General features: G+C 37.5%; 1 long non-coding RNA gene across 1 annotated transcript; it reads left to right on the top strand.

Annotated features, from left to right (window-relative positions):
• Positions 1 to 67,189: 67,189 nt before the first annotated feature.
• LOC150080922 (uncharacterized) lies at positions 67,190 to 125,534 on the top strand. The gene is made up of 5 exons (XR_016547368.1): positions 67,190 to 67,378; positions 68,019 to 68,101; positions 100,422 to 100,503; positions 103,387 to 103,462; positions 125,188 to 125,534. It is a non-coding gene; the product is annotated as an uncharacterized LOC150080922 (long non-coding RNA).
• Positions 125,535 to 127,581: the final 2,047 nt, after the last annotated feature.

The raw sequence follows: 127,581 nt of genomic DNA, 5'->3' as shown, positions 1-127,581 counted from the left end.
TGATATGTGATGAATGCAGGAAAGCACTATACCCAACTAATGTCCAAATCAGTTCACTGGCAATGGGGAACAGACAGGATCTTATGGACTTCTAAAGAGGTTTGATTGTCAGTGAGTTTTTGGCAGATGTCACTGAAGTTAAAATTCTTTAAAGTATATTCTATAAAGTACACAAAGAATGTAAATAAAGTACATAAAGAATGGCTTAAAAAGTGTGGACCTACAAAGTTTAACAACTAGAGAAAGGGAAATATGATGGAGGATTATAAGATGCTGTAGGGGTTTCCGTAAAGTGAATCATTCTGATTCACTTTACAGAAACTTGCAGGTGACACAAGATCTAGGGGCACAAACATAGTCTCACACAATGACAGGAAATTTGATCTAATGAAGTTCACTTATGGGTAGCTGGTTGTTGAACACAAGAATAAGTTGCTTCCCTGCAAGGCAGAGGCTGTGATACTGGCTGGTGATTTTATGAGAATAGTATGAATATTTTATTATTATTTTATTTATTTTAATTTTTGAGTAATACAGAAAATGTGTTTCCTTGCATCATTTTGCCCTACAGAGAAGAAAAATACATGGAATACATATAAATTAACATGTGACACAGAAGCCTATGATAGATACAAGTTGATCTGTAACCAAGTTACAAAGGAGGTTAGGCAGGCGAAGGCAGATTATGAGAAATCTTTGGCAAGAGATGCAAAGAAAAACATCAAAGAGTTCTTTACTTATGTAAACTCTAGAAGGAAGGGAATGAATCAGATTGGTCCACTTGATATCGATGGGTCAACTGTTAGCATTAGCATTAGTAGAGGCATTTGATGCAAGAAAGTAAGCTTATGCAGCATCAGCCAAAAAAAAAAAAAAAAAAAAACCACTTCCACTTCACCCCTCTGTTCATTCGAAATACCTGTCCAGCTGAGCCTTAAATTTATTTAGGCTATCAACTTCCACGACACAAGGGATGAAAGTCTGTTCCACCAACCAACCACACGCTGGCTAAAGGCAAATTTCCGCACGTCTATCCTACATGTCTTTCCTCAATTTGAATTTATGCCCTCTCAGGTGATTATTCTGAGAAAGAGGAAGAATCCCATCAGCATTGAGCATGCTCAAATCATTCAAGGCTTTATATACCTCTATCAGATCACCTCACTGGTGCCTAGTCTCCAGACACTGTAATTTGCATTACTTAAGCCTTTCTTCGTAAGAGCAACCCGTTGTTCCATTCACTAATCTTGTTGCCCTTCTCTATACTCATTCCAACAGCTCTACATCCTTCTTGAAATGAGGCCTCCAGACCTGTATACAGTACTCTAGGTGTGGCCTGACCATTGTCTTATACAAGGGAATAATCACCTCCTTATCCCTGCTAGAAAAATTCCTATATATCACTGACAGTACACCATGAGCTACTCTTGCAGCCTGTCTGCACTGCTCAGAGAACTTCATATCTGCATGCACAACCACCCCCAGGTCCCTTTCATTCTCTACCACTGTCACTGTGTAGTACCACAGAGTTGATACGTTGCTCTGGAGTTCCTGTTTCCCATATGTAGTACTTTACATTTGTCAATGTTAAACTTCTTCTCAGCCCCCTCTGCTGAACCTTACCAGATCCTGTTGCAGCAGCATAGTGTCAGTAGTGTCCTTGACAAACCTGCCAACCTTCTTATCATCTGCAGACTTGGACATTAAGCTTGATAGACCATCATCAATATCATTTATAAATACAGAAAACAATAATGGACCCAACGCTGAACCCTGAGGGACTCCACTAATAACATTAGTCCACGATGAGTAGTGTCCATTGATTACCACTCTCTGTCTTCTCCCACTCAACCATCCCTTTATCCATAGTAGCAGTTTGCCTTCAGTGCCACACTGCTCCAATTTGTGCAGCAGTCATCCATGTGCAACAGTATCAAAAGCCTTTCTAAAATCCAAGTACTGTATATAATATTGTTTGTTTGTTTATTCGGTTTTTATGATCATTAGCAACTAAGGCCATATTGCTCCAGGGATAAGCGGTGGTCATTCCCTGACCTTTCCGCATCCTCCATATTTGGTGATCACAGGCTCGAACCCCAGTCTAATCAAGAAACAGTATATAATATCAAAGTTATTCCTTGCATCCAGTTCTTTTGTGACTGCATCATAGTATCCAATTAAATTGGTCAGGCAAGACTTCCCTTAACAAAACCATGCCGAGCTATAACTGAAGTCTTGTCTAGATGATCCTGCAGTGCTTCTTTAACAAGTGCCTCCATTAATTTTCCTGGAACAGAAGTTAAACTCACAGGTCTATAATTACTTGTGTCAGCCTTTGATCCTCCTTTGTGAATTGGGGTCACATTTGCATATCTCCAGTCTGTGGGTACGTCCCCTGAGTCCAAGGAAGCTCTCATAATTATGGCTAAGGGTTTGCTTACTTCCTTTGCTGCCTCCTTTAATATAACTGGATAGATCCCATCCACCCCAGATGCCTTTCTTGTGTTTATCTTCAACAATTTCTCCTCCACTTTACTCTCAGTTATTACAAGATTCTCTAGCTTACTGCCAGAGTTGAATACACTTCTGGCATTCCCCTCGCTGAATAACTCCTCATGTGTGAATGTCGATGCAAAATATTCATTTAGTTTGTTAGCTACCTGAGCAGGATCATCAACAGCTGACCCTTCGATATCAAGTGGACCAATCTGATTCATCCCCTTCCTTCTAGAGTTTATATAAGTAAAGAACTCTTTGCTGTTTTTCTTTGTATCCCTTGCCAAGGATTTCTTGTAATCTGCCTTCGCCTGCCTAACCTCCTTTGTAACTTGGTTGCATATCAACTTGTATCTATTACAGGCTTCTGTGTCACGTATTAATTTGTTTGTATCCCATGCATTTTTCTTCTCTGCCATATGTCTCATTAGTTCATCTGACATCCATTTAAGCCTAAACCTTGAAAAATATTTATTAGTTGGTATGTAAAGCCTAGTAGCTTCCAAGATAAGTTCTTTGAATGCTTCCCATTTTGAATTTGCTGTTCGTAACATCATCAGTTGGTCCCACTGTATAGAATTTAAATACTGTCTCAGTCCATCGTAGTCACCTTTACGAAAGCAATAACCCTTCCCTTTACCCCTAATGGTAGTTACCTCTTTGAGTAAATCCCACTTCAGCACACTGTGATCACTGCCACATAGTGGTTCCTTTATCTGCAGATTCTTAATGCATGAAGAATCACTATTGATAATCAAATCAAGAGTATTACTCCCTCTAGTTGCCTCCCGAACATCCTCATTTAGAAAACAATCATCCAATAAATCCCCAAAATCCTTGCTAGTGTGTGAGTGACCAGCCTCCAAATTCCAGTCAGTATCTGGGAAATTAAAATCCCCCATTATAAGATTCTCTGATTTACTGCCCCACTTTATTTCCCTATACAGTTTCGTATTATACTCATCAGAGTCATTAGGCCTATAGCACACTCCTACTCTCAATTTTGATCTCCAATGCTTACGTCACACCAAACTGACTCGACACTGCACTGTCCAGTGATGTCGACTGGCCTCACTTCCTTGGATTTTATGTGTTTCTTAACTAATAGCATAACCCCTCCTCCCTTCCTATCCTGTCTATCCTTTCTGTAGACGTTGTACTCCCCAAATTCCAGTTCTGCATTCCTTATATCTGTGTGACACCACGTCTCTGATATCCCAACAATATCTGCCTTTGATGTTTTGAGCAATACCTTAAATTCATCAAATTTATTTACTAAACTGCTAGCATTGGTGTACATGCAAGTATACATGCGCCTGTTTCTGTTCTTAGCTACCTTAACACAACCCATGTGTTTACTTGTACCGCAATGACTCGCAGCAGTCTCTGAAATATCCTGCATCTTGTTTTTCAGGCTTCTGCTCATTCCAATAGAAGCAGTGCAAGAATCACTTTCACCTCTGCCAGTGGCTACTGTTAATCTATTAGTCTTTGTAACCCCCCCCCCAAGCTAGCAGTTTTCCAACCCACCTAACACTGCCTTGATAGTATCAGCAAATATTCCTGCACCCTTTCTATTTAAGTGTATCCTATCCCTGCAGAAGCAGTCTCTCCTGTTAACAAGTACAGTCCAGGCTGAAAAAACTACCCCTTGAGCCTTGCACAATCTTTCCAGGGGTGAATTGATCGACAAGGCTCCCATCATATACTCCCTCCTATCGTGTCTTGGGCAGAATTGCAGACACTTTCAAATTCAACCCTAATTCACGGCTTTTTTTCAACAGTGACCTGTACTTGTTAAGTAATTCTGCCAGTCTCCTACTCTTGATATCATTAGTGCCAATATCAAAAAAGGTGATATATACAACTATATCACCTTTTGTGCCCTTAAAAGATGATAATTGCTCTACGACATCATCAACCTTTGCCCCTGGTCCTGTTTCACCTATCCTTTTTACAAAGAATGTTCCCCGTTTCCCCTGACACTAGAGTCACCAACAACTACTAGTTCCTGTGGGACCACAGGATCTAGATGGAGCAGATGGTCAGGAATCGTACTTACTTATTTCGCAAGCCGGAGAAGTGGGGACGGTTGTCCGGTGTATCCTCTCCCGTCAACCCCTGTACATCTTACTGCTTTCCGATGCCTGAGGTCACTTTACACATGTAGCATTCTTTCCCTCACTGGACGACCGACCCCACTTCTCCGGCTTGCGAAATCAGTAAGTACAATTCCTGACCGTCTGCTCCATCTCATGATTTCAACTTTCAATGATTTTTAGTATTGCTTTACCACCTATATTCCTTATTATCTATCATTTCTCCGCCTCTGTCGGGTCAGCCATGATATATACGTTAGCATTACAATTAACATGACTTCAGAACAAACAATAAACTAAAAGCCTGGTATCTTTTTACCATGTGCTATGTATATTTCATGTTAGAAACAGAGGCATTACCTTTTGCTGCATTTAGATTGGTTTTGACAGCTGGCCCTCATTAACAACGTTGAAATCATCTGAAGTACAGCACTAGGTACTTATAATATTTTTGACTTTCTGTTGCAGGTTCGAATTGTGTTCTTTTATGACTGCCTTTCTATGTTATCTAACCCGTTGGTTGATTACACTACCTGCTGTTCTCTCCACGCTAAAAGCATAACCTACTAGCATTTATGTATATATACATATACACACACACTCTCTCTCTCTCTCTCTCTCTCTCTCTCTCTCTCTCTCTCTCTCTCTCTCTCTCTCTCTCTCTCTCTCTCTCTCTCAGGATAACTCGGGAATTTTGTTTGGTTGGTGCAGCATAAGCCTCAGGCTTCCTTGCACCATATGGCTAATAATAATAATATATATATGTACTGGTGTTTAAAGAAAGGGCATCACCCCTTTAAATTGTAATTGTTGTCTGAATAATGTAAGTATATGTCAATATTTCTTACAGATTGCATTAGATAAGATTGACATGATGGAATCATCTGATCATCACCTACACAGATAAGATTGACATCATATCTGTGTAGGTGATGACATAATATTGCATCAGCTGTTACTTTCAGCTATACAAATTTGTATAAGCATGCTCTGCAAGAGTTGCAGTCATTCCTTGCTTGTGTCAGGATGGTGAGTTATGTGCAGTTAATGCCACGAAGAGGAAGGATGTTCTTCCCGTCATATTGCTTATAGAGTGTCTTGTAATCAGTTGACAGTGAGTAGATTTCTTTACAATTTCAAGAATACTGGTTCTGCTGATAGGAAAAAAGGAACTGGACACAAATGAGTCTCTATGCCAAAACGGGACCGCGTTTTGAAGTGCTTATGCCTTAAAAACCGTAAAGCTTCTTCATCTGAGCTTCATAAAGCTTCATTTGTCTGAGCTGAAAAGAGAATGGGAAGAACATACAGGAGTGGTAGCAAGTGCAGTAACAGTCAGAAGACACCTCTTCAAAATTGGACTTGTAGTCCGTCATCCTAGAAATCCTAAGAAGAAGCCCCTCCTCACACAAAAAATGAAAAAGGCTCAATTAATTTCATGTAAGGAGTATGTCAAATATGTAAGGAGTATGACCCCTGAGCAGTGGACGACAGTTATTTTCTTGTATGAGAATAAATTCAACCTGGATGGCTCTGATGGAAGACAAACAATTTGCCTAGATGTAGTGAAGAATACCACCCATACTGTATGGTGTCTACAGTGAAATTCCCTACCAGCCAAATGATATGGCAGTGTGTTTAGTATAGGTGAGTAAGTCATCTGAAATTTATAAAAGATTCTCTGTGTGCCAATGGATACCTGGCTAAATTGGAAGGCAAATTGCTGCCAACAATTAGAGACCATTTCAACAAAATGGTTGGAAGAACAGTCCATTACAACTCTTAGCTGGCCAGGAAACATTTAAGTTCGGGCTAATATAAATATATTAGCCTGCACCTGAATCCTATATAGAACGGTTGGCATCATGTGGAATCTGCAGTTGCCAGAAAGAAACCAAAGACCATTCGTGAACTTCAAAAACCCATAATTCGTGTTTGGAACCACAAACTATTAGTTGATTATCTTCAGAAATTGATCTTGTCAATGCCTTGACAGTGTGCAGCTGTCATCAGCGGTTGAACTAAATATTAGTTTGCACCTGGTGAACTTTTCATTTTGTTTTACATTTAAAATGATAAACTGAAGCAAATTGAGGGCTTCTGATAACATTTGAACCATAATTGTTGTGTTTACCAAAACTGTTGTATGAAGGTTGCAAATGCTCATTTTGGAATATTTTGAGAGCACCTGTCAAATATTACTTAGTTTTGCCTTAACTATTAATAAATATCTTTTGTTTATATTTCTATTTGTGATGCTAGTCATTAATGTAACATACCATTGCAAAAAAGGGTTAGAAATGTGAAATTCCTAGGCGATGCACTTTCTTTGAACACCAGTGTATATACATATATATATAATATTTAAAAAAATATGTTATATGATAGTTATCAAAATAATAATTATAAACTTATCTTATCTTCCCTCATGGATTAGGCGATCCGCCTGTTCCGATTTCAAAGAGGTCTGCCCATCTTTTCTTTGGTCTTCCTCTGTCTTTTTTTCCTTTTTCTCTATATGTATAAGCTAATTTAGGAAATCTATTATCTTCCATTCTTTCTACATGTTCTTTCCATCTTTTCTCTACATTCTATAATTTTTCCATTAATTGAGTAAATCTTTAATTTCTTTCTAATATTTATGTTTGGTGTTTTATCTAATTTTATAAATCCTCCAACATATCTTAAAAATTTCATTTCTGCAGCTTGTATTCTATTAATGTCTCTTTGTTTCGGTATCCATGTTTCAGAACCATAAAGAAGTGTTGGTATTACCATTACTTTGTAAAATTTCAATTGTGTTTATTTCCTTGTTTTTTTAGCCAGAGTTCTTTTTATTGTTCCACTTATATTTTGAAATTTCACCAATTTCTGGTTCATATCTTCTTCGACATCATATGTTATATCACATCCTAGATATTTAAAATGTTTACTTGTTATAATATTTTATTGTCTATAACTATTTTTGTTCTCACCTTATTTTTTTCCTTTAAAAGCCATTGTTCTAGTTTTCATCGTTGATATTTTAACTTTATATTCTTCTGTTATTTGGTTTAATTTAAATACTGCTCTTTGAAAATTATCTTCACTATCTTGAATAATTATTTGATCATCTGCAAATAACAGTGTATTAATCCTATTTTTTGTATTTAAATATATACCTGTATTAATTTCTTCTTTCCATTTACATATCATATCCTTGATATATATGTTAAACAGCATTGGTGACAAGCAACATACCTGTTTAACTCTTTGATTTATTATACTTTCTTCTGTTAATTTATTATATTTGCTTCTGTTAATTTATTACCTGTATCTATTACTATTTTTGTTCCTTGATATAAACTCTATTATTTTTGTAAGATGCTTTGGGTATCCTTTATTACTCAATATGTCCCATAGTTTTCGTCTGTTTACTCGATCAAATGCTTTTTCATAATCTATAAATGCTAAATGCGTTTCTAAATTAAACTCTTCATTTTTCTATTATTTGTTTTAATATAAATATATTATCTGTACATGATCTTCCTTTTCTGAATCCTGCCTGTTCTTCTATTAATATTTCATCAGAGATAATTTTAATTCTATTATTTATTATTTTGCTATACATTTTATATACTGTATTTAGTATTTTAATCCCTCTATAATTCTTTGTATCATTTCTCTTTCCTTTTTTAAATATTGAAATAATTTTTGCTATCTTCCATTCTTCTGGTATTTTATATTGTTCTCAACATTTATTAAATAAATTTAGTATCCTGTCTTTTAAAAAACTTCCTCCATACTTGATCAGTTCTGCATTTATACCATCCATTCCTACTGCTTTCCTATTTTTTGTAGCTTTCAATGCCTTTTCCAATTCTTCCTTCGTTATCAGATCTATGTCATTAACTGAGTCTAACTGTATCTCTTCTGTTTGATACGTTGGGTCTTTCCACAATTCTTCATAATGTTTTTTCCATTGTTTTTCCATTTATTCTTGAAGTGTCTTTCTCTGTGCTATTCAAGTGTTTCATCATTTTATATGCCAAATTTTGTCATCCATGAAAATCAAGTTCTGTTGTGCTTATAAATCTATCCCATGACTCTTCTTTAGCCATCGTTATTATATCTTTAGTTTTATTGCTTTCTTGTTTATATATTTATTCATTCTCACTTGTCCTGTTTTGTATATATTTAAGATATTTATCTTTTACTGCATTAGCTATTTCTTCATTCCATATCTTTACTCCCCCCCTCTTCTTATAGTTTTTTTTGAATTGTCCTAGTGTCTCTTTTGTTATCTTTCGAATTATATTTCGTATATTATTCCATTCTTCTTCTATTTGTTTTCTCTCCGACGTTTTACTTATTTCATCTTTAATCCTTTTTCATATAAATTTTGTATACTTTCTTCTTGAAGTAGATATACTTTATAACACAACTCCTCCTTCCTCTGTTTAATAGCTTTTCTCTTCCATTTAGCCCATAACTATATTTTTGAAGCCACTAAAAAATTATCTGAATTAATATCATATCCTATAAACACCCTAGTATCTTGACATTGTTTCGCTAATTTTTGATTTACTATTACATAGTCTATTATTGATTGTGTACCTCTTGCCGACCATGTATATTTATGTATATCACGTTTTCTAAAAAAAATTATTTGTTATCTTTAAATTATTAAATGTTGCAAAATCTCTTAATTTATATCCATTTCCATTTACTTTATTTTCTCCATAACATCCAATAATATTTTTTATTGGCTTAGTTCCCACCCGAGCATTATAATTTCCCAAAATAACTACATGGTCCTTTTTTATATTCTTATCTAGTTCTTTTTGTAACTCTAAATAAAATTTATCTGTTTCTTCCTCTTTTCCACCTTCTGGAGCATAAATCCCAATTATACATAAATAACCTCTGAATTTAAATCTTACTGTTATTATTCTATTATTTATAAATGTGTAGCTCTGTATTTTGGTTTTCCATTTCCGATCTATTAATATTGCTACCCCTCCACTAGCTCTTTCCTTTTGATCTATTCCACTGTATGTCATTGTATTGTTATTGTTATTTTTTGGTTTTTAGGAGCATTAGCAACTAAGGTCATATTGCTGTTGGGATATGCAGTGATCATTCCCTGACCTTTCCGCATCCTCCGTATTTGTTGGTCACTTGCTCGAACCCTGGTCTAATCAAGAAGCGTGTGCTACGCACTGCTGCTCCTTCCCACCTGGCTACGGAGGTGCCATATCATTGTATAAAAATCATAATCTTTTGTACCTTTTAATTTTTTCTTTGTTTCTGTTATTACTTCTATATTCACTTTCTTCTGTTTTAAATGTTTAAGTAGTTCAACTTCTTTATATCCTAATCCTCCTCTTATGTTCCATGTTATTTAAAATGTCTGTTATTCCTTTTTGTTTCCTTTTTCCAGTCCGAGTTGCATCCCTTTGTCCATCCGGTTTTCCTCTTTTAGCTTTATGAGTTTTTATTTATTTTTACATGGGGAGGGAACCAGCCTTCCACACAACCCCCAACCTTCAGGACCAGTATGTTACTATTCGTCTGATCCCTATCCTTTGACCTGTCTGGCTTGGGTGGCCCTACCAGTAGTCTAGCTACCGCCAGCATAGCTCTCTGGGTCATCGGGATACTCACGCCTCCTCACTGCGACAAGGTGGTAACATGAATTGTAATTATAAACAAAATTACAATTCATAATACAAATTATATATACTTATATAATAATTTAATTCTTTATATAGGAGTACTAAATAAACATCAATTATACAGGGTGCAGAGAAAAACTCTACTGACAAACTTGAACAGGTGATAGAGTGTACCAAACAAAACATTTTTTGTCAAGTAAACATAGGTCGTAAATGAGTCATTATAGCAGCAGAAGCTATTAAAGGGTTGTAAAAATCAGAACAACAGATTCAGTAATTTAATGTCGTTTAATGCATACAAATCATTTGCTGTTGCACACAAAATAGAAAAAACAATCCATAACACAGTGCCCGAACGTACGACTACCATCAAAATTTAATGTATGCATGCGTTGAGAGGTCCTCGGAGTGCTGTGTATCTGCTGCTAATAGCATAAACATGTAATGTCATATTATGATCAGTATGGGTACAGACATGGAGTGTTTCAATGTTGCAGAAATGGCGGATATCCATTTAATGTACGGCACAGCAAATGGGAACGGAAGAGAGGCTTACAGGATTTATCAAGAACGCTTCCCAGACAGCAGGTTGCCTCACCATACAACATTTGCTAGGATACACCAAAGATTGCTTGATAGTGGCTCTTTCAGTGTGGATATGCATGATACTGGATGTCGACGCACCGCTAGGACACCCCGGTTTGGGGAACAGGTTTTGCAGATCTTCGCTAATACTCCTTCTACCAGCACAAGAGCTGTTGCACACTGATTGGGTGTGCGGCATCATTTGGTATGGGATGTGGTGCATGAAGCCAGACTACATCCTTTCCGATGCCAGAAAATGCATGCATTAGAACCTGCTGACTTTGCCCACCATGTTGAGTTCTCTCACTCGTTTTACAGGAAACCAGCTTGCAGCCTGATTTTGCCAATAATGTGCTTTACACTGATGAGGCATGTTTCACACAAGGATTTTTCAATGGCCGCAACAGTCATTTGTGGGCAGAGAATAATCCCCATGCAATGGTTGAACATGGCTACCAACACAGGTTTAGTGTCAATGTGTGGGCTGGCATTGTGGGAAACATTTTAGTTGGACCATACACATTGCCTGCACATTTAGATGGATGACTCTATTTGCATTTTCTAGAGCAAACACTTCCAGAGTTGTTGGAGGATGTTCCTCTGATTGTCCAAGCACAAATGTGGTTCCAACATGATGGCATGCCACCACATTTTGACAGATGTGTGTGTGCACCCACTTACATACAACCTTTCCAGGCAGATGGATTGGTCGAGGTGGACCTGTGGCCTGGCCAGCAAGGTTGCTTGATTTGACTTGTTTGGACTTTTGCTTTTGGGGATACATGAAGACTCTTGTGTATGAAATGCCAGTTGACACAGTGGAGGAACTTATAGCATGGATTGTAGCAGCAAGTGTAGAGATACAAGACAATCCTAGGAACTTCCAATGCCTACAACATTCAATGATGCATCAGTATGAGTTATGCATTGAACATCACAGTCACCAGTTCGAGCACTTCTTATGAATTGTTTTTTCTATTTTGTGCAACAAATGATTTGTATGCATTAAATGACATTAAATTACTGAATGTGTTCTGATTTTTACAACCCTTTAATAGCTTCTGCTGCTATAATGACTCATTTACAACCTATGTTTACTTAACAAAAAATGTTTCTTTTGCTACCATCTATCACCTGTTCAAGTTTGTCGGTAGAGTTTCTCTGCACCCTGTAGATAACTACAAAACTAAAAACATACCATACAATGGAAGGTCTTTAAACACTTGGTTTATAACTTTTCAATGAGATATTTGTGCCTGGTGTGATTCACAGATCTCCTCCTGATCTATGACACTGAGCTTAGAATGGTTTGAAACTGATGAAATAAATGGGTTCCTCAACCATTGGTTGAGGAACCCATTTACCAGAGGAACCAAAGATTGGTACGTAAGTTTGGGTTCCTCAACCATTGGTTGAGGAACCCAAACTTACGTACCAATCTTTGGTACGTAAGTTTGGAAAATAATACCGAATGTTTTTTTCCAGTGCTACAAGGTTCTCAGAAATCAATGGTATTATTTCTTTATTCCTAGTTGTAGCAACGTATGGAAACATATCTATGTTGCTTCCCTTCACCATGGCGATCCACAATCTTAACTTTTCTCTCAGTTGAAGATAAGATATTTTCAATTTTGCCTTGCATACTGGAATTAACTTGTTTAAAGTTTCAAAGATATCAACTAAATACAACAATTTAGGCATAACAATTATCATCTGCAAGTAACATACAAAATTCTTCTTGCTTTTCAATGGCAAAGAAAGAATGAATCTCATCCTTCAGTTCAAGTACTCTTGCCAATACTTTGCCTCTAGAAAGCCATCTTGCTTCTATATGAAGGAGAAGATTAACGTTTTGCCCCAACTTCTTCGCAAAGTTTGGCAAAAAGACGTGATTGAATATATTTAACCATTTTCACAACTGTGTCTAGCTCATTTTTCAGATCACTACTGAATGTTTTCCCAAACAGCACTTCACGATGAAGAAAGCAATGTGTTGTTATGACATTACTGTTAACTTTCTTCACTAAAAATGCAAACCCTTTCACTGAACCGACCATTGATGGAGCATCATCTGTACAATTCCCACAAAAGATTTCCAGCATAAATCATTAATTTCCAAGTTGGTACTTAATGCATTGAAATATCTTAGCCTGTCATTGTTTCAAGTTCTTTACAGCAAAAAAAGTGATCCACTATTTTATCATTATGGACAAAGTGAATAAATGCGTGTAGTTGAACGTTTCCTCCAATATCAGTTGATTCATCTACTTGGAGTGCAAAAATATCACTTTTCTTCACAGACAAAAGTGATATAAAAGGTGCATACACTTTCTTTTATGTCTACTGACATATCACTAATCCATCTGCTAATGGTATTATCAGAAAGAGAAATTTTTTTAACTTCCATTTTCTGCTTTGCTTCCAAAAAAGTGTCCTTACTATAGCATTGCAAATAGGGAGGATAAGTGTCTCTGCTTCTGTGTGAGGCTTCATATTTTTATCAATTAACTGAGCTACTAAGTAGCTGACATCTTGAGCTTTGTTAGAAATTTTGGCTAAAACTCAAATAATATTTGAGTTTTAGTGATATTTTTCAGGCTCTGTTTTCTTTGGTTATTTAAAAGTCTCTCAAAGTACATTCTCGGCTTGTTAGCCAGATGGCTGTGGTTTTGAATTAAATGTCTCTTTAATTTACTAGGTACCATTGCTTCTTTATACAATATGTCACCACAAATAACACATTTTGGGCCAGGACTATCTTTATCCCCACACCAAGTAAATCCATATTCCACATAACTGTCCAAATACTGACAATTTTTCATCCTCACCTTCACAGCAGACTTGCTTGAAGAGGGAACAGTTATTATTCCTTCTTTACTGGAACCTCCACCTTTGTTGTCTTTACCATAATCATCTTGATGTTTGTCTTCTTTTTTGCCTTCGCAACAATCATCTTCATGCCTTCTTTTCTTAATAACAAACTTGTCCATCTTACTATCAAGGGTATTACACTAACTGAAAGTTGTTTGCACGGATCATTACTGTGTGTAGGTAAACATATCAGCTGATTATTCAATAATCTCTTTAGTCATATTACTGTAATGAAAATGAATACCAGTTTTTTCTAAGATTAGTTTTTCTTCTTTAACCTTTTTTCACCGTGCTACTTGTGCCATCTGCTTTCCCTACCACTCTATAATAACTTCTGCTTGCCGAAAAGTTGCGATTCTTTCGTTAGGTTGGAAACACTATGCGAGCTCACATGCTCACATTTTACTAAAGCACATTTCTGGAGGTCACTACCATAAAACAATAAAAACAATTTGCACTTCCTGGTTTATTGGACTTTTCTGTTAGTGCAATATATTATAAACAGGTAGTAAACTCTATCTAATTGCATTTGTGATAATACTGATAGCTGGAATTCTGTGGGTTTTTACGTTATTATGGTGAAATGTGTTTCCCCTTCCATGAAATCTTCAATCATATAAAAACATAAATAAATTTTCAGAATCTTCTCTTCATTCCTATTTTTTGAGCTTTGTAAACTGTGATATAAATTTTAAAAAATATATAAGTTTAAGTAACTTAAACCCAAATTACGCGGAACCCCTGGTTGAAAACCACTGCATTAAACCCTCACACAAACAACAATATATCTGTAAGAGGGTGTTTTTGCAGGCCAATTTTCATGTTGCAAGGCATTAAGAACCTAGAATAACTCATCAGGGGAATGAAAATTCTACTCCCACCAATAGAGATCAGCTGATTACAGCTGTGATCAAGGAGGCTTTTAGAATCCCTCAATCCATGGCAGGATTTGAGATTTATAATTAGTTTCAGAAATCATAAAACTCATTAAGGAATATTAAGTTGCATTAGAATATAGCATCAATCTGTAAGTGCTAAATAACTAATGACATCTTTGTGCTATATAAAGTTAGTTCTCTCTCTCTATATCTGTAATATAAAACTTACAACAGATTAGAATATTGCAATAATTGCATTTACAGATTAGAATATTAACATTTGTTAACATATTTTCCACTACCCAACTAACTTTTGAAGTCTACAAAGCATACATAAACTTTAATGGTTAGTTAAATAATAATGATGAACCTCTATCTTACAGCTACTGGAATTTATGCAAAAGGCTCGTGATGGTAAGCCAACACAGTCACCTTCAGAATCTGTGTTTATCTGGAAAACTAAAGGTAAAATTTTCCTCTCCACTCAGTGAGGCCATGAACCCCTTGAACATTACGAATATACATTGTAAGTGCCACTTTATTAGGTACACTTATCCTTTTCATGAATTGGAACATGCCTTCAGTAACAGCATCACATGTTTAGTATCATGCAGTATAAAGCAGGTGGGCAGATACATAGGGATGATGTATGTATGCAGTTTGGTCCAGGAATGGGTAAAACAAAATATTTAGTGACTTTGAATGTGGCAAAGCATGTTGTTGTTGTTATGGGAGTTTAATGGCGCATAAGCTACTATGGCTATAATGCACCTGAATGTGGCAAGGTAGTTGGCACCAGTATGAGTATCTCTCAGACCAGCCGTGCAGGAGTTTTCACATATGACTGTATCGTGGGTGTACTGTGATTGGTCCAATAACCAAATGAGATCCAGCCAATAGCGACCTTGTGAGCATAAACAACACATTGATGCAACAGGCTAATGGAGGCTGACAAGACTTTTTCAGGGTAACAAAAAGGCTACAGTCAGTCAAATACCAACCCATTAGAATGGTGGTACAGAAAAGAGACATTTCAGGATGCACAACTCATCATACTTTGTCACTGATAGCATAGTGACTGACCAAACTGGGTTCTACTCATCCTGGCAGCAAAAAACAAGAAGTTAGAAGTTACAGTGACTTGGGAACACCAACACTTGGACAGTGGAGGATTGTAAAAGCACTGCCTGGTTCCTACTGTTTCATTCTGATGTGAGGACCAAAATATGGCAAAAACAACGTGCATGAGTTCAGGGACCATTCTTCCAGGTGTCAATGGATGTTTTTATAGTACACATTTGAGCCTTTCTTTGATACCATTGGAGAAATATTTGAATGCCATGGGTTATCTGGAAGTTTTTTCTGACCAGGTGTATACTTTCATGGCTTCAGTATCCTTATGCAAATGGTTTCTCCATCAGTATAATGCACTGTGTCACAGGGCTAGGATTGCATAGACCTGGTTTTAGGCCTACTGTGATGGCCTTCTCAGTCATCAGATCTCAATCCAATTGAGAACCTGGGTAATGAGGTATAATAAACTCTTCAGAATTGAGATCAGTAACCCCAGTTTGCAACAACTGGGAAGCGATTCAGTTAATGCGGAGCAGCATCCCTGTGGCACACCCAGACTTGAGTAATCGTCAAAACAAATCCAGTTCTGTGGGCTGAAGGGAGACCTACTCACTATCAGTAGACATACCTATGTTGGGGGGGTGGTCAAAAAGTTCTGAAAACAGAGTATAAAAGATATGGGGAACAAAATTCTGTTTTATTTTTTCTGCAATGTATTCACCCTGAAGTTCAATATACTTATTGTATTTAATCTGCAAAGAGTTTAATCCTTCAAATAAATTCTTCAAGTTAGGCATTAAATCAAACTTCCATCACATTTAAAATGAGTTCCACTAAGATGACACTTGGGACTTCTGAAAAAATAATAGCTACTTGGGGCCAGATCTGGCTGTTTTGATTATTTATTTTTTCAAATCCATATTAATGAAATTTAGCTTGCACAACCTGGGCTTTGTGCATGGGTGCATTATCATGGAGAAGCAATACCTGATGAGCCCACTTTCCTTGTCAGTTTTCCTGATTTGAGATTTATAATCAGTTTCAGAAATCATAAAACTCACGAAGAATGTTTAAGTTCCATTAGAATATAGCATCAATCTGTAAGTGCTAAATAACTAATGACATCTTTGTGCTGTATAAAGTTAGTTCTCTCTTCAGGGTAATATAAAATAATATAAATTTTATTATTTATATTATTTTATATTACCCTGAAGTATATAAAACCCTTTTAACTTTGTCATAAGGCTGGCATAATATTCATCTGTTATTGTAGTTCTAGGTGCAAAATCAATTAAAAACAATCCTTTTTGTGTCCTAGAAAACTGAGGCCAACACTTTTCCAGCTGATGGTTATATTTGAAACTTTTTCCAGATCAGAGATCCCTTGCACTTTCACTGCATGCTTTCTAATTTTTTGAATTCAGGATCATAAAAACATAGCCAAGTTTTGTCACCAGTCACCAAATGGGATAAAAATCTATTTGGACTAGGAGTAATTAATTTTAAATTCTCTTTTGTTGACTCCACTCTCTGATGTTTGTTATGAATGAAAGGTTTCTGGGGAATTGTCATGCACAAACTTCGGACATTCCCAAATGATTATGTATTGCTGTTAAAATGCTTGCATGGAACATTAAGTATTTTTTTCAAGTTCAGACTCTTTAATTCTTCTGTTTTCTAAATTTTTTTTTTTTCAGTGATGGAAATTGCTTCTGATGGCCAACCAGACCTTGGATCATCTTTGACTGACTTCCATTCTCTTTTGAATTCTGCCAACCATCAACAGTAACATAACTCCAACAAACACTCTTGCCATTCTTTAATGGATTTCTTTAGCATTTCTGCCCTCTTGTTCAAAAATCTGATTCTTAAACGATGTTCAATTTGCTGGATATTCATTCTTCTTCCACCTATGAACATAAAAAAAAAAATTAAATTTTAGAAACTGCGTAAGACACTGACACAACTTTTTTGATGTTATTTTATAAGATATTAAGCTATCAAAATAAGCTGTTCTATAATTTATTAATACATTTTACATACCCCATTCTCAGAACCTTTGACCACCTCCTTGTATAAAGTGGCCAATCAGTAATATATATATATATATATATATATATATAATTATAAAATAAATGAAAATAATTAATATAGCAATATTAAATTCTTAATAGTATTATTAAGTATATGAATAGTATTAATATGTGTATATAAAGTAAGGGACTGTATACAATAAGTCCAGATATCTTTCTGATGGGCCCATGTCAATTCAGTGCGTGACAATTTGCTGCATGTGACAGTTTGGTGCATGCAGTTCAGTGTAGGAGACAATTTGGTGAGCCTCCGGGTGCCAAGCGATTGTGATTGAGCGATTTGTCTTTGTGCTTTCACTGCAATTTTCTAAAAGGTGAATTCTAATTCTCTTTTACGTTCCTCTCCTTAAGAAATCATTTTATTTAATAGCAGCTCTTGTATCAAAAGTACTGGTCGAGAGCAAGGAAGGAAAGTAACCTTTCTTTATTTTTCATATTTAATAGACTAACTCCTACTAATTTCACTTGGTCACATCAGGCATTTGGGAACACCAATGCTTGGACAGTGGAGGATTCTAAAAGCACTGCCTGGTTCCTACTGTTTCATTCTGATGTGAGGGCCGGTAACCTTGGCAGATTCTACAGCCTATAGAAAAGTTTATCTGCCAAGGGCAAAAAGGAGTCAACATGGAACACAATGTTTCCCTCTTTAGAACTGACAAGCTGTCGGCCAAAGACAAAAAATGAGCATGACTCGTCGCAACCAAAGAGGTCGTTTGGTTTTTAGGAGCATTAGCAACTAAGGCCATATTGCTCCGGGGGATATATGGTGGTCATTCCCTGACCTTTCTGCATCCTCCGTATTTGGTGGGCACGGGCTTGAACCCCGGTCTAATCAAGAAGCGTGTGCTACGCACTGCTGCTCCTGCCCACCTGGCTACAGAGGCGCCACCAAAGAGGTTAAAAACCATTTCCTCTGGACTGAGTTTCCTGCATTCTTAATAATGCACTCATTATCAGAACAGCCTCTTAGTAAGCTATCCCCTTTCTAATCCAAAAACACTTGGAAAGTATTGCAGGATCTCCCGAGACGGTTAAGAGTCTAATCAGGTGACTTACTTGTAGAAACTGTCAACTGCAGGCATTCTGAAAAACTCTTATAAATGACGAACTTTACTAAAATTCCAGTGAAAGTAACTCCCCATGCATCCCTAAATACATCTAAGGGTGTTATATCTAGTTGGGACCTTTTGAATGTGACAGAGGAAGAAATTAAAGAAGAGCTCAGGAACAAAACTTAATTGCTGTCAAAAGAATTATGATTAAAAGGGACAATATACTCACACCCACCAGAAATATCATTCTCACCTTTAACAGTCCAAATCTACTCTCATCAGTAAAAGCAGGATATCTATTTTGTTGCATTTGTCCTTGCATTCCTAATCTGTTGAGATGCTATAAATGCCAAAAGTATGGCCACTGTAAAATGGCATGGAGAGGGAACCCAGCTTGTCCTAACTGTGGATTCTCCGATCACAGTCAAAGTGATTGTTCGGCGAAAGAAATGACCTGTCCCAACTGTAAAGGTAACCATCCTGCTTACTCTAAGACATGTGACAGGTGGAAAATGGAGAAACAAATTGTGAAATATAAAGTTGAAAACAAAGTTAGTTATCAGGAAGCAAGAAAATTAACTGCACCCAGTATGCCCAACTTTACCTATGCCAATATTGCAAAAAAATATCAAACAGTGCCAGTCAAACTGATGTTACTGTTCCATCTAACATATCAATCTCTGACTGGGCTCGAGCTGTTCTCTCTCTCAGTAACAGTCCAATTCCCTGAAACACTCAGACCAAGCGAGTAATACGCCTCTTACAATACCAGTAAAATCTCCTTCTCCGCCAGTGATTGCTACTACTTCAAATAATCCTAGTTCAACTTCAAAAAAGATTATTCAGTACACATCGATGGATGCAGAGTACTCATCCAAACAGGAAGATCCGATTCTGGAAATATTTGTAGAAGAAGATATGGACACCGGTCACCCTACCTTTCCAAAAGAGACAAACCAAAGCCAGAATGCCATAAGACAGCCATGTCAGGTACAGCTTCTTCTAAATTCAAATAATGGTTTATATTTTACAGTGGAATTGTAGAGGTTTTCGTGTCAACATTGACAGCATTCAGTACTTAATTAGACGCTACTCTCCAGTGGGTTTCTGTCTGCAGGAAACCTATTTAACTCCTCAAATTTTCGTTTCCATAAAAAACTACTCAATCTATTGAAGAGATCGGAATACATCCAATTCTGCTCGTGGTGGTGTAGCTATTTTGATTAACTCAAAGATCCCTGCTAGCCAAATCATTCTCCAAATCCAAATTGAAGTCATTGCTGTGTATCTGATTACTCAGATTGCATTTACACTAGTCTCAGTGTGAATGCAGCCACCCTCCCCTGTCTGCTTGGTAGGGGATTTTAGCATTAGCATTAGCATTAGTAGAGGCATTTGATGCAAGAAAGCAAGCTTATGCAGCATCAGCCAAAAAAAAAAAAAAAAAACCACATCCACTTCACCCCTCTGTTCGTTCAAAATACCTGTCCAGCTGAGCCTTAAACTTATTTAGGCTATCAACTTCCACGACAAGGGATGGAAGCCTGTTCCACCAACCAACCACCCGCTGGCTAAAGGCAAATTTCCGCACGTCTATCCTACATCTGTCTTTCCTCAATTTGAATTTATGCCCTCTCAGGTGATTATTCTGAGCAAGAGGAAGAATCCCATCAGCATTGAAATGGCCACCACCCTTTATGGGGATCCTCTAAATTAAATAGACAAGGTCGACTGATGGAAACTCTACTAGAAACTCACCATTCTTAATAGCGGTGCACATACCTATATACAGTTACCTACTGGACAGACTTCTGCAATTGACCTCTCGATTTGTTCCCCGATACTGTTTCCAGTCATTCAGTGGGCAGTGGCCATTTTCCAATTGTTTGTAACCTGCTTACTACACAACCACCATTAGACCAATCCTGTAGGAAATGGAAATTTTCTAAAGCCAGTTGGGCCAAATTTTAGTCAGCAGTCACTCTGGACAAAAAAAAACTATTCAACTACAGCCTATAGATAAAGTAACTGATTATATCACATCCTGTCTTTTCGTTGCATCTAAATACTCAATTCCATTATCAAATCACACAACCCAACGGCATCTCAACTACTGGTGGAACAAAGAGTGCACAAAATCAAAGAAGGAAATATAAAGCATTCAATTTATTCCGTCAATCTCCAACCACAGCTAATTTAATTAGCTACAAGAAGCTAAGGGCAAAAGCACGGTTCATTCAAAGGCAACCCAAGAAAGATTCTTGGACTAGGTTTGCATGTACAGTAAACCCCCGCTATTTGCGGGGGTTACGTTCCTGAGAAATGTCGCGAATACCGAAAACGCAAATACTGAGTTATGGCTCCCATAGTAATAAAGGGGTTCCGTTCCAAAGTATGAAATATATAAGAAAAACTAGTCTAAAATTTTGTCTATGTATGTATTATATGTACCTTCATAACATAGACAGTACACAGTGAAATGCAAGCATATGGCATCGAAATGAAAATAAGAAACAATTTAATATTAAATGTAATATTTATTAGAAATTTCAAACAAATCTTTCAAACCAGCGCCTTTGCTAGCTAACAAAACTTATCCCGCCAGTACTATCACCAGTTTCGCTAAAGTGTTGATAAAGGAGTTTTGCCTTTTCACGAATGATGAGTGAACTTAACGGAATTTTATTTTTAGTTCGGTCTTCTATCCACAGATTTAAAGCTTTTTCCATTTTTTTTCTAATTTAACATCACGAGTTACAGCAATTAGCGCGTTTTCAAGGACACTACGGCAGATTTTTTCTTCCGATTTTTTGATTGATCGTACCATTGACTCATTGATTTTATAATGTTTTGCCACTGAAGAGACACTTTCACCATTAGAAATTTTGTCAATAACTCAATTTTATTCGCTAATGTCATTACCTTCTTTGATATTTTCACATTTCCCTTCTTATTCGTAGCCATATTTTTGTACGGGTACGAAAGAACTTGTCCACAATAAAGGCACTTTCATCCATTAACACACTCGAAAAAGTCTGCTTTACACCAAAACGGTAGATTTATCAATTTATAAATTGATAAATTTATTCAATTTATAACCATATAAATTAAAAGCAAACGACCAAACCTTCCATGACAAGCACATAACACATACTGAACAAGGATTAGCGAGAAACATCCACGCTCACGATTTTGTCACCCCCCTCTCCCCCACCCACTGAGCGCTGTTTTGACTGGGAAAGATAATTTTAGCCACGCCCATGTTTTTTTATGGTGGCAAATATTCACGGCGCTTTAAAATTTACATTTTTTTAGGTTTCATTTTATATTAAATCGGCGATCGCGAAACCGCGAATACAGATACCGCAAATAGCGGGGGCTTACTGTATTATGATAGAAATACCGTCTCCAGATTAATATGGAAGAAAATTAGGCAGCTTTCTGGGAAGTTTCCAATCATCCCTTCCCCAATTCTTTCCTGCAATGGGCAAGAACTCTCTGCTTCTCTATATATAGCAAATGCTTTGGGCAAAACCTTTGCCCAAGTCTCAGCTGCATCAAACTACACTCCCAATTTCAAAAATTAAAACCACCACTGAACATAGACCCATCAACTTTAGAATCTCACTGTCAACTTCCATATAATCAGCCTCTTCAATATTGTGAACTTTTACAGCCCATCAGAACAATACCAGTGCCGCTATGCCAGATGGCATATATTATGTCATGCTGCAGCATCTTGATGGCAAAAACTTACAACTGCTGCTAATCTTCTTTAACCGGATCTTCCTGGAAAATATTTATTCAACCTCTTGGCACCATGCTACAGTTTTGGCCTTTTTGAAACCTGGAAAAGATCCCTCCAGTCCTTATAGTTACAGGCCAATCTCTCTGTCAAGTTGCCTTGGTAAAATTTTTGAAAAAATGATCCACAGTCGACTCACTTGGATCATTGAAACACAACATCTACTGAGTAATTGTCAACATGGCTTTTGCAAAAACAGGTCCTTCTTAGATCTGATGATCAAGGCTGAATCTGAAATTCGCAATGCCTTTGTGAAAAATGAACACCTTGTTATGTCTCCATCGATATAGAGAAGGCATTTGATACTACCTGGTGGTATGGCATTCTCAGTGACCTTCATAATCTTGGTCTACAAGGCAACCTGTCTATATTTATTAGGAACTTCCTACAGAGCCGCTCTTTCCAGGTTCTCTACCAAAACTCCTTTTCTTCTACATTCTCGCAGGAAGGAGGAGTACCACAGGAGTCGGTATTGAGTGCAACCTATTTGTCATTAGAATTGATTCCATTACAAAAGAACTCCCAAATACTGTGGAGGCCTATCTTTATGCTGACGATCTCTCTATTTATTGCCATTCTCAGAACATGAGATCTATTGAGTGGCAATTGCAGATGTCCCTCAATAAAGTACGAAAGTGGGCTGAGTTCAATGGATATCGTATTTCCCATCAGAAAACAGTTGCAATCCACTTTTGCAATCAACGTAAATTGCATATAGACCCTGAACTTCGGATATAAAATTACACTATTCCGATTTCCAACAATATCAGATTCTTGGGATTGATCCTTGACAGCAAGTTAAACTTCTTTCAGCACATTAAAGTAATACATACTACCTGTCTGAAAAAGCTGAACATGCTAAGAGCTTTATCTACCCTGTCTTGGGAGCAGATCGTACAATTTTCCTGCTCTTATGTAGAGCACTGATTAGATCTCGTTTGGATTATGGTGCCCCAGTTTATGGTTCTGCCTGAAAGAGTATTATGCTGACTCGATCCTGTACAACACAGTGCACTGTGGATTGCTCTTGGTACTTACAGAACATCTCCAACCTATAGTCTATATATTGAAGCTCATGAGCACCTTCTGTACCTCCACAGAAAAATGTTACTACTTAAATATGCAGTCAAAATACAAAATTGTTTCCGCACCCCATTCAGCCATACCATTCAGGCATTAAAGGAAATGAACTGGCTGATATTTCTGCTAAAAATCCATCAACTTTAGATTTAACCTTTGTCTTTATTCCAGCCTTTGATTATAATATCATAATTCAAACAGCATACCATGCTCAATGGACAAAGCTATGGCATAACCAAACAAATAATAAACTTTTCCAGTTGAAACAGGACCCAAAATTTTGGCACTCAAGGATTCAGACAGTTTGGGGAGAAGTGGTACTTGCACAGATTAGAATAGGGCATACTCATCTGACTCACCTCCATCTACTTACAGGCGATGATCCTCCTCAGTGTCCACACTGCTCTGAACAACTAACAGTCAAACATATTTTGATTGTCTGTTCACATTATGAACAACATCGAATTTCAATATTTCATTCTCTGGCTAATCTTCAAGAACCAATAACATTATATTCCTATGAATAGGCGCACTATAGCCACAGCAGCTTGTGTGCCATTAAGCACCCATACTACACACACACACACACACACACACAATTTGGTGAATGACATTTCACTGTATATGACAATTTGGTGAAAGACAATTAGTAGCTACGACAGTTTTGGGTATGTGTGAATATTCAGTGTATTGCACAGAAAATTAGAAATTAACAATATCATTGAAGTAAAAGTCTTAGGAAACAAGAGAAACTTTGGTGACTTAGAAAGGAGGAATATAGAAATTTAGAAAAAAGAAAATAATATATTTTTTATCCATTTATTTTGTATAAAAGGATTCAGGCCTATCCTCATAAGCAGGTTGGAAAGTGAGTACATACCTATTTCAGTATGACTTTGTCCATATTGTAACACATTTAATCCAGATAACACTAATGATATTAAGAGTAGGAGACCGGCAGAATTACTAAACAAGTACAGGTCACTGTTGAAAAAAAGCCATGAATTAGGGTTGAATTTAAAAGTGTCTGCAATTCTGCCCAGACACGATAAGAGGGAGTATACGATGATAGCCTTGTTGATCACTTCGGCCCAGGAGAGATTATGCAAGGCTCAAGTGGTAAAATTTTTCTCAGCCTGGTCTGTACTTGTTAATAGGAGAGGCTGCTTCTACAGAGATGGGATACACTTAAATAGAAAGGGTGCAAGAATATTTGCTGATGCTATCGAGGCAGTGTTGTGTGGGTCTGAAAACTGCTAGCTTGAGGGAATACAAGGACTAACATATTAATAATAGCCACTGGCAGAGGTGAAAGTGATTCTTGCACTGCTTCTAATGGAATGAGCAGCAGCCTGGAAAACAAGATGCAGGGTATTTCAGAGACTGCTGGGAGTCATTGCAGTACAAGTAAACACATGGGTTGTGTTAGGGTAGCTAAGAATAGGAACAGGTGCATGTATACTTGCATATACACCAATTCTAGCAGTTTGGTAAATAAATTTGATGAATTTGAGGTATTGCTCAAAATATCAAAGGCAGATATTGTTGGGATATCAGAGATGTGGTGTCACACAGATATAAGGAATGCAGAACTGGAATTTGTGGAGTACAATGTGTACAGAAAGGATAGACAGAACAGGAAGGGAGGGGGGGGGTTATGCTGTTAGTTATGAAACACATAAAATCCAAGGAAGTGAAGAGCCAGTCGACATCGCTGGACAGTGCAGTGTTGAGTCAGTTTGGTGTAACATAAGCATTGGGAGATCAAAATTGAGAGTAGGAATGTGTTATAGGCCTGATGACTCTGATGAGCATAATAAGAAACTGAACAGGGAAATAGAGTGGGCCAGTAAATCACAGAGTCTTATAATGGGGGATTTTAATTTCCTAGATATTGACTGGAATTTGTGGATTGGTCACTCACACACTAGCAAGGCTTTTGTGGATTTATTGGATGATTGTTTTCTACATCTGCATGTTTGGGAGGCAACTAGAGGAAGTAATACTCTTGATCTGATTATCAGTAGTGATTCTTCATGCATTAAGAATGTGCAGATAAAGGAACCACTAGGGCCGACCGGGCTAGCCGGGTGGGTAAAGTGCCTGCCTGGCAACCCAAAGGTCGCGGGTTCGAATCCCGCTTCGGGCTTGGATCAAAGTACTGCAAAAACTTTGGGAGGTGCATTATGGCCACAGAAGCCGATGCGCCAACAACTATCAAAAAAAAAAAAAAAAAAAAAAAAAAAGAACCACTAGGTGGCAGTGATCACAGTGTGCTGAAAAGGGATTTACTCGAAGAGGTAACTACTATCAGGGGTAAAGGGAAGGGTTATTGCTTTCGTAAAGGCGACTACGATGGTTTGAGACAGTATTTAAATTCTATACGGTGGGACCTATTGAAGATGTTACCAACAGCAAATTCAAAATGGGAAGCATTTAAAGAATTAATCTTGGAAGCTACTAGGCTTTACATACCAACTAAGAAATATTGTTCAAGGTTTAGGCCTAAATGGATGTCAGATGAACTAATGAGACATATGACAGAGAAGAAAAATGTATGGATACATATAAATTAATGGGTGACATGGAAGCCTATGATAGATATAAGCTCGTCTGTAACCAAGTCACGAAGGAGATTAGGCAGGCAAAGGCAGATTATGAGAAATCCTTGGCAAAGGATGCAAAGAAAAATAAAGAGTTCTTTACCTATGTAAACTCTAGAAAAAAATGGATGGATCACATTGGTCAACTGGATATTGATGGTTCAACTGTGGATGATCCTGCTCAGATGGCTAACAAACTAAATGAGTATTTTTCCTCTACATTCACCCATCAGGAGTTATTCAAGGAGGGGAATGCCAGAGGTGAGTTAAACTCTGGCAATGAGCTAGATGATTTTGTAATAACTGAGAGGAAAGTGGAGGGGAAATTGTTGAAGATTAACATAAAAAAGGCATCCGGGGTGGACGGGATCTATCCAGTTATATTAAAGGAGGCAGCAAAGGAAGTAAGCAAACTCTTAGCCATAATTATGAAAGCTTCTTTGGACTCAGGGGAAGTACCCATGGACTGCAGATGTGCAAATGTGACCCCAATTCACAAAGGCGGTTCAAAGGGCAACACAAGTAATTATAGACCTGTTAGTTTAACTTCTGTTCCAGGAAAATTAATGGAGGCACTGGTTAAAGAAGCACTGCAGGATCATCTAGACATGGCTTCAGTTATAGCTCGGACACAGCACAGTTTTGTTAAGGAAATGTCTTGCCTGACCAATTTGATTGGATACTATGATGTGGTCACAAAGAAACTAGATGCAGGGAATAACTTTGATATCATATATTTGGGTCCTAGAAAGGCCTTTGATACTGTTGCACACGGAAGACTGCTGCAAAAATTGGAGCAGTGTGGCATTGGAAGCAAATTGCTGCTATGGATAAAGGGGTGGTTGAGTGGGAGAAGACAGAGTAGTAATCAATGGACACTGCTCATCGTGGACTAATGTTATTAGTGGAATCCCTCAGGGTTCAGTGTTGGGTCCATTGTTATTTTTTGTATTCATTAATGATATTGATGGTATATTAATCTTAATGTCTAAGTTTGCAGACCATACGAAGGTTGGCAGGGTTGTTAAGGACACTAATGACAATACGCTGCTGCAACAGGATCTAGAAAAGTTGAGCAGATGGGCTGAGTGGTGGCAAATGAAGTTTAACATTGACAAATGTAAAGTACTACATATGGGAAGTAGTAACCCCAGAGTGACGTGTCAACTCTGTGGTACTACACTGACAGTGGTAGAGAGCGAAAAGGACCTGGGGGTTATTGTGCAGGCAGATATGAAGTTTTCTGAGCAGTGCAGACAGTCTGCAAGAGTAGCTCATGGTGTCTTGTCAGTGATATACAGGAATTTTTCTAGCAGGGATAAGGAGGTGATTATCCCCTTGTACAAGGCAACGGTCAGGCCAAACTTGAGTACTGTATACAGGTCTGGAGGCCTCATTTTAAGAAGGATGTAGAGCTGTTGGAACGAGTACAGAGAAGGGCAAGAAACATGCATGGGATACATACAAATTAACATGTGACACAGAAGCCTATGATAGATACAAGTTGATCTGTAACCAAGTTACAAAGGAGGTTAGGCAGGCTAAGGCAGATTATGAGAAATCTTTGGCAAGGGATGCAAAGAGTTCTTTACTTATTTAAACTTTAGAAGGAAGAGGATGAATCAGATTGGTCCACTTGATATCGATGGGTCAACTGTTGATGATCCTGCTCAGTAGCTAACAAACTAAATGAATATTTTGCATCGACATTCACACATGAGGAGTTATTTAGCGAGGGGAAACCAGAGGTGTATTCAACTCTAGCAGTAAGTAGGCGGTTCAAAGGGCAACACAAGTAATTATAGACCTGTTAGTTTAACTTCTGTTCCAGGAAAATTAATGGAGGCACTAGTTAAAGAAGCACTGCAGGATCATTTAGACAAGACTTCAGTTATAGCTCGGACACAGCATGGTTTTGTTAAGGGGAAGCCTGCCTGACCAATTTGATTGGATACTATGATGCAGTCACAAAGTAACTGGATGCAGGGAATAACTTTGATATTATATATTTGGATCTTAGAAAGGCTTTTGATACTGTTGCACATGGAAGACTGCTGCACAAATTGGAGCAGTGTGACATTGGAGGCAAATTGCTGCTGTGGATAAAGGGGTGGCTGAGGGGGAGAAGACAGAGAGTGGTAATCAATGGACACTGCTCGTCATGGACTAATGTTATTAGTGGAGTCCCTCAGGGCTGGGTCCATTATTGTTTTCTGTATTCATAAATGATATTGTTGATGGTATATCAAGCTTAATGTCGAAGTTTGCAGACGATACAAAGGTACGCAGGGTTGTCAAGGACACTACTGACACTATGCTGCTGCAACAGGATCTGGAAAGGTTGAGCAGATGGGCTGAGAGGTGGCAAATGAAGTTTAACATTGACAAATGTAAAGTACTATACATAGGAAACAGCAACCCCAGAGCAACGTATCAATCTGTGGTACTATACTGACAGTGGTAGAGAATGAAAGGGACCTGGGGGTGGTTGTGCAGGCAGATATGAAGTTCTCTGAACAGTGCAGACGGGCTGCAAGAGTAGCTCATGATGTATTGTCAATGATATATAGGAATTTTTCTAGCAGGGATAAGGAGGTGATTATTCCCTTGTATAAAGCAATGGTCAGGCCACACCTAGAGTACTGTATACAGGTCTGGAGGCCTCATTTCAAGAAGGATGTAGAGCTGCTGGAATGAGTACAGAGAAGGGCAACAAGATTAGTGAATGGAACAAAATGGTGCTCTTACGAAGAAAGGCTTAAGTTTTGCAAATTACAGTGTCTGGAGACTAGGCACCAGCGAGGTGATCTGATAGAGGTGTATAAAGCCTTGAATGGTTTGAGCATGCTCAATGCTGATGGGATTCTTCCTCTTGCTCAGAATAATCACCTGAGAGGGCATAAATTCAAATTGAGAAAAGACAGATGTAGGATAGACGTGCGGAAATTTGCCTTTAGCCAGCGGGTGGTTGGTTGGTGGAACAGACTTCTATCCCTTGTCGTGGAAGTTGATAGCCTAAATAAGTTTAAGGCTCAGCTGGACAGGTATTTTGAACGAACAGAGGGGTGAAGTGGAAGTGGGTTTTTTTTTTTTTTTCTTTTTTTCTGATGCTGCATAAGCTTGCTTTCTTGCATCAAATGCTTATGCTAATGCTAATGTTTGGCGAGAAAAGTACCCAACTGTGTAAAAAAATGCAGTGAACTTTTAAATTCCTGTTTTGGTTGCATACATCTGTGTGAATCAGCCTTTTCGTATTTGAAACAAACAAAGACGAAGAATTGCTCTACTGTTACGGAATTGCGTACAGAAGACTCTTTATGTTTGGCCTTTCATAGTATATCCCCAATTTTTAAAGCTTGGAAGATGACATGAAAACACAAACTTCACATAAATTAAAAATTTAAATACATATGAATTTAAAGTAAGAATTCTGAATTGTATTGAATTTAAAAATTTATAAACAAACATTTTTCAATATGTGTTGATTAACCAGGTTCAATTAAATTCTCTAGATGGTAGATCGCGGCACATTTTAAAGGAAAAAAGTAGATCGCATCACAAATTAAGTTGGCCACCCCTGATCTAGAGTAAAGGAAAGGTAAGAGTTTTTGTTTTCGTAAAGGCAAATACAGTGGTCTCCGACAGTTCTTAACAGAGTTCTTAATAACTGGTACAGAGTGAACAGTGTTTGGAAGAAATGTAATGCCGAGAGCGAAAGAGAAAACCAAGTTTTTTAGATGCAGAGGAAGCAATATTTGTAATGTGCTTGTGCCAAGACAGATCAGAAGTCAGGGTAATCCCAAAAAGAGATATATCATCTTGCCTAGAAATCAGAGTGTCACCAAAGATAAGCATAGGAGCAGAATAATCCTTTTTGCAAGATATATAAGACAAGACTGAGTTTTAGAAGGATTGAAATCGACTAAGTTGTCTTTGCCCCACTATAGAATTACCTGGAGATCGGCATTTAAGGAATTGGCAGCAGATATTTGAGAAGTTGAAGCTGATTGAGCAGGGCAAGGTTATTCGAACTGGAAAGTGGAATGCAATGTGCTATCATCAGCAAAACTATGGATAGGATTTCCAGTCAATGGAAGAAGGTCATTAATATACAAAAGGAAAAGAGTGTGGGAAAGAACTGAACCTTGGGGGACACCAGCATTACTGGAGAAGTTAGAAGACTGAGAGCCATCTACCATCACCCTCAGTGAGCGTTCAGAGAAAACTGGATAACCAATTACAAAAAACAATTGGCAAATCATAAGATGGAAGCTTGTTTAGAAGACCTTTATGCCAAACACGATCAAAAGCCTTTGAGATGTCAAGAGCAACTGCTTGCGTTCACCGAACTTTTCCATTGAATTTGTCCATAAATGGGTTAAAAAACCAGAATATCACCAGTGGATCATCACTGACGGAATTCATACTGGCGATTGTTAATCAGACAGAAGGTTTCTAGGTAGTTTAAGAGTTGGTGGTTAATTGATTTCTCCATTACTTTAGAAAGAGTAGACGTAATTGCAATGGGATGATAATTGGATGGGAGGGATTTGTCACGCTTTTTTTAGGAACTGGCTAGATATGAGCAAATTTCCAAACAGAAGAAAAACATATTTGGAATAAGAAAGTAAAAAAGGGCGGCAAAGAACAGGAGTAAGTTCAGGAGCACAGGTTTTGAGAACAAGTGGAGAAATACCAACAGGACCTGGAGCTTCCTTAGCATCAAGATTCATCACAATCCTTCTGACATCCTTTTGACAGAAGACCACAGGAGGCATTGAATGGAGCATGGTGGGAGGTGTTTTACCAAGATCATTAATACATGAATTGGAAGAAAAATGGGATGCTAGTTTTATCCTTGGCTGAAGTGACAACAGAACCATCTGGTTTTGACAAAGGTGGGAGCAGTGTTGGACAAAAGTAGCGGCCAATAGCTTTGGCAAGAGACCAGAATGCTCGGCTTCCATTAGGGCAAGAAGAAAGTTTTCTGCTCTTAGCCTGTTCAAACTCTAGATTGGACTGATTAATAACTGCTTTACAATTGTTGCTAGCTTTGGTGTAGGCAGAAAGTGAAACTGAAGAATTGGAAACAAGCCAATTATGATATGCAACGTTCTTCTCTTGAACAGCCTTAGCACATTTATTGGAAAACCAAGGTTTAGATAAAGGACGAGATTTTAAAGTGGAGTATGGAATAAAGGATTCGATTCCTACAAGAATAATTTCACTGACGCGATCTGAGCAAATGTTGACATCAGAAGTTTTGAAACTGTAATCTGGCCAAGAAAAAGAAGAAAAGAAATCTTGCAGGTCATCCCATTTTGCATTCTTATAATGCTAAATGACACAAGGTTGGGAATAGCCATGAGATAAAGGCTCCATTGGAGAAGAGACAATCACCAAGTTGTGATCTGAGGTACCTAAAGGACCACTCACTTCGACCGTGTACTTAGAAGGGTTGTTTGTGAGAAAAAGGTGAAGCGTGTTGGCTGTATGGTTAGGATTGTCCCTATATTCTGGTAGATAAATGGACAATCTATGCGAGGTCATTGGTAATTGCAAATGCCTCAGCATCTTGACCAGCTGGTCCATGTGACCAGCAAACGGAAGCCAGCTGGAGTTGTAAACATTAAAATCACCCAGGAAAATTACCTCACTGTTAGGAAAGTTGGACTGGAGAAATTCAAGTTGCAAAGAGAGGAAGTCAAAGAGCTTGAAGTGATTAGTTGAGTTGGGAGAACGGTAGAGACAACAGATGAATTTGACAGAATGAAGTAGAGAGATGTTAAGCCAGAGAAGATCGAAAAGAGGAGATCCCAAATTATTCTGTCAGAAAAAGTACATGAGTTTGGCAGACTGCAAATGGAAATGTACATCATTGAGATTATAACTGAGACCACATATATTTGTGAAATGAACTAGGAAGCGTTTGGGAGGTTTAGATCTTTTTGCAGATAAGCTTACTCTATTAGTTTGACAATTCATGGTGTATTCAATAGTAAGGAAAAAGTGGGTGGGAAATGCTGTATGAAGTAATGAAATTTTTGGATATGGCGTACACATGGTAAGAATATACCAAGATCCTTGACATAACGTGGCCTCGACAATGCCTCCCGCATGCACACTACTCAGACTCCCTCCAGTCACTATCTGGCATTGTAGAGGTAGCAAGATTATATGTTAACTGATCTGGAAACCTCTTAAAGAGTTACCAATAGGTTTGGTCTGGTGTACTGACTAGTGGCCAGCCTGTGAACACCGTTTTAGAGCTGTACCCTCAAAATGTAAGGAAGACTGGATCGTGCCATGATGTCTATCATAACCCCAAAAGTCATCAGTGATACTGCATGATGGAAGAGATGGGGAAGGGTTGACCGGAACTTAGCTCTAGAGACTAAACATGGGTTCCACCACTTCAAGCGTCCAATAAGCAAAGTGGTGGTATTGCACCAGTTTATGAGAGTCATCTACCAACTAGTAGATGGTAGCACAGAGGGGTGGCATTTCTCCATGTAGTGTGGGTACCACACCTCAGCCCCTGCTTATGTTGGTTCACACCTGAGTAGTCACACAATGTGCTTGCCCATGGGTATTATTAACAGTCCCACCATCGTGAAGGTGGAAGCAGAGAATTTGGCTGTCGCAGACCATCCAGACTTCGCTGAAATTGGGTCCACTTGACTTGAGTGTCACCTGAATATCAATTCTATAAGTGTTTTAGACTCCCAGGTAGCAAGTACAGCTTGTCTGGCCTATCTGAGAGAACGACCAAGACAACCTCAAGGACCAGGGACCTCAAAGGCATGAATTGTGATACTGAATTGTAAAAAATGTAAACATTCTCAGGTAAGTCATTTATATTCGTAATAATTTAGTGAAAGTGAACTGCTTTCCGTTTATTTTTCTAATTTCAGCACACTTTCCAAAAAGTGGAGTTATTGCAGGGCAGAGAAGATCGAAAAAGAGGCGATTCCAAATTACTAAGTCTCTGACAGGGAATATCAAAACAAACATATCCACAAGTACCACCTTTGAAGTGAAAGGAATCATACAGCAAATAATTAGATCAACTGAGATGAGCTGTGGTTTGATCAAGCCTGCAGCCATGTAGGCAGCCTTCCAGTGTTATGCATCTCTCAGTGTAAAACTAGTATGTCACAAAATACAGTTTCACACTGACTTTTGAAAATATCTATTTTTTAATAATGCTCAATTTTTCTATATTGTTTTCTCATGTTTTATGTATCTTCCTCGGAATTTAGCAGTATTATCATAACCATATAATAGAATGTTATTATTATTATGTAATAGTTGATGGATTTTAGTATTTAGTTATTAAATGTAAAAATAAAACATAAATATGAATGTAGATAACAAAATTTAAATTCTGTTTTGGGAAATGTATTACTAGTGGTAAGGAACTGGTCTTGCAGCTTGCAAGGTTAGTTCCTTACCACTTGGCATAACAACCCATGCTGTCCATGAACCAAAAGGTATTAGAGCCTACAGGAGTCAGTACCATGCATGGTTTGAAGGCTAAGAAGATAGAGGATACTTTTAACATTAGACATGAATTTCTGAAGATTGTAATGTTAAGGTTTTGGGAGCACCATCCCAAATGTGGGAATGATAATCCATGGTAGGATGAATTTGAGATTTGTACAAAATGGGTAGTAGTTGTTTAGAAGAAAAAGTGCCTACCAGGCTAGCCAGGTGGGTAAAGTGCCTGCTGGCAACCCAAAAGTCACAGGTTCGAATCCCACCTCGGTCTTGGATTAGAGTAAAATGCATAAACTTTGGGAGGTGCATTATGGCCACAGAAGCCGATGCGCCAACAACTGACAAAAAAAAAAAAGAAGAAGGAAAAAGGAAACCTGGTTTTTTTTAGATGCAGTGAAAGCAATATTTTTGATGTACTTATTCCAAGAGATTGGAAGGATAATCCCAAATAGAGATATTTAGTCTTGTATGGAAATTTAAGCATCATTGAAGATAAGCATAGGAGCAGTAAATACTTTTTTTCAAGAAATAAGAAAGGCTGAATGACAATGTGAAAAGTTTACTCTTTGAGAACTTGAAAGCTAAGCTCAAAAACATCTCTTGATTAATTCCATTAACTGTTTTATATATATAGTACTTCATAGGTTAACTTTATACACATCAGAGTATAGAGTACTTTGAATAGTTTATCACTTTAAGTATAAAGCAGGATTAGATCCTTCCTCTAGTCTTGTACATTGAACTTTTTTTTTTTTCTAAGAAGCTTTCTTTTTTGGATTATCTTTAAACTTAAAAATTTTGAATTCTCTACCCTCAGATACAGCTCCTCCACATCGAATGAATTTATATGAAGCATTTGGTACATTACACATTCAGAGAAAGAGAAAGATACCTGATTATTATCTAATAGTGGAATTTGAAAATAATGGGATAGTTAGGTGAGTCATTTTAATGTTAGTATTTCTTATCATTTTTATTTATATTATTATATTAATTTTATAATATGGGCAGATAAGGTTAAATGTTATTAACCTTAAACCTTATTAAATGTTATTATTCTGGGAAAAGGAACTGATATAATGCCCCAAGGTGTATCTTATATTATTTTTACAAAATAATATAAGATACACCTTTCATGTTTGAGGTCACCATAAAAAAGGAAATAAAGTAAAATGAAAGAATATTTGAAATTGTACATGACAATCTAATTTTTTAATAAATAGATAATATGTATTCCCTAAAAAGCCTCCATAGCCGAGTGGTCAGGAGCGGGAGTGCAATAGCAAACGCTCTTTAAGTAAACCGGGGTTCAAGCCCCTGACTGCTAAATATGGTCGATCTGCCAACCCGCACTGGACCAGCGTGGCAGATCATGGTCCATTTCCCTCAGCATGAATTGTTGAGGAGGCTTCCATCCTGCAGTGGGTTGATAATGGCTGCAGTTTTTATTCCCTAAAATATTACTGTATAATAGATCTCTTGTTCCATAGTCCTCATCTGGAGAGGTAGCCTCTTTCCTCTGGGTTGTACTTAGCCAATATCAGGTAGAGGAAGTAAGAATTTTCCCTTAGGATTTTAGCCAGAGGAATGTGCACATTTTGTAGCTAATATCTTTTCATTTCAATTTTTTTCCTTCACCACTGCATATTATTTATATTATTATATGACAGAACCTCTTATTGTGTTGCTTGCAACATGATCAAAAGAATGAATTTATGTATTGCTAACAACAGAGGCTGCTTCAGCATTGTTTATAAATTATTATTTTTTAATTATCCTGATAATAATTTCTATTTTCCTTTGATTATTTTTGAATTTGAACACCTTTCAATGAACACCTTTACACAGGTGTTCATTTACACAGGTGTAAATGAACACCTGTGTAAAGACACATGTGGTTATGTCTCAAAGAATAAATTCCTGGCCTTGCATCCATGTGGATAAAATTGCAACATCATTTATGCTCATATATAATAGTATCAGGGGTGGTAAATGATGCAAGAAAGCAAGTTAATACAGTATCAGCAAAAAAACAAAACAAAAAACACTTCCATATTACCTGTCCATCCCATATAATAGTTTGTTTATTTCTTCTTTGAATTTATTCAAACTACCCACTTCAACAACACCAATGGAAATTTGTTCCAATAAACAGCTACCTGCTGGCTGAAGGCAAACTTCTGCACATTTATCCTGCAACTATCCTTTCTCAATTTGAATATATATGCCCCTCATGTGTGTAGTTTGGACAAGAGGAAGGATTCCATTAACAATGAGCTTACTAATTCCATTCCAAGTCTTAAATACTTCAATCAGTTCTCCTCACAAGTGCCTAGTCTCCAGATGCAGCAATTTGCAGAACTGAAGCCTTTTCTGGTAAGAGCACCCTTTTGCTCACTTCACTAATCTTGTTGCTCTTCTCTGTACCCATTCCAATAGATCAACATCATTCTTAAATAAGGCCTCCACCCATATGCATCAACTCAAGATGTGGCCTAACCATTTCCTTATCCCTACTGGCAAAATTTCTGTATGTCATTGATAAAACCACATGAGCTGTCCCAGCAGACCATCTGCACTATTCAGAGGCCTTCATGTCTGTAATATGAAGGTCTCTGATTAAATGATATGTGTAATAGCATTTAAATATGACAGTTTAAATGATATTACACAAAAAATTTGCAATTTCAGACAGGATCCCTTTGGAAATTCAGCATTCAAAAGGGTATACTACTTGGTTCAGTTCATTTTGTTGTAAGGAAACAGTAACCTCTGCATGTCTATTTGTTCTCTGCAACACTCAGTGTAGTGCAATTATGTTATTGGTATGTTACTACAGTTAGTATGTTATTCTAGGATTATTAGGTAATATGCTGTACCTTGCATTTGAAAATTTTAAATTTCATTTGCCACTTCTCAACCCATGTGCCTAAATTTTACAGATCTTATTGCAGTAGTATACCCTGATTACTGCAGTTAACCACCCCTTCCAAACTTAGTGTTATCTGCAAACTTAGTCATTAAGCCTGATATGCCTTCATCAGTATTATTAATAAATATAGAAAACAACAATGGGCACAGCACTGAACCCTGGAACTCCACTAATAAGAGTAGTCCAAGATCACCATTGACAACCATGCTTTGTCAGTTATCTCTTTATCCATAGTGGCGCCTCCGTAGCCAGGTGGGAAGGAGCAGCAGTGCGTAGCACACGCTTCTTGATTAGACCGGGGTTCGAGCCCGTCACCACCAAATACGGAGGATGCGGAAAGGTCAGGGAATGACCACCGCATATTCCCGGAGCAATATGGCCTTAGTTGCTAATGCTCCTAAAAACCAAAATAACAATTATCCATAGTGGTCACCCCCCCCCCCGCCACTACCACACTGCTCCAATTCATACAGTAGTCTTTTATGTGGAACAATATCAAAAGCTTTTCTGAAAACTAAGTACAGTCAAACCTCGATATAATGCCCCATGTATAGCACCACTCACGTAAACTGCCAATGACTACTTGTGAATTGATTGTCCCAATAAATATTAATAGGGGAATCCCTCAGTATAGCACTTGCCATCCCAAAAGCTACCATATCTATGAATTACTAAATGTACAATTTTTCATTGTAAATGAACTCAATTTAATGACAAACCAGCATACCAGTCTACCTTGTCTTTTCATTTATGGGATGTAGTCATCAAGTGATGTTTTTAAAATCATTATGAAAATCATTTTTGTCCCTGTAAATAAGAAAGTGTACTCAGGAATTCCCTACCATTTAGTTTCCTATCATTTTCACATTTTTAAGCATTCCTCGTGCTTGTCTCACATTTTAAGAATTAGGGATTTAATACAAAAGCCCTCGTGGGTAGCAGAGTTAGATGACTCGTTGTCCTCCCCACATCAGGTGGAAAAGGCCAGAGTTCAAGTCCTATTAACAGTGTGAGGAATTTTTATGGGCCTTTTTAAAAATGTGGCTGAGTTAGTCTGTCTCAGGCAAGGGTAGCATAGTTTTTCTCCTGGAAACTTGGGTTTATCATCCAGCAAACAGAAAATCAACTACGGAACACATGCAATTTACAGAAGATATATACAGAGCAGTATGGGTTTAGACACTGATGCTCCTAAAACCCTAATACAATAACAACATCTAATACAAAAGAAAGAAAGAAAGCAAGAATATTTTACTTTCATACTTCAAATGCCTTACTGCATTTGTTACAGTTTTAAACAGATATATTTTGAATGTATTTTGGTATTATTACTATTAAATATCAAGTTTACAGAGTAACTGTTTCTTTTATTTTCATTAAAGTTAATCCAAGAGTACTGACCTCAAAATGGGTAAGAGGGCAGTGTTAAATGTAACCAAAAAGAAAGGTGTACAGTTACAAAGAAAAATACTCTGGTAACAGCCAGAAAATAATTGCGGATAATTTTTCTGCCATATGAAGTAAACCATACAGCACTGTGTTGGAGACATTCTTGGCAAACAAAAGTGGCTGAATCAAAAAAGTAGTGGCTTAAGGGACTAAAACATGAAAAGCTGGAGGATGCATTAGTTATTTGGATTGGACAGGTTAATGCAAGAAATGGAATGGTAACTGATGAAGCAATTAAGAAGCAGGCATGGGAGAACAGATGGGAATTGGAAATCTTGTGTACAGCAATGGTTGGTTGCATTGGTTTGCACCAGCCAAAAAAAAAAAAAAAAATCCTGAGTTACCCTGATAGAGAGAGAGAAAAGTAGAAGGGAATAACCAAAAAAGAGAAGAATGATGATATCCAGCTCAGGACCCTGGGTGTGCCAAGCCCATACTCACCAGATGTGAGCCCCCAGGGTTACGCAATCAAGTTCCTACCTCCTGCAGCCTCTCAATGCTATAATTATTAAGTTTTAAGGCACATTATAGGCGACATCAGGTGAAGAAGATAGTAGAGACTATGAATAATAATTGTTCACCTGAATTGCCTTTGAAAGACATTGTATATGATCAAACTTTCATGGGATGAAGTTTCAGTGTGAACAATAAGTAACTGTTGGACTCACACTGAACTTATTGAAAAAGCTCATTTAGATGAAATAGAAGATAATCCTATTCAAGAGTTGTGAATTTCCATGGACAATCTTTCAACTGTGAGTACATCTGTGTCTTGCAGAAAAATTTCTTGCAGTCAACCAAGAAGAAACATGCTTTTGGAGAAATGACACCTGAGAAAATTGTGGAATAAATACAAAGAAATTAGCTTTCATTTGATGTGATAGTGAAGAAAACGAGATGGAAGTTTGTGAAAAAGTGACAGCTAAGGAGGCTAAAGTGTCTTCAAAAAATCCATCGATTCCTTGAAAAGAACTCAAAAAACAAAGACCTAATGAAACATGTTGCCCTAGACTTCTATAAGTAAATTTATGACAAAAAGAAAATTCAGACAAAATTTGATAAGTAATTTTTGAAAAAAAAATTAATTTTAATATATTTTTATTTACATTGTAAAATCCTGTAATGCATAACTCATGTCTATAATTATTCGTGTCACCGTTTGATCTACATTTGTGAATTGGGGATACAATTGCACATCTTCGGTCCATTGGTACCTCCCACAAATCCAAGGATGCCCTCATAATTATGGTTAAAGTTTGCTTACCCCCTTTTTTGCCTCCCTTATTATAATTATATAGTCCCCATTCACTCCACATGCCTGTTTTTTTGAATTTAGCTTCAACAATTTCTCTTCCATTTTCCTCCTGAATATCACAAATTCATTTAGCTTCCTGTCAGAATTTGATACACTTCTGCATTCTCATCCCTAAAGAGTTCCTCATGTGTGAATAAGATGTAAAATATCTATTCAATTTGTCAGCAGCTGGAGCAAGATCATCAACATTTAAACAATTCACATCTAGTAGATCAATGTCTTGATTCCATTAGATATTGAATAGTTTAACTGTTGCTAATTTAATTGCTTGACAACACATCCCATACTTCAAGAACCCCTGTCTTAAGCTAAATACATACTGTCTAATTATATATTTAGTTCAAATGAGTATTCATTTGTATTTGGCATTGATGAATAGTTATCTTGAATCTTTCTGATTATTTATTTTCATATATGTACAATGAATAGATTATTTTATTAACAGGCGGTTGTACATCCCAAGAGCGTATGCCAATGATAGCAAATGGTTGTGGCAGGGAAGAAGAGTTTATATCTACAATGGGCATTCATTTGTTGCAAAACACTCAGAGGAAAATATGTATGTATTCTCTCTCTCTCTCTCTCTCTCCTCTCCCTCCCCCACCCCCATTTCAAAAAAATGGATACTTGTAAATTTTAAATTAAAATAAACTAGTATTTGATGCGAATTTCATAAAGGTAAAAAATTAATAAATAAAGAAATAGCAGTAAACTAAATCATGTCACTAGAATCATAATTTGAAAATTTTCATTATTTTTGTGATATTTCTGAAATAAGAAATATCAACAGGTTTTTTTTTTTTTTTTGTTAGTTGTTGGCACATTGGCTTCTGTGGCCATAATGCACCTCCCAAAGTTTTTTTTTGCATTTTGTACTCTGATCCAAGCCCGAAGCGGGATTCGAACCCACGACCTTTGGATTGCCAGGCAGGTACTTTACCCACCCGGCTAGCCCGGTCGGCATATCAACAGGTGCACTTATACTAGATCCTTTTATATACATCACATCATATTCTCTAATATTTTCTAATGTGCTCCTTGGTTAAGTCTGAATCCTTTAATCAATATTGATCTCTTACATCTAGCTTAACCTAATAATTACAGCATATTTATGATGGTTGTTCATTAAGCCACGTAAAAATATATAAGCTTTTTAAAAAAAAGTATATATATGATAAATTTTTAAAAAGTCAACTTTAGCATTTTGAAATACATCCTATTCTTTTACTAGTCTCTGTATATTTCTTCAAAAAGTTCTTTTCTCATGCATCTTTCAAACCTCTCAATGGATAGTTGCAATTGTAACTATCCATTGCTTTTTTCTTCAGCTCAGTTTAACCCATGACCTCTCTGGTCATCCACTCAGACATCTTTCGTTTGTAAAACTTCTGCACTGGTACAAACATATTGATAGCTTCCAGGATATACTTCCCATAATGAATTCATATTCAGCAGTTTAGTTCTCTCTCCAGTTTATAGAGCCTAAGAAACAGCTCAATCTATGTATTCCCCTTTCTTGAAATTAAAGCCCCTCTCCTTTCCCTTAACCAAAAAAATCTCTTTTTGGGCAGTATCCATTTTATGACACCACGATCATTACTTACACTGTAAAATTTCAGATATCCTTTGAATTCTTGGTGAGAACCAAGTCAAAGATGGTGTAAGATTAAAAAAAAACCAAATTATAATAATAATTGAAAGTAAGTTTGTTACTTTTTTGTGAAATAACTTAAAGGTTGAGTTAAGACTTTTGTTTGTTTTAAAATGCACGTAGTTTTGTGAAGCAGCTGTTGCTATTTGTTTAAAATGCATGCCATTCCTCATTTTAAATTAATTCAAACAAAAGTATTAGCATTAGTAGAGGCATATGATGCAAGAAAGCAAGCTTATGCAGCATCAGCCAAAAAAAAAACAAAAAAAACTTCCACTTCACCCCTCCGTTCGTTCAAAATACCTGTCCAACTGAGCCTTAAATTTATTTAGGCTATCAACTTCCGCAACAAGGGATGGAAGTCTGTTCCACCAACCAACTACCTGCTGGCTAAAGGCAAATTTCCACACATCTATCCTACATCTGTCTTTCCTCAATTTGAATTTATGTCCTCTCAGGTGATTATTCTGAGCAAGAGACAGAACCCCATCAGCATTGAGAATGCTCAAACCATTCAAGGCTTTATACACCTCTATCAGATCACCTCGCCGATGCCTAGTCTCCAGACACTGTAATTTGCAAAACTTAAGCCTTTCTTCGTAAGAGCAACCCTTTGTTCCATTCACTAATCTTGTTGCCCTTCTCTGTACTCGTTCCAGCAGCTCTACATCCTTCTTGAAATGAGGCCTGACCATTGCCTTATACAATGGAATAATCACCTCTTTATCTCTGCTAGAAAAATTCCTGTATATCATTGATAAGACACCATGAGCTACTCTTGCAGCCTGTCTGCACTGCTCAGAGAACTTCATATCTGCATGCACAATTACCCCCTAAACTTGTATACTAAAATTGATTTAATAAGAGAAACAGAGCTGTTAAAGACAAAAGCTGTGCATTATTTTGAATCCTTGATACCAAAAAATATTTATGGGTAAGAGACCCATTTGCAACAAGAAATCTTCCAAATGTTAGAACTTAATCTGCAAGAAGAAGAAGAATTGGCTGAGATCTTTAGTGACCAGTCGCTGGAAATTCACTTTAATACCACTAATATTAGCAAATTTTGGATCAAAATTCAAAATGAATTTTCATGGAATTTAGAGTTTCATGGAATTTCAGAAGCAATTAGAATTTTATTGCCATTTTCACTTTCTACTTGTGTGAAACAGGGTTTTCTGCTTTAAATGAGAGAGACTAAAATACTAGACTAAATCCCTGTATTAAATAACTGTGTGCGTCCCATCAAACTCAACCGTCTCACTGATTAAAATGTTATGATTGTATTTATATAATTATGTTAATTTTTTGCATACAGTAGACTCTCGATTTCCCGGTTAATCCAAAAATACAGAAGTCCCCAACATACATAGGAATACGTTCCAGGACTTTTTACTTCGTCAAGTTTTACGTAACTCGGGAATGACTAGTAACATATTGCTACTATATTATTATTGACAAATCTGAATTCAGCGCGATACTTGTTAATGTTTGACCATTTCATACATTCTTATTATTTTAATTTTCTGATCCAAATCGATCGCTTTCCTTTTCTTGATAGATTTAATAGTACTGCTGTCACTTATTCTCTTGGTAGGCACCAAAACGGCCAAAATGAAATTTTCTGTAAAGAACTTCACAGAGTTAAGGTAAAAACTCACTATTATCACCCCTTGCTAGCTCACATTTTACTAAAGCACATTTCTGGAGGTAACTGCCATAAAACAATTTGCACTTTCCAGGTTACTGGGTTTTTCTGTTCTGTTCGTGCATTTAATTATAAACGGGTAGTAAACTCGTCTTATTGCATTTGTGAAAATACCGATAGCTAGAATTCTGTGGGTTTTTACGTTATTATGGTGAAATGTGTGTCCCCCTTCACTGAAATCTTCAGTCATACAAAAAAAAAAAAAAAACAAAAAAACATAAATAAATTGTAAGAATCTTCTCTTCTTTCCTATTTTTTTGCTTGTTACTCCGATCTCACTTCTGCAATTTGTGTGTGCCATGATCATCGTTATTGATTGCTTATTATTATTTTTTTGTTGTTTTAAATTTTACAATCCTTATAAAAAAATCCTTATAACAGTAAGTGCTTACTGTATCGAAAAATGCGATAGATAAAAAAACTTACTTATGTATTAATTATGTACTTATTTAATTAATTAAGTACTTACGTATTAATTACGTAATTAAATACTTAATTAATTACGTATTAATTATGTACAACTTGTTATTTTGTATGCCGCTTGTATTATGGAGCTTTTGTCCCAAAGTTCCTTGGGTAGCTTAAGGTTAAAAATATAATAATAAGATATATATATATATAAGTGAAGTAACTAAGTTACTAACTAACTGAAACTAACTAATTTATTAATTATTTAAATTAAAGAATACAATAACGTAATAGACATCTATAAAAAACTTATTATTTTTACTCTGTTAGTAATAAATAGATTCTAAATGTTACACAGGTAAAGCAACCTCACATTGAAGTCAGATAATTTTATTTATTGGTAGCAGAGCTGAACATGATTCTGGTGGTGCAACTGCTCCCAGTGACAGAATTGAACTCCACTCATTTACTATATTCTCCAAACACACACATCCTTCCAACAGTGCCCTCCTTCCATACAAACTTGGAAGTTGGATGAAAGGCATCTAGTAAAAGCACAAAAAAAAAAAAAAAAGTGCACAAAGTGATGACTATGATGCAACCATCCCTCCCAGTTAATGGGGCAAATTGTAACAATCTACCCTAAGCTCTTGGGGTCAGAACTCATGCTGTCCTCTCCTGGGCTGGTCAAGTGACAGTACAAAGTTCACTGTCTATAATGAGATTCTTGAATGAATGAATGAGAGAGAAAATGGAACATGAGAGGGTTTGAAAGATGTATGAGAAAAGAACTTTTTGAAGAAATATACAGACTAGTGAAAGAATAGAATGTATTTCAAAATTATAAAGTTGACTTTTTAAAAATTTATCATATATATACAGTACTTTTTTTTAAAAAGCTTATATGCTTTTACGTGGTTTAATGAACAACCTTCATAAATATGCTGGAGAATTATTAGGTTAAGCTGGATGTAAGAGATCAATATTGATTAAAGGATTCAGACTTAACTAAGGAGCACATTAGAAAATATGATGTGAGGTATATAAAAGGATCTATTATAAGTGCACCTGTTGATATGCCGACCGGGCTAGCTGGGTGGGTAAAGTGCCTGCCTGGAAATCCAAAGGTCGTGGGTTCGAATCCCGCCTCTGGCTTGGATCAGAGTACAAAATGCAAAAAAAAAACTTTGGGAGGTGCATTATGGCCACAGAAGCCAATGTGCCAACAACTAACAGGAAAAAAAAAAAAAAAAACACCTGTTGATATTTCTTATTTCAGAAATATCAACAGGTTCTCATGCATCTTTCAAACCCTCTCATGTTCCATTTTCTCTGTCATTCATTCATTCATGAATCTCATTATAGACAGTAAACTTTGTACTGTCACTTGAGGCGCCTCTGTAGCCAGGTGGGAAGGAGCAGCAGTGCGTAGCACATGCTTCTTGATTAGACCGGGGTTCGAGCCCGTCACCACCAAATACGGAGGATGCGGAAAGGTCAGGGAATGACCACCGCATATTCCGGAGCAATATGGCCTTAGTTGCTAATGCTCCTAAAATCCAAAATAACATAACAATAACTGTCACTTGACCAGCCCAGGAGAGGACAGCATGAGTTCTGACCCCAAGAGCTTAGGGTAGATTGTTACAATTTGCCCCATTAACTGGGAGGGTTGGTTGCATCATAGTCATCACTTCGTGCTCTTTTTTTTTTTTTTGCTTTTACTAGATGCCTTTCATCCAAGTTCCAAATTTGTATGGAAGGAGGGCACTGTTGGAAGGATGTGTGTGTGTTTGGAGAATACAGTAAATGAGTGGACAGTTCAATTCTGTCACTGGGAGCAGTTGCACCACCAGAATCATGTTCAGCTCTGCTACCAATAAATAAAATTGTCTGATTTCAATATTGCTTTACTTGTGTAGCATTTAGAATCTATTTATTACTAACAGAGTAAAAATAATAAGTTTTATAGATATCTATTACGTTATTGTATTCTTTAATTTAAATAATTAATAAATTAGTTAGTTTCAGTTAGTTAGTAACTTAGTTACAAAAAGTAACTACATTTTAAAACAAACAAAAGTCTTAACTCAACCTTTAAGTTATTTCACAAAAAAGTAACAAACTTACTTTCAATTATTATTATAATTTTTTTTTTTTTTTTTTAATCTTACACCATCTTTGACTTGGTTCTCACCAAGAATTCAAAGGATATCTGAAATTTTACAGTGTAAGTAATGATCATGGTGTCATAAAATGGATACTGCCCAAAAAGATTTTTTTAGTTAAGGGGCTTTAATTTCAAGAAAGGGGAATACATAGAGTGAGCTGTTTTTTAGGCTCTATAAACTGGAGAGAGAACTAAACTGTTGAATATGAATTCATTATGGGAAGTATATCCTGGAAGCTATCAATATGTTTGTACCAGTGCAGAAGTTTTACAAACGAAAGATGTCTGAGTGGATGACCAGAGAGGTCATGGGTTAAACTGAGCTGAAGAAAAAAGCAATGGATAGTTACAATTGCAAGCTACTGATTTATGTGAGTATTATAAGCGTATATTTAAGAAAACCACTGATGAGGTAAGACAGGTGAAAACTAAAAAAAAGCACTAGCAAAGAGAGTTAAAAATGGAGACAAAGAGTTGTTTTCATGTGTGAATAAAAAAGGAAGAGAGAAAATTGCATACGTCCCTTACTTGACTGGACTAGTAAAGTAATAGAAAGCCCAGCAGAAGTGGCAGATGAGTTGAATAGGCACTTTGTAACACTCTTTACAGTTGAAAGTCTGTTTGAACGACAAAGAATAAGTGACTACTTTAAATGAAGTGATATATCAACCTTGGAGAAGAGTATGTGTGGAAAATAACTGAAGCTGAATGAAGGTAATGCTCCAAGGGTGGATGGTATATATATCCTGTTATATTAAAAAAAAAAGGCTGTATGTGAATCTAATCCAGTTGAAAATGTTAATGAGATCATCATTAGATTCTGGGGAGATACTCGTGTACTGGAGAAGTGCTAGCATCTCCCCAATCCACAAAGAGCAACTATATACCAGTCAGTTTGGCTTCATTGTCAGGTAAGATCATGGAGTCTCTGATTAAGGATACAACACAGGACCATCTCAGTATGGATGGCATCCTTAATGGATTAGAGCATGGGTTTGTGAAGGAGAGGTCTTGCCTGAATAATTCAGTCAAGTGTTATGACCAAGTCATAAAACAGTTGGATGCTAGAAATAACTTTGACATTATTTACCTTTATTTGAGTAATGCTATTGAAATGGTTCCCTACAAAAGGTTTTATATAATCTGGAGTAAATTGGGATTTGTGGCAAGATCCTTTGTTGGATCAAGGGCTAACTAAAACATGGGGAACAAAGAGTGGTCATAAATGGACATGTCTCAGGGTGTAGCAAGTGAGGTCCCTCAGTGATCAGTATTGAAGCCACTTCTGTTTCTTATCTTCTTTAATGAAACTGATGAGGTAGTGCTGGAGAAGTTGTCAAAATTTGCTGATGATTTAAATATATTTCTATCTTTAAATCATCAGCTATTACCTTTGGGTAGTTAAAGACAGAACCAAGCCCATTTTGCCATAAATGACTTGGATTGGATGTACAAATGGTCTGAAAAATGACAACTAAAGTTTAATGCACCTAAATGTAAGGTTTCTGCACCTAGAAAAGAGAAATCTCGAGTTCTTACAAGCTAGGCATGTGTAGTTAAAAGTGTGTCCAGGATAAAAAGACTTGGGGTAATGATTCAGTTGGACACAATATTTTCCATTTAGTGCACAGTTAGGAAGGCACATGGTGGCTTGTCTATAATGTATAGGACCTTTGAAAGTAGGGAAAAGGATGTCATTATCCCATTGTATAAGATGATGGTGAGACAGCATTTAGCATATTGCATTCGGGCCTGGAAGCCACACTACACTTGAAGAAAGACATAACTTCTAGAAAGGGTTCAGAGAAGATAATTAGATTGGTGAGAGGTGCTAATCAATGTCTGTATGAAGAATGGTTTAGAAAATGCAGACTGCAAAGCTTGGCAACCAGACATTTTGGGAGTTACTCCCCAATATTTTGTATTTTCCCACCTTGTTCTCTTCTCCCTCCCTCATTCAAGTTATAGCTCGGACACAGCATGGTTTTGTTAAGGGGAAATCTTGCCTGACCAATTTGATTGGATACTATGATGCAGTAACAAAAGAACTGGATGCAGGGAATAGCTTTGATATTATATACTTGGATCTTAGAAAGGCTTTTGATACTGTTGCACATGGAAGACTGCTACACAAATTGGAGCAGTGTGACATTGGAGGCAAATTGCTGCTACGGTTAAAGGGGTGGTTGAGGGGGAGAAGACAGAGTGGTAATCAATGGACACTGCTCCTCGTGGACTAATGTTATTAGTGGAGTCCCTCAGGGCTCAGTGTTGGGTCCATTATCGTTTTCTGTATTTATAAATGATATTGATGATGGTATATCAAGCTTAATGTCCAAGTTTGCAGACGATACAAAGGTTGGCAGGATTGTCAAGGACACTACTGACACTATACTGCTGCAACAGGATCTGGAAAGGTTGAGCAGATGGGCTGAGAGCTGGCAAATGAAGTTTAACATTGACAAATGTAAAGTACTACACATGGGAAACAGCAACCCCAGAGCAACGTATCAACTCTGTGGTACTACACTGACAGTGGTAGAGAATGAAAGGGACTTGGGGGTGGTTGTGCAGGCAGATATGAAGTTCTCTGAGCAGTGCAGATGGGCTGCAAGAGTAGCTCATGGAGTATTGTCAATGATATACAGGAATTTTTCCAGCAGGGATAAGGAGGTGATTATTCCCTTGTATAAGGCAATGGTCAGACCACACCTAGAGTACTCTATACAGGTCTGGAGGCCTCATTTCAAGAAGGATGTAGAGTGGAACGAGTACAGAGAAGGGCAACAAGATTAGTGAATGGAACAAAGGGATGCTCTTATGAAGAAAGGCTTAAGTTTTGCAAATTACAGTGTCTGGAGACTAGGCACCAGCGAGGTGATCTGATAGAGGTGTATAAAGCCTTGAATGGTTTGAGCATGCTCAATGCTGATGGGATTCTTCCTCTAGCTCAGAATAATCACCTGAGAGGGCATAAATTCAAATTGAGGAAAGACAGATGTAGGATAGACATGCGGAAATTTGCCTTTAGCCAGCAGGTGGTTGGTTGGTGGAACAGACTTCCATCCCTTGTCGTGGAGGTTGATAGCCAAATAAGTTTAAGGCTCAGCTGGACAGGTATTTTGAACGAACAGAGGGGTGAAGTGGAAGTGGGTTTTTTTTTTTTTTTTTTGGCTGATGCTGCATAAGCTTGCTTTCTTGCATCAAATGTCTCTACTAATGCTATACTTCTATCGGAGGCCCCCTCCAAGACTTCTGCACTGAAACAAATGATGCAACAAAGCAAGTTTATATAGCATCAGCCAAAAAAACACTACTCACTATTACTCATCCATACTCTCCAAGAATATGTTTAGTTCTTCCTTGAACTTATTCAAACCATCCACTTCCATGACAACAGATGGAAGCTTGTTCCAACAATCAACCACCCGCTAGCTCAACCTAAATTTATGCCCCTTCATGTGTGTGTAGTCTCAGCGAAATGAAGAATGCCATTTACATTGTTTATTCAAGGCCTTAAACACCTCAATCAGAATACCCCACAGGTACCTAGTCTACAGACACTGAAAGTTGCAGTACATTGACAAATATCAAAACCCCAGTTCTGGCAACATGACTGCACTGCTCAGAGAATTTCATATCTGACTTTCATATTATCCCCATTTCATATCTGAATTTCATATCATGAATTTCATATTATCCCCAGGTCTTCATTTTCCACTGCCCTGAGTAGTACCACATAGTTGATAAGTTGCCCTGGGATTACTGCCCATGTGCAGTACCTTGCATTTGTCAAAGTTCAACAGCCATTTCTCAGCCCATTGACCCAATTTTCCTAGATCTTGTTGCAGTAGCTGACTCTGATTACTGTCGTTAACCACCCTGCCAACCTTTGTGTTATCTGCAAACTTTGACATTAAGCCCTAATATACCCTCATCAATATCACATAATAAACATTGAAAAAAAAAAAAAAAATGGGCCCAGCACTGAACTCATGAGGGACTCCACTGATAACATTAGTCCACAAAGAGCAGTGCCCATTGATAACCACTCTGTCTTTGATAACCACTCTGTCTTCTTCCACTTAACCAACCCTTTATCCATAGCAGTAACTTTCCCTTAATGCCACATTGATCCAGTTTATACAGCAGTCTTTTATGTGCAACAGTATCAAAAGCCTTTCTGAAATTCAAGTATATGATATCAAGATTATTTTTTGCATCCAGTTCCTTGGTCACTGCATCAGAGTAATCCTCAAATTGGTTAGACAAGATTTCCCCTTAAATCCATGCTGTGACTTCAATATAGTTGCATTTCTTTCTGTCCAGAGGGTCCTGCATTACTTCTTTAACGAGTGACTCCATTATTTTCCCTGGAATAGATGTTAAGCTTTGTAATTACAAAGCTCTGTAAAAACAGGTCTGTAATTAGGCTAAAAGACATTTATTGGCCAAAGCCTCTATGCATGGGTTAATGCACACACATCATTTATACTACCAGTTTTAATGCATCGTTTTAATTATATCTCATATTGTGAATACCTTCGTAACGAGTTGCCACGGTATTGCATTACCTCAAATAAGTAATGCTTCACCTATGGAGACTATTGTTACCCATTCTCGGTGGATACCACCACCCAGACAGCACAGTTTCAAAGCTTATTGGCTTCTCATCGGTTGGTGGGCAGGTACTCTGGTGTTGCAATAGTGACAACCCAGTTATGAAGTATAACTCCACAATATGAGAGATACCTGATGGTGTGCAATGGTTTAGTCTAAAAGACATTTGTTGCCTAAAACCTCAGAGTATGAAGGAATTTACTTATGCATAGGTTAATACACATACATAATTTATAGTACCAAGGTAGTTTTAATTATATCTCATATTGTGAATACCTCCATAATGAGTACAATACCATGGCAACTCCTTGTGCAGGTGTTCACAATATGAGATATAATTAAAATGATGCATTAAAACTACCTTGGTAGTATAAATGATGTGTGTGCATTAACTCATGCATAAGTAAACTCCTTCAGGTCAGTAATTTTTTTTTTTTTTTTTTGTGACTTGATTACTCATGTCACCTTTTGATCCCCCTTTATGAATTGGGGATACATTTGCACATCTCCATTCCAGAAGGAACTCCCCTGAATCCAAGGGTGCTCTCATTAATCACGGCTAAAGCTTTGCTTAACTTTTTTGTTGCCTCCCTTATTACAATTAGATAGATCTCATCCACCTCAGATTCCTTTTTTTTTTTTTTTTTTTTATGTGAACCCCAAACACGAGAGGTATTAGCATTAGCATTAGTAGAGGCATTTGATGCAAGAAAGCAAGCTTATGCAGCATCAGTCAAAAAAAAAAAAAAAAAAAAACCACTCCCACTTCACCCCTCTGTTCGTTCAAAATACCTGTCCAGCTGAGCCTTAAACTTATTTAGGCTATCAACTTCCACGACAAGGGATGGAAGTCTGTTCCACCAACCAACCACTCGCTGGCTAAAGGCAAATTTCCGCACGTCTATCCTACATCTGTCTTTCCTCAATTTGAATTTATGCCCTCTCAGGTGATTATTCTTAGCGAGAGGATGAATCCCATCAGCATTGAGCATGCTCAAACCATTCAATGCTTTATACACCTCTATCAGATCACCTCGCTGGTGCCTAGTCTCCAGACACTGTAATTTGCAAATCTTAAGCCTTTCTTCGTAAGAGCACCCCTTTGTTCCATTCACTAATCTTGTTGCCCTTCTCTGTACTCGTTCCAGCAGCTCTACATCCTTCTTGAAATGAGGCCTCCAGGCCTGTATACAGTACTCTAGGTGTGGCCTGACCATTGCCTTATACAAGGGAATAATCACCTCCTTATCCCTGCTAGAAAAATTCCTATATATCATTGACAATACACCATGAGCTACTCTTGCAGCCCGTCTGCACTGCTCAGAGAACTTCATATCTGCCTGCACAACCACCCCCAGGTCCCTTTCATTCTCTACCACTGTCAGTATAGTACCACAGATTGATACGTTGCTCTGGGGTTGCTGTTTCCTATGTGTAGTACTTTACATTTGTCAATGTTAAACTTCATTTGCCACCTCTCAGCCCATCTGCTCAACCTTTCCAGATCCTGTTGCAGCAGCATAGTGTCAGTAGTGTCCTTGACAACCCTGCCTACCTTTGTATCGTCTGCAAACTTCGACATTAAGCTTGATATACCATCATCAATATCATTTATGAATACAGAAAACAATAATGGACCCAACACTGAGCCCTGAGGGACTCCACTAATAACATTAGTCCACGACGAGCAGTGTCCATTGATTACCACTCTCTGTCTTCTCCCCCTCAGCCACCCCTTTACCCACAGCAGCAATTTGCCTCCAATGTTACACTGCTCCAATTTGTGCAGCAGTCTTCCATGTGCAACAGTATTAAAAGCCTTTCTAAGATCCAAGTATTAGTAAATTAATAAGAGGAGTTTACCTCAATATAGTACGTGGAACACTTCCACGTGGACCTCAATATAGTACGTGGGAAGTGTTCCACGTACTATATTGAGGTAAACTCCTCTTATTAATTTACTAATATCATTATCAACGTAGAATAAATTGAGTATTACAGCTCTGATTCATACTATCTAAGATCCAAGTATATAATATCAAAGTTATTCCCTGCGTCCAGTTCCTTTGTGACTGCATCATAGTATCCAATCAAATTGGTCAGGCAAGACTTCCCCTTAACAAAACCATGCTGTGTCCGAGCTATAACTGAAGTCTTGTCTAAATGGTCCTGCAGTGCTTCTTTAACTAGTGCCTCCATTAATTTTCCTGGAACAGAAGTTAAACTCACAGGTCTATAATTGCTTGTGTCAGCTTTTGATCCTCCTTTGTGAATTGGGGTCACATTTGCACATCTCCAGTCTATGGGTACCTCCCCTGAGTCCAAGGAAGCTCTCATAATTATGGCTAAGGGTTTGCTTACTTCCTTTGCTGCCTCCTTTAATATAACTGGATAGATCCCATCCACCCCAGGTGCCTTTCTTGTGTTTATCTTCAACAATTTCTCCTCCACTTTACTCTCAGTTATTACAAGATTCTCTAGCTTACTGCTAGAGTTGAATACACCTCTGGCATTCCCCTCGATAATAACTCCTCATGTGTGAATGTCGATGCAAAATATTCATTTAGTTTGTTAGCTACCTGAGCAGGATCATCAACAGTTGACCCATCGATATCAAGTGGACCAATCTGATTCATCCCCTTCCTTCTAGAGTTTACATAAGTAAAGAACTCTTTGCTGTTTTTCTTTGCATCCCTTGCCAAAGATTTCTCGTAATCTGCCTTCGCCTGCCTAACCTCCTTTGTAACTTGGTTACAGATCAACTTGTATCTATCATAGGCTTCTGTGTCACATGTTAATTTGTATGTATCCCATGCATGTTTCTTCTCTGCCATATGCCTCATCAGTTCATCTGACATCCATTTAGGCCTAAACCGTGAACAATATTTCTTAGTTGGTATGTAAAGTCTAGTAGCTTCCAAGATAAGTTCTTTGAATGCTTCCCATTTTGCATTTACTGTTGGTAACATCATCAGTTGGTCCCACTGTATAGAATTTAAATACTGTCTCAATCCATCGTAGTCGCCTTTACGAAAGCAATAACCCTTCCCTTTACCCCTAATGGTAGTTACCTCTTTGAGTAAATCCCACTTCAGCACACTGTGATCACTGCCACCTAGTGGTTCATTTATCTGCAGATTCTTAATGCATGAAGAATCACTGCTGATAATCAAATCAAGAGTATTCCTCCCTCTAGTTGCCTCCCGAACATGCTGATGTAGAAAACAATCATCCAATAAATCCACAAAAGCCTTGCTAGTGTGTGAGTGACCAGCCCACAAATTCCAGTCAATATCTGGGAAATTAAAATCTCCCATTATGACTCTCTGATTTACTGGCCCACTTTATTTCCCTGTACAGTTTCTTATTATACTCATCAGAGTCATTAGGCCTATAGCACACTCCTACTCTCAATTTTGATCTCCCAATGCTTATGTCACACCAAACTGACTCAACACTGCACTGTCCAGCGATGTCCACTGGCTTCACTTCCTTGGATTTTATGTATTTCTTAACTAATAGCATAACCCCTCCTCCCTTCCTATCCAGTCTATCTTTTCTGTAGACGTTGTACTCCCCAAATTCCAGTTCTGCATTCCTTATATCTGTGTGACACCAAGTCTCTGATATCCCAACAATATCTGCCTTTGATGTTTTGAGCAATACCTCAAATTCATCAAATTTATTTACTAAACTCCTAGCATTGGTGTACAAGCAAGTATACATGCACCTATTTCTATTCTTAGCTACCCTAACACAACCCATGTGTTTACTTGTACCGCAATGACTCCCAGCAGTCTCTGAAATATCCTGAATCTTGTTTTTCAGGCTTCTGCTCATTCCAATCAAGAATCTCTTTCACCTCTGCCGGTGGCTACTGTTAATCTATTTGTCTTTGTATCCCCCCCAAGCTAGCAGTTTTCCGACCCACCTAACACTGCTTCGATAGCATCAGCAAATATTCTTGCACCCTTTCTATTTAAGTGTATCCCATCCCTGTAGCAGCAATCCCTCCTGTTAACAAGTACAGTCCAGGCTGAAAAAAATTCTACCCCTTGAGCCTTGCACAATCTTTCCAGGGCCGAATTGATTGACAAGGCTCTCATCATATACTCCCTCCTATCGTGTCTGGGCAGAATTGCAGACACTTTCAAATTCAACCCTATTTCACGGCTTTTTTTCAACAGTGACCTGTACTTGTTAAGCAATTCTGCCGGTCTCCTACTCTTGATATCGTTAGTGCCCACGTGTACAACTATATCACCTTTTGTGCCCTTAAAAGATGATATCTGCTCTACAACGTCATCAACCTTTGCCCCTGGCAGACATACCCTGGTCCTGTTCCACCTATCCTTTTTACAAAGCATGTTCCCCGTTTCCCTGACAATAGAGTCACCAACAACTACTAGTTCCTTTGGGACCAGCGCATTCTGCCTTGGGGGTTGCCGCTGTGTTTCACGATGACCAAGTGCAAGCTCTGGCGTTGATGTGGGCAGCTGAGAGCTTGATGGGCCCCTCAATTTAGTTCCTTCGAGGGCATCCACCCTGTCCTTCAAGCTCTCATATAGGCCCATAAGAACGCTGAGTTGTTGCCTGATTTCGATACACTCCTTGCATCGTGCACACACAAAGACATCCCCCATGGCAATATCATGTCCCGTACCTGAATGCTCCACAAACATCATGCAAGCTGTGCATTTTAGAAGGCTGTGACTCAGAAGGCAACTGCACCCCTCAGTTCTCCTCTGAGCCACAGCACTTCCATTAGCTGCTCTGGTCTGAGTCATGATTACTTTTAATTTAAATAAAATTTCAATTTCAGTTTATAACCCTAACTTATCTCCCAACACAGCTATAACGGGATATATATTTTTAGCGTCAAGTATTAATCAATCAGTCAAGTATTAATTATCTCTGAGTTCCCTTTATATAACTTCCGTATCAGTTATGTATTAATTAATTATACGTATTTATTAGATTACGTTTGTAATCTAAGTCGGTATATGTATTTAGTTAAAAGTGCAATTTAAATGCCAACGAAGTTGAACTAGTTTAATGGATTTTACCGATCGCTGAAAATATTATAACGTATACTATACTAACGCTATCTAGGTTCGATATATAACGATCGTATGACAAAGACAAAGACAAAGGCGGAAGTTACGAACGGTAATCTATGGACACTTAAGTATTAATTAACTTTCAAATCTCGCTGTCCCAATTCAGAATAAACCAACGATCCTTACTAGGTGTATAAGCTACTTACAAAAAATAATTTGATGTAAAAGATATTCAATAAGCGGCTAAATTTGGCTAAAAAAACTTCTCGTTCAGCGGAGTTGTAACTTGTAACACGTGGATTTGATACCCTTACCGATACCTTTATGCAATTACAAGGCCGAGTAAAGAATAAATACACCAGATTAATCAGAAATATCACAAAATAATGCTATACTACTAAATTTAAATCAAAAGTTTTAGAAAAACAATAATTTCAAATCAATAAATAAGAAAAATCCACTTAGCGGCTTTGAACACGTCTGGCCCGTACTAGCCTCGTCAGCAGACGAGGCTAGTACGGGCCTATTAGAACCTATAGTACTTAGTACTGTGCTTGGGTTAGGGTTGAAGGAGAAGTATGGGGGGAGGGGGATGCCGGAAACTTTGCTCTAGAGACTAAACATGGGTTTCACCACTTTGTGCTTCAGCAATTTATCTTCCACTTTCCTCTCAGTTATTACAAAATCATTCAGCATCCCCAACCCCAAAAAAATTCTTCATGTGAATGTTTATGCAAAATACTTATTCAGTTTGTCTGCAACCTGAACAGGATCATCAACAGTTAATCCATTCATATCTGGTGAACCAGTGTGCTTCATCCCCTTCTTCATATTGTACATAAAGAAATCTGATTCTATTCTTTGTAGTAACTTCTCATAATCTGCCTTGGCTTAACCTCCTTTGTGACTTGATTACAGACCAGTTTATATCTACTGTAGGCATCTGTATCACATGATAATTTTTATTCATTTTTCTTCTCTGAGTTTCATCTGACATCCATTTAAGTCTAAGCGTCGAACAATATTTCTTTGATGGTATAAAAAGCATAGCTTCTATAATTGCATTCTTGAATGCTTCCCATTTAGAATTTGCTAACTTCATTAGTTGGTTCTAGTGCATAGAATTTAAAAACTGTCTGAACCCATCGAAATCAAATTTATGAAAGCAAAATGCCCTTTCCTTTGTCCTTGACAGTAGTAACACCTTTAAAAGTAAATTCTACACCATCTACAGGTATTTTATCTGCAGATAAAATATGCAAGGGTCACTGCTGATAATCAAATTAAGAGTATTGTTTTCTCTTGTTGCCTCTCTAACATGCTGGTGTAGAAAACAATCATCTAATAAATATTAGCATTAGCAGAGGCATTTGATGCAAGAAAGCAAGCTTATGCAGCATCAGCCAAAAAAAAAAAAAAAATAAATAAATAAAAAATAACCACTTCCACTTCACCCCTCTGTTCGTTCGAAATACCTGTCCAGCTGAGCCTTAAACTTATTTAGGCTATCAACTTCCACGACAAAGGATGGAAGTCTATTCCACCAACAAACCACCTGCTGGCTAAAGGCAAATTTCCTCACATCTATCCTACATCTGTCTTTTCTCAATTTGAATTTATGCCCTCTCAGGTGATTATTCTGAGCAAGAGGAAGAATCCCGTCAGCATTGAGCATGCTCAAACCATTCAAGGCTTTTTTATACACCTCTATCAGATCACCTCGCTGGTGCCTAGTCTCCAGACACTGTAATTTGCAAAACTTAAGCCTTTCTTCATAAGAGCACCCCTTTGTTCCATTCAATAATCTTGTTGCCCTTCTCTGTACTCGTTCCAGCATCTCTACATCCTTCTTGAAATGCCTCCAGACCTGTATACAGTACTCTAGGTGTGGCCTGACCATTGCCTTATACAAGGGAATAATCACCTCCTTATCCCTGCTAGAAAAATTCCTATATATCATCGACAATACACCATGAGCTACTCTTGCAGCTCGTCTGCACTGCTCAGAAAACTTCATATATGCCTACACAACCACCCCCAGGTCCCTTTCATTCTCTACCACTGTCAGTGTAGTAACACAGAGTTGATACGTTGCTCTGGGGTTGCTGTTTCCTATGTGTAGTACTTTACATTTGTCAATGTTAAACTTCATTTGCCACCTCTCAGCCCATCTGCTCAACCTTTCCAGATCCTGTTGCAGTAGCATAGTGTCAGTAGTGTCCTTGACAATCCTGCCAACCTTCGTATCGTCTGCAAACTTGGACATTAAGCTTGATATACCATCATCAATATAATTTATAAATACAGAAAACAATAATGGACCCAATACTGAACCCTGAGGGACTCCACTAATAACATTAGTCCACGATGAGCAGTGTCCATTGATTACCACTCTGTCTTCTCCCTCTCAACCACCCCTTTATCCATAGCAGCAATTTGCTTCCAATGCCATATTGCTCCAATTTGTGCAGCAGTCTTCCATGTGCAACAGTATCAAAAGCCTTTCTAAGATCCAAGTATATAATATCAAAGTTATTCCCTGCATCTAGTTCTTTTGTGACTGCATCATAGTATCCAATCAAATTGGTCAGGCAAGACTTCCCCTTAACAAAACTATGCTGTGTCTGAGTTATAATTGAAGCCTTGTCTAGATGATCCCGCAGTGCTTCTTTAACCAGTGCCTCCATTAATTTTCCAGGAACAGAAGTTAAACTAACAGGTCTATAATTACATGTGTCGCCCTTTGATCCTCCTTTGTGAATTGGGGTCACATTTGCACATCTCCAGTCCATGGGTACTTCCCCTGAGTCCAAGGAAGCTCTCATAATTATGAGAGCTTCCTTGGACTTAGAAAGGCTAAGGGTTTGCTCACTTCCTTTGCTGCCTCCTTTAATATAACTGGATAGATCCCATCCACCCCAGGTGCCTTTCTTGTATTTATCTTCAACAATTTCTCCTCCACTTTACTCTCAGTTATTACAAGATTCTCTAGCTTACTTCCAGAGTTGAATACACCTCTGGCATTCCCCTCGCTGAATAACTCCTCATGTGTGAATGTCGATGCAAAATATTCATTCAGTTTGTTAGCTACCTGAGCAGGATCATCAACAGTTGACCCATCGATATCAAGTGGATCAATCTGATTCATCCCCTTCCTTCTAGAGTTTACATAAGTAAAGAACTCTTTGCTATTTTTCTTTGCATCCCTTGCCAAAGATTTCTCGTAATCTGCCTTCGCCTGCCTAACCTCCTTTGTAACTTGGTTACAGATCAACTTGTATCTATCATAGGCTTCTGTGTCACATGTTAATTTGTATGTATCCCATGCATTTTTGCCGGCCAGTGCAAAGTTAAAAAAATCGTGGAAACGTATTTTGCATCCCGTAGGAATAAATGGAGGTATGAAAATATCATAATGTGAACCCAATAACCTTGGAAGTTGAAAATTTCGCTTTATTACTAAGCTATTTATCTCTCTAAAAGGTCATATTTATAACGGAAATTGCACTACCCTTTCATCTTTATCATATGTTCCTGTTATAAGAATCAATTTTGAATGCCTTTGTGATATTTTTCTAAAGCATGTTTCTGGAGTTCACAACCATAAAAACAATAAAAAAAATTTGCGCTTTCCAGTTTATTGGGCTATTCTGTTAGTGCATCTAATTATAAACGGGTAGTAAACTTGATCTTATTGCATTTACGATAATATCAATAACTGCAATTGTGTTGGTTTTTGCACTATTATGGTGAAATGTGTTCCCCTTCATTGAAATCTTCAATCATATAAAAAACAAATTTTCAGAAACTTCTCTTCATTCCTATTTATGTATTACAATGATGAAGGGAAAGGAACCAATAGAAAGTGCAAGTGGTGGCAGTGCTAGGAAATGAAAGAAAATTGATTTAGAAATGAAGATGATTAATTAAGAAGTACGACAAAGTTTGTCATCTATTGCAAGGGAATTAGGTCTCACTGCTTCAACAGTGAATACTATTTTAAAGGACAGTGCATGTATAAAAGAACATGTCAAAGGATCAACACACTTTAGATCATCTGTGATTACAAAACAGCATTCAGGTGCTATATTGAAGATGGGCCAGCCGTTAATATGGATGGAAAATCAGATTCAGAAGAAGTGCCCCTGATTCTAATGACCATTCAAGCAAAAGCAACAAGTATTTATATAGATATTAAGGATAAGTACAGTGAACCACAACCCAAGTTTGTGACAAGCAATGGGTGGTTTAATAAGTTCAAGCATCAAGCTGATTTCCACAGTGTTAAAGTATGCAGTGACGTCGCCAGTGCCGATTCTGCAGCTGCAGAGAAATTTTGTGAGGTATTGGAAAAAATTATTGATAAGGCTATTCAATGCAGCAAATTTTTAATGTTGATGAGACTGCTCTGTATTGGAAAAAAAGGCCGGATCAAACATACATTGCCAAAGAGAAAAATACAATGCCAGGTTTCAAGGCGTCAAAAGATAAGGCAACGCTTTTTCTTGGGGCTAATGCAGCAGGAGTTTACATATTAAAACCACTGCTTGTGTACCATTCTGGAAATCTTCGTGCATTTAAGCGCATCAATAAAGCCACCCTACCTGTGCATTTCCGATCGAACCAGTGAGCATGGATAACAATATCTCTCTTTGAAGATTGGTTTAAATGCTGCTTCATTCCCAAGGTTGAAAAATATTGTAAAGACAATGACGTTCCTTTCAAGATTTTGCTTCTATTAGATAATGCTCCTGGACATCCTGTGTATCTAGATAATTTCAATTCGAATGTGAGAGTCATATTTCTACCGCCAAATACAACTTCACTCATCCAACCTATGGATCAGGGTGTTATTTCGAATTTAAAAGTATTCTGTTTATGCACAACATTTGCTCAGGCATTGTCTGCAGTAGATGGTGAGAAAAATTTTACGTTAAGAGACTTTTAAAAATCTTACAATATTTACCACACCATCTTAAACATTAATAAGGCCTGGGTGGAAATTGCTAAAAGTTATTTAAATGGTGCATGGAAGAAGTTTTCCTCACAGCACATAAAAGGCTTCGAAGGATTTTAAAAAGACGAATAATATAAAGAGGTTACAGATAAGACTGTAAAGGTTGCAGAGCTACTTCAGTTGAGGAGTTAATAGAGGAACAAGAGAATGAATTATCTAATGAAGGACTTATTGACTTGCAGGCAGTGATAGTGAAAGAAGAAAATGCTGACAAAGCTCAAGATGAACCAAATGATTAGTTGAGATGCTTCATCACCAGAGAGAGATGGCAATGGCATTTCATGAAATTGCATCGACAATGGCGAGGCTTAAGAAGATGGATTCTTAAAAGTTAACAGAGAGATGAATGATATGCTTGCTTGCTACAAAGAAATCTACAATGAAAAGTAAAAAGCCACCATCCAGTCATCCAATAATACGTTCTTTTGTAAGGTTGAGCGACTGACCCCTTCTAAATCTCAACAGCCCTCAACCTCCGCACCGGTGTACTTATCAGCTGAAGACATTGATTCTTGCAACAATGCTCGAGGTAAAACTTATTGAAGTTATGCCTGCCTCTCTTTTTTATAATTTAAAATAAATTGCATGCTTTTCTAATTTTTCCTGCACATGACATACAAAATTGAATAAATACAATAAATAATTCTATTTACATGTTCATCGAACATTTTTTTTTTTGATTCAGTCAATTCAGCGAGCACAATTGAGAGTGCTGCACAAGCATGGGGGGAGGGAGTTCCTGTACTAAATTTTTACTTATATCAAATATTGATTTATCAATAAATATAACATTAAAATGCTTTTAAATATTAGAGAAGTACAGGGTGAGCATAAAGACTTTCCCTGATTAAGAAAAATTATAACTTAAAAACTATGCTAGATAGAAACTTGCAAATTGTGTCATAACGAAGGCCAATGCTTAAAGAGTTTTTTGCACTGTACAGTTGAACAATCTGTGGATGATCTAGGTAGTGCTGCCATTGCTACAATGAATACATCGCAATCTACACGTCGCTGCAATCACCAGGATCAAAATGGCATCAATAAAGAAGAAAGCTTGGTGTTCTGTGGTTTCATGAAACAAAATTGCCAGTTACAGTTTAGTGAAATTTTAAAGAGAGAATGGGCAAGATCTGCCAGATGTTAAAAACATCAGAGGTTGGAATGCAAAGTTTAAAGAGACTGGCAGTGTTGGGGCCTTAAAAGAACTGGTAGTCCTAATGTCAGTGAAGAGACTGTTGGTGCTGTGAGTGATGCTTTAGAACGCAATCCTCAGAAGTTAACTCGTGCATCAAGGGAATTTGGCATACTTCAGAGGATAGTGGTTAAAATTTTGCAAAAACGGCTTCATTTGTATGCATAAAAAAGTGCAAATTGTCCAAGCCGATTAAGACGATTTTCCCCAACATGCTGCTTTTGCTGCGGAGATTCTGCAGCAAAAGAGTTGGCACTAATGATATTAGGAGTAGAGACAGGCGAAATTACTTAACAATTAGAAGTCACTGTTGAAAAAAAGCCATGAATTACGGTTGAATTTGAAAGTGTCTCCAATTCTGCCCAGACATGATAGGAGGGAGTATATGATGATAGCCTTGTTGATCACTTCGGCCCAGGAGAGATTATGCAAGGCTCAAGGAGTAGAATTTTTCTCAGCCAGGTCTGTGCTTGTTAACAGGAGAGACTGCTTCTACACAGATGGGATACACTTAATTAGAAAAGGTGCAAGAATATTTGCTGATGCTATCGAGGCAGTGTTAGGTGGGTCGGAAAACTGCTAACTTGAGGGATACATGGACTAATAGATTAACAGTAGCCGCTGGCAGAGGTGAAAGTGATTCTTGCACTGCTTCTATTGGAATGAGCAGCAGCCTGAAAACAAGATGCAAGCGATTTCAGAGACTGTTGGGAAACACTGCAGTACAAGTAAACACATGGACTGTGTTAGAGTAGCTAAGAAAAGAAACAGGTGCATGTACTACGTGTATACCAATGCTAGGAGTTTGGTAAATAAATTTGATGAATTTGAGGTGTTGTTCAAAACATCAAAGGCAGATATTGTTGGGATATCAGAGACGCGGTGTGACACAGATATAAGGAATGAAGAAATGGAATTTAAGGAGTACAATGTGTACAGGAAGAATAGATAGGAAGGAAGGGGGGGTTATGCTGTTAGTTAAGAAACACATAAAATCCAAGGAAGTACAGCCAGTCGACATGGCTGGACAGTGCAGAGTCAGGTCAGTTTGGTGTGACATAAGCACTGGTAAATTAAAATTGAGAGTAGGAGTGTGTTATAGGCCTAATGACTGAGGAGTATAATAAATTGCACCAATATGTTGAACCTCAGTAAATCGGAGTCTTATAATGGGGGATTTTAATTTCCCAGATATTGAATGGAATTTGTGGATTGGTCACTCATACACTAGCAAAGTTTTTGTGGATTTATTGGATGATTGTTTTCTATGACAGCATGTTCACGACACAACTAGAGGGAGTAATACTCTAGATCTGATTATCAGTAGTGATTCTTCATGCATTAAGAATCTGCAGATAAAGGAACCACTAAGTGGCAATGACCACTAAGTGTGCCGAAGTGGGATTTACTCAGAGGTAACTACCACCAGGGGTAAAGGGAAGGGTTTTTGTTTTCGTAAAGGCGACTACAGAGGTATCAGACAGTATTTAAATTAAATTCTATACAGTGGGACCAATTGACGATGTTATCAACAGCAAATTCAAAATGGGAAGCATTCAAAGAATTAATCTTGGAAGCTACTATGCTTTTCATACCAACTAAGAAATATTGTTTAAGGTTTAGGCCTAAATGGATGTCAGATGAACTAATGAGACATGTGGCAAAGAAGAAAAATGCATGGGATAAATAGAAATTAATGGATGACGCGGAACCTATGATGGATATAAGCTGGTCTGTAACCAAGTCACAAAGGAGGTTAGGCAGGCAAAGACAGATTACGAGAAATCTTTGGCAAAGGATGCAAAGAAAAACAGCAAAGAGTTCTCTACTTATATAAATTCTGGAAGGAAGGAAGGGGGATGAATCAGATTGGTCCACTGGATATCGATGGTTCAACTGTTGATGATCCTGCTTAGGTAGCTAACAAACTAAATGAGTATTTTGCATCTACATTCACACATGAGGAGTTATTCAGGGAGGGGAGGAATGCCAGAGGTAAAGTAAACTCTGGCAGTGAGCTAGATGATTATGTAATAACTGAGAGCAAAATGGAGGACAAAATTGTTGAAGATAAATATAAGAAAGGCACCTGGGGTGGTTGGAATCTATCCAGTTATATTAAAGGAGGCAGCAAAGGAGGCAAGAAAACCCTTAGCCATAATTATCAGAGCTTCCTTTGACTCAGGGGAGGTACCCATGGACTGGAGATATGCAAATGTGACCCCAATTCACAAAGGAGGATCAAAGGGCAACACAAGTAATTACAGACCTGTTAGTTTAACTTCTGTTCAGGGAAATTATTGGAGGCACTAGTTAAAGAAGCACTGCAGGATCATCTAGACAAGACTTCAGTTATAGCTGAAGTCGAAGATACAGAAGTAGAAGGGTGATTCCCTTCTACTTCTCTCTCTCTCTCTCTCTCTCAGGGTAATTTAAATTTTTTTCTTTTTGGTTGGTGCAACATAAGCCACAGGCTTCCTTGCACTATATGGCTAATAATAATAATAAAATGCTAAAAACAATGATTACCTTAAGTGTGTTTGTTTTTCTGATGAAGCTACCTTCCATACCTCAGGGAAGGAAAATCAACACAATGTCCATATTTTGGGATCAGAGAACCCACGTATTGTTTTTGAGAAAGAGAGGGACAGCCGTAAAATGAACGTTTGATGTGCCCTAATGCACAACAAGGTTATTGGACCATTTTTTTTTTTTTTTGCTGGGCCCACCATTTCGTCAGTGGATGGTTACTTGGACATGTTGTAGCAATATGTTGCACCTCAGAAGAGTAGCCATGGGTAATTTTCCAACAAGATGGTGCACTGCCACACTGGAGTTTATTTGTTCGCGAGTTCCTGGATGCTGTTTCCTAACCAGTGGATTGGGAGGGATGGTTCAACACAATGGTAAGTCATTCACCGGACATTATCCCTCTTGACTTTTTTTTTATCTGGGTATATTAAGGACAAAGTGTATTTGACTCCAGTTCGTGATACTGAAATTTTAAAGGTGAGGATAATGGATGCTTTCACAATGATTACTGAAGAGAAGAGATGTTGGAGAAAACATCTCTTCAGAGATGTTTTCTCCAACAGAAATCAAGTATCAACTAGACATTCTGCAGGCAACAAATGGAAGGCATGTAGAAGTGTACTGAAGAGGTTGTTGTTTGGTTTTTAGGAGCATTAGCAACTAAGGCCATATTGCTCCGAGAATATGCAGTGGTCATTCCCTGACCTTTCCGCATCCTCCGTATTTGGTGGTGACGGGCTCAAACCCCAGTCTAATCAAGAAGCGTGTGCTGTGCACTGCTGCTCCTTCCCACCGGGCTACGGAGGCACCTACTGAAGAGGTAAAACAAACTTTTTGAGTCGAGGTAAAATTTGCAAAAAGCTGTATGTTTGTATCCAGCATAGTTCTTATGTAATAAATGTTTGAAATCAGGGAAAGACTTTATGCTCACCTTGTACTTGGTATATTTTTTTTTCTCAAATTCTGGGACAGTTGTTCTTCTTTCTCCATAACTGTGGGCTTCCTTTTGTCTGCTTCCAACATGCCATGTATGAAATGATAGACTACATCAGCATTTCCCATAATGGAGTTTGCGGACCCCGTGGGGGTCCTTAGACTAGTTCCAGGGGGATCTGCGAAATGGACCCTCTGGAACTGGTCAAATTATTCATTATGTGTATAGCAAATTGATGATAAATAAAGTTATTATTATATATTTATGTAAAAATAAGAATTAAGTTGAGTTGTTTTAAAATTAAAACTTCGTATTTTCTTTAAACCCAGTGTTCATACCTATGTACATACACACAGAAACATATGCATATATATATATATATACACTGCCTACCATTAATATCCAGACACCTGCCTTTAGACAAAAAAAAGAGCTTTTATTGTCATTTAATATTTTGTGCTGAAACCTTTTGCTTTATGATGGCCTTCAATCTTTGCGGCATACTCTCAACCAGCTTTTTATAAATTTCAGGTGATATGTTCCTCCACTTGGCTTTTAACACAGCACCAGTTTGGCCTTGTTCTTTAGGCAATCTCGACATGCACATACCTGATGATCCAATACATCCCAAAGATGCTCAATAGGGTTTATATCAGCACTGTGGGCTGACCAATCCAACTTTTCCACACCCATGTCCTCAAACCACTCTGTTACAACCGGAGCATTGTGGCATGGCACGCTGTCTTGCTGATACAGGTATGGGCCTTCCCCAAAGTACTGCCATAATGCTGGAAGTGCATAATTGTCCAGGCTGTCTTGGTATTGCATAGCATTCATGGTTTTGTCAATAATGACTAATGGGCCCAAGCCAAACCACGAAAGGAGCCCCATACCATGACACTACCTCCACCAAACTTTGTTGTTGGGAGGATACAATCAGGAAGAAACTGTTCTCCTGGCATTCACCACACCCAAGAACGACGATCAGAGTGGTAGAGTGAAAACCCCAACTTGTCTGTCCACTGCTTTACAGTACAGAATTCGCACTCCTTACACCATGCTAATCAACGTCTAGCATTTGTTGAGGTGATCAATTTTGTTGAATTGTTGAGGTAATTCTGTTGAACATGTCATCTTGCATGACCACTTTTGCGATTGTCTGTTCAAAGTCCAGTGTGCATATTTATAGCAGGTTCTGTGACATGTTGCATGCATAGGACCTGTTTCTCCATCCATGGAGAAATTAATATTAGTCCAGATATTAATGGTAGGGCAGTGTGTGTATATATATATATATATCCATTATTTTAAATTAAATAAAACATAAGCCAGTAGTATGGCAAAAACTGTAGAGCGAAAATTAACATAAAAATAACCCAAATAAACAATCGAACGAAAAGAAAGAATAGATATAAACAGTAGCCCAGAAACCCTAATATAATTTCGATCTTTAAATCCAATTAACAAAAACTATACAATTTTTAGGATAATGCCAATTAGTTATTAATTTAGCGGTACCCCCCCGAGAGGTACCAGTTCCGAAAGACGTGAAATATCACCCAAAGAGGGTTAAAGGAACTACCAAACGAATAACAAAATCAAAATAAACTAAAATAAAATAGACTGACCATCATGCCCCATATCGACAGAGGACCACGAGGCCAATAATGGTCATGGAATCGCTGCATTTCTATCGTCCATACAAAACATCGCAAAGGCGGAAATATCGAAGAACCAAACCACCCTTCCATTCTCCGATAGATCAACCATTGCAGAGGATTTGCATGGCGGTGGTCCTTATGCAGCGAAAATAAACTATAGAACAGACAGCACTCTAAAGCAGAGCCACACCACTGACATACTGTAAGCTGAATCAGCTTATATTGAAGAAAAAAGGAAATAGATGGCGGCACAGGCGTTGCTAAATTAGCATATCGACCCATTACTATTGAATTATATTAAATGTTGACGAAAATTAAATTATAATAAAAAATTAAAATAATTAAGCATTCATTAGAGGCAGCAACTTGCAATTCCTCCATGTGAAGCCAAAATATTTCAGCTTCATATGGAGGAATTGCATGTCGCTGCCTCTAATGAATGCTTAATTATTTATTCATTTTATTATTATTTAACTTTATTTAATATAATTCAATGATAGTATATTTTGGCTTCATATGGAGGAATTGCAAGTTGCTGCCTCTAATGAATGCTTAATTATTTTAATTTTTTATTATAATTTAATTTTCGTCAACATTTAATATAATTCAATAGTAATGGGTCGATATGCTAATTTAGCAACGCCTGTGCCGCCATCTATTTCCTTTTTTCTTCAATATAAGCTGATTCAGCTTACAGTATGTCAGTGGTGTGGCTCTGCTTTAGAGTGCTGTCTGTTCTATAGTTTATTTTCGCTGCATAAGGACCACCGCCATGCAAATCCTCTGCAATGGTTGATCTATCGGAGAATGGAAGGGTGGTTTGGTTCTTCGATATTTCCGCCTTTGCGATGTTTTGTATGGACGATAGAAATGCAGCGATTCCATGACCATTATTGGCCTCGTGGTCCTCTGTCGATATGGGGCATGATGGTCAGTCTATTTTATTTTAGTTTATTTTGATTTTGTTATTCGTTTGGTAGTTCCTTTAACCCTCTTTGGGTGATATTTCACGTCTTTCGGAACTGGTACCTCTCGGGGGGGTACCGCTAAATTAATAACTAATTGGCATTATCCTAAAAATTGTATAGTTTTTGTTAATTGGATTTAAAGATCGAAATTATATTAGGGTTTCTGGGCTACTGTTTATATCTATTCTTTCTTTTCGTTCGATTGTTTATTTGGGTTATTTTTATGTTAATTTTCGCTCTACAGTTTTTGCCATACTACTGGCTTATGTTTTATTTAATTTAAAATAATGGATGTATTTCAGCTTCATATGGAGGAATTGCATGTCGCTGCCTCTAATGAATGCTTAATTATTTATTCATTTTATTATTATTTAACTTTATTTAATATAATTCAATGATAGTATATATATATATATATATATATAGGGTTCCACAAACATTTTTTGATTTCCAGGGGTCCATAAACTTTTTTGAAAGTGTCCGTAGATCTCAGTAGTTTGGGAACCGCTGGACTACATTACAACTATGATGTTGCAGTATTTATTCGTTAATTTTAGGATATTAAATTTACTTTCTCATAACAATGAATTTTATTCAAATAGGGTGTACCGCAATTTTCTATCCTGTTGGATTTGTGCTGGTCCTATGTACAAGCAACATACTGAACAGAATTATATTTGTCGAGGTAAGATTAATCACTTAAGTTAATTTGTGTGTGCTTGTCTACATTAATTTTGTCTATAGTGTAAGTTAGCCATGACAAACCAATGGCATGCATAGGAAAATATATATGTTTTATTTATGCCATATAAAAGTATTATTACCTTGTTATAATATAAATAAAGGCTATTTACCAATTTTGCTCTTTTTTTTTTTTTTTTTTTTTGTTCCTAGCACACAAAAATTGTTATATCTTTGCTTTAGCTTATTTTTAGCACACAGGTTTGTGATTGTCATTATCATTGCTGTAAGTGAATTCTTCTGCAAAATTGAATAATTTTCTACATAGACAAAACAAACAATATAAAAAAACAAAACAAAACAAAACTCATAAAAAAAAAAAAAACCTGAATAAATATAAATCCATTAGTCAGCTAATGGATTTATATTTAAAGTAATATATAAAAAACCAAGAAAGTGTACCCTGGGTGATTAGCCAAATAAATCTCAAAAAAAGCATACTACAGATTATCAGTTAAATAAATTCCAAAAAAGTGTACTATAGACCAAGGGTCCCCAAACTATTGGCCTTCAATGAATTTTTATGCATTCACCCTGCTGTTATTTTCACAGATCAAAAACAAAATAAAAAAATCACTCAAGATTAACAGCAAATATCAATCACGTTACAAAAAGTAAAAAGCAAATACAGGTGACCCCTGCTTAACGCTGATAATTCGTTCCATAAAAACAGAGTGCTAAGTGAATCCGTGCTAAGCGAGTGCAGCGTTCCCATAAGGTAATATATATATATTTGTGTGTTGCGGTCGGTGCCATAGGATATTTCCTAATCAATAATAAATGGTAGTGAGAAGATGCACAAATGTCGGTCAAAATATTAATATTCAAATATTTGTACATATAAAATATTCTGCATTACATATGTATATAATTATGTGGCAACTACTTACGTATCAAAATTAAACTTAAAATTCCAATTAAAATCATGAATTTAATTGATCTAAATTGATTTAATTTAATTGATGAATTTAATCATGAAAAATGTGTCGATTTTGGGTTGAACTTTGGCCCTCTTCCAAATAAAATAAAAGGGGTTTTAATTTTAAATCTCTCGCAGCGTTACCACCCAACAATAAAGTCAACCGATCCTTCGCTGCTTTGAAACCTGGCTTTTTTTTTTTCTTTCAATATGAAACTTCTTTTAGGCATTCGTTTCCACAAAAGTCCTGCTTCATCTATGTTAAAAACTTGTTGAGAAGTATAACACATAATATCCCTCTTCAATAATTTTAACAAGTTCTTTTTTGAAAGTTTCGGCTCCTTCTGCACTTGCGGCTCCTCCCTGGATTTTAAATCTATTCAACCAGCCCTTCAGTGGCGGATTTACTTGAGAGGCCCCAGGCACAAATTTTGAGGCCACCCCCCTCTAAATATTTTCGGTACCACTACAGTATGCATTCTACGTGCATGTTTTTACTATAGCACGCGCTCTAGATTTGATGTTGCGGTTTTAATCATTTTGGTTGTGCAATTCTTTCATAGATATTTTAACTAATGTTTAAATGAAAAAATGGCACAACTAAGCATTAATGATAATACGTATTCTACTTCAGATTCACATAGATATTAGTTTGCATAGATATTTCATATAATATGTAGGGATATTCGCATAAGAGTTTACTAACTTCTCATATTAAATTATAGTTTTATTCAGTAACGGTAATAATGATGAGTGTAAAAATTAAAAATGAAACCATTTTTTTTTTTTTTTTTTGAGACCTGAGATTTGAGGCCCCAGGCGCGTGCCTGTGTGGAAATCTGCCACTGCAGCCCTTACTAGTTTTAAATGGTTCCACATTTTTTTTTTTTTTAGGTGAGTTCAGATCATCATATTGGCTAATCTCTAATTGGTTAAGTTAATAATATTAACTTAACTGAATTCTGCATTGGATATTATCTTCAATAAAATTAGTTAAAGTCTTTCCATTTCAATCCTAATAGCCGGCCTAGCCCTAGTTGCTTGCAGTGGAACAGCTATATTTCCTGCTGCTAAAATTAATCCTTTATTTTTTTTATAATTGTTCTTACAGTTAAACTTGCAAGTCCTAAATTATGGCACACATCTACTTGTCTTTTTCTTACATTTATAGTCTTTGTACTGTGCTCAGACATTGTTGCCTTTTCATTCTTATCGGCCATTATTAACTCTTCGAAAATGTAACTGCATTGGTTGCATTAATTATGATACAATGTTCAAGTAAACTGTTCGTTTCGCACAATGTCTAATACAGTACTGAGTGATGACTAGACGTCAGATAAATGCATATAATGCAAATATTAGAAGCAGTATACTTGATCATTTTTTGAAATGTTGATCTCGGAACTACGTAACAAGTGACTGTACTGCAATTAAATTAGCGTGCGAGAAAATTTCACTGAGCATGGGAAAATTTCTCAAGTCGCCTTGGGAAACATTTTAATGCCGTTTTGCTATTCATTTTCAAGCTATCGACTCCATCAAATGAAACAATTTCATTAAATATGCCAAAAATGCAATCTGTAAAAGAGCGTTATAGTGATCTGTATCAGCATTATAGTCAGTTAGGGGTTATAATATAAGAACAGCGTTATAGCAAATCAGCGTAAAGCGAACCGCATTATAACGGGGGCCTACTGTACACGTGTCCAATTGTCTTGTAATAGTATCAATAATAATAATTATTATTATTATTATTGAAAAGTTTATTTAAATTTATTCATGCTGTTTAATAAAATATATATATGTACAGTTGACTAATTAATAAACTAGATATTACAAAATGTGAGAACTTTTTTGGATCTGACCCACCTACTACTCTGAATATTCCTATGTGGCCCTTCCCATAAAAGTTTGGGGACCCATGTCATAGATCAGTGGTGTCCAACCTTTTCCAGTACAAGGGCCGTATTGAAAGTTAGATTTGTTTTGTGGGCTGCACCGAGTGATTTGAGAAAAAATTGCGCGTTCATTTTCCATATCTTGTTACACGTAAAAGTTTCCATATCTTGTTACATTTAAAAGGAAAGTTTCTATTTTCATGTTACCGTTTTCTTTTTTTCCAGGCTATATATAAAAAAATGAAAATTCCCAACACTTATGTGCAACAAATCTATGTCAGTGATTTATTTTTTAGATTTTATTATTAAAATTATAAAAATATGACTTACTTTTGTGTTTTAAAAAAATACTTTATTTTTGTTTTTTTTAAAAATGCCTTACTTTTGCTTTTAAATGCTCACTTTAGAAAATTTACTTAAAAGGATCACAGCTTTTTAATATTAAGGTGAATAAATAAATATAATGATACCCCTAAAATTGAAAATAGTAGAAAATTTTATTAAATACAATATACAATAACACTTACTGAATAAAATTTAACATTTAATGAGATGATTGAGGCTAAATATTTTTAGATAACTGTTCAAAATTTTGAAAATTCGTGACACCATTTCTCAATATGGAATGAAGATGCTCATTTGCTATTCTGTTTCTTTTTAAATATTTACAGTATTTGATTTCATGAGTGAAACAATTTGTTCACAAACATACGTTGATCTGAACAAAATAGCCATTTTCATTGCATATTTGTTTCATTAGTGGAAAATCTTCAGATGGGAGAGCCTTGTAGAATTCAAGTATGTAGTTTATTTTTGCAGTCCATATACTTATTTTTGAACTATGCTTTGGCTTGAAGATCAATAAGTTCAAGTTGCATGGTGGGATTATAGGGTTCAGCCATTGAAGTAAATGGATTCTCAAACAAGCTTATGTCTTTTTCATAAGATCTTGTATCAGCAAATCGACTTTCAAACTCGTCAAAAAATAATTGTAATAACGAGAGACAACTATTCTTGTGAAATATGTCTTTCTCTTTTAACTCGATACAACCTTCGAAGTGAACTAAAAATTAAAACTCCTATCAAGGTTTTAATATTTAATCCTAACTTTTCAATAGATTGGCAAAAATGTTCAAAACGATTTTCACCTGTAATTGTTCCGTGCATTCTCTGCAGATCAGCTAAATCTTCAACTGGTACAAAGTTATCATTAATTCAACATATGTAGATAAGGAGCTGGGATATGTCATTTACACCAATACTGTCATCCAGTGCCATACTGAAAAATTTCATTTGTTTTATGCTTTCCAGGTGCCTCCGTAGCCAGGTGGGAAGGAGCAGCAGTGAATAGCACATGCTTCTTGATTAGACCGGGGTTCGAGCCCGTCACCACCAAATACGGAGGCTGCGGAAAGGTCAGGGAATGACCACTGCATATTCCCGGAGCAATATGGCCTTAGTTGCTAATGCTCCTAAAAAAAACCAAATAACAATTATGCTTTCCAAAAGTTGTTTGAACAAATTCTTTCCAATATCTTCTAGTCTTCGCTTAATTGTTTGTTGAGACAAACTAATGTCTTATATCGTTATTAATTTCTCTAGACAAATTTATTCCACAGCTTTTAACTAACAACGTTTAACAAATTCTCCATCACTGAAAGGTTTACTTTCAAAAGTGATCAAATGTGCAGCTGGCACTCACGGCAGATAAATTTCTTAACTGATACGTTTTCAGTGTGTTTTGTTGTTTTCTTCAGTCCACCTTTGATTAAAAACATGACACTCCAAATTGACTTTCCTCTTTCAGAACATTTTTAAGGAGGATGATTTTTTATTTCAATACAAATTAATAACAATTAAATACAATACAATGAACATGTTATATCAAAATAGTACAATTTCACAATATGAAAAGATTGATACATACATAACTGTATTTAATGTACGTATGACTACACTGGATTATATGTACACATTTGATACAGTCTAGCTTGATACTTGTATGCCTGTATACACAGTAGTGTGACTTGAAAATGCTGTTTTAGTTCACTTTCCGATAAGCTGAACCTGCGTATAAAATTCGCAGGCTGTAGGTTGGACACCACTGCCACAGATGATCAGTTTAAAATGCACAAATTCATGTGATATAAAAAAAAAAAAAAAAGAGAGAGAGTAAACTGTGTTGCAGCTCATGCAGTTAAAATGGCCAAAAAAAAAAAAAAAAAGGTAAAAGATTGTTTTTCTCAGTAAAATGCACAGTTAGAAAATAAACAAAGTGTTTTAATTTATATTCTCCAGAAAACAGAAAATAAATTTTTCTAGAGAACACCAAAGCCTAAAATCTTATTAGCTGTCTAATTGGTTTTTAAGTTTTCTTCAGATTTTTATGTACCTACATGCTTCATATAATAAAAAAATAATAATTCTACAACCAGCATATTTCTTTTAGATAAAGATATATTTGCAAAAAAATTGTGATAAGGCAATCTCAAGACCTTGTTTATTTTCAAGTAGCTGTTTGACATTTGGATATGACTGATACATAGCACACCAGAACTAAGTCAGCAATTTTTCTTAAAACAAATTACGTGTCGAGGAATCGTTCCACAGATCCAAGAATTCATCCTGTACTTCATCGGGAATGCTGGCTACATTAAGGGAAGCAGAGAGTAAGATTCATCCAGTGCAGTTTCTTCTTCTGTAAACTCAGGGAAGTACCACTAAAATTCCTTTTCAAGGGATTCAAGGTTCCCAGTAATCTCCTCCTTCATATTCTCATACAGTTCATCTTCAAATTCCTCTACCACACTACAGAGTTTTTCAAACATAGCAATGTTTCCAAGATTTACTTTTCGATGACAGTTTTGCAGCTTGGATGCAAATGCCTGAAGATTGTCTTGAAATTGGATAATGTGTGTTTCCTTTCCCTGAAGTTTCAGGTTCAGCTTATTTAGCTAGTCTAAAATGTCTGCTAAGTAAGCAATTCTTTTCTTCCAAACTTTATCATTAAAGTAGCCACAAGGTCATGTTTCCCTTGCACTTCCAGGAACAACTTGATTCCACCTTTCAACTCAAAGATACGATTGACAACATTTCATTTTGGCAACCAGCATAGAAAAAAGAACCTCGTGATCAGAATTCATGTCTTTACAGATTTCTTTAAACAAACGGGTGAGTTGTTGTTATTTGGTTTTTAGGAGTACAGTAATACCCCGACTTACGCTACCCCGACTTACACGAACTCGGAGTTACGCGGTTCTTGATTTTTTTCGTTTGGCAACGCTGCCGCCCACTATCTTCAGGGTCGTTTTTCATATGTTATCGATATACGGTGCGACGGCGGAGAATGAGAGCGAAAGATGAACAAAATTCAACTTTGTTGCTTTTATGTTTTTTATATCAGTGAAGGGGTAACACATTTCACCATAATAACGTAAAAACCAACACAATTCCAGCTATCGGTATAATCGCAAATGCAATTAGATCGAGTTTACTACCAGTTTATAACCGATTTCACTAGCAGAAACGCAACTGGATTTTTATTGTTTTATGGTAGTAACCCCTAGAAATGTGAGGTGTTAATAGTGTATCTCTGCCTTTATGGTGTTGCTTATTCAGTTGCTACATGCGCGCAGCTTTGTTTATGCGTATCAAGCGTGCCTCCTCGTTTTGTAATTGTGCTTTATTCCCTAAAAATGAGTAAAATACTTAATTAAAAGGTGTGAAAAGGAAGCGTCCTGGTGAAGACACTGCAGATTCAGAGAGAAAAAGAAAAGCAATTATCGATAAACAGAGGCGGACTGGGTCAAAAATTCTTACCCGGGAAAATTTATAGTGGCCTCATACTATGGTTTATGGCCAAAATCACACTGGCCCACCGGGGTTTCCCCAGTAAGGCTTATGGCCAGTCCACCTCTGTCGATAGAGAAAAAATATGAAATTGTGAAACGCTTTGAGCGAAATGAAAGACCATGTGATATTGCACGTGCTACAGGCCTAAATGAAGCAACGGCGAAAAGCACATGACAATTGCAAACTTGACAGGTTGAAAATTGAAAAGGGATCAATTGTAAAGGGCTTAAAAATTTTAGAAAACTTTGACTCCAACGAAGAACGCGTTATAGCTACAAAGCAAGGAATAAAAAAAATTATTAGCTTGCTACGAAGAAATTCTGCGTGAAAAAAAGAACGCGCTATGTCGTCAGACGAATTTGTTAGATTTTATGAAGCCATCGACATCGAAATAACTTTTTTACGTAAGTCATTTGTTTTTTTTTAATACATATTTTGTATTAATATGTATAAAGAACTGCAATTTTATTAATATTTTTCTTCTAAACTAGTGTTTTTGTTAGTCCTTGGTCCCAATTAAGCAAAATTTATATGTATTTATATGCAAAGTTGTACCCCGACTTACGCGAATTCGACTTACGCGATTTTCGTCGGACCCACCTATCGCGTAACTTTGGGGTATTACTGTATTAGCAACTAAGGCCATATTGCTCCGGGGATATGCGGTGCTCATTTCCTGACCTTTACACATCCTCCATATTTAGTAGTTACGGGCTCGAACCCTGGTCTAATCAAGAAGTGTGTGCTATGCACTGCTGCTCCTGCCCACCTGGCTACGGAGGCGCCACAGGTGTTGAGGGCTCCAGATTTGATGTAATTCACAATTTTGAACAGAGAATCAAATACCACTTGCAGAGGAGTTGGAAGAGTCTTAATGGCAAGAGCATATTGGAGAATTATGCGGTGAATGCTCCTTGCTTGGGGAGCAAGTTCTTTCACTTTTGTCTGAAAGCCCAACTTTAACCCTAGTATAGCTGGTTCTCCATCTGTACAAACCCCACAGACGTTTTTCCACTGTAGTCCTCCAGTTTCAAAAAAGGTATTTATCTTCTCCACAATATCTTCACCTTTTGTAGTAGTTTCAAGTGCACTACAAAACAGGAACTCTTCTTTGATGTTATTTGAATGAATATATTTCATGAAGACAAGCAACTGATAACATGAACTTACATCCGTTGATTCATCAACTTGAAAAAAAAAAAAAAAAAAAAAACAATGGAGAAACTTTGATTTCATTCAAAACTTTCTTTTTCACATCTATGGACATATCTGAAATGCGCCTCTGAATAGTGTTATTGGACAGATATTTGTCGCTTCTTTATTTCGCTGCCTTCCCCAAGAATTAACTTCACCATCTTCAACATGCAGGGTTTGGTGACCGTTTCTCCAATCATATAAGGTTTTTTGTTTGGCAATTTCCAATGCGACTTCATATGATGCCTGTGCTGTTGCTGAAAACTTCCTGTAGGATCACGTCTCTGACGTCTGAGACCAGTTTCATGGTGTTGAAAGAACTCCAAATCCTTTTTAGCATGTTCTGAATGCTTTGTCTCTAAGTAACGTTTCAGTTTTGAAGGTTTCATAGATTCAGCATTGAGAACGACATTGCATTGTGTCTTCTCTATGCTATCTATGATCAAGGTGGTAAAGCCAAATTTTAGATAGTCTTCTGAATATTTATGTTTTTTTTTCCATTGGTACTGATTTAGTATAGACTGATGATGACCTACTGACGCTCTTTAGATTTTAGAAAGTGCAAGCAGTAGCTAACCTGTGCTCCACAGCCAGTGGCTGGTTTCTATGATGGCACCAACTAAAGGTGGTTGACTATTTGCGAACGAAGTTCGCGCCAGTTTGCATTGCAGACATTATTGAATTACATCATTGCAAACATGGCGGCGTCAGCAAAATATCTTCAACAGCGTTAAGAGAGCAACTCACCTTTATTTGATGGTCTGTATTTGGCAGTCTGTTATTCACATATCGAGACACCGATTAAAAATGAATTTTGATATTGAATTTTGCATCATAGTGAATATTTTTTTCAGTTTACTATTTGTAACATAGAATTTTATTCTAATGATAACAGTGCATTTGTATACAGTAAACCCCCGCTATTCGCGGGGGTTACGTTCCTGAGAAATGTCGCGAATACCGAAAACGTGAATACTGAGTTATGGCTCCCATAGTAATAAAGGGGTTCCATTCCAAAGTATGAAATATATAAGAAAAACTAGTCTAAAATTTTGTACCTTCTAAAATATGTACCTTCATAATATGACTATGTACATAGACAGTACATAGTGAAATGCAAGTATATGGCATCGAAATGAAAATAAGAAACAATTTAATATTAAATGTAATATTTATTAGAAATTTCAAACAAATCTTTCAAACCAGTGCCTTTGCTAGCTAAAAAACTTATCCCGCCAGTACTATCACCAGTTTCGCTAAAGTGTTGATAAAGGAGTTTTGCCCTTTCACGAATGGTGAGTGAACTTAACGGAATTTTATTTTTAGTTCGGTCTTCTATCCACAGATTTAAAGTTTTTTCCATTTTTTTCTAATTTAACATCACCAGTTACAGAGCAAATTTTTGAAGCAATTAGCGCGTTTTCACAGACACTATGGCGGATTTTTTCTTCCGATTTCTTGATTGATCGTACCTTTGACTCATTGATTTTATAATGTTTTGCCACTGAGGAGACACTTTCACCATTAGAAATTTTGTCTAATAACTCAATTTTATTCGCTAATGTTATCAACTTCTTTGATCTTTTCACATTTCCCTTGTTATTCGTAGCCATATTTTTGTACGGGTTAGAAAGAACTTGTCCACAATAAAGTCACTTTCTTCCATTAACACACTAGGAAAAGTCTGTTTTACACTGCAAAATGGTAGATTTATCACTTTTGTAAGCATATCAATTTATAAATTGATAAATTTATTCAATTTATAAGCATATAAATTAAAAGCAAACGAAGAAACCTTCCATGACAAGCGCATAACACATACTGAACAAGGATTAGTGAGAAACATCCACGCTCGCGATTTTGTCACTCCCCCCCCACACACACTGAGTGCTGTTTTGACCGGGAAAGATAATTTTAGCCACGTCATGTTTTTTTATGGTGGAAAATATTCACGGTGCTTTAAAATTCACATTTTTTTAGGTTTTATTTTATATTAAATCAGCAATCGCGAATACGCGAAACTGCGAATACAGATACCGCGAATAGCGGGGGTTTACTGTATTTTATTTTTAGAGAGGGAATCAAGGTCTGCCGCGGTGGAAATTTGAAAAAATATTAAAGGCTCACCATAGCAAATAATTAAAATAATATAAAATGTTTAATATGTATGAACACAGTGGGCTTTATCTGCTGCAGTGGACCTTAAGTCACTTCCTTTCATTTATCAAAAATCAGTGTTGCAACCACTAGTGGAATATTGCAGTGTAGCCATATTGAAATAAGTGTTGAAACCTTCATGGTGAAATTTCCTATAAAAATAACTGCGGTGACCCCCAGAAAACACTTTGCAACCCCCTTGGGGATTGTGACCCACAGGTTGGGAATCTGAGCTTTAGGGCACGCATGCCAAAAATAAGTTATAAAAAAACAACTGACTAAATTTAGTAAATAGTTTTTATTTATATAGTAAAAAAATACTTTTTTTATGGAATATTTTCCTGTGTTTGTGCTCAATTTGGCATGTCTGCCATTGCTTCACCATCACTGCTCTAGATTTCAATGTGAAAATGTTGATGCTAGTAGTACAAAGAAGAGGACAGTTTTGTTGGCGTTCCTCAGTAGTAGTATTACTTGATAGTAATTATTATTGCTTGTTTAGATAGTTGGATACAAATCATCTGGCTTATAGTAAGAGGAAAGAATCTGAATTAAGGAATCTAAATGTGGTGATAAGCCACTGTTCTGGTGAAATAGTTTCTCTAATATTTTTATTTCTCTTATTAATTCAGGGGGAAATTTTGCTCACAAATGAATTAAAACTTTCTCCACCCATTTTTAAGTAATTTCAATATCTTGCTGTTGTAATTAACTGATTAAAGTTTATGATGACATATACATCACTTTCTTAACTACCAATTTTTCTCATCCAAATTCATTTCCTTCTTTTTTTTCTTGATTTCTACAGAGCTAAACCAAGCAGTGGCCAGAACACCATTCAGATCACGTAGAAGCTATTACTGAAGAATGTATAGTTTATGGGTAACAGAGACTCACTCAGTTCAGTTAATTTGTACACTTATTTAGAACAGTTTAACTGCAAATTTTAACTAATTATGTATGAAGTTCTGAGAGGGACACATCATATTTTTGAATCTCTTCTGCATACTTTAAGGAATATATAGCGCACAGGAGTATACTGAGAATATAAATAAGTTAAAAATACTGAAAAATCAGAAAGGTTAAACCAGGGACATTACACATTTTTTGGCTAGTAGTCAAAACAGATAAAATGCTAAAATAAGCTTTAAAAAAATACATAACAGTTTTCAATCATGGACTTGAAAGAACAGTTCCTTACCACTAATTATGCTTTTTTTTTTTTTTTTTTTCAAATTAGGCAACCCCCGATGCCAAGTGTTTAAATCCTTCTAACCCTGGGGGTGTCTTTATCTTTTAACCCTGTTGAGGGGGGGGTATCTTCCAGGTTTCTGGCCCCGATATGGGCAGGCAGGAACAGTGCCATAACCGTAACCAAGCAGGTCCTGTCTTATGAGATATAAGCAGACTCCAGAAAGGAAGGCTACCTAATTCACTAATACACTGCTTGGTTACTGTTATGGCACTGTTCCTGCCTGCCCATATCAGGGCCAGAAACCTGGAAGATAAAGACAACCCCCCAGGGTCAAAAGGAGCAAACCATGATTAGCATTAACAATAGTACTGCTGGGTTGCTAGATGCAACCTAAATGACAGGAAGGAAGGCTGATGCCAAAAGTATGAAGACTGATTTAGATACATACCCAGCTCTGACTTTCTTAGTAATACATTCCACCAATGATGTTCCAGCGGGCAAGCTGTCACCATCCAGGATGCAGAAAGAACTTCAAAGTATTGCTGGATTCCCAGAGAATGTCAGATGTCTCAAACTGGACAATATAATCATCAAAATTGTCAATCCAAACCACTCAGAGAGGCTATTAAACACTAACCAGTTTGGAGGGCTACCAGACCTAATGCCACCTAATATATCAATAGGAGCAATTTTGCATTAGAACTGCCTTAATGTCTTAGAAGAGAAAACGCTTAATGAGCTCAAAGAGCAAGGAGTGACTGAAGTTAAGAGAATCTCATTAAAGTGAAATAATAACCTCATTCTGACAATCTAATCCTCACATTTAACACACCACATCATATCCCTCTATTTGAAATGTAATGTAAGACCATATATCCCAAATCCCTTCCACTGTTATAGCTGCCAAAAGTTTCGACATGCCTAAACAGCTTGCAGACAATTTGCCAATTGTGCAAAATGCAGATCTACTGATCACAATTGCCAAAACTGCAGTGCACCAGAGATTAAATGCCCAAACTATAAAAAAGATAACCCAGCATACTCTGATTTGCAACAAATTGAAAAATCTATAGAGGAATAAAAAGTTCAACATATGTCTCCTACCAAGAAGCTAAACAAAGTACTTCCACAATAATGCCAGGAGACCAACCTATGCACAGATTACCTGTAAATATCAATCAGCATAAACACAAACAGATTTAACTACACCACCAAATGAATCCTTTACAAACCATATCTGAAACTTACTCTCCCCTCCACTAAAGCAGAACCAAGCAAACCACACACCAATAAAATAATACATTTGATGAATATGAAGTACTGGTCAAGACATCAAAGGAAGATATTATTGGGATATCAGAGCTTTCCTTCCTGTATGTAGTGTCATACAGATATAAGGAATGCAGAATTTCAATTTGGGGAGTACAATGTGTACAGAAAAAAACTGACAGGATAGGAAGAGAGACGGGGAGGTATGCTGTTAATTAAGCAACACACAAAATCTAAAGCAGTACATCCAGTTGACATGGAAGGACAGTGCAATGTTGAGTCAGTCTGGTGTGACATAAGCACCGGGAAAGCAAAAATGAGAGTAAGAATGTGTCAAAGGCCTAATGACTCTGATGAGTATAATTAACAACTGTACAGAGAAGTAGAGTGGGCCAGTGACTTGCAACACTTGTAGATTTATTGGATGATTGTTTTCTACAGCAGCATATTCAAAAGGCAACCAGAGGGAGTAATACTCTTGATCTGATTATAACAATGATTATTCATGCATTAAGAATCAGCAGATAAAGGAACCACTTGGTGGCAGTGATCACAGTGTACTCATGTGGGATATACTTAAAGTTGTTTCTACCATCAGGGGTAAAAGGAAAGATTTTTGCTTTCATAAAGGTGACTGCGGTGGTCTCAGGCAGTTTTTTAATTCTATACAGTGGGGCCAACCGATGATGTTACCAACAGCAAATTCTAAATGGGAAAGATTCAAGGAATTAATCTTGGAAGCTACTAGGCTTTTCATACCAACTAAGAAATACTGTTCAAGATTTAAGCCTATTATATGGATGTCAAATGAACTAATGAAACTTATGGCAGAGAAGAAAAATGCATGGGCAACATAGAAGCCTATGGTAGATATAAGCTAGCCTATAATCAAGTCACAAAGGAGATTAAGCAAGTGAAGGCAGATTATGAGAAATCTTTGGCAAAGGATGCCAAGAAAAGCAGCAAAGACTTATTATTATTTATGTAAATTCTAGAAGGAAGGGGATGAATCAGATTGGTCAACTTGATATCGATGATTTGACTGTTGATGATCCTGCTCAGGTAACTGAAAAACTGAATGAGTATTTTGCATTTACATTCACACATGAGAAATTCTGTAGGGAAGCAGAGGCCAGAGGTTATCAAACTCTAACAGAGAGCTGGATAATTTTGTAATAACAGAGAGCAAAGTGGAGGAGAAATTGTTGAAGTTAAACATAAAAAAGGCACCTATGATACAGCAGGCCCTCATTATAACATGGTTCGCTTTACGCTGATTCACTATAACGCTGTTCTTATATTATAACACCTATCTGACTATAATGCTGTCACAAATCACTATAACACTCTTTTACAGAATGCATTTTTGGCATATTTAACAAAATCGTTTCATTTGATGGAGTCAATAGCTTGAAAATGAATAGCAAAACAGCATTAAAACGTTTCCCACGCCGACTTGAGAAATTTTCCCAAGCTCAGTGAAATTTTCTTGCATGCTAATTTAATTGCAGTACAGTGACTTATGTAGTTCCGAGATCAACATTTTAAAAAACGATCAAGTATATGCTTGTAATATTAGCGTTATATGCATTTATCCAAAGTCTAGTCATCACTCAGTACAGTATTAGACATTGTGTGTAACGGACAGTTTACTTGAACATTGAATCATAATTAATGCAACCAATGCAGTTACATTTTCAAAGAGTAATGGCAGATAACAATGAAAAAGCAACAATGTTTGGATCCAGTACAAAGACTATAAATGTAAGAAAAAGACTGAATTTGAAAATTAAATTAGTCGTTTTGAAGTGAATTGATTCCGGTCAATGACAAGCGGATGTGTGCCATAATTTAGGACTGACAGGTTTAATTGTAAGAACAATTATAAAAAACAAGAATTAATTTTAGCATCGGGAAAGACAGCTGTTCCTTTCCCAATGCTAAAATTACAGCAAGCAACTAGGGCTAGGCCGGCTATTAGGATTGAAATGGAGACTTCAACTAATTTTATTGAAGATAATATCCAGTGCAGAATTCAGGTAAGTTAAATATTATAAAAAAAGAGAGAGATTAGCCTATATGATGATCTGAAGAAAACTCAACTAAAAAAAAAAAAGTGTGGAACCATTTAAAACTAGTAAGGGCTGGTTGAATAGATTTAAAATCCAGGGAGAAGCCACAAGTGCAGATCAAGGAGCCAAAACTTTCAAAAAAGAACTTGTTAAAATTATTAAAGAGGGGTATTATGTGTTATACTTTTCAACAAGTTTTTAACCATAGACGAAACAGGACTTTTTTTGGAAACGAATGCCTAAAAGAAGTTTCACAGATGAAGCAGGACTTTTTTGGAAATGAATGCCTAAAAGAAGTTTCTTATTGAAAGAAGTAAAAAACATGCCAGGTTTCAATGCAGCAAAGGATCGTTTGACTTTATTGTTGGGTGGTAACACTGAGGGAGATTTAAAATTAAAACCCCTTTTAGTTTACTAGGAAGAGGGCCAAAGTACAACCCAAAATTGACACAATCCAAAGTACAACCCAAAATTTTAAATAAATTAAAATTAATTTAGATCAATTAAATTCATGATTTTAATTGAAATTTTAAGTTTAATTTTGATATGTAAGTAGTTACCACATAATTATATATGTAATGTAGAATATTTTATCCGTTTAAATATTAAATATTTTGACTGACATTTGTGCATCTTTTCACTACCATTTATTATTGATTAGGAAATAACCTGTGGCACCAATCGCAACTCACAAATATATGTTACCATATGGGAATGCAATAATCACTTAGTGTGGATTCAATTAGCACTCTAGTTTTCCAGAACGAATTATCAGCGTTAAGCGGGGGTCACCTGTATATTAAAGGAGGCAGCAAAGGAAGTAAACAAACATTTAGCCATAATTATGAGAGCATCCTTGGATTCATGGGAGGTTCCCATGGAATGGAAATGTGCAAATATATCTCCAATTCACAAAGGGGGATCAGAGGGTGACACGAGTAATTACAGACCTGTTAGTTTTACATCTGTTCTGGGGAAATAATGGAGTCACTGGTTAAAGAAGCATTGCAGGATCATCTAGACAAGACTGCAGTTATACTTCAGACATAGCATAGTTTTGTTAAGGGGAAGTCTTGTCTGACCAATTTGATTGGATACTACAATGTTTTCACATAGGAACTGGATGCAAAAAAATAATTTTGATATTGTATACTTCGATTTCAGGGGCTTAGAGGGGAACAAGTATTCTGTGTGTTATCAGACACGCAGTCTAAAACACTGATAGATCCAATATCTTTCTATTACAGAAGATTTAGGAGAAGTCCGGTTGGCCTGCCTCTCTAAAATCCACTAATGCACACCTTCTCGATGATAAGTCCCATTACGTCACTTAGGTGGCAACGAATGTGTAGAGTGGTTCTCTTCAAGACACCTGGTCAGCGTGAAGAGGAAAAGACCAAACCCTCCAGCACATGACAGCATGACGAAACAAATGGCCCTCAGTTCCCAGCAGCTTTCACTCCCCCCCCTCTCTTATGGCAGCGAGAGGATCAGAGTGGAAGCAGAGGGCGCTAAGAATCTCTGGATATACGACCAGGCTGCCATGCATGGAAACTGAACTTGGCCTGTTACAATGAAAGATCACTCATCAGTGAAGACAGGATATTAGAGCTGGAAAATGAATTAGAAAATGTGAATTTGAATATAATCGGTTTGGCTGAAACAAGAAGAAGAAATTAATCACTTATAAGTTTATCAAGTGGAAATCTGCTGTACTCCAATGGAAACAGTGAAAGGAGCGAAGGTGGAGTTGGCTTTCTGGTCCATAAAGATATAAAAAACAACATTTTGGAATTCAAAAGTACATCAACAAAGGTATCAAGGCTAATACTCAGGATTTCTAAGAGGTACAAGAGGACTAAAGGTTATAATGATTTATGCACCAACATCGAGCCATGATGATGAAGAGGTTGAAGAAATGTACACCGAAATTAAGAGTCTTCTAGATGAGCAGAAAACCCACTACACTATCATTATGGGGGACTTCAATGCTAATGTTGGGAAAAGACAAAACAGTGCAGAAAAGGGAACTATAGGAAATTTTGGAATTTGTGAAAGAAATGAAAGAGGTGAAAGACTTGTGGAATTTGCAGAATCTCAAGGATTGTCAGTAATGAACACTTTTTTTTTTTCAAGAAAAGGGTGAACAGAAAGTGGACATGGAAGAGTCCAAATGGATTAACAACTAATGAAATCGACTTCATCCTCACTAACAGAAGATATATCGTGACTGATGTTACCATCCTGAATTGGAAATTATAGACTAAGTTGGAAGTGATCACAGAATGGTAAGATGCACACTTGATATAGATGCAAGAAAAGAAAGGAAAAAATCTGACTCGAGTAAATAATATGAAGATCTTTGAGATAACAGAAGAGGAGAAAAAGCAGAATGTACTGGAACTTAAGAACAAGTTTGAGCTTCTGCAGACTGCTCAGGACCAAGATATCGACGAGGAATATTACAACTTTCTGAAAGTGATTAAAGCCGAAGAAACCTATAGGTAAAAAGAAATCCAAAGAAGAAAAAATTAGTCAAGAAACACTTGTCATGATGAACCGAAGGCAACAAATGAAGAGCAAGATAAACACTTACAAGGAGAAAATTGATTATACTGAGTTATGAAAAGCCATTAGAAAGAGACTCAGAGAAGACATAAGAAGATTTAACACAAGAAAAGTACAACAAGCATTTAGACTATACAAAAACAAAGGACTTAAATCAGCAGCCATGAGCAGTAATACAGAAAGACAAATGATAATGAAACTGAAGAATAGCAATGGTGTACTTATAAATAGCAGAGAAGGCATAATTCAAATAGCAGAAGACTACTATAGAGAATTATACAAGGAGCGAGGGAATGATGCCAGCAGTGGGGAAGATGAATTGCAAATTAATAACATATATGACATACCCAATATTCTTCCTGATGAGGTAGAACATGCGTTGAAGAAAATGAAGAATCAGAAAGCCCCGAGAGAAGATGAAGTTCCTGTAGAGTTGTCAAAATTGTGAGGAAGAGGCATGACACAAAAACTGACTCTTCACAAAATGCATCAGAAGAGGTGTGATGCCTAAGGAGTGGAATAATGCAATCATAGTTTAATTGGAAATTATAGACCAATTAGCTTGTTATCCCACATCTACAAGTTGCTCACAAGGGTCATTACTAACAGATTAGAAAGAATACTTGATGAGAATCAACCGAAAGATGAGAATCAACCGAAATGAGAATCAACCGAAAGCAAGCTGGCTTTGGGCCAGGATTCTCAACTATGGATCACCTTCACGTAATATCACAGCTAATGGAGAAAGCAAATGAATATAAAATACCATTATCCCCGGCATTTGTGGATTATGAAAAGACATTTGATTCCATACAGCATAAGGTAATGTTTCGGGCACTGGAAAGACAAATATTATGATTTTGAAGAAAATATATGAGAATACTACCTCCTTTATTGGACTATACAAAGACAGTAGCAAATTTAAAATTGAGAAAGGAGTTTGACAAGGAAACACAATATCTCCAAAGTTGTTTGCTGCTGCCCTTGAGGAAGCTTTCAGAAGATTAGACTGGTCACAGAAAGGAGTGAATGTGAATGGAGAGTACCTAAACCATTTACAATTTGCAGATGACATTGTGGTCATAAGCCACGATCCCAAAGAATTGGAGGAAAATTTTAATCAGTTATGCAGAGTATAGTAAGAATTTTGGACTAAAGATGAATATGGCTAAAACAAAAGTAATGATGAACAAGTATGCCACAGAAAGGGACATAATGATTGAAGGAGCAGTAATTGAAAAGGTGAAGTCATATACTTATCTGGGACAAGTTATTAGGTGTAATAGTAAATGGCTGGAAGTCAAGAGAAGAATAAATTTTGAATGGATAGCATTCAGGAAATATAGTCACATACTGAGGAGTAATATCCCAGTTTGTCTGAAATGTAAAATAATGAACCAATGTATACTCCCCACCATGACTTATGAAAGTGAAATTTGGGCATTCACAAAAAGAATGGAAGAGAAGCTGAGAACTACACAGCGAAGAGTGGAACAAATTATTTTTGGAATCAGATTGTTAGATAAGAAGAGAAACGCATGGATTAGGCAACAAACTCAAGTAAAGAACTAAAATGGTCTTGGGCAGGACACATAGCTCAAAGACATGATGACAGATGGACTAAGAAAATAACAGAATGGTACTCAAGAGGTGCTAGACAAAAACCTGGAAGACAATGGCAGAGATGGATAGATGAAATTCATTAGTTTGTGTGTAGTAAATGGATCTCCATTGCACAAAACAGAAGGAATTGGAAAGTTGCTGGAGAGGCCTTCATCCTGCAGTGAATTGAAAATGGATGATGATGATGATGATGACTTGAATTTTAGGAAGCTTTTGATACAGTTGCACATGGAAGACTGGTGTACAAATTGGAGTAGTATGGCATTAAGGGCAAGTTGCTGCTCTTGGATAAAGGGATGGTTGAGTGGGAGAAGACAGAGAATGGCAATCAATGGACACTGCTCTTTGTGGACTAATGTCATTAGTGGAGTCTTCCAGGGTGCGGTGTTGGGCCCATTTTTGTTTTCTATATTTATCAATGATATCGATGAAGGTATATCAGGCTTTAATGTCCAGGTTTGCAGACGAAACAAAGGTTGGTAGGGTGATTAATGACAGTACACTACTGCAACAGGATCTAGAAAAGTCGGACAGATGGGCTGAGAGTTGGCAACTGAAGTCTAACATTGACAAATGCAAAATACTGTATATGGGTAGCAGTAACCCCAAAGTAATATACCAACTGTGCAGTCCTATACTCAGGCTAGTGGAGAATGAAAAAGACTCGGTGATAGTTGTGCAGTGCAGGCTGCATTTTTCGAAGGAAGCAGAGATGCTGGAACAAGTACAGATTAGGGCAACAAGATTGGTGAGGCGGAAAAAAGGGGGCGCTCTTACCAAGAAAGCTTCAGTTCTGTAAATTTCAGTGTCTGGAGGCTAGGCATCTGCGAGATGCTCTGATTGAGGTGTATATGGCCTTGAATGGCTTGAGCAAGCTCGATGCTGATGGGATTCTTACTCTTGCTCAGATTACGCACCTGAGGGGGTATAAATTCAAATTGAGGGAAGACAGCTGTCAAATAGATGTACAAAAATTTGCCTTTATATAGTTGATTGCTGGAACAAACTTACTTCGGTCGTTGTGTAAGCTGATAGTTTAAATAAATTCAAGGGAAGAACTGGACAAACTTTTATAGTGAATGGATGGGTGGAATGGAAAGTTCTTTGTTTTTGGCTGATGCTGTATAAGCTTGCTTTCTTACATCACATGCTAGTGCTAACTCCCAAGAACAGCTGATGCAACATTGTTTGTGGATGATCTTGGCATTTCCTCCCCCTTACAAAATGTGTGGATGGTAAAGAGAGTTACAATGTGCCATTAACAAAGTCAACTTGTGGGCTCAAGAAAATGGATGTATCTCCTCAAAAAACTGTATGCATCCATTTCTGTCATCAGTGTAATTTCCACCTATATCCTGAAATTAAACTGGATGGTCATCTGCAAGTTGTGATTTTTTTTTACTTGAATGATGTTTTTGTTCTGGTTGTAAATTGTTTTTCCATAATACCTCAAAGGTGTTCAGTTTGATTCAGATGATAAATTTACTACATTTTCTCCTTAAACCAGTGTATTGACCATACTTTGTGATATGAAACAGTCTAATACTTATCCATATTGTCATCTACATAGATTTTTCACAATGCAGGTGCAGCAGAATTATACAGAATGTCACAAACAGACTGCTGCATTTGTGGTTTTGTTGAATGTGACCAAAACATTTGTAAGTCCAAGCCATGTAAAATAGGCCTATACCATCACTCCATATCACATCCTGACATTGCTGTAATATCCAGTGTTTCTGTTTTTTTCAGCTTATGTATGGCTGTGTAGAACCTCTATACTATTTTTATGATTGTTATTGGTCTTACACTTATCTCAATTCTTGTCACAGTTTTCAAGTCAAATCCATTTGGCTTTGCAGTTTCTTATCACTATCCATTTCAACTGTCAATATGGCATGTTTTAGGGGTCATTGCCTCTTTGATGACACTCAGCTTTCTAGACAACATGACATATCTCTATTAGGGATTACCCCGACTTCTAATCTCTCTTGGCATAAGCACATTGTAAGATGTAAAATCTTACATGTTTAATATTTTAGAAAAAAGAGTGAGATTTATTTAAAAATAAAGATTAGGAAATGGCAATATGGGGCAGCGGAACAGTACTGGCCACAAATACTAATTAGATAATGGGTCACAGGCAAAGGGATTAAATGTAGACAAGGTAACGTGTAAAGGTTAGCGTGGGAGACTACGGGCCGAACGTGGCTATGGCTACTGGCAAGGAGGTGCGAACAATTTAGGCTAGGATAGAACAATACGAGAAGGACACAATCGGTCGGACATTCCTTTTGATCAGGGACCTCCGGAGTCCAGCCAGGTGGTAAATAGGGGTCAAATGCTCATGTGAGATTTTAAAATTGGCGTCCGGCTGTCGGCAATCGCAGGTTTAGAAGATAGTGTAAAACAAATTTGTTAAAAGCACAAACAAAGTAGCGGCGCGCTTCAAAGGAACAGACAATCTGGGAAAATTTATAATTTATTAAAATAAGAGGTTGCATTGTACATAGTAAAATTAGCTTGAGAAAGGTCGAAGGATGAATAGGGCAGAAAGAAAGTCGAAGATTGGTTATAGAACAAAAAAGGGGCAGACCTGACATACTTGGGCGGTACGTGATTGAAACGACAAAAAGGAGTGAACAGGGGAATAGAGACCGATCCCTCAGTTGAGCTTTATGTGGGTGGTTATGAAGATGAGTTAGAAACAGAGAGAACCCCGAGTTGAGTATGTGGGGGTGAGTTTTCTTGTGGTGGTTTTGTAAAAATGTGAGTTAGAGACAGAATGGAGTGATGTGGGTATTAATGGAAATGGGTTAATGTTATACTAAGTTGAGTTTTTTTTGTCGGTGTTTGATAGTTGGGTGAGATAGTTTGGACACAACACACAGTTGAGAATTTGGGAGTATTTTGCGAAGATGAGTTAGTAACATGGACAGTTGAGGGTTCTGTTGTGGCAGGAAATATGTGTCAGTTAACAGTTGAGTGTTTGGTCGTGGTGGGAAAAGAGCAGGGTAGCGCCCTGTGAAGTTTTCTTCTTGAAAGAGTTCTTAATAGGTGGAGCGGGAAAACGAGGGTAGCACGCTATGAGTTTTTCCTTGTGAGAGGTTTTAATAAGGTGGAGAGAAAGGGAGTGAAATCTGCAGAATCAGTAGCTCGAGAGAAAGGAGCGAAAACTCGGAATTAGTAGCTCGATAAAGTGGCAAATGGAAGTAGCCCGTGTAAGTTGGAAAAAGGTCTCAGGATGAAGATAGCAGTCCCCGTATCGACGGAGTATATAGTGTATAGTGTGTTCGTGTCTAACGGCACCAGGGGTTTCCCCCATCTCCGCGTTGCTTTCATTGTAGGTGTACCAGTTCACTGGGAAGGCCAGAGATTTAAAAGTGTATGGATTTTGTAAGTGTAGTGTTGTGTTTCGTTGTTCTTCTGGCCATTTAGCCACTAGACCCCTGCTGGGGCCCAACGTTGTCCACACTATGCCTCGTGGAGGCAGACCAGGTACCCAGTAATTTTACGTTTTCACTCTGGCAGGTCCTGCCACCTGATTTCCTGAGATTTCAGTGGCAAGGACCTAAAAAAAAAATAAATAAATAAATAAAATAAAATAAAATAAAATAAAATAAAAAATAAAAATAAATAAATAAAATAAAATAAAAAATAAAAATAAATAAATAAAATAATTTAATAGTATTGGGAAGTAGTCGCTGAAAGGTAGACTGAAAGGGGTTTTCGTATGCATTTGGAATTTTGACAATTTTTTTTTTTTTTTTTAAATTTTGACATCCGCTAGTGTTTAGGCAGAGTAGGGGGGGGAGACTGAAGACAGGTGGGGGAAAGCCAGAAATATGGAGCCAATAGGGAAGGTGACCCCAGGTCAGAGATTTAAATTTAGACTATGTGGGGTTACGCTGTGAAAGTGAACAGAGTAGGGAAGAGACTGAAGGTTAGGAGGGAGGAAATAGGAAGTAAGGGGTCGATAGAGGAGGTGACCCCTGTGGTCAGTGGGGCAGGCCCATGTCCCACTAGGAGGAAAAGGAGGGCGAGCAGGGTAAGAGACAGTGAAACCATCTCCTTCCCTCCCCAGGGAAGTGGAAAGAAAGTACCGTGCAAGAGAGCACAGGTATAGCCTGTTGCGCTGGCAGTAGAGCTACAATGAGGTCAAGTCCATGGTAGGTCTTCTATTTGAGTTCTACTTCTTCTAAAAAGATGTCAACTTCTAGGATTGTAGGTCATTCCTGGGACAAGTCCTGTCTTTGCAGTTCAGGTTGTTGAGGTTGTGTTTGCAGTCTATCATCAAGTTTTTCGGTTTTAATCTTCTTTCATTTAAAGAGGAGAAATGCTGGTTGGTGATTAGTTTTGTCTTTGTGTTGTCATGGTTGAGTGGCATTTCTTCTTTTTCTCAGTGAATGGCAATTTGTACCCTTCTTCTCGCGAAGAGGTCCTGGGCGAATCGTGACAATGCTTTATAATCCTCTTCGGTTTCAAGGAGGAGAAATTCTTGTCCTCTTGGAAGATATCTCACTTTTGCAATTAGAATACATCTTAGGTCTTCATATATGGGACAGTCAAACATAAGATGGTTCCAGTCTTCTATTTCTCCACAAGTGCAATGTGGGTTGTCTGTGAGTCTGAAGCCAGCGAGCTTTGCATTGAAGGGGCCATGCCCTGTTATTAAGTACGTTGTATGAAGTCCTGGGAAGAACCATGATGGTGATTTCAGGTATACTCTGTTTGTGTGTGGAAAAAACTTGCGGGTGATCTCTCCTTTGGTGGTACCAGCCCATCTGTTTTGCCACTCCTGTAGCAGGTGGTTCTGTAAGCGTACTTTTTCTGCCTTCCTATTATTAGTGGGATCAGTTGTAAAATTCAGGAAGGTAACTGGGACTCCTTTGGAAAGGTAATAGAGCATTCCAGTTCTAACGATTTCTAGGTCTAACGGGAGCGTTCCTGCTATTACTTGTAAGGCTGGTGTACTCACTGTACTGCAGGCGCGGGTTATGGCACAGAGGATGGATCGCTGGGTAGAATCCAGCGTTCTTCTATTCACTACTAGTGTGGTCTTATCGTACCATATGGCCGAAGCATATGAGATTGCTGGTATGAAAACTGTCTTATAATAGCGTGCCAGGGTTCTCTTGTTGAGGCCCCAGTCTCTACGTGAGACCCTGGCCACCAGGGCCGAGTAGTTCCTGATCTTCGTTCTGATGTATTTAAGGTGTGGCTGAAAGGATAGTTTGCTGTCTAGGAGAATACCTAAATATTTGAGCTGTGGTGCCAATTTTATCGTGCTCTCATCAATTTTAATTTGGGGTGGTCTACGCAGGTCGAGAGAGCCTTTAAGGAGAATGGATGAGGTTTTCGCAGGTGATATTGTGAGAAAGTTCTTTGCTGCCCAAGTTTGAAGCAGTCGAAGGGCATGGTTGGCCAGGGTCTCAAGCTGAGCTCTTGAGTTTGCTTCCACTGTAAGGATCAGGTCATCTGCAAAAGCGTGGGATTTGACTTCTCCTAGGTCCATTCTCAAGAACTCATCGAAGACAATGTTCCAGAGCAATGGGCCCAGCACAGACCCCTGCGGACAGCCTCTGTAGATCTCTTTTACTATATTCTTGTACGGGGTATTGATCTCGACCTTTCTCTGTGATAGGTAATCTTTTATAGTGTTGAATAGATTTATCGGCACCCTGGCCTCCCTCAGCCTACCGAGGACACTTGGTCACCAGAGTGAGTCAAATGCCCTGGCGAAGTCGATGGAGATCAGGAGGAAGTATTTCCTGCTGCATTTCCTCGCTGCAGTGAGCAGGTTTTTCAATGCATCTATCGTGGAGGAACCTGGTTTGAACCCATATTGGTTCACCGCCGGTAGTCCTGCTGCTTCATAGTGCTGGGAAATTCTTTTATGCAGTAATCTTTCGTATAGTTTACTCACCACTGATAGAAGTGCAATGGGTCTATACGAGTCTGGATTCTCAAAATTAACTTAATATTTGCTATCTTCCATTCAGTTGGGTATTTTCCTGCTTCCATACAGCAGTTAAACAGATCCAGCAGAAGCTTCGGTGCATATTCAGCTACCTTTTTAACAATTTCCGGCTCAATCAGATCTAAGCCTGGACATTTCTTGGGTTTAATCCCTGCGACGGCTACTAGGAACTCCTCCCGTGAGAAAGGGGGCTCCTGCTGTGATGTGTCATAATTCTGGTTTTCTTGGCACAATTGGTGCTGTTCTTGTTGGATTGGTATAGCTGGGTCCTTGAAAATAACGCCGAGAATATTTTCCATTGATTGCTCCCAAGTTGTGGTGAGTACACCCTGCGGTGTCCGAGTGGATGTTAAAACTTCGCCTCTGGGGAGTTTGTTGATGGTGACTTTGTAAACCACCCCCCAGGGGTTAGCATTTCCTGTTGTGGAGACCAAGCCCTCCCATGATCTCTTTTTACTTTTCTTGATAGTTTCTGTATAATGATTCCTGACATCTCTGTAGTGCTGCCTAAGCACTTCAACTTCTGCAGCTGGCCAGGTCCTCCGTGCTCTTTGGAAGTCTTTCCTTCTTTTAATTACTTCTCTCCTTAGTTGCTGAATCTCAGGTGTCCACCAGGGAACTGCACCAGGCAGTGGATTTTTTCTTTTTATAGCTGTTGCACTGGCACTTGTAATAATTTCTGTTACCTTGCATTGGCATGAGTCAGGATCACTCCATTGGTCCAGCATCTCTTGGTTATTTTCTACCGTTGCAGTCAACATGTTCCTGAAGAGCTCCCAGTCTGCTTTACCTATGGCAAATCTGTTATGGAGTTGCTTGATTGGCGGTGTTCTTGTTAGAGTTTTGGTAATTTGAAAGGTTATTACACGGTGATCTGATGTTGTCCATGAGTCTTGCACCCTCCAGTTGGTTACGAACGGTGCAATACTTCCTGTAGCAAGAGAGACGTCAATCGTGGACTCCCAAAGAGTGTTGCAAAAGGTCGGAAGCTGGTGTGGCTGATTAAGGACTGAGATCTGGGAGCCAATGAGGAACTCCTCAAGAAGTTGGCCGTTCCTGGTACCCCGTCTGTCCGATGTTGTGCTAAACCAGGCTGGCGAGCGGCAGTTTACGTCTGCACCAATTATTATCTTTTGATTCAGTAGTACATCAAGGAGGTGTTGTAAGTAATTAATTGCAAAAGTGATTTCTTCTCCGGGCCTACAATATAGTGCGACAATGTAAAAAGCGCCCAAGGCTGTAATAATGTGGGCGCAGGCAGCCCAAGCCGTACAAAGTTGTGTAATTCTGGTAGCAGTAATATGTTGGTTCCTGATTAGGATAGCCGCCCAGGGGGTGTCTACATCCATCTGAATTATCTTGTAGTTCAAGGGATATCCCCTAACACTCTTTGCGTTCACATATGGCTCCTGGAGTATGACAATATCAGCATTTTCTTCGTCCGCTTTGACACGGATTTGGTCGGCCACTGCTCTGGCCCTCTGCGCATTTACTTGAAAGAACTTAATCATAGTAGTGTTAAACTTTTTAATACGTGTCCCCATAATTGATTCGTCCTTGGTATAAACTTCTGGCTTTTATGTAGGTTGGACACTTGGGATCCCTGATTGAATGGTTGCAGTCTATTCTCAGTGACTTGCAGTTTATGCAAACTGGCTCCTTGGCTTTGTTGGGGCAAGCATTGTAATCATGCCCTTTCTCAGAGCAGTGAACGCAGGTGGGGGTGGTTTGCATGCATGTGTGGGAGGTGTGGCCGTATTTGCAATACCTAAAGCATTTGGGCACGGCTATATGCTCCCGGAAGCGGTGGCTTCTCCATTCAATGTAGATCCTGGCTTGATTCTTTATCATCTGCCATGCTTCTGGAGAGAGCTCCACGATCCAGTTTGTACTTGCGCTATTCCTGGATTTAGTAGAGTATCTTGGTATTACTAGATTGTGCGATTCCGCTTCAGGAAGTGTGTTTCGCAAATTCCTTTGATATATTTCTTCTGCTAGGTGTTGTGGTGAGATTTCTTTACTGACGTCAAAAATGGCTATGGACGGTCTCTTTCTTTTGGGTTGCTCAGCTTTCAGTCCAAGGGTTTCAATCTTGGGATTCTTAATGATGCTTTGCACTTCTTTTTCACTCTCTGTTTCAATTACCACTCCCACATTTCTCATCTTTCTAATTCCCTTAATTCTTGTTTGCTTTAAGTCCTCTTTCATGTTGGCTATTATCTTGTTTTTTATGTCCTCACTAGTACAGGTTTCTTCTGTATCCTTTGGCCGGACTATCACTATATTCGGCGTTGGTAGAAGCGGTTTCTTTGTGATTGGTTTCTTTCCCGCTGTTGTTGATGGTGTTGGAATCCTCAAGGCATCGGAATAGGAGTGAGAACGCTGTGGCGTTTTATCTCTCTCTTCTAGTAAGGCATCAAGTTTTGCCTTAGTTTTTTCCTGTTCTAGATGCTCTGTAAGAAGGATTGTCTCTAACTGGCTCCATAAAGCGACAATATCGCCGCGAAGGGAAGTATTAATCCGGCTGGTTGGCTCTTTCATAAGAGTTTCTAGTTTTGTCCTCAAGACAAGTACCTGTTCCAACGCTGTACCCTGTGATAGGGTAGGAACCAAGGATACAAATGATTGCTGTTTGTTTGGGCCATCATTACTTTTTTCTGCTTGCTTTGCTCGGTCGTTCTCTGGGAGAATTTGCGAGTTGTTGTTTCCCTGCGATTCCTTTAGTTCGGATTGACTCCGTGTCTCACGATCAGAATTGGGTACAACCGTTTTCTTATACTTTTTCTTTGAGGTTGGGGGTACTCAGTCTCATCCAACAGCTCGACTTCAGGGGCATCTTGGGATTGATTTTCCCTCTTATCCTGGCACACAAATGTTTTCTCCATGATAATTCGCCTTATCGATTATAGTTCGGATAAACGGGATGTCTGTATCTATCTTTTGGGAAAAAAAAATAAATAAAATAATAATAAATAAATAAACAAATATATATAAATTTTCTTTCCTTTCCCTTTTCTTCCGATTGATCCAAATCACAAGTTCGTGGGATAATTTGTTTTAAAAGCTAAAGTTGATAAACGCTGTCAGACGTCCAAGATTAAGAAAGAGTTGAGAGTCAGCCACAGAAAGTTTATGGAAGTGGGGGAGGGACACAGAATTCATTATAAAATCAGTTGTAGCACAGTGGAAGCGGCGAGCAAGACAATACATGTCTTGGTTTCGCTGTCGTCAGCGAGGGAGGTCAGTGAGAGGAGACCTGGTGAGAATTTCAAGGTCAGCAGAGTTCCAGAATGTTCAAATACGCTCAAGTCACAAGCAAATCTAAACACTGTCAGCACACAAGGGGGGAAACCCACCCAGTCAAGGTCGCCTAGATATATTCCTGGCGGCCAAAGCACAGAGTGACCGCGCTCTCCAATGCTATGTCTATGACTGCGTGGTGACCTGACCCATAGACAATAGCACCAGATAAATAGCGAAAATATCTCAGCGCAGAACCCAAAAATCAAAAAATAAACTTACTCCCAGGATAGTCCACACGACGAAGAATCCGGTGCCATAAGTTTTAAAACGAAACTCATTGTTAAGACTAATTTTAAAAGAAAAAATCAGGAGCAGTAAACTTGTGCGACTCTGTCCGTTGGTGTACACGCCTGTGTCATTATTGACGGAGTATGATAGTATGCAACGTGCCAGCCCAGTTAAGGTGTACAGTGAGTCCATCAGAATACCAGAATTGTGATCCTCATTAGAAAATTCGCTAGGAGTTCTAGAATGAATGCCCTGATATACGATGATGACATTTCCAACTAAGAGTGGGAGGATCCAAAACAGCAAAGCCGACTAAGAGGAAATTTAAGTAAGTGACTAACATAGTATTCTCGTTACCTTAAAGGACTTTAGGACCCTAATAACAGATTAGTGGAGATTTAAGATACTAAGAGATATATACATGTATAAAAATATATACGTAATGTAGAGAGAGATAAGTTAGATAATAATAATAGAAATTTGAAATTTAAAATCGAGAAAGGAGTTCAACAAGGAGACACAATATCTCCGAAGCTATTTACTGCTGCCCTTGAGGAAGCTTTCAGAAGATTAGACTGGTCGCAGAAAGGAGTCAATGTGAACGGAGAGTACCTAAACCATTTACGATTTGCAGATGACATTGTGGTCATAAGCCACGATCCCAAAGAATTAGAGGAAAATCTTAATCAGTTATGCACAGTTAGTAAGGATTTTGGACTAAAGATGAATATGGCTAAAACAAAAGTAATGATGAACAAGTATGCCACGGAAAGGGAAATAATGTTTGAAGGAGCAGTAATGGAAAAGGTGGAGTCATATACTTATCTGGGACAAGTTATTAGCTGTAATAATGATAAATGGCTGGAAGTCAAGAGAAGAATAAATTTTGGATGGATAGCATTCAGGAAATATAGTCACATACTGAAGAGCAATATCCCAGTTTGTCTGAAACGTAAAATAATGAATCAATGTATACTCCCCACCGTGACTTATGGAAGTGAAACTTGGGCACTCACCAAAAGAATGGAAGAGAAGCTAAGAACTACACAGCGAAGAATGGAACGAATTATATTGGGAATCAGACTGTTAGATAAGAAGAGAAACACATGGATTAGGCAGCAAACTCAAGTAAAGGACATTCTTATCAAAACTAAAGAACCAAAATGGTCTTGGGCAGGACACATAGCTCGAAGACATGATGACAGATGGACTAAGAAAATAACAGAATGGTACCCAAGAGGAGCTAGAAGAAAACCTGGAAGACAAAGGCGGAGATGGATAGATGAAATTCATGAGTTTTTGAGTAGTAAATGGATGGCCAGTGCTCAAAACAGAAGGAACTGGAAAGTTGCTGGAGAGGCCTTCATCCTGCAGTGGATTGAAAATGGCTGATGATGATGATGAATAGAAATTTGACAGGTATAACTTTGTAATTAGTGAAAGGAGCTAAATAAGAAGAAAAAGAGTGTTAATGATAGTAGTGGCTTTGATTAATAATAAAACATATGTTATGTTATAAGCAAAGGAGAGAAAGGGAATATTTGTCATAAGTTGTTTCCTGAAAAATGTAGGTATGATTAGCCTTTTTTTTGGAAGGGGAGGGTAAAGTCCTAGACCAGTGTATAAGGTAAAAATTATGGAGCATGTAAGGAAATTTATGGATCATGTGCAAGGAAGAAACTATAACAGTTGCTGTACTAATATTGTTTGTGTTGTAAAGGAAGGGATAACGTTAATAGGATAACGTGCAGGCAGATATGAAGTTCTCTGATCAGTGCAGACGGGCTGCAAGAGTAGCTCATGGAGTATTGTCAATGATATACAGGAATTTTTCCAGCAGGGATAAGGAGGTGATTATTCCCTTGTATAAGGCAATGGTCAGGCCACACCTAGAGTACTGTATACAGGTCTGGAGGCCTCATTTCAAGAAGGATGTAGAGCTGCTGGAACGAGTACAGAGAAGGGCAACAAGATTAGTGAATGGAACAAAGGGGTGCTCTTACGAAGAAAGGCTTAAGTTTTGCAAATTACAGTGTCTGGAGACTAGGCACCAGCGAGGTCATCTGATAGAGGTGTATAAAGCCTTGAATGGTTTGAGCATGCTCAATGCTGATGGGATTCTTCCTCTAGCTCAGAATAATCACCTGAGAGGGCATAAATTCAAATTGAGGAAAGACAGATGTAAGATAGACGTGCGGAAATTTGCCTTTAGCCAGCGGGTGGTTGGTTGGTGGAACAGACTTCCATCCCTAGTAGTGGAGGTTGATAGCCTAAATAAGTTTAAGGCTCAGCTGGACAGGTATTTTGAACGAACAGAGGGGTGAAGTGGAAGTGGTTTTTTTTTTTTTTTTTTTTTTTTGGCTGATGCTGCATAAGCTTGCTTTCTTGCACCAAATGCCTCTACTAATGCTAATGCTAATAGAGTATAACCAATGTACTTAGTTATATATATATAACTAATACTAAGTAGACAAAGTTGAATATTAATAGTACATGCCTCAATTTGTTCAATTTTTTTATGTTGTATATATATATATATGAATAAACTATGTTATATTATATATTTGTGTGTGTAGTTTGTCATCCTGGAACACCCATCTCTTCCGAAGGGAATTATAATTAATCGAGAAGTTCCCTTGAATCTGGAATTCTCCTGTAAAGTAAAGTCAGATGTGTAAGTGGGGAAATTAAAATAAGGTGGACAACAACTCTTATAAGGGAACAAATAAAAACAAAATAATAATTAAAATAAATATAAAATATATATATCATCATTTTAATAATTCCACCCCCCACAACATCACAAATGTTTCCTCTGCATCTAAAAAACTGGGTTTTCTTTTTTGCCTTACTTTTCTTCTAAACAGCTACTCACTTTGTACAAATCTCGAATCCGCCCTACCATGGAATATTGTTTAAGTCCAAGCCATGTAAAATACGCCTATACCATCACTCCATATCACATCCTGACATTGCTGTGTTTCTGTTTTTTTTCATCAGATGAAAATGCTTTCCCACCCTACCATGGAATATTGTTCCATGGTAGGGCAGGAAAGCATGCCCATAAACTCTGTCAGACTTGTAGACTCCATTCAAAAGAAAGCAGTTAGGTTAATTAGTGATCCATCTCTTACAATGTCTTTCCACTCTTGGTCTCATAGGTTTTGTTTCTGCTGCTTACATTTTCTATAGATACTTTGATGGGCATAATTCTTCTGAATTGGCTTCTATAATTCCTGCTCTCTCTTCCAAACCAGTCAGCATCCTTTTACTGTCCAATTTCAAACTCACAAAACCAACTTTTCTTCTCATTTATTCCTTCAACTTTCATTTTCTGGAACAACCTTCCTTCAAATGTATTTCCTGAAAATTACAACCCACAGAAATTCAAGTCTAATGTCAACAAGTATCTTCTTTTATCTTCTCACCCTTCAATTCACACATGGTACTAAGTACTATAGGTTCTAATACCTTTTATGTTTTCATAAAAAGAGAGAGAGAGACCGACCAGATTGAGGCTTGGAGGGTGGGGGACTTACAATCTCTTCCAATTCCTAGCTAGAGCCAGACATTAATATCAGTCACCCAGTGGGTCCTTTAGAACTCTTTTGACTGAACTGCGCACATTTTATCCTTGTTGTGTGTGGTTGTAGCTTCTTTGTATTTTTTTATTTCTTTACTAATTTATTTTATTGATTACTGTTACTTTTTAAATCCTTCTGCTATTTGTGAACTCTAGTACTACAGGCATGATGTCAAGTACCTTGTATGTTAGCTATTCTTACAATAAATACATTATCTCTCTCTCTCTCTCTCTCACCCCCACCTCATGTTGGAATATACATGCAGAATAGGAAGAATTTATAAATGTTTTAAGTGTCATCTGTCAAAACAATATTTAATTTCCACTTTGTTTCATTTGTTTTCTCTGTTCATAACTGTTAAAATATTGAAAATTACTAGCTAAAGTACTTTATATGCTAATTTTATTTATTATTTTTATTAGATTGTCGACTATCAAGTCACCAAATTGCTACTCGGATGACAAAGCAGGCCTGCATTCCTAATAACATCTATACCAAAGAAATGTAAGCAGGACTTTTTTGTTCATAGTATGGTATCTATTATTTCTATATATCCTATCCTACCAAAATTAATGGAAACACTTTTAGTTATGAACAAATCATGTATTTATTCAAAGAAATTAATAGAATGTTGGCTGATCTTTGATGCTTCTCAGAAGATTTTCTTCTAACTTCAATTATAAAGCTAGTGGTGTTGTACTACATAACTCATTTAAAGCATTCACAAACTCCACTAATGAGAGAGCCATTCTGGTCTTGCCCTTAATTCTGAATTGTAGCTCATTCCAAAAAAGAGATGTTCGGTTGGGTTGAGGTCGGAGCTCTGTGTTCAAGTGGCATACTCTGGGTTCTTACTTTGCAACATGGAGCAGTATTGTTTTGGCTGCTTCAATAAAATTCCCACAATATAGGAAAAGTATAATTGTCCTGAAGATCAATGTAAGATGTAACATTCATGGTTCCATGTGCTGTGACCAGTGCTAGATTTAGCTGGACTTGGGCCCCCAAAACATATTTTAGAGGCTCTAAAAATAAGGACATGGGGGGGGGGGCTAGACCAACAGTGCCACTGCACCATCAAATCCAACCTTAGCCATGACCAGTGGATCTCCATATCACAAGAATCACACCCAGACCATAGCACTACCTCTTCTCAACTTCCCAGTTTACTACAGGATTTTAGGAGTATTTTAATGCAGTAGTTAAAATCAAATCAAGGTTCATATGCTTTACCTACATTAAATTTCAGTCATGAAGAGATTATCTGCTCTCGCTGTTGATAAAGCCTTAGGTCCAAATGGAAATAAGTTCACTCAGACTTGAACATAAGCCTTATCCTCGTCACTAAGGTTTATGTTCAACTTAAAGACAAATATGAAGGATATTTGTAACTTGGGCAGAAACCATGGATAATGATATTTGTCTCTCATTGAATGCCTTAGTTGCTGAGTACTTGGTGCTTGGTTTTCAGTGAGAGGAAAGTCTTTATATGATCAAAATCAAACTCAGGTAAAGAGTATGAATTTTGATTTGATTTCATAATTTGAACAACACTCAGGAAATAAGCAATCTCCTTACTTAATGCATCCATCAAACTTGGAAGAGTATGACTTGACTCCTCGCAGGATGGATATCCATTGATCCACAGTCCAGGATCATTCCAGTCAACAGGAACATTGCAGTGCCTTGCACCATTCCAGTCAACAGTGTGCATTTCTTCTTGTTATAAAAAAGACATGGGCTGCAGCTCTTCTGCATAAATTCATGGCGTGTAATACATATTGTGGAATTACAGATCTGTATTGGTTGTTTTGTTGACTGATTATCACCTATGGACTTCCATATTGTCAGTTCTCAACTTCAGAATTATTTTCCAATGCATGTATGGGTATTTTCCTCACAATATCCAACTGTAATTTTCTTCTGAAGCTTATCTTTTTTTTTTTTTTTTTTTTGATAGTTGTTGGCACATCAGCTTCTGTGGCCATAATGCACCTCCCAAGGTTTTTGCAGTACTTTGATCCAAGCCCGAGACGGGATTCGAACCCGCGACCTTTGGGTTGCTAGGCAGGCACTTTACCCACCCGGCTAGCCAGGTCGGCTGAAGCTTCTCTCTTTCCGTGTACCAATCATTCAGAGCAAACAAATGTTTGCTCTGAATGATTTTGGTACATGGAAGGAAGGTGATTATAATCAATGTTACCTGGGAGCACCAGAAAAGTGTGTCCTGCTATGCAGCACAGTGGTTATAGTCACATTCTCCCACATCATATGGAAAAGGCTTTAGTTAAAATTCCATCAGTGATGCAAGAAACTTGTATGGACTTTTTCCACACTGTGTACGGAGTCTGTCAGTTTTGGGTCAAAGCAGCAATCTACCCCCACATTTATGAACAAATTTTTTTTTTTTTTTTGCTCAATCACCTATCCAAGACCTATGCTCCTTTTTTTCCAATATGTAAATTAGAAAAAAAAAGGGAGCATAGGTCTTAGATAGGTGATTGGGCAAAAGTTCTTTGGAATAACTACACATTTCCATATTTAGTAGTGCCCACGTCAAATATATGCATCAAAGACGTTTGTCTTTGATACATAACCAGAATGTCAGTTTTGCACAACCAGAATATAAAACTGTGACTGCGGTAAAACTCAGACAACAGCAAAAATTAAATTTTCCTTTAAATGGTAAAACTATTTTTCTATATCATTTATAAAACATTGCATGACCAAATCCTAATTACAAATGTTTCATGATTGAACCATAGAAAAAGTATTGATTTATACACTCGTGCACAAGGAAAGGGGGTCTCTTTCAGCAGGACGGTATACTTTGCTGAATGCTAAAACCAGCATGAAATGGCTGATAGATTATAATATAGATGTGCTTACATAACCAGGTCTGATCCTAATTAGATTGAAAATTATTGTGATCAAGGCTGGAAGCTATTTGTCACAAAAATCCTAGCAGTAAAAGGGAACAAGTCAAAGTTATTGTGTAGGATTGGTTTAAGGGGTCATCGTGCCTGAAAAACTACAGTTTGTTAGATTCTGTGCTAAATGGATTAAAGCTGCTTTGAAGGCAAAAGGCTTTTCAACAAAATATTAACATAAATGAGGTTTTACACTTAAATTATTAACTTAAGAGATTTTATGATTGACCAAATTTATTTTTTAATAAGTGTATTGTATTCCAACCTTGTTTTTAAGTTACTTTAAAGAAGAGATTTGTTATATTCACCTAATATGATATTTTTATTTCTAAATAAAATAAAATAACTCTGAATTTGAAATGAAAGCAATAAACATCGATTATAAATGAAATTTACACATTTTTAAATGTTCCCAGAATTAAGTCCACCAATGTATTATAGTGGACTTTTTCTGTAGGGAATTTCCTTATGATGATGTGGAGTATCATGAAGAGGAAAGCAGAATGTCTTTGCCAGTAATTTCTCCTAAAATGGTAAAACTTTGTTTTTCTATATCATTTATAAAACATTACATGACCAAATCCTAATTACAAATGTTTCATGAATGAACCATAGAAAAAGTATTGATTTATAATACCTAGGTCATAAGTTGTATAGTCAGCCAATTAGAGTTTAGTAGTTTCCTTTTGGCAGTCCAATATGTAGGATTTTCATTACACCAATTTGTTAACAAGTGTATTTTTTAATAAGTGTATTGTATTCCAACCTTGTTTTTAAGTTACTTTAAAGAAGAGATTTGTTATATTCACCCAATATATTTTTATTTCAAAATAAAATACAATAACTTTGAATTTGAAATGAAAGCAATAAACATTGATTATAAATGAAATTTACACTCAGTTGAGTAGAATTTCAATTTGAAATTGAAATTTCAGGCTCAGTTGAGTAGAATTTCAGCTAGTTGTTATCCCCAGTTAAAACAGTCTTAAATTTTATCAAAGTATTTTTTTTTAACAAAGGGATAATCCTCAAAAATTTAATAAGGGGCTTGCTCCAGTTCCTTCCATAAGCTCCCCCCTCTATCACACACTTGCCCTACATGCTGAAATATGTGAGGAGTTCATGTAGGAGGAGTCCTCTTGTGTTCTAGTGCTGAACCAGTGATGGGTTAACAGTGACACTAACTCAATTACCAGAATACTTGAATTAACTCAGGTTGAGGGCAACTCCGTAGCCAGGTGGGCAGGAGCAGCAGTGCGTAGCACACACTTCTTGATTAGACCGGGGTTCGAGCCCATGACCACCAAATACGGAGTATGCAGAAAGGTCAGGGAATGACCACCGCATATCACCTGAGCAATATGGCTTAGTTGCTAATGCTCCTAAAAACCAAATAACAAACAAACAAACATCTCAGGTTGGGAACCGTTGTAATAGTAATCGTCGCATGTGATGCAAGAAATCAAGCATTTGAGCTTATGTAGCAGCAGCCAAAAAAAAAAAAAAAAAAAAAATTCACACAACTATTCCCTCTAAGTTTGTTCAGTTCCTCCTTAAATTTATTTAACTATCAACTTCCAAAACGACAGATAGAAGTTTGTTCCAGCAATTAACTGCCCGCTGGCTAAAGGCAAATTTACACACATCTATTCTATAGCTGTCTTTCCTCAATTTGAATTTATGCCCCATTAGGTTCGTAATCTGAAGAAGTGGAAGAATCCCATCAGAATTCAGCATGCTCAACCCATTCAAGGCCTTATACACCTCAATCAGATCACCTTGCAGTGCCTAGTTTCCAGCCGCTGCAGTTTGCAGAAATGAAGCCTCTGTTGGTAAGAGGATCCCTTCATTCCCCTCACCAATCTTCTTGCCCTTCTCTGTACACGCTCAAACAAATCTACATCCTTCCTAAAATGAGGCCTCCAACCTGTATGCAGTACTCAAGGCATGGCCTGACTATTGCCTTATACAGAGGGACAATCACCTCCTTTTCCCTGCTAGCAAAATTCCTGTATATTATTGACAAAACCCCATGAGCTGCTTTGGCAGCCTATCTGCATTGCTCAGAAAACTTCATATTTGACTGCAAAATTACTCCCAGGTCTTTTTCATTTTCTACCACCCTAAGTGTAGTACCACACAGTTGGTACATTCCTCTGGGATTACTTCTACCCATATGCAGTGCTTTGCATTTGTCAATGTTAAACTTCAGTTGCCACTTCTCAGCCCATCTTCCCAATTTTTCTAGATCCTGTTGCAGTAGCACACTGCCATTACTGTCATTAACAATCCTGCCAACCTTTGTATCATCTGCAAACTTCGACAATAAGCCTGATATACCTTCATCAATATCACTGATAAATATACAAAGCAGTGGACCCAACACTGAACCCTGTGGGACTCCACTAATAACATTAGTCCACGAAGAGCAGCGCCCATTGATTGCCACCCCTGTCTTCTCCTACTCAACCGTCCTTTTACCCATTGTAGCAACTAACCCTTAATACCATTCTGCTCCAATTTGTACAGTTGTCTTCCATGCGCAACAGTGTCAAAAGATTTCCTGAAATCCAAGTATATGATATCAAAATTATTTTTTACATCCAGTTCCTTTGTAACCACATCATAATATCCTATCAAATTTGTCAGACAAGACTTTCCCCCTTAACAAACCCATGCTGTGTCTGAATTATTGCTGCAGTCTTGTCTAGATGATCCTGCATCTTTAATCAGTGACTCCATTATTTTACCCGGAACAGAAGTTAAATTAACTGGTCTGTAATTACTCATGTCACCCTCCGATCCCCCTTTGTGAATTGGGGATACATTTGCACATCTCCAGTCTGTGGGGACCTCCCTGAATTCAAGGATGCTCTCATAATTATGGCTAAGGGGTTTGCATACTTCCTTTGCTGCCTCTGTTAATATAACTGGATAGATCCCATCCACCCCGGGTACTGTTCTTATGTTTAACTTCAACAATTTCTCCTCCATTTTGCTCCCAGTTATTACAAAATTATTAAACACCCTGCTACAATTTGATAACCTTCTGGCATTTTCAATCCTTAATAACTCATGTGTGAATGTAGATGCAAAATACTCATTCAGTTTGTTTGCTATCTGAGCAGGATCATCAACAGTCGAACCATCGATATCAAGTGAACAAATCTGATTCATCCCCTTCCTTTTAGAGTTTATATAACTAAACAAGTTCTTGCTGTTTTTCTTAGCATCCTTTGTCAAAGATTTCTCGCAATCTGCCTTTGCCTGCCTAACCTACTTTGCGACTTGATTACAGACTAGCTTATATCTGCCGTAGGCTTCTGTGTCGCCTGATATGCAATGAGTCTCATTAATTCATTTGACAACCATTTAGGCTTAAACCTTGAACAATATTTCTTAATAGGTATGAAACGTTTAGTAGCTTCCACGATTAATTCCTTGAATGCTTCCCTCTTAGAATTTGCTGTTGGTAACATCATCAGTTGATCCCACTGAACAGAATTTAAAAATTGTCAGACCACTGTAGTCATTGTTACGGAAACAAAAACCCTTTCCTTTACCCCTGATGGTAATTATATCTTTAAGCAAACCCACATCAGTACGCAGATAAAGGAGCCACCTAGTGGTGCCTTTATCAGCAGATTCTTAATACACGAATGATCACTGCTGATAACCAAATCAAGATTATTACCCTCTCTGGTTGTCTCTCGAACATGCTGCTGCAGAAAACAATCATCAAATAAATCCACAAAAGTCTTAGTAGTGTGCAAGTGACCAACCCACAAATTCCAGTCAATATCTGGGAAGTTAAAATCCCCCATTATAAGACATTCTGATTTACTAGCCCACTATATTTCTCTGTACAATTGTTCATTGTACTCATAAGAGTAGGAGTGTGTTATAGGCCTAATGACTCATTTGAGTCATTAGGCCTATAACACACTCCAACTCTTATTTTTGCTTTCACAGTGCTTATGTCACACCAAACTGATTCAACAGTGCACTGTCCATCTATATCAACTGGATGCACTTCTTTTGATTTTGTTTTTCTTAATTAACAGTATAACCGCTCTTCCCTTCCTATCCTGTCTATCCTTTCTGTACACATTGTACTCCCCAAATTCCAATTCTGCGTTCCTAATATCTGTGTGACACCACATCTTTGATATCCCAACAATATCTGCCTTTGATGTCTTGACCAAAACTTCAAATTCATCAAATTTATTTACTATACTTCTAGCATTGGTATATATGCACCTATTCTTATTCTTAGTTACCCTAACACATCCCATATACCCACCTGTTTCATGATGACTGCCATCAGTCCCTGAAACACCTAGCACCCCTCGCTCCAGGCCGCTGCTTATTCTAATAGATGTAGTGCAAAAATCGCCTGCGGCTACTTTTAACCTTTTAGTCTGTGAATTCCCTCCCCCCAAGCTAGCAGTTTTACAACCCACCTAACACTGCCTTGATAGCATCAGCAAATATTTAAGTGTATCCCACCCCTGTTGAAGTAGTCTCTCCTGTTAACAAGCACAGACCATGCTGAAAAAAATTCTACCCCTACGAGCCTTGCACATTCCCTCCAGGGCCAAATTGATTGACAAGGCTGTCATCATATACTCCCTCCTATCGTGTCTGGGCAGAATTGCAGTTGTGTTCTTAGATGATCACAAAATTAACAGTTTAATTAGATATTTAGAATTTGGGCTTGGAGAACTAAGTCTGAGGAGTCAGCATATCATGACTGTAAATTTTGTACACTCTGTGATCAGTTTTTATGTTCTGCCAAATGAAAAACCTAAGTTTTCAGTAAAAAAAAAAATCTTGTAATTCTTGTTCAATTAGCTAGGCTATGGTGGAAGAATTCCATCTATTTTTGCTTCTCTCTCTCTTTCTATGCACTTCTGTTTGCTCAACTTATTTTGTTGTTTATTTTTATTTAAAAATATCATGCCCATAATCTTAATAATTCAAATGTTAGTGTATATATACATCAAAGTAGACAATCAGATATACCAATATACTTAGAGAGTTTCAGCATGAGAGGGTGGCTGGAGGCCAGAACACTAGCCTTTCTTCACTACACCTCATACACACTCATGGAATGTGTTCAACAAACCATAATAGTTTTGTACATCAACTTCATGCATGTTATCAATTGAAACATCACAGAAGAGGTCCAAGAAGCCACAAGAACATCCATCAGTATGTTAATCATATGGGACGCTGCATAACCTTGAATTCAGTGGAATTCATTCTATGCATAAGTCCAATACTGCTGATGCAAAAAGACACTTGGAGTGATGTTGTTCTCAACATTCACAGATTCTCAACATTCACAGACACTACAACAGTAACATTAACAGTAGGAATAACAAATCCTGCTATTGTTGAAGTAATGAATCCTTGAACGTTTCACCCAGTGGACATGTTTGGGTTTGGAGATTGTCTAAAGAGTGCTCCCTGTCTGACTATACTATTATGCAGTTAGATAGGAAGCTCTTTTGTTATCTTCTGTTGCTTCCCAAAATTTCTTACATGACCTGTTGTTCAAGTTCCTCCAATAGGAATAAAGCTCCCTTATCAATTCTACTTATTCCTGTAAGGGTCTTAAGCAACTCAATTGGTAATTCCTGATGATGCTATGACACCTTCATGGTGATAACCCTTAGCATTCTCAACCAATCTAGTTGCCCTTGTTTGGACCCCCCCCTCCTTGAAGTTCTGCTCTTTGGGAAAATTGTATTCAGCCCTTCAGATCTGAATACAATTCCAAATGTATCCTCATCATTTTAGAAAAAGGAAATGTCATCCTTCTCCCTGCTGTCAAAGGTCCTACAGATCAGTGACATGCAAACTGTCATCTGCAAAGATGACAGTTTGCATGTCACTAGGGGTCTACAAAAAGGACTCCTTGCTCATTGTGATCTAAAATCTTTAGATAACAGGTCAAACAGCTTATTTTCAGGGCTACCAAAGTTATATTATATTAATACAAAATAGTTATATCATGCTGATACCAGACTATTTGAATATGTGCATAATTTCTTTCTAATGTTTTCTTTATGATTTTTACTCACTTTTCACTTTAGTATTGTCTACTTTGACAACTGTTCATTATGTATTAGACAACAGCTTCCCTCAAGCAACAAGGCCCATTGCTATCTGATTTTGGATTTCCAGTTAACAAAGAGAATATGCACAGCACCCTTCAGAGAAGAAAAGACCTACATCATGCACTTAAAAAAAACAGAGAAAGATTACACTGGACAACAAATTTTAAGCTTTTGATTTTTTTATATCTCGTGGATTTTAATAAGCTGAATCCAAATTTGAAGTGAAAAATTGCAATAGCACCCACAGATTTAGAGAGGAATACAGATTACAAGAGTCAATTTTTTTCATTTGCTTTTGATTTTGTAATGATCAGAAACCTTCCCAATCAAGCCAAATGTAATGGGTAAAGGAGAGTGTTAGATAACATGTCTGATATTGCAGATGAACTGAATAAGTACTATGCACAAATTTTGAAATTTCAGATGATTATTTATTAGAAAAAACTTTCAAACTTAAAGGTAAGTAAGGCTCCTGGGGTTGAAGGCCTGCTAATTCTGAGGGAGGTTGCAAGAGAATGTGTACAAAACTATTAAAGGTTAATTATGAGGGCATCACTGAACTTAGCAGAATCAAGTTCTTAAAACAGTGTAGGCAGGCAAGGCACATGGTGTGCTATCCACGATTTATCAGAATTTGCTTGTTTTGATAAGGAGGTCGTAATAGTACTTAGTACCTTGGGTTGGAGGTTGACAAGACGAGAAAAGATATTTTTTGACATTAGACTTGAACTTCTGCAGACTGAAATTTTCAGGAAAGACATATGAAGGAAGGTTGTTCCAGAAAACGGCAGTTAAATGAATAAACGAGGAAGATGAAAAGTTGGTTCTGTGAGTTTGAAGTTGGACAGTAAATGGATGTTGTCTGGTGGCAACATGTGTTCGGACTGTTTTGAAAGAGAGAGCGGGAATTATAGAAGCCAATTCAGAAGAACAGTGCCCATGGAAGTATCTATAGAAAAGGCATACAGCAGAAACAGTACGTCTATGAGACAGAGAAGGGAGAGAGAGACTCTGTTAGAGATGAGTCATTAATTAATCTAACTGCCCTCTTCTGAATGGAATCTAGAAGCCTGAGAGAGGTTTTGGGGGCACCTCCCCAGATGTGGGAACAATATTCCGTGGTAGGGCAGATGTGGGATTTGTACAGAGTGAACAGCTGTTTGAAAGAAAAGTTTGAGAACGAAAGAGAAAACCAAGTTTTTTAGATGCAGAGAAAACAATATTTGAAATGTACTTGTGCCAAGAGAGATTAGAAGTCAGGGTAATCCCCAAAGATAAGCATAGGAGCAGAAGAGTTCTTTTTGCAAGATATAAGACAAGGCTGAGTTTTAGAAAGATTGAAATCAACTAAGTTGTCTTTGCCCCACTGGAGAATTACCTGGAGATCGACATTTAAGGAATTGGTAGTGGATATTCGAGAAGTTGAAGCTGATTGAGCAGGGCAAAATTTCTCAAAATGGAAAGTGGAATGCAATGTGCTGTCATCAGCAAAACTATGGATATGATTTCCAGTTAATGGAAGAAGGTCATATAAATAGAAGAGGAAAAGAGTGAGGGAAAGAACTGAACCTTGGGGGAACCAACATTAGTGGAGAACTTAAAGACAGAGAGCCATCTACCATAACTGGATAACCAATTACAAAAAACAGTTGGCAAACCATAAGATGGAAGCTTATTTAGAAGACTTTTATGCCAAACATGATCAAAAGCCTTTGAGATGTCTAGAGCAACTTGTGTTTCGCCGAACTTTTCCATTGAATTTGTCCATAAATGAGAAACATAAGCCAGAATATCACCAGTGGCGGAATCCATACTGGCGATCGTTGATCAGATGGAAAGTTTCTAGGTGGTTTAAGAGTTGGTGGTTAATTGATTTCTCCATTACTTTAGAAAGAGTAGAAGTAATTGCAATGGGATGATAATTGGATGGGGGGGAATTGTCACCCTTCTTAGGAACTGGCTGGATATGAGCAAATTTCCAAACAGAAGGAAAAACACATTTGGAATAAGAAAGTGAAAAAAGGCGGCAAAGAACAGGAGTAAGTTTGGGAGCACAATTCCAGATCAAGTGGAGAAATACCATCAGGACCTGGAGCTTTCTTAGCATCAAGATCCGTCAAAATCCTTCTGACATCCTTTTGACGGAAGATCACAGGAGGTATTGAATGGAGCATGTTGGGAATGGTTGGAGGTGTTTTACCAAGATCATTAATACACGAGTTGGAAGAAACATGGGATGCTAGCAGGTCAACTTTATCGTTGGCCGAAGTGACAACAGAAAGATCTCGTTTTAACAGAGGTGGGAGAAGAGAGGGGCCAAAAGTTGCGGCCAATAGCTTTGGCAAGAGACCAGAATGCTCGGCTACTGTTAGGGCAAGAAGCAAGTTTTCTCTCTTAGCCTGTTCAAAATCTAGATTGGATTTATTAATAACTCCTTTACAATTGTTGTGAGCTTTGGTGTAGGCAGAAAATGAAACTGAAGAATTGGAAACAAGCCAATTACGATATGCAAAATTCTTCTCCTGAATGGCCTTAGCACATTTGTTGGAAAACCAATGTTTAGATAAAGAAGGAGATTTTAAAGTGGAGTGTGTGATAAAGGATTCCATTCCTACAAGGATAATTTCACTGACATGATCTGAGCAAACGTTGACATCAGAAACAGTAATCCAACCAAGGAAAAGAAATCTCGCAGGTCATTCCATTTTGCATTCTTGTAATGCCAAACAACACGAGGTTGGGAATTGCCATGAGATAAAGGCTCCATTGGAGAAGAGACAATCACCAAGTTGTAATCTGAGGTGCCTAAAGGACCACTCACTTCAACTGTGTATTTAGAAGGGTTGTGAGAAAAAATCAACTGTGTATTTAGAAGGTTTGTGAGAAAAAAGATCAAGTGTGTTGGCTGTATGGTTAGGATTGTCCGGTATTCTTGTAGGTATATAAGGTATGTTCGTGTCAGACAGCACCTGGGATTTCTCCCATCTATTCTTGTAGGTAAATGAACAATCTGTGCAAGGTCATTAGTAATTGAAAAGACAGCATCTTGACCAGCTTGGTAGGTGTGACTAGAAAATGCAAGCCAGCTGGAGTTGTGAACATTAAAATCACCAAGGAAAATTACGTCACGGTTAGGAAAGTTGGATTGAAGAAAGTCAAGTTGCAAAGAGAGGAAGTCGAAGAGCTCCAAGTGATTAGTGGAGTTGGGAGAATGGTAGAGACAACAGATGAATTTAACACAATGAGGTAGAAAGATTTTAAGCCAGAGAAGATTGAAAAGAGGAGATTCCAAATTACCAAGTCTCTGACAGGGAATTTCGGAATGGACATATGCACAAGTACCACCTTTGAGGCGAAAGGAATCATACAGCGAATAGTTTTCGCAACGGAGATGAACAGTAGTTGAATCAACCAATAACTGAGGTTCTGTCAGAATCTCATGGGGAAACGCAGAAGTACATGGGGTTTGGCAGACTGCAAGTGGAAATGGACATCATTGAGATTAGAATTGAGACCACGTATATTTGTGAAATGAACTAGGAAGTGTTTGGGAGGTTTAGATGTTTTCACAGAGCTTATAAGCTTATTCTGTTAGTTTGACAATTCATGGTGTATTCAATAGTATGAAAAAAGTGGGGGGGGGAACATGCTGTATGAAGCAATGAAATTTTTAGATATGGCGTACACATGGTAAGAATATACCCAGATCCTTGACATGATGTGGCCTTGACAATGCCCCCCACACACACACAATACTTGGACTCCCTCCAGTCACTGTCTGGCAAAGTAAAGGTAGCAAGATTATACACTAGCTGATCAGGAAGCCTCCTAAAGAGTTACCAATAGGTCTGGTCCGGTGTACTAACTAGCGGCCAGCCTACGAATGCCCTTTTAGAGCTGTACCCTCAAATGTAAGGAAGATTGGATCTCGCCATGACGGTGGTGGTATTGCACCAGTTGATGAGAGTCATCTACCACCTATTATTGCCTGGTAACACAGAGGGGGGGCGGCATTCCTCCTTGTGGTGTGGGTGCCGCACCTCGACCTCTGCTTACATTGGTTCACACCTGGGTGGTCATCCACGGTGTGCTTGTGCATGGGGGTTACACCCAGGATTACTAACAGTCCCACCATTGTGAAGGTGCAAGTAGAGGATTTGGCTGTCGCAGACTGTCTGGATTTCACTGAAATTGGGTACACTTGACTTGAGTGTCACCCTGATAACTGATATTCGGATGACACTCAAATTACCCTGATATTCGGGTGACTTGAGTGTCACCTGAATATCAGTTATCAGCATTTTAGACTCCCAGGTAGCAAGTACAGCTTGTCTGGCATATCTGAGAGAATGTCTGTAACAACCTCAAGGACCATGAATTTGTATAAGAGAATTGCAAGTCTGCATCTAAATAAATATACATTGTACTTCTTGAAAGGGTTCAGAGATGGGCAGTTCTTCTGGTAAGATCACATAAGGATGGCCATGTGAGGAACAACTTCAAATATGTGGGCTACAGAGTGTGGTAACTATGCGCCTTAGAGGAGACATAACTGAAGTGTATAAGGCTCTTAGAGTAAAATTAATGAGGATGAAATTCATCCTCATTCATTTTCACTCATAAATGATTCCAGAACCACAAAGTTCAAGAAGTTTAAAATTGGGTAAATTCAAAGGTTAGCCATACAGTATTAGTAACCATTCAAGGAGGGAATCAAAATAGGTATTTTATTTAATTTTTTTGGCTGGTGCAACAAAAGCCCCAGGCTTCCTTGCACTATATGGCTAACACTAATACCACACTCAAACATGAAACATGTAATATAATAATTACTTGTGAATACAGGGTAAGGTAGAGAAATAGACAATTTTTAAAACTAATTAAATTATGAATTTGTATTTGCCAAATTACAAATATGCCATTTATTGTTTGAAAATGATATCCTTGAGAATGTTTGTGTATTTTTTGAAAATGATATCCTACGATGAGACGTAGTATATTCAAAGGAATTTTGGTAATTTCATCACATATTTCTTTTGTTGAGCTCTTCAATATTATGTAGGATGAGAGAAGGATAGAGGCCAAGAAATGCCACCATTCCTAGAGATGATATGGTTATGTAAAAGCACGTGTCTGTTGACACCCTGGCAGTATGAGGCATTATGTCATCTTGAAACTAACTGACCTCATTAATTTGAGGAAACCTAGTAGCTAGTCATTAGTCAAAAAAGTTGCAATCATGTTAGCATAGCAGCCTTACCCTTCCATTATTATATTCAATTAAATATGGGCTGATAATGGTGTGTGATGAAATTGCACACCACACCGTTACCTGGTCACTATCTAATGGTTGTTTGTGGAATTGGTGAGGGTTTTCTTCCAACCAATAACAAAAGCTTTGTTTACTCACAAAACTGTTTAAATTAAAGTCTTTATTCACAATCTATGAATGTCTGATGAAGCAGACATTCATAGATTGTGGATATGGCGTACACATGGTAAGAATATACCCAGATCCTTGACATAATGTCTTGAAAAATTTTTTTTACAAGAAGATTGTTTTAATTTTGCAGTACTTGTACCTTTTAAGGATGGAAATTTAAGTCCTGGTGCAGTATTCATCATACGCTCCTATTGGGGAAGTTCAACAATAATGCATGCCGATGTGTAGAATGCTTTGGACACATCGGTATGCACGTTGATGTGTGTAGAATGCTTTGGACACATCGGTATGCACATTGATGTGTGTAGAATGCTTTGGACACATCGGTATGCACGTTGATGTGTGTAGAATGCTTTGGACTTATGAAACAGTCCTGACAGTTACAATGTTTTTTGGTAATGTAGGGGCTTCTTTTTGAGGGCCCAACCAGTTTCTGCAAAATTACCTATCCATGTTTTAATGGCATGAGCAGATGGGATCGTGATGATTAAGTTTAAAGTGAATGCAAAATAAATATCAAGCAGCCTCGTATCTGCTGTTGTTTTTGTAAAATGCCTTGATGGCAAAAGCACATATGCACCACTGTTCCATGGTTACTAAATGGCATGATATGGACAAGAGTATGTCAGGTGATTCAATCCTCCCTGGTTTGATAACTGGTATTCAGAAAACCATTTCTTAAAATCACCTGTTTCCCTGCACCACCACCCTGTATGTCATGACATCCTTCTGATAATAAATCAGACTGACCTAAAAACTTTCTTCACTTATAGATGTATTTTGGGTTGTGGTTTCCATTCAAGCTAGTTCATTTTGTAAACGTACTGGCTGGTGCTATTACTCTTTCAGTGCTTTTTTAAATTTGACAACAATGTTTTGTATCATAATTTCTGCTTACAAATATCACAAGTGGCCTGGTTTTCATTTCCTAAAATTGTGAAATAATTTTGCAAGGGATTTCTCCAGATTTGTTTTCTCAATAGAGACAATATTATGAAATGTCAGTGCACAAAAACAAATCATACAAAGTCATGCATAAACCCCAGTTACTTACTATGGCAATGAACATTGCTTATTTCATTGTCCAATCAATGACTAATTGGTGACATTATTGTCTGGCTACTCCACCCTCTGGTCGTGAACTCCATACTCAGTATCACCCTAGAAAATTACTAAAATATATAGTTATATAATATTAGTGTAAATACACCATAGTTAGCTCATAAAAATAAACTACAATCGTAGTGTAAAGGCATCGATTTAATTGTATCTCATATTGTGAGATACAGTTTACACTACAATTGTAGTTTATTTTTGAGCTAACTATGGTGTATTTACAGATATTTTATAGTTATAAAATATGGATATGGCGTACACATGGTAAGAATATACCCAGATCCTTGACATAACGTCTTGAAAAATTTTTTTGCAAGAAGATTGTTTTAATTTTGCAGTACTTGTACCTTTTAAGAATGGAAAGTTAAGTCCTGGTGCAGTATTCATCACACGCTACTTTGGGGAAGTTCAACAATAATGCTCATATTGTGTTGTCTTGTGCATTTAATTACAATTAAAATATATATAGTGTACAAAATCCAATTCTAATAGTTAGGTTTGATGCAGGAATGTAAAGCATTCTTTGTCTTTCATTAAATCAATCAGAATTGGAGGTGTTTTGTAGGCTATGAAACATTGGCTGCAGTAAAGGTAGATTAATGTTGATAAAAAACATGAAGCTTATAGCTAAAAAAAAAATTAAGTATTAAAATATATACTTAACTTGTGCTGCTGCATCTAGTTCTACAAAAACATAGACAAAAAAAATTGGTTAAAAAAACAGCCTCCAAATAATTAACCACTTTACATTTTGAGTGATAATTAGCATTAGTAAAGGCACATGAAGCAAGAAAGCTTATTTAGCATCTGCCAAAAAAAAGCCCCATTTCCCCTACCCATTCACTCCAAAAGTTTGTCGAGTTCAGCTTTGAATTTATTTAAGCTGTCAACTTCCACAATGACAGATAGAAGTTTGCTCCTGCAATTAACCACCCACTGGCTAAAAGCAAATTTCCACACAACTATTTTACAACCATCTTTCCTCAATTTGAATTTATGCCCCATCAGGTGCGGAATCTTAGCAAGAGAAAGAATCCCATCAGCATTGAGCTTGCTCAAGCCATTTAAGGACTTGTACACCTCAATCAGATCACCTCGCAGGTGCCGTGCCTAGTCTCCAGACACTGCAATTTGCAGAACTTAAGCCTATCTTCGTAACAGCAACCCTTTGTTCCACTCACTAATCTTGTTGCCCTGCTCTGTACTCAGTCTAGTAGTTCAGCATCTTTCCTAAAATGTGGCCTGTATGCAGTACTCAATGTGTGGCCTGACCACTGCCTTATACAAGGGAATAATCACCTCCTTATCCCTGCTAGCAAAATTCCTATATACCATTGACGAGACCTCATGAGCTACTCTTGCACCTGTCTGTACTGCTCAGAAATTTTCATATCTGACTGCACAATTATCCCCAGGTCTTTTTCATTCTCCACTACCCTGAGTTTAGTACCGCACAGATAGTATGTTACTCTGGGGATACTGTTACCCATACGCAGTACTTTGCATTTATCAATGTTAAACTTCAGTTTCCAACTCTCAGCCTATCTGCTCAACTTTTCTAGATACTGTTGCAGTAGAATACCATCCTTACTGTCATTAACAACCCTAACAACCTTCGTATCGTTTGCAAACGTGGACATTAAACCTGATATACCTTCATCAATATCATTGATAAATACAGAAACCAACAATGGGCCCAATGCAGATACCTGAGGAACTCCACCAATAATGTAAGTCCATGAAGAGTAAGTGTCCATTGTTTACCACTCTTCTCCCACTCAACCATCATCCATTTATTCGTTGTAGCAACTTGCCCTTAATGCCATATTGCACCAACTTGTACAGCAGTCATGTGCAACAATATCAAAAGCTTTCCTAAAATCCAAGTATATGATATCAAAATTATTTTTTGCATCCAATTCCTTCGTAACCACATCATAGTATCCAATCAAATTGGTCAGACAAGACTTCCCCTTAACAAACCCATGCAGTGTCTGAACTATAACTGCAGTCTTGTCTAGATAATCCTGCAGTGCTTCTTTAACCAGTGACTCCAATATTTTACGCAGAACAGAAGTTAAACTAACATGTCTGTAATTACTCGTGTCACCTTTCGACCGCCCCTTTGTGAATTGGGGAAACATTTGTACTTCTCCAGTCCGTGGGGACCTCCCTGAATCCAAGGATGCTTTCATAATTATGGCTGAGGGTTTGCTTACTTCCTTTGCTGCCTCTATTAATATAACTGAATAGATCCCATCCACCCCTGTGCTGTTCTGTTTAACTTCAACAATTTCTCCTCCACTTTACTCTCAATTATTACAAAATCATTTAGATTCCTGTTAGAGTTTAATAAACTTCTGGCCTCCACTTCCCTACAGAATTCCTCTTTATGTGTATGTAAATGAAAAATACTCATTCAGTTTTTCAGTTACCTGAAAAGCCTCCATTATCACAGCAAATGCACGGTATCAAAATTGTTAATAACAAGCTCCAAATGTAGTGTTCTTGTAAAAAGAACTAACTGAAATCACTCAAAGAACACTACAGAATCTCGTTTACAACTATCAGCAAGGTCCTCTATAAGATATCAAGCATAGTTTGTAAACAGCTGAGTGGCACCAGCTACTAACTCAGTGAGTGTTAAGAATTGCTAGAACACAAAAATGGCTAAGTCAGTAACAAGGCAAAATCAGGCTTGTATTTACATTAACTGTTTGTTTTTAGGTCCTAAATCCATCCCTGAAATGGATCCCACGTTATGGTACACTCTGTATTTATCTGCTCAGTTACCTGAGTAGGATCATCAATCAACAGTCGAATCATGAATATCAGGTGGACCAATCTGATTCGTAGCCGAGTGGTCAGGAATGGGAGTGCAGTAACACACACTCTTTGAGTGGACCAGGGTTCAAGCCCCTGACTGTTGAATACAGTCGATCTGCCAACCCACACTGGACCAGCGTGGCAGATTATGGTCCATTTCCCTCAGCATGAATTGTTGAGAAGGCTTCCATCCTGCAGTGGGTTGATAATGGCTGCACTTTTTTTTTTCTAGAGATTATGTAAGTAAAGAAGTCTTTGATGTTTTTCTTTGCATCCTTTGCAAAAGATTTCTCATAATCTGCCTTCGCCTGCCTAAACTCATTTCTGACTTTATTACAGTGTAGCTTATATCTACCATAGGCTTCTGTGTTGGCTGATAATTTATATGCATCCCATGGATTTTTCTTCTCTGCCATGACAAGTCTCATTACTACATTTAACATCCATTTAGGTTTAAACCTTGAATGGTATTTCTTAGTTTTTTTTTTTTTTTTTTTTTATGTAAACCCCAAACATGAGAGGTATTAGAACCTATAGTACTTAACTTAGTACTGTGCTGGTGTTATTATTATTAGCCATATGGTGCAAGGAAGCCTGAGGCTTATGCTACACCAGCCTAAAAAAAAATTCTGAATTACCCCAAGAGACAGACAGACAGAGAGAAGGGAATCATCAAGAAAAAGAAGAATGATGATATCCAGCTCGGGACCCTGGGTGTGCCAAGCCCATACTCACCAGATGTGAACCCCTGGTGTTGGAGGTTGAGAAGATGAAAGAAGGTATTTGTTGACATTAGACTTGAACTTCTGTAGACTGTAATTTTCAGGAAATATGTTGTTCCATAAAACGGCAGTTGAATGTGAGTTTGAAGTTTGACAGTAAATGGATGTTGGCTGGTGGTGGCATGTGTTCGGACTGTTTTGAAAGAGAGTGGGAATTTATAGAAGCCAATTCAGAAGAACAGTGCCCATGGAAATATCTGTAGAAAGGCATGTAGCAGAAACAGTACGTCTATGAGACAGCGAGTGGAGAGACTCTGTTAGAGAAGAATCATTAATTTACCTAACTGCCCTCTTCTGAACGGAATCAAGAAACCTGAGAGAGGTTTTGGGGGGCACTACCCCAGATGTGGGAACAATATTCCATGATAGGGCTGATTTGTAAAGAGTGAACAGCTGTTTGGAAGAAAAGTAACGACGGGAGTGAAAGAGAAAACCAAGTTTTTTAGATGCAGAGGAAGCAATATTTGTAATGTGTTTGTGCCAAGAGAGATTAGAAGACAGGGTAATCCCCAAAAGAGATATATTATTTTGCCTAGAAATCGGAGTGTCACCAAAGATAAGCATAGGAGCAGAAGAATCCTTTTTGAGAGATATAAGACAAGAATGAGTTTTAGAAGGATTGAAATCAACTAAGTTGTCTTTGCCCCACTGGAGAATTACCTGAAGATCGGCATTTAAGGAATTGGTAGTAGATTTTCGAGAAGTTGAAAATGATTGAGCAGGACAATGTTTCTCAAAATGGAAAGTGGAATGCAATGTGCTATCATCGGTAAAACTATTTTTAGAATTTCCAGTCAATGGAAGAAGGACAATATACAATAGGAAAAGAGTGGAGGAAAGAACTGAACCTTAGGGGACACCAACATTAGTGGAAAACTTAAAGACAGAGAGCCATCTACAATCACCCTCAGTGAGTGATCAGAGAGAAAACTGGATAACCAATTACAAAAAAAAATTGGCAAACCATAAGATGGAAGCTTGTTGAAAAGACTTATGCCAAACTTGATTGAAAGCCTTTGAGATGTCAAGAGCAACTGCTTGTGTTTCACCGAACTTTTCCATTGAATTTGTCCATAAATGGTTAACAAAAGCCAGAATATCACCAGTGGATCGACATTGATGGAATCCATACTGGCGATCGTTGATCAGAAGGAAGGTTTCTAGGTAGTTTAAGAGTTGGCGGTTAATTGATTTCTTCATTACTTTAGAAAGAGTAGAAGTAATTGCAATGGGACAATAATTGGATGGGACTGATTTGTCACCCTTTTTAGGATATAAGCAAATTTCCAAGAAGAAGGAAAAACACTTTTGGAATATGAAAGTAAAAAAAAAGGCAGCAAAGAACAGGAGTAAGTTCAGGAGCACAGGTTTTGAGAACAAGTGGAGAAATACCATCGGGACCTGGAGCTTTCTTAGCATCAAGATTCGTCAAAATCCTTCTGACATCCTTTTGACGGAAGACCACAGGAGGCACTGAATGGTGCGAGGTGTTTTACCAAGATCATTAATACATGAGTTGGAAGAAAAATGGGATGCTAGCTTTCTCATTGGCTGAAGTGACAACAGAACCATCTGGTTTGGACAGAGGTGGGTGCAGAGATTGGCAAAAGTTGCGGCCAATAGCTTTGGCAAGAGACCAGAATGCTCAGCTACCATTAGGGCAAGAAGCAAGTTTTCTACTCTTAGCCTGTTCAAACTCTAGTTTGGACTGATTAATAACTGCTTTACAGTTATTAATCAGTTTTTGCGAGCTTTGGTGTAAGCAGAAAATGAAACTGAAGAATTAGAAACAAGCCAATTAGGATATGCAATATTCTTCTCTTGAACAGCCTTATCACATTTATTGGAAAATCAAGGGTTAGATAAAGAACAAGATTTTAAAGTGGAGTGTGTGATAAAGGATTCCATTCCTCCAAAAATAATTTCATTGACATGATCTGAGCAAACAACTGACAGAAGGTTTGAAACAGTAATCTAACCAAGGAAAAGAAATCTCGCTGGTTATGACATTTTGCATTCTTGTAATGCCAAACAATACAAGGTTGGGAATAGCCATGAGATAAAGGCTCCATTGGAGAAGAGACAATCACCAAGTTGTGATCTGAAGTGCCTAAAGGACCTCTTGCTTTGACCGTGTACATAGAAGGGTTGTTTGTGAGAAAAAGATCAAGCGTGTTGGCTGTATGGTTAGGATTGTTCCGTATTCTTGTAGGTAAATGAACAATCTGTGCAAGGTCATTAGTAATTGCAAAAGCCTCAGCATCTTGACCAGCTGGGTTGGTGTGACTAGAAAATGGAAGCCAGCTGGAGTTGTGAACATTAAAATCACCAAGGAAAATTTCCTCACTGTTAGGAAAGTTGGACTGGAGAAAGTCAAGTTGCAAAGAGATGAAGTCGAAGAGCTCCAAGTCATTAGTGGAGTTGGGAGAATGGTAGAGACAACAGATGAATTTGACAAAATGAGGTAGAGAGATTTTAAGCCAAAGAAGATCGAAAAGAGGATATTCCAAATTACCAAGTCTCTGACAGGGAATGTCGGAACTGACATATGCACAAGTACCACATTTGGGGCGAAAGGAATCATATAGCGAATAATTTGGGCAACTGAGATGAGCAGTAGTTGAATCAACCAATAGCTGAGAGTCTGTCAGAAAAAGTACATGGGGTTTGGCAGACTGCAAGTGGAAATGGACATAGTTTAGATCAGAATTGAGACCACCTATATTTGTAAAATGAATTAGAATTGAGACCACCTATATTTGTGAAATGAATTAGAATTGAGACCACCTATATTTGTGAAATGAATTAGGAAGTGTTTGGGAGGTTTAGATCTTTTCGCAGATTAGCTTACTCTATTAGTTTGACAATTCATGGTGTATTCAATAATGAGGAAAAAGTGGGTGGGACATGCTTTATGAAGTAAAGAAATTTTTGGATATGGCATACACATGGTAAGAATATAACCAGTAACGTGGCCTCGACAATGCCCCTCGCATACACATTACTCCGACTCCCTCCAGTCACTATCTGGCAGAGTAGAGGTAGCAAGATTATACACTAGCTGATCTGGAAGCCTCCTAGAGAGTTACCAATAGGTTCAGTCCAGTGTACTAACTAGCAGCCGGCCTGCGAACACCGTTTTAGAGCTGTACTTTCGAAATGTAAGGAAGATTGGATCTCGCCACAATGTTCATCATAACCTCAAAAGTCATCAATCATACTGCATGATGGAAGAGATGGGGAAGAGTTGACTGGAACTTAGATCTGGAGACTAAATAGTTGGTATGAAAAACCTGGTAGCTTCCAAGATTAATTCCCTGAATTCCTTCCATTTTCACAAATATCATTACCTGTGACACTGACTATGTAGTGTCAGTGACAAAGTACAAATAGTGCTTAGACAATTGCAATTACTATTTGCACTATTTTGTGAACATTAGCACAAATTTCTCAATGTCATTGGAGCATGGTAAAACGTTTGGTAAAACTCAGTTCAATTGTGCTGCTTTGTTGAACAGACATGCTGAGATCGAAGTCCTTCGTGACAACAGTGGTTTTGCCACTAGGCTATAGTTAGCTGATCTCAAAAGAAGGAGTGGAGTATTTACAGACTTATTCCAGGTTTTTCTTCCTGCACAAAAAAAAGATGCAAATTGGCCATGAACACACTTGCACTCACATATACATTAGCGCAACAGCAGCTGAGAGCTAAATGGGATGATTCTTGGGTGGTTTTTCTGGATTTTTCTTAAACATATTTGGAAAATGGATAGTGCTGGATAATGAACTGCCAGATTTTGGAGGTTCAACAGTAGCTGTATGGCAAGTTGAGCAATGCCGCTTTTCCTTCCTCTGTTCAAATCATCCTTTTAACCTGTGGCCGTGATGGGTAGATTGCAACATAAACTGTATTTTGTATCTTATTATTATTGTTGCAAAACATTCTTCTTAAACAGATTTTAGTGCTTTTCATATCAAGAATGACTAAAATGTAGGAAGCATGTAAAAGGGGTCTTTTTCAAAATACAACCACATACACAACCTTCATCAAATAAAATTTTTTTTTATTATTTTAATTATTTAATTAGTATTTTTTACTTTACAAGTTTTCTTTTTGTTTTCATCCAAAAAAATAGCCAAACTGTCCATAGAACATACACAACTTACAGACAATATAACGAGATGTTTTATGTAGTCTTAGTTACAACATTGTAAAAAAGCTTGTAGTACAAGACATTTTTTTTTGGGAGGGGCAGGGGGAAATGTGGAATAAGTTTAATTTGTTTTTTACAATAATGTTAGTAATTTTTTATACTGCTGTGCATTCTTTTGAATCATATACTAGTAGAGTAGCATACAGAGTGTATGCTACTCTACTAAAATTATTGATTTCATCATCTTTGGCTAAGCAACCTCCAATAATGGAGGGTTCCCATGATTCTAGATAACACTGAAAATCACTTCTAACCAGCACTGTTCTGAAAACAGATAATCCTACCCATTTTAATCACTACAATCAACAGAGGTCATAATTATTTTACAGCCTCCATGGGCATCTCATCTCATCCACACACTTTATTTTGCAAGGAAATTCATAACCCTTTGTTATTTGTTTAGAGAAAATTTAAATATTAAAATTTTTTATTTAAAGAATGTCTATTATCAAAACCTGAGTTCCTCATATAAATTTAACAATTAAACAATAATTCTTTAATTATTTAGTATATATTAGGTTCTATGAATTTCACATGCGGTGTAAAAGCACATGAACATTCCAAAATTGTGATTATTTGAAAATGAACATACTCTATACACCACTTTCATTTCAGATGTAACTGTAAGAAAACTTTTTGTTATACAGGGTGTATCATAACATGTGGGACCCATTTCAGGGATGGATTTAGGACCTAAAAAAAAAGTTCATGTAACTACATGCCTGATTTTGCCTTGTTACTGACAGCCATTTTTGTGTTCTAGCAATTCGTACCACTCACTGAGTTAGCATAGCTGGTGCCATTCAGCTGTTTACAAACTATGTGTGATATCTTATAGAGGACCTTGCTGATAGTTGTAAACGAGATTCCATAGTGTTCTTTGAGTGATTTCAGTTAGTTCTTCTTACAAAAACACTACATTTGTAGCTTGTTATTAACAATTTTGACACCGTGTATTTGCTGTGATAATGGAGGCCTACTCAAATCGAGAGATGGCAGACATGCATTTTATGTATGGACTTGCTAGATGAAATGCAACTGAGGCAAGTTGTCTGCATGCAGAAAACTCCTCTAATTGCAATGTTCCAAATAAGCTCTTTCAGATAATACACGAACACCTTGTGAAAACTGGTTCATTTAGAAAGCAAGTTTCAGATGGTGGTAAACCCATCATTACCAGAACAGGAAATCCAACAGACACCTGGAACTTTTGAGTGGGTGAGGTCTATGATGAGGTGTTTGCAAGCTTGCATTCAGATGCACGATGATCATTTTGAGCATTTCCTATCATGTAAGCAGATAGTTGCTGGCACACAAAAATGGAACTTTGAAACAAGGTGAAATCAGACCTATGTTTACATGAACTATTATTATTGTGTTTAGGTCTTAAACCCATCTCTGAATTGGGTCTGATATGTTATGATATACCCAGTATATTCAAATTCACAGTACTATTTCAAGTACTGTGAATTGTAGTACTGTGTGTTGTAGTATTTCTTTTTTCATTGCAGCAGGAGAAGTAGCAGTTTGATGCAGAAACAGTAGTAGTTGGTTTTCCAGCCAATTGAATAGAGGTGGCACCAGGATGTACCAAAATTTTATAGTAAATAATGTTTTAAGTATTGTTTCTTAGAATAAATTAATATTGTTTTATACAGGCTATCTATCAAAACACAATATTCAAATTTCTTGATTAACATCAATTTATTAAAAATGCTCAGATTTACAAGCTTTCTTTTTTGCCACTTGCAGATTCAATTATGAAAGAGAGACAAAGTTTCAAACTACAATACCTGATGGAAATTATAGAATGACACTTAACGGGGAACTCACCACACTTCTTGTTGGCAATACCGAATGAATTAGAATGTTGTAAGTTTCTCATCTCATTCATGAGTTTTTCTTGTAAACTGCCCATTATGTGAATTTGGGCTTGATTATAGTTACTTCTTAACAGCAGGAACTGAAGCATGAGTTAGGCATGGCATTTCAACAAATTATTCAGTGATCAGGTTTTCCAATTCCTATAGTATTTTGTTTTTTCTGCCTGATTATGGGATACTGATAAACAAAAGTGAGGCCAGCTGAAAGTTAAGTTTGCTTTATTTTGAAAATATATTCTAACTAATAATAAATACTATCAGACTGAAGCAGTAACATCTCTGGGTCCCACATCAAAGTCTTGGCATGGGACATCAGTTCAGAGTTGAACTGATGAAAATTAAAGCATAAGGATGAGTCTAATGAAAATAAGAGGCTGTCTAAACTTAAATTACATGCCACCATGGGGTAAATTTAGGGTACTACTTGTGCTTCTGTGCTAGTTACCTTGTATGCACAGAGAATAATTTTCAGCAGCAGAGACAACAAAACATTCACAGTAAAAATCCCAAATTGCATATCAAAGCTACTTGTTATTCAGTTTTTAATTACAGAGGTAATTTCTCTGGCAGTAACTCACCAGGATTATAAAAAAGGCGTACATCAACAATTGTATGTAATGCAAATGAGTATCCAAAATGGACAAATGATTACCATGATGGAAGAAAACCTAGATTCTTGCCCTGGATAAGTAGCCTTTTTGTCTCTGACACACATGTGTCAGAGACCAAAAGACTGCTGTAGCAGATAATATCATCAGGGTGGACTGGTTTGAAAGTTACGTGTAGCTATTAGGGCTTACAATACCAAGATCCCGGTCATTTTTTTCTGGTATTCAAATACCAGTATTGATACAAAAATACCGATTTTTCGGTACTAATTTAAAAAAATAATTATCCACGATTAATTCACATAAAGGTTATAAAATTGACAACAATAAATCATTAATACTGCTGAATTTGCAAATGAGGGATTATTATACACAGTACAAATGCAACGGAAACCTGAAAACGTCATGAAACTGTAAGACATAAAATCTTACAAATATGTTTTTCTTAGTAAGTGCAGTGTGTGTGTGTGGAAGTAAAGCACTTAAGGAATAACGAAAACATCATTATGAAATATTTCCATTAGTGGCAGTAGGCCTGGTAGGGAAATTAAGGAATATGGTGAACAATGGTATGGCGAGTGCGGAAGGGTTAAAATTAAAAGCTTCTGAACAATAGTTTAATTCCTCTATTACACCGCTACTTGAGGATGCGACACGTAGGGCATTTTGGGAAAAGGCGTCGGTATGGAGCAGTTCAAAGGTATTGTGAACAGGTGATCTTGAGGTAAAAGATGAAAGCATTTTGTTGTGTGGGAAAAATATTCTGTTTTTCCCACCAAAGGAATAAGAGTGAGTATAAAGACTAACACCATGATTGGGTTAGGTTTAAATTAGATAGGGAGACATACGCAAATATGTGCAAACCTCTCTGGGGTGTGCACATAAGTTTGCTTATAAAATAGTACAAGGGGCGATTCTAACTTGCAATCAATTCAATAAATAAATAAATGAGAAGGAAATAAGGTGCTCGCACCAAAAGAGGGGTTTGTGGTTGTTGTTTGGAGGGATTGCAGACTTCCAGTGGTAGTTCTGGGTTCAATTCGGGTCCAGTTCTGGGAGTGTCCAGCAGTGAAGGGTTCCGCCGGGCATGTTCCTGTGCTAGAAGTTAATCCGGAAGTTGAATAACAAGCCAGTCATATAGTGCCCTGGCTTCTACTACTGCTGTGGTAATTTCCTTCAGTATTAACAGAGAACTGTTCTCGAAATCCCGGAATAAGACAGTACTGGAAGAGCTTATACAGCAGAGATACAGAGTTCAACTAAGAAGAGAGAGAGAGACATCACTGCACTCTGTGGAAGGAATCTGCACAAAGGAATCCCACCATGAAAGAGAAGGAAGGCAAGTCCTCTGAATTGTGTTGTTTTGGAAATGGTACTTAAAGTGAGAGATTATTTTAGAGTAAGGTTAAAGTTGAAGAAACACGAGAAATAAGGAAATGTTCAGTGTTGAGTTGGTTTATTGGTTGAAGTTGTAAAGAAAATTGATATTGCTAAATTAAGAGAGATTACATGGAATTGTTAGCATTAAGTTAGTGACTTATGGTGAAGAGAATTGATATTGATGTTTAAGAGAAATATGAGGAAGTGATTAAGATTGAATTAGTTTAGTGTTTGAAGCTGTAGAGAGAGTTGAGATTGTTAATTGAGAGAAATTT

Source organism: Mastigoproctus giganteus, chromosome 9 (genome assembly GCF_048544385.1).
Source record: "Mastigoproctus giganteus isolate SK-2022 chromosome 9, ASM4854438v1, whole genome shotgun sequence".
Lineage (NCBI taxonomy): Eukaryota > Metazoa > Arthropoda > Arachnida > Uropygi > Thelyphonidae > Mastigoproctus > Mastigoproctus giganteus.
Note: the sequence above shows the minus strand (reverse complement) of the source record. Positions and strands in the feature narration are given on the sequence as shown.